Here is a 144,179-nt window from a genome sequence, read left to right as displayed (position 1 = left end):
AGGATTGAAATAACCAGTGGATGGAGGATGCTCTAAGTGGTCCTAACATATAGGCTCAAATCAAACACTTTCTTTGTCAGGAAACTTACTACGCGCTCATATTTTCTGGTTGTCTTTAGAGCCTTTAGTATATTTTTATTTTAATTTTGCGAACTATTCCTTTACGTATATTACTGCATTTTCATTTTATTCATTCATTATTACTGTTTTCATTAATAATTTCTTTCCTACATTTGAATTGTGAAACTTTTTTTGAAAATGATTTATTTATTTAATTATTTTGAATACGAAGTTTTTAATCAGCTCAAAAAACACCTTCAAAGAATTATATTCTTTTTTTTTTTTTTTTTAATAACGGCAGGCACTTGAACTTTCGTTCTTCACCTTGGAAGATCCCGGAAGTGTTGCTCATTTAACGTTACTTGGTGGGCACCTGTGAACCTAGGTCACAGAGGCGAGCAACATGACCCACGCCACACTGCCACAAACCCGTTCATAGGGCGGGCCACATTCACGCATCACACACAACAGAGGACAACACAGAGAGAAACATCCATGCCCAGAGCGGGATTCGAACCCGCAACCATTGGCTTCGCAGTCAGGCACGCTAACCGCTCGGCCACCTGGCCGGCCATATTCATTTGGAGGTAAGTTTATATTTAATTCGGTTACATATAATGTATGTAAAGGATAAACCTGGATGAAACAAATTAAATAAAGTTGTTTTCGATCTATAAAGTGATACATATGTAATAATTAAATAAAGTTGCAGGCTGACAACTGAAATTGTGCTCTAATTAAATACTTTAATATAAAATTAAAATATTTGAGTTAATTAAAAATGAAGTTATTAAATTATAAAATGAAATAAGTTATTTTAAAGTCGGTATTATTTCATTCTATTTGGGATGTGAAGAAATTTTCTTCGAAACCCAATTTCAAAATAAAGTTTAAAAGTAATGAGTATTTAGTAATTTAAATGTACCCCTACATTCGAATTTTAGCCCCTTCTAAATTTGAGCTTAAACAACAGCAAACGCTTAATATGAAGGGGAAAAAATTATTTTTCGGTAGAAAAAGTCTAATTTTACTGGACTTTAAAGAGATATGGTATAAGAAATTCGTATTCTTAGTTTCTTGTTCTAAATTTAATAGATTTCCTAATACAGATAGAAAATAAAATTTACCTTTAAATTTACTAATACATTACTCAGTCCATTTAAAAATCTAAAAAGCATAAGTTTAGACACCAGTTTTGACTTTAACCTCTCTTCAATTTTATTTATTTATTACTCTTTTTATAACCGTTGTTGAACAGCCGACCCAATTTTGGGTTTACGAATACTCATTTTCAATACTCATTTCGAATACTCATTTCCCAGCCTTCTCATTTTGAACCTAATCTAGAAGACAAGAAAACTCCTGGATCATTACCCCAAGAGGTACGATTTGTTTTGGAAACATTGAGGACTTTGTAACTCGATGGATTTAACGTGCATCAGTCACCATCCTCACTTCATTTTTTTTACAACCGTCAATGAACAACCGACCCAATTTTGAGTTTACGACTACTAATGTTCAACTTCGTGACCTTGTCATTTTGAACCAATCCAGAAGACAAGGAAACTCCTGGATCAGTACCCCCAGAGGTATTGATTTGTTGTGGGAACATGGAGGACTTTGAGACTCGACAGATTTAACGCGCATCAGTCACCATTTACTACACGGGGCGTTTTCGGCCTGCGGGAATCGAGCCCATGACCTCTTGGACGTGGGCTAAGTGCCCTACCTACTAGGCTATCCCGACCCTTCAATCCACTATAAGTCAAGAACAATGTAAGAAATTGTCGGCAACATGGGATTATTTTAAATTTCGTTGAGCACAATTGCAGATGTGTGACACATCTAGCCGGTTGTCCAAACGCATGTTAACGTATCTGAATTAAATCCTTTGATAATGGCAGCCCCGTTAGATGAACAGGAAGACCTTTACAAATCTAACTCTACAGAAAGAAACCTCGAGGTCTGGATAAGTGGCTGTTCGTCCAATCTATCGGCAGGGACTAATATAGGCTATCGGTGAGCCTATCCCAGATTGCATAATATGGTTTATTTTCCCTCAACAAAAAACTTTTAATGTAAACCTAAAAAGGCTTGTAATACGGTTTACGTGTAAACCTTCTAACCTTAAAACGAGATCTGTGACCATCTGTTCTGTTCTACGCACATTTACCCTCATCCAAAACCTTGGAAAACAACATTTTATATAAAAACCTTACATCGAGGTTGACTTAGGGTTTTCAAGCGTGAAAAAATCCTTTCATAAAGCTAGTCTCGAGGGGAAAATAATCTTAAATCTAGGTCATTATAAGGTTTGTTTTTGCAACGTCTTGTATGCTCAGCTAAAATCCACCTTGTCATGAAATTTTAAGGGGCATTGCAATTTGATCCTATCACTAGTGTGAGGTCAGCTAAAACTTAAAATAAAAACCTAAGTGACAATACTTTTTGAAAAAAGCTTTAAAAAAATAATTTTTAATCCTTTTGGGATGAAAGGTTTGAACTGCAATATTTTTACTTTATTGAAAAAAGGTTTTTAGTACAAACATTTTCGTGTCAATAAAAAGAAAATTCCGACACAAGGTTGACGTAAGGTTACATGCTTTCTGGATATCTATCTAATATAGGCTGACTATGGTATCGGTGAGGAAGATATTCATCAAGGTAGGCCGCACCATCCAACTGGAGATTTAAGTTGTAGTTCAAACATCAACCAACCACTTAACAAACCAACAAAGCGTGACATAAAAAAAATGGTAGGGAAGGCTTAGGAAACTGCACAGAACAACACATTTAACTTAAGACAATCTGTGGGATTTTCTGTTCCAACATTCACTTGAATATTGCATATATCAGAATCATCGCAGGATATGGATTACCGGCTCGATTTGTGTCGCACATCTAAAGGTCTGGTTTCTTAAGACAAGCGCCTTATCTGGGCGTCAGTGGGACGTTGACGTACCGCTTTCGCCAACAAAATACTGGTTTGTTAGCTCAAGGCCTGGTTTCTTAGGACTAGCGCCTTATCTGGGAGTCAGCGGAAAGTTGACGTAGAGCTGACGCCAAAAAAAAAAACTTTTTTGTTAGCTCAGCGTGAGCAGTCGGTCCAACGCAGACATTATCTCTCATTACGCATGCTTTAATAACGTATACAAATATTTATCTTGAATTTGTATTGATTTTGTTATTGTCGACCAGTGTTTTAGAGAACAAATAATGACTTTGTCCAAGAAAAAACACATTATAGCTATAATTATATAAAGAGTGCTATGTTTAATGAAGAAGCTATGTTTAATGTCAAAATCAAAATCTTGGCTGATTTCAATGTGCTGTTGGATGTTGTCCGCCATTGCTTCTGTGGTTAACGTCACGTTGTAATCCAACTGCAGTTGAGTTGGACGGCAATTGTAGTTCAAGATGAGCGTTCGATGACGTATACTATCAAACTCACAAATGGACCAATCAGAGGTTAGCGCTGATTTCCAGCTGACGGCGTCCTGTCCTAAGAAACCAGGCCTTTTAACGCATACAATTCTGTTGCAAGTAACATTGCTCTTAATTTGTACTTCTCGTATTTTACTTGAGATTTATACTTGCATTGTATACTTCTTCCTGCATTCACATAATGAGCTTACAAATATTTCTTAAGGGGAGATTTTTTTTAACAGAATCATATTAATAGAATCAGTGAACTCTCGCTACTACGATATCCGATAGAACAACAACTCCCTCTATTACAATACTGTTTCGTGGTCCTGACGAACCTGTATATCAATTAATGTTATCCTCATCTCCATATTACGATATTCTCTGAAGCAATAAATCCCTGTAAAATGATTTTCTTCCCCAAGTTCAACCTTATTTTCTCGATTTATTATTGGTTTTCAAATAGTGTAAAAAATCTTATTTTATCATCTTTTGCCATTTTTTTCTGACAAGAGAAGACTCACTGCTGACCACCAAAAGAGCATTCTTTCTTAGAATTGTCTCTTTTATTTCTTAAGAATAAGTCACAGGTGTAACATTCCTATCTGATTTCATTTCCTTCATGTTAAAAGCTGATCATGAGTCACACACACGCATCGCATTAACACCTGAAAGAGAATTTTTTCCGTAGAGAGTAGGTGGATCACCATTCACAAACGAAAATCATTTTCGTACTTTGAACTCAATGCATACTTTGTAGGTGATTTAACCATTTGTTGGGGAGGGGGTACCATTTACAAACGAACATTATTTTCCTGCTTTGGATTCAATGCATTCTTTGTTGGTTGACTTAACAGTAAAAAAAATGAATAAACAAACAAAAATATCGGATAATTTTCAATAAAAACGGTTTCCAGGTATGTTTATGATCTTATTTTCCGAATTTATTTCAATTGCTTTTAGTATTTAACCATAATTAACACTCTGCAAACTATTTTTTTTTAGATAAAATATAAATAGTTAATACATATATGACATTATATCTTATTCTACCCCCTCTATATAGCAATATATCCCTCAACAATAATATATTTATTTGGTGACCAAAATATTGTTGTACCGAGGTTTTGCTAGAAATTTATAGAAAAAAAATAATAAAAAGTGGCATTCCAATGATGGAAGCATCATTTGCAAATGCTAAGTTGCTTTAAAAAAAGTGTTGTATTGAAAGTTCATTATTATAGTAGAGGGATAATATTTCAAGGCTGAACGAATAAAAAGAAAAAAAGCTTATAAAACTGAATGAAGAGAAAAATCAAGTTTAGATTCTTTAATAATTTCTAATCAGATTATAAAAAATAAGTTTTCAAAATTCAGATCTGAACGGTCAATTGTAAGTTAGCCATTATATAATTACAAATAGCCATTATATAATGGATACCATTGCTTCCCGCAGCACCGTCATTAGAATTGATGTCATTCCTGTACAAATATTGAACATCGTAAATTTAGACTTTTCCTTAATAGATGGAATTGTTCAACATTTCCGATGTTTATATAGACATTATTGGATCCAATAAAAACCGTTGAATCAGAAGCCCTTCGTTTAGTGTTAATTGAAGCTCTAAGATTGTGTTGACTCAACTGTCCAGATGGAAAATTTAATCCTTTTTATTAAATTTTCAAAACCAAACTGAAAGGTAGACTTTAGCTGGAAGAATCTTTCGATACATGTAAAACCATCGCTCAATCAGAATTTGCTCAACAATCAGCAGTTTTTGAAAGGTAGTTAAACAGTCGTCTGATTTTAACTTTTTTAATAAGTATCTTAGCCTTTGTGCATAATTTTATCTTGGTTTTTGTTTCATAATTTTACGTTCATCCAAATCAGTTTACTTCATTATAAACTGTAAATACGAATAAAAACTGTTCTAATAAAATTATATATAAACTGTTCTAATGAAAGTAATATTTAAAAAAATCTAAAAGCTAACAAATCGCGCATTTAAATTTTTTTTTTAAATTTTGACGAAGACACTTACGAAAGCATCGACCCCCATTCGACCCCCTGGCTCAGATCGACCCCCGATTATGTTAAATAGACCCCTGGGGGTCTATATAGACCACTTTGGCGACCTATGCCTTAGCCATTGAGCCACCGCGCTGAGGGTGACAAACCAAATGTTTTTAGGCTGGGATAGCCTGGTTGGTAGGACACTAGGTCCATGTCCAAGAGGTAGTGGGCTCGATCCCCGCCGGCTGAAGACTCCCAGTGTAGTAAATGGTGACTGATGCATGTTAAATCTGTCGCGTCACAATGTCCTCCATGTTCCCATAGCAAATCAATATCTCTGGGGGTACTGATCCAGGAGTTTCCTTGTCCACTGGGTTGGTTCAAAATTACAAGGCTACGGAGTTGAACATTAGTAGTCGTAAACACAAAATTTGGGTCGGCTGTTCAACAACGGATATATTAAGAAAAATGCCTTTGTTCATTTTTATTAACCAAATATTATTTTCTTTTACACCTAACTCAATTTAGTTACCATTTCTACCGGCATTTAGAAAAAAATGTTTACTAGTTCAGTTGTTCTCGAACTTTTTCGAGTCATGATACCATTTCTTTTTATAAAAGATTTTCCTCGCCTTAAATAAGAGTACGACGTTCGAACAAATCCACGACCAACAAAATCGCTCATTCTACAAAAATGCTAAGCTACCCCCCTTCCAATAAAACATTTCATTACAGTTTATGATTAACCCCTTCAGGACCGGCAGACCGTGGAGGTCCTGGAGGGATTAAAGTAGAAAACATCTTTTTCAAAATAGAGGATACATTTTCTGGGGTGAGACACAGAAAATACCAGTTCTAAAAATTTATTTCTACACACAAATTCTTAAATAACGAATAAAAATCTCTTTAAAAAGAAAATCAGAACAGGAGGAAAAAAAACATATATCGTGCATAACTCGATCACGATATCCAATCATCGAGATCGCGAGAATTTTTTCTCTGTTTTGTTTGTTCATTACGTTACACTTGGTATCCTCTGTATATTTTTAACAAATAAGTTTCACGCTCCAATATGGGTATGCTGAAGTTTAAGTAATATCAGTGATTTTGTACCTAAAAGTACGGAAAAGAAAAAATAAACGAAACTCCTCCCCTTTTTGTCATTCACATTTATTTTATTTTATTTAAGCGTTATATTGAACAGCCGACCCATTAATATTCAACTCTGTAGCAATTTCATAACCGTCGTTGAACAGCCGACCCAATTTTTGGGATTACGACTGCTAATGTTCAACTCCGTAGCCTTGTAATTTTGAACCCAAGACAGAAGACAAGGAAACTCCTGCATCAGTATCCCCAGAGCTTGTGATTTGTAATGGGAACATGGAGGACTTAGCGACTCGACAGATTTAAAGTGTATCAGTCACCATTTACTACACGGGGAGTCTTCGGCCGGCTGGGATCGAACCCACGTCGTCTTTGACATGAACCCAGTTCCCTACTATCCCTCATCGGGTCAAACTATCCTTCGTGAAGGACTTTTCGAGAAACTGTGGTTTCCGTATGGACTAGCCATCGCTGTAATTCGAAACAGGATCGCCTCATTGGGAGACGCTATCAACCCCTCTTAGGCCTTCACACGGTTCACTTAAGCAGTCTGAAACCTCCTGTCTTCTAACTAACATTCATTAACGCTTCAAACTGGACAAGAATTGATGAAATTTTAATTTTGACCATTAAATTGTTTTACGTTTCTAAATCACATCAGCACACGTATATGATTTTTTTCTTTTCTAGAATTTATGCTCTCTTCTTTTAAAAAATGATTGCTAATAAACGATTAAAAAAAATTGTGAAGTAGGCTGAATAAACGGTGACAAGGACCTCTTATTCAATTAATACCTTTACAGTCGAAATCTTTCTATTGAATCAGGAGACACACGAAACTGCCAATCGTTTCCTTTTATTGCTACTCTTCTTAAATATCTAAAACGATAAAAACCTTTTTAATTTAGTGGACTGTTTGACCAATTCTGGATTTTATGAAAGAAATGAATGAGGGTTACAAAGTTAGTAATTAATCTTGTAGAACTGAAATAAAACTGCTTCAGATTTGGTCAACCAAATTTGCTTTTCAATACCCAGAAAGGACGTAACCTTACGGCAACCTTGTGGTCGGAATTTTATTTTTATTGTCACGAAAATGTTTGTGCTAAAAACCTTTCTTTCAATAAAGCAATAATGTTGCAATTTCAAACCTTTCATCGTAAAAGGATTAAAAATTATTTTTTAAAGCTTTTTTTAAAAAAGTATTGTCACTTAGGTCCATAATGACGTTTTAGGTGACGTCACACTAGCGTTAGGATCAAATTGTATTGTCCATTAAAATTTCAAGACAAGGTGGATTTTAGCTGAGCATACAAGACTTTGCGGAAAGATACCTTATAATGACCTAGATTTAAGATTATTTTCACCTTCAGACTAGCTGTATTAAAGGATTTTTTCACGCTTGAAAACCATAAGTCAATCTCCATTTTAGGTTTTTATATAGAGGGTTGTTTTCCTAGGATTTGGATCAGGGTAATGTGCGTACAATATAGCAGATTGTCACAGATCTTGTTTCAAGGTTAGAAGGTTTACAAACGTAAACCGCATAACAAACCTTTTTAGATTTACAATAAAACGTTTTTGCTGAGTTAAAATAAACCTTATTTTGTGATGTGGGAATAAGGATTATTCCAATTAATTATGTAGAGATTTAAAACCTTAGAGCAGTGATTTTAACCTTTTTTTTGTCGCGGCACACTTTTAACGATTTCGAAATTTGACGGCACACAAAGTAAAAAAAATGGATTTAAAAAAATGTTTGTTACCTATCAGGACTCGAAAAATCGCCCGTCCTCGGTGGTCAAAAATTCCCCGCGGACAACGAATTTCTCGAATCCGACGTCCGCGCGGACGGCCATTTTCCCGTTAATGTTCTAGATACATTTTCAATTTTTGTTATCTTATAAGAGTCTACAACCTCACTTCTAAAATGACCCTCTAATCTAAAAATACAACAACATACTGCGCATGGGGGAATTGATGTTTTCTCTGTCTGGGAGTACTGCAGAGGTTGAAAGGGCTTTTCAGCAATGAACTTACAAAAAAACACATTACGTACTGGTCTGAAACAAGAAGCGTTAAACGCAATTATGAGCATCTACCGAAATGGAAAACCTCTTTCAGATTTCTGTGCAGAAACCTCTATCAATCATAGACTTGATTGTGGAACTGGCAAACGTCCTATTTGATTCATTTAAAAAACGCAGTACCCTCGGATAAATTGACATTCCAGATAACTTGGACCTTTGTTATTTAAATTATTTCATAAAAGACATACTAGGTCACTATTAGTAACCTAGTATTTCGTTTATTACTGTACAATGTATTCCTGGTAACTACTAATTCATTGTGCAATTTATATAAATGTTTGTAATAAATAAGAGAAAATTATATTTTTATTTATTTAGAAGCTACGGGTTAGTTTCAAAGGAGGACGGGTACAATGTTGAACAAGCCGTCCTCGGGGACGGGTAAAATTTCTGAGTTTTTTCGAGCTCTGTTACCATTGTGCTAAATAGTTCATGATAACAATTTTGAATGTGAAATAAAATCTGTACTGCAGAAACAACAGTACGTTTATTAAGGGATTAATTGCAAGTTAATAATAAGAATAATTGTTTCCTTTTGTAAGTTAATACTTAGCTTACTTTCCACTGTTAATTAATAATTTAAATGGTCATTAAATTTCCTACTTATTTAAACAATTTTAGATTGTCAGGACTATCGCCACAAATGTTCACGCCGTTAAGGGGTCACAGTACCTTTGCAACAATTTTTTAAAATAAAGGTATAATCATTCATTTTGAGGATGCTTTACATGCTCATTTAAGTTATAATCAATAATTTATCTTTAAAAAATGATTAAACTGTTTAATTTTTTTTAAATTTTAAAAAAAGTGGAAAAAATTCTAAATTTTTATATCCCTAAGGCTTTTTTATTTTAACATATTTTCAAAAAAAGTTTTTTTCATAGTGCTTGCAATATTTATCTTAACAATTTTGTGCATTCATTTGTTGATATATCAATTAGAATATTTTTTATAGATTATTTTGTAAAAAAGTAGAAAAAAAAGGGTAAAAATTCCTGTTAGGTATATATAACATGCCGTAAAAATTGTAATACCTCATAAAATGCTTATTCCATGCACAGTTTAAATAAGTGTATTATACTCAAGATAAAAAAGTTTACTTCAAAGCTTTATCTTAAATAGAAAAAATTCCTTAGGGATTTAATTAAGATTAAGACACAAAATTATCATCTATGCGAAAAAGCACTTTAAAGTCAGACTGCTGAGCAAGTTTCTGTATTAGAACAATTTAAAATCATTCATAACTTTTTTAAAAATGTAGATAGAGAGATGAATTTTTTTCTGTACATTTGAAATACTTTGAAGTTTTATTATAAGCAATAAAAAAAATTTTGGTATTTTTGTCATTTTTTGGGTACTGTGACCCCTTAAAGTGTATAAATATTATAAAAATATATATGTATTAAATTTTAAAGCTTTCAAAGGTTTGAGGGAACGGGAATAAAATAAGATAGAAAAATTTTTCTTGAACACCCTACGTCAAAAAATGTAATAAGCTTTTAATTTGGTTATTATATTGGATTAGGTTATTATTTGCAGTAACGACATAAAATTTCGTAAGAATAGCTTATGGAATATTCAATAAATTGTCACGAAATTTTCAGGGTGAGTGTTAATAACAAAAATATAAATTCATAATTTGAGATAAATTCGTTAAAAATTGCGCAAGATATGAGTATTTAAAGTAATTCTTTCCTGCTGCGCATGCGCGGGATATAATTTAAAAAAAACACTTCGTAATTTTACTCCAAATCATATTTGGTAAATTACATTTAAAAAAAAATGATTTGAGTTTCCTGAAAATTCAAAAAGTTTCTTGCAAATTTTCTAAGCAGCTTTTGTTCTTATCTTAATAAAGCTCTAAATTAAATAATGTGGGGTTTTCAACAAATTTAATTTTGTACCTTACCATTTTGTAACAAAATTTAACAACAAATAATAATATACTACAGTGATTATCTGGAACATAAAATGTGATGGTATAAGGAAAGCAAACATATGAAAAAAACATGCATGGTTTTGGCAAACATCACACCTCGTAAAATTCAATCGTATTTTATTTTTTTTTAACGAGAGGCATTGAATTCTCGTTCTTTGCCTCCGAAGATGCCGTAAGTGCTGCTCATTTGATAGTACCCGGTGAGTACCCGTGAACCCACGGAGCAGAGCAGTATTACCCAGGCCACACCGCCATAGATATAGTTTGTCTACGGTAAGAACTCCCCCAGCCATAAATTCTGAGGCCGTCTGCTGCTATGGAAACAAGAATATGGGGGGTATTTCCTCTTCACTCTATTAGGGCTAACATAATAGACAGTAGAAAAGGATTCCCTTTCTGTCTCCAAACCGAACCAAAACCTGTCCTAAACAATGACCGCACACCCTTACTTGAATTAGTTATGCCTCGTTACCATAGTCACCGCCACGGGTTCAGAAGAATGGATATGGGAGTTCTTACTTTAGACAAACTATACCCGTTCATAAGGCCGCATTCACATATCACACAGCAGAGGGAAACATCGAGCAGTATTCGAACCATTGACTTCACAGTTAGGCACGCTGACCCACCTGGTCGGCAAGGAAATGTTTATGCGAACAGACGTCACTTATACAAAGAATTTAAATACGCTGCGTAATTGTCGGTTCACTGTGAAGTTGTAATTGTCGAAGGTACAGACAAATTGTTGGAGCGTGAGTAGTGGTTTTTTTATTTTTTTTATAATCGTCGTTGAACAGCTGACCCAATTTTTGGGTTTACGACAGCTGATGTTCAATTCCGTAGCTTTGTAATTTAGAACCCAATCCAGTTGAACATCAGTAGTCGAAAACCCAAAATTTGGGCCGGTTGTTCAACGACGGCTTTAAAATGAATAAAGGTAGCAGGGGTGTTTCAAGAGGTAGTGTTACTAAAAAAGAGTTTGTTGATTGAAGAAATTACTATTTGTTAAAGATTATGTATTAACCATTCGTTGAAGATGATGCTAATTGGCGTATTTTCAGTTGTCCATATATTTGGGGGGAGAGTAGATATCGACCATGTCAACCTTCATTTATGAGAAGGTACCCCAACATAGAATCGAGTTAACATGTCTTATATACTAGGGAATAGTCGTACTAGGGAATTAGAATTGTGTTTTTGTAGTGGAGATATACACTGCATATTCTTCCAGTTTGATGAACTCTTTGAATGAAGAATTAAATTCGATAAATAATAAAAATGTTTTTTTTTCTTTCAGAAATATGAAATGATACAAAATCATATGGAGCTTCTAAGTAAGAAAATGATTCCTTTTTATGTGCATTGATTCAATTGGTTGTAGTTCATTAAATTAATGAATTTAGAAAATGCCCCGGAGGGTGCAGCTGCAGGGCTAAGTCCGGCAGGACACCTCCGTCAACCAAGAAATCATACATTCCTAGGTTAGCATAGTTTTCGCCAGAGAAAGTTAAGAAATCCATATATTGGCTGTTAATTGATTTAATTTATAGCCAAAGTTTTTATTTCTTAGCTTTACGCATTTAAAAGTGTTGGCGGAAAAGAAAGTGTGAGAAATAATAACAAATTCAAAACATTAGCAACCATAAAACGGTTTTCAAATTCTATGCTAATGTGTGTATCTCTGAAAATAGATCTTATCCTGCACTCAATTCAAGGTTGTCGTGGTTTAAAATGATTGTATGAATCATTTTTATTTATATTAAAAAGGGATTAAATAATATGATAATTTGTTTTTTAAATGTTAATAAACATGTTATGCAAATTTTAGCATGACAGTATCGAAGATTTCTTCCGCATTATTTGAAATGCGGAATCACAGAGTAGACGAAAGTGTGAGTTCAGTTATCATGACAGACGATCGTTAAGATTGTTGTTGTTGTAGTTCATTTACGTCGCGCTAGAGCTATTGGTGACGGTCTGGAAAACATCCCCGAGGATGATCCGAAGACATGCCATCACAATTTTGATCCTCTGCAGAGGGGATGGATCCCCTGCCTCGGTAGCCCGACGACCTGCACTCGAAATCGAGCACTTTACGGTAGAACAGTTTTACGAGAACCATCCTCGGACCCTACGCAGACTGATCCACGTCTACCTACCTACCAAAGTCACTACAGAAATTAATGCCAAAAATCGTGCAAGCACTAAAGCAATCAAAACAGAACTGGATATTTCTGGCTCTACTTCAAAACTCTTTAAATAAAAATGGTAATAACAGGGAAAAGTGGTGTTTGAGTCCTGGAGCATGTTTTCAGATCAGTCTTCTAGCCGAGCATGGAGAACCAAGCGTATGATACAGACTACCCCGGAGTGAAACATGGATCTCTGATGGTTTGGGCAGCAATAACGTGGTTTTCAAAAGGCTCCATGATAATTTCGCAAGGGTTTCTGATCGTGATGGGTTGTTCCAAGATAACCCGTTTACACAGCTCATATTGTCCAGGAATGGTTTTCTGAGCACGAGGATGAGCTATCACATCTTCCCTGGCAAACACAGTCACCAGATCTCAATATTATTGTGGTCCATATTGGAGAGAAAAGTGCGTGGTCATTATCCACAGCCATCGTCGTTATCCAAACAAAAAACGTTATGCAAACAAAAATTGTATTTACCTTTTCTGCGAAGAACTGCAAACTGTAGTCAAAGCCCAGCCAACGGTTTCCCATATTAGTCAAGGACACGTTTTATATTTTTTAGGTCATATTTTTGTCTAAACCCTGCATGTTTCAATTCGCATGTCTTCCTTCTTATACCTGTTCCGTGCTTCTAATAAATCTACCCGATTTATCAAAGCTATAAGAATAACTTAAAATTCTAAAATAAATATCTGCGTTTTATCAAAACAACCATTTTATTATAAAACTTTAGAACAACAATCTTTTTACGTTGCCACTCAAAATTATTAATATACACTTGATAATATTGCGTTAATGATAATATTACATTTTTATATACACTTTTAACTAATAACGTCATAAATAATCGTTTGCATAAAGTTTGGTTCATAATAATCATTGCATAAATAATCGTTTGATCTTTTTACGGCTTTACATAACAATACCATCACATTATGTAGTCCTGAGAATCATTGTAGAATATTATCATTTGCTGTTAAATTTTGTTACAAGATACAAAATGAAAATTGTGAAAAACCCCTTAACATTTAAAGTTTTTTTAAGATAAGTACAAAAGCTACTTAGAAAATTTACTAGAAACTTTTTTAATTATCAAGATATTCAAATCAGATTTTTTTTTTTTTTTGTGTGAGTTACCTTATACGATTCAGAATAAAATTATGAAGGAAAAAATTTAAATAATTCCCGTGCATATGCAGTATGAAACAATTACTTTAAATGCTCATATCTTGTGCAATTTTCAATGAATTTATCTAAAATTATAAATTTATAATTTTGTTATTAACTAGAATTTACTCTGAAAATTTCGTGCGTACGCACAGACGCAAATAATAATAATAAAAAAATACTGATGATAATAATAATAAAGAAAATAAGGGAAAAAATATTTTTTTAAAGGGGAAAAAAGAGATTATTTGAATGAAATTGTTAAAAATATTGAAAATTTAAAAAAAAATATTTAAAAAAAAATTAAATGAGCCGCAAAACGAACAATAGTGTCAGGGAAAGAAAAAAAAAAAAACTCGAAATGAAAATAAAATATATTTTTATTATTTTATTTAATAACAAAAACAATTTTGAATTGTAAGATATGCAGTTTTTTATCCATTTTAAATGTAACACTTTTTTGAAACTTGATTTCTCAGGAACTATTCAATCGATATTGCTCAAATTTTGTATTTTGTCCTATAAAATTACGTATTTCTTAATGATAATTTATTTTCAATTATTATGAAATAAAATAGTAAATATTTACTAAAATTTATTTTTCGTATGATATTATCTTTGGACAGACGAATTTTACAGTTGTGTGCAAAAAATTTTAATCCGCTTCTCGAGATCTTTGGACCCCTCTTCTCACCAGACTATGGGGACCATATTTCCCAGATTGCGACTACCCCCTATATTTTGGAGGTCAGAAATCCGAATCCGTTGAAAAAAAATTCATGTTTATTCAAAGAAAGTACGATTTTGTGTCTGATTTCGTAACTTAAAATATCGTCTGCACTAATTAATTAGCATACTTGAGGTCACCCCCAAGAAACCATTGAGTCCTAGAACGTGAAGATCCGATCATTATATCAAAAGTTGTTCAAGGCGATCTTTTAATTGTTATTATTTTGGTGCACAGTACATACATTTAAAGCGAGCGGCGAGTTCAAACATCCTTTTATTTACTGACTTCTTACAAAAATGATTTCGTCACTAATTTGCCAGATTACAAAATATGAAAATAAAACGGAAATAGAGGATAGTGGGATGTAGTTTATGGCGCATTCTTACTGAAGTATAGAATCGCAATTAATTTGCTGTTACCTTGGATTACCCCGAAACTGGATAGCGCATGGCTATTACATTATACTGGATAATTCAAAATATTAAAAGGTTAAATTTTTATTATAACATTTTAATTTTGATGATTTTTAAAAGAAATTATTAAAATTTATTGAAAAACTCTTCATTAAGTATTAGATGAATTTTAGCCATGGATTTGCACATGGCAAACTGCCGATAGATCCGAAATCCGTTCTGCTCAGGCGAAATTCCAACTAAGCAAATTGCCGATAATCCTCTGTTTATACTTTGGTTTAGTTGCATATCAGCATTGTCGGTATCATTGTCAACAACTCATCTAAATAGTTATTAAGTTTAATACCGTAGCGGTGCGCTGCATGTCTTAAGGCATAAAGCGTTGTTTTTTTAATTCTCCTCTTATTCTCATGTTTTGACGAGAAAGTGGAAAATGACAAATCTCATGAATGACCAGCGATGGCTCGGGGGATAGATAGAGCGTTCGCCTTCCAATGACGTGAACCGGGTACGAATCACAGCGATGATCGATACGAAATCCGCATCCGGCTCGCACCGACTACAGTGCTGACGTGAAACATTCTCAGTGGTAGATGGATCTGGAGGTTAGAGTCCTTTTGCCATGAGGCTACAGTGGGAAGTTCTCGCGGTCTTCCTCTCCATGCAACGCAAATGCGAGTTAACTTAATCAAAAAGTCCTCCACGAAGGCAAATTTCTCCCAATACTTGATCCAGGAGTTCCCTTGTCTTCTGGATTGGGTTCAAAATGACAAGGCTACAGAGTTGAACATTAGTCGTAAACCCAAAAATTGGGTCGGCTGTTCAACGGTGGAAATTTGTGTTNTTGCTTTTTTAATTCTCCTCTTATTCTCATGCGTTGACATGAAAGTGGAAACTCAATTTCTCTTGGAAAATGACAAGTCTCATGAATGAGCCGCGATGGCTCGGGGGATAGAGCGTTCGCGTTCCAATGAGATGAACCGGGTTCGAATCACAACGATGGTCGATACGAAATCCGCATCCGGCTCGCACTGATCACAGTGCTGACGTCAAATATCCTCAGTAGTAGATGGATCTGGGGGTTACAGTCCCTTTGCGATCAGGCTACAGTGGGATGTTCTCGCGGTCTTCCTCTCCATGCAACGCAAATGCGAGTTAGCTTAATCAAAAAGTCCTCCACGAAGGCAAATTTCTCCCAATACTTAACCCAGGAGTTCCCTTGTCTTCTGGATTGGGTTCAAAATGACAACGCTACGGAGTTGAACATTAGTCGTAAACCCAAAAATTGGGTCGGCTGTTCAACGACGGAAATTTGTGTTCCTTTTCGTAATTAAACTCATGGTAAATTGTCGTTAAAAAAGTGGCTATTTTGTTTTTAAAAATGTCACATAGAGAATGTTTTTCTATTGTTAAAAATATTATCTTAGGGGGCATCTTACACATAGATATTAAATAAAAAGTCGCTTAAAAAGTAAATTCTTCCCAAGAAAATTTTTTTTTATTAGCAGTGTGCGTTTAATTAGGCTTTTTAATGAATTATTTTTTAATTATGCTTTTAAAATTACATCGAAAATCCTTTACTATTGGTATAAATTACAATCAATTACATCATTCTTTTTTCATTCGATCGACATTTCGCACTCGTAGAATATTTTCAGCAACGACAGAAGCGTCATTTTATTCCACGCGAAGGGAATTTTTCTACGTCACGTTTCGCGGCATTTTTGTAGAGTAAACAACATAGAATTATCAGTCAAACTATCTGCCTGATGATCTTTATTCGAACATGGCGAGAGGAGGTTGTCGTCCAACCAGATGTTCGAAGTGATCGTACGCCCTTAGATTTCACGATTTGACTCATTGTTTACAAACGATGGCAAATTTTTGTAATTATTTATTTATTTAAATCGGGGAATCCTTGACCAGCAGAGTTTGAAACCGATATTTTGTTTCTAGGTTTCATTATCATTCACTATTATCACTGTGCACTGATTATTATTCATTGTGAGCTCAATGAGTTTTTTTTTAAATCGTTTTATTTTAATCAGTTTTCTTAGACACGTTATTAAAGAATTACATTATTTGTAAAGAAATTGTCGGGTTATTCCGGTTCGTCTTTAAACGAAATGGCTTAAGAATACGCGTTTTAAAAAACAAACACAGCAAGAAACACGAGTATAAGAAAATGGACACATTCCGAAATGCGTTTTTTAGAAAATGGACACAGCTAATAATACGTTTTTTCGAAAAATGGAGAGATCGAGAAATGAGACTCAACGAAGAATTTCACACTTACTTGTACGCAAAACAGAGTCATTTACTGGGCAAAGTTTGGGGTATATTTACACTTTTAAGGTTTAAAACAGTTTAACCGGTTTTCTAAATTCAAATAATGTCAGTTTAATAATTAATTTATAAACTTAAAACAATCTTTTTTTTTTTTTTTTTTTTNATACAATCTTTTTTTTTTTTTTTTGAAAAAGACTTGTTAAAAATAAATAAAGTGATTAGGGTAAAAAGAAAACAAATTAATTTAGATTCAATAGGTTTTTGAAAAAAAGGGGGAATAAGAAAAAACAATTTTTATGAGTTTTTTTTGTGAAATACGCAATTCTAGCTGTTTTCAGAATAAAAAGTTAAAATGTATTCGTATTAGATTAAGTTCTTAAAATCATTTGTTTTGTTTAGACTTTCAATTTAAGAACCTTAAAAGCCCTAATTCAATTTAGGAACCGTAGAAGCCCTAAGCACTGAATACATTTTGATGCTCCTTAAATGTAATTAAGAATTTTGAAACAAATAAAAAAATTAATATTTTTCTTTACTAAAATTAAAGTAAGTTAACAAAAATAAATTTATAAACTAACAAATTTAAACGCTGATGGTAACCATCAACCAATAAGCGCTTTCAAAATTCTTAGATAGATTCTTTATTGGTAAAAGAGAAATTTCAAAGCAAGAAGAAATTTGGACAATTAAGGCTTTTAATTAGGACAGATCAAACACCTGCATCAAGTAAAAGCAGCAATGCAATTTAGAAAAGAAAAAAAAAAAAAAAAAAGAGAGAGAGATTGATAAGAAAAAGATTTTCGTTCATTTCAAAGTTGGTTGTAATTTTGCTTACGTGCATCTGCTGACATTCTTTTTTTTTCTGTGTTGGAGAATTTTATGTTCCAAAGAATGCATGCATCGTAACGTATTTTTCTTGTTAACTCTACGAATTTTTTGCATATTTGATGAGTTAAGACGTTCAATTCGATGGAGGAAAAACTCATCTAACTGAACGTGTTAATTGACATTTAAGTGAAAAATGAAAATCACTTGCTGTTCTGGATTAACAAAATTGATTTTGGCGCACAAATTTGGAGCCTAATTGCACCAAAGTTGTGCTTTTTGCTCAATGATAATGTGAGAGCCTTGGAGCAATTTCAGAAAAAAAAAAAAACGGCATTTTGGACCCTGCTGATTTAACTCAAGCTGTAAATAATTCTTTTTATGTTCATATTATTGACTAAAAGAAAATTCACGATTTAAAAAAAAAAAAATTTAAATATTAATTGCATCACATTTATGCTTCAAAAACATATTTTAATTTTAAAATCTAGTCATTGAGGCTATTTTTTTCTTCTTTTTAATTGGCTGAGTAGTTAGGTGTCTGAAAAATTTCATAAATCATCTGAAACATTCGAGTTAAGCAATAAAATAAGTGAAAAAAATACAAAGCAAATATTTTTTTTTTCTGCAGAATTATATTCTAAAGATACTTTTCTTGTTCATCAGAAAGGAAAGAAATACTCCTGATTTTTCTGTTCTCATTTCGAAATAAAAAAAATTCGTCAATGACTAGTTTGCTTCAGTTAGAATTTTAAATTAAATAAAATAAAAAAAATCTGAAATCACATAAGTTTAAAAGATTTTTCGCTCTAGATGATTTTTATTTCATTTTTTTAAAGAACACGATAAAAAAAATTTTATATTTTAATAAAATATGACTGTGGGGATTTTGTTACAAATTCAGATTTTCGGAACACCACAAAATTTGGGAAGGGGGAATTCCATTTTAAAAATTATATTTTTCGACGACCATTGACTTTTTTTATCCATGACTTTTTTAAAACATTTCATGACAAATTTTGTTCAATACTGAAATTCATGACTTTCCATGAGGGCAGATACCATGTTAATAACTAATATTGAGAATTAATAAAAAAAATTATAAGTTTTAATCTGATAATAATTAGCGAATGCTTTAATTTTACTCAATCTAAAAATCTGCCTAAATTGTAACATAAAAGAATTAAAAGCAATATTTAGATTGATAATAATTAACTAAAATTAGCTATTACCAGTAATCTAAACAGAGTAGTTATAATAATGGTCTTAAAGTACCATTCGAAAAACTAATAGTTTCAATAATTTTGCCAATATTTTTTATTTGTCATAGATGAAATAAATCATAGTTATTATAGTATACAATGGAAGTATTGTGCACGATTTAATATCTAATAAAATGTCTTTAATGTTACAAAAATAAACTTGTTGCAGGTTTTTGACAGTTTGAGTTTTCAAGATGGTTTAGCACATTTATTACTCTTCTTTCCAGACACACAGATACCGACATTGTGATAAACTTAACAAACTTTAATTGATGATTATCCAAATTCTAAAAACAGATAAAAGAATTGTATGGGTATACTTTTGCCAGAAATAACTGAAAGAGACAGTTTATATCTCAAATTCTGATAAAGCGATGGTCTTGTATCGTAGATCCAACAAAAGCTAGCCAGGTGACCGAGTGGTTCAAGGTTCAAATACCGGTCATGGCAAGGATGTTTTTGTTGTGTGGGTAATGTTGCTCTCCTCTGTGACTTTTAGGACGCAAGGTGATCAACAGGCAACGCAAAATGAGCAACAGTTCCAACATCTTCCATAGCGAAGAACTATAAGTTCAGAGTAGGCTCCTTTTTTTTTAATAACAGTCGACTCAATTTCTTTTTGTTTAAGACTACTAATGTTCAACTCTGTAGCCTTGTAATTTTGAACCCAATCCAGAAGACAAGGAAACTCCTCGATCAGTATCCATAGAGATATGGGAACATGGAGGACTTTGAGACTCGACAGATTTAACGTGCATCAGTCACCATTTACTACTCGGGGAGTCTTCAGCCGGCGAGGATATTGAACCCATGACCTCATGGACGTGGGCCCAGCGTCCTACCAATCAGGCTATCCCGAGCCTTCAATCCACTATAAGTCAAGAACAATGTAAGGATGAATTTTTAAAGACCTAATAAATACTTATGCCTCATTTAATTAAAAAATATTGACTAGAATCTTAAAATGTACAAACTTTCATTCATGTCAAAATATATAAAACACCTGTGGCAGAATTTTCTAGGGCTTCTGCGACAAAGCTCTTTCGAACAAATATCTTCCTTCAAGATATTTTTAATAATAACAAACACATATGTTACTCATTTAAAATAACAAAAGCGCTGTGTTTACAAATATAAATAATTGTTTGTAATTTAAAAATAATTTTTTTATTCTAATATTATAGGTGATATCTCGCATTTTGTTGAGGGGGGGGGGAGGACGTACACATTATTTCCCTCTTCGCATTTTGTAAATAATTATCCCAATAAAAAATTAGACGATGAAATCACGCGAATCGGTTTCCTCAAATGTGTGTTTCGTTTCGAGACTAGGTTGTCGTAATAAATAATATCGTATGAAAATATCTGATTTTAAAGCTATGGAGAAATCAAAGCAATCACTGCAAAAAATTCGATCGAATTATTGAGACAAAAAGTAAATAAATGCGCGTTTCTAATTTTCCATACTGTTTGAAATGTATCTGCATATTTAAAACCCACGTGAAAATCAATAAGTGCCGAAAATTCTATCGAAACAGTGAATTGATTTACGATACTATCGGAATAAATGGAGGGTTTCAAAAAGTCATTATCTAAATGCATGATTAAAATATTACGCGTAAATTTCTGAAGAAAAGTATTTATTTTCACTTTTCGAAAGAAAAATTTTCTGAAAGAACTCACATTCCGCGACAATGTCGCCGTGTTGCTGCAATTCTGCCACGGGGTGTAAAGCAATGCGTCACATGTTCTACATTCATTAAAGTTTCGATTAAATGTTATTACGAATGGTTGACACTCATATCTGTAAAACCACGAGTTTTCCCTGAACATATGACGAGGTAACATGCATTCCTGGTGTGCGATACTAGGATAACGACGCTAGTTTTTATAGCTGGAAAAATTTAGGAACAGCTTAACATAAAAGAAATCATGCTGTAATAAATTTAATATAGCTGAACTATCATCTTTATATATATCCCACGATTATGCTTTGAGAGATTTACATTTTTTTAAAAGACAAAAATTCCCTGTGGAGTGGCAACTCCTTATATGCTAAAAGGGAAAGTATAGACTCCTGAATATAATAAAAATCAAAAAAAGAATATCCCAAAATTTAAACTTCAATATGTAAAACGGACACCAAAAGTTATACAGTCAAAACCCGCTATAGTGAACGAAATGTTCGGTCCCGTGCCTTGCTCTACACGGATGTTATTTTTTGTGGATATAGTGAACCAAATAAGTGAGGAAGTTGGATATAATTAACTTTTTTCTGTCTTCGACTGATTTTTTGAAACAATTTTTTGTAATAATTTGGAAATTTCTACTTCAAATTAAATACATAGACCGATTTTCAAAACCATCTATAGAGGGGAATGTAGCGATAAGCATTTTTTCTTGTTTGCTTCTTTTATCTCACTTTCCCATCCTTAAGCAAACCAAGCAGATGTTTCCAACCCAGGCAGACGATGCACCTGTAAGGTGTCAGTGTGATCAATATGCATTTTCTGTCAGAGGGAATGAGTAATTATTCATTATTGGTTAAAGGGTTGGACACTAATATGAGTTGATAAGGCCCTCATTTCAACTCCTTTTTGCTCTCAGTTCAGTTCAAAAAAAACCTGCAAACAAGTGTCTCAAATTTAACTATGGCGAGCAGTAAACGTAAAACGTTCTCCATTGATGATAAAATGGGCATAATCAGAAAAATTTAAAATGGATGCAATCAAGCTGATATTTGCCGGGAATATAAACTATCCAAATCTGAAGTTCGTAACATATGAAAAAATAGGCAATTAATAATTTCTGCTCACGATAAAAATTTAGACGGCGGGAAAAAGCAGATCAGAAGAATGTTGAAGAAGAATTACTGAAGTGGTTCACCAATCGAAGAAGCCACAATCTTCCAGGATCTGGACAAATGTCGATGAATTTGAAAAGCGATTTTATGAGACTACTTTTATGTGCTCGAATGGCAGGTTAGAAAGGTTTAAAAAGCGGAATAACAGAAATTTAGGAAAAATTATATGAGAGTCGGGATGTGTTTCCATATCTGAAGTTGAGGATTGCTCATCAGCTAAAGATTACAAATTTTTTTTTGCACGCAAGACGAAGAGTAATAAAAAACAACATATTTTTTAGTCATATTGCCTGCGTAACGGATATACTGAACTCCCGGTTATAGTGAACCGAAATTTTGGTCCCTTGAAGGTTCACTATAGCGGGGTTTGACTGTATTCTAAAAAAAATTCTAAAAGAGAAAAAATGTTCAGAAATTCAAAATCTTTACCTAGAGTAAAAATTAGTTTTTTTGTTGATATTATCTAAATCTTTTAATGATGTTTGTTGTTGATGGTCAGTATTAAGATTCCAATCGTCATATTGACAGGGTGCATAGCCAAATCTTTCAAAAATAAGCACTTTTTAAGCATTCAAAAAATATTTTTAAGACCGAAATACATTAACAAATAGAAATAATTTTCAAAGAATTTACATGAGCATGACAAAATAACTAGCTTTGGACAAAGAACTCTTTTTCTTGATTCTATTAGCCAGCCTAAAAAGAACGTGAGATTTTTGGTTTGATATCAGAGGGTGGAAAATGAAGCTTGAAACTGAGAATCTTGCAAAACGCAGCCGAGTTGCACATGAAAGTGCAATAATCTCACCAAAACTAGCTCGGTAATCGCACATGCGGACCTAAACTTATTTCATCAAACCTGAAAAAGGATTGGCGCTTTCATATGCTACAGTCCGAATGAATTGTGAAACCGCGAATAAAACCAGTCTAATGAATTGCAAAACCACACTTTTGTGTAATACATGGCGAAAATCGCCATGGCAAAGAAAAAATTCTCTTTAAAAAGGGGATAATAAGATTTTATGTTGCACTATGGTTTAAGAGACTCTTACAAGCTAATTTTGACACATGTAGAAAATACATTTGTGCTCCCAATTCTTGCTTTTATTCTCAAACTCAGCAGCACGACAGTCTATTTAGGGCCAAGGCCTACAGTGGCCATCTCAGTTTTCTTGACCTTTGGGCTCTGGTGTGCCAGAGCAGATGGTAGTCAGCCCAACTCGAAACCTCCAGTGTTTAGCTCCCAAATATGCTTGGTACTCATTTTATCAACCCACTGAACTCATTATTACTAACAGTAATTTTTTGTAGAGAGAATTTTATCTTTAGACAGTTGCATTCTTTTTAAAACAATGTCAACATACACAAGGGATTTGTTTAAAAACAAGTCCTTTGAGAAATAATGTTAGGAATTTCCTCCATTAGATTTTTCAAAAGGTAGGAGGGAAGGAAAAAAATAAAAGGCAGCACAAGCAAGGTGTAGTGAAAAAGATTTCAATATTTATTATTATCTCCAGTGATGGTTTCCTCCCAAGAAAAAGATGAAATTGGAAATATTGTAGATGAGAGGTTATAAATAAGTCTTGACAATTATATATAAAAAAAGAACGAAGTAGCTTTATTTTAAAAAAAAGAAAAAAAAGAGCACTTTTCGGTCCCTCAACTTTAGAAAAAACAGAGAACAGGATGATGCCTACATTATTTGTTCAATCAATATATTACAACATGAGACATGAGATACTATGGCATAATGAAGTCCTATAGCTCTTCTTTCTTCTTCTTTCCAGATCTGTCGTACGATTTTAATTCACTGGTCGCGTGCTTGGAAATGTAATTGATGAAATCGTTCAAGTCCCTGCCTCCCTGTAACAAAAATAAACATAACACAATTATGACTTTTGCTTGCAGCAAGTTCATTATTAATTTTTTTCTGTCAAAAATGCATGGAAAAAATTTAACAGTATGCAAAATCTTAAAAAAATAAATTATACAGGGTGCATAGCCAAATCTTTCAACAAAAAATAAGCACTCAAAAAATATTTTTAAGCACTATATACATTAACAAATGTAAAATAATTTTGAAAGACTTTACATGATCATGATAAAATAACCACAAAAACTCTTTCTGACAAAAAACTCTTTTCTTGATTATATTATCCATTATAAAATGTTCAAAAGATTTTTAGGTTCCATATTAGAGGGTGGAAAATGAAGTCTGAAATTGAGAATATCTTGCAAAATGCAGCAGAGTTGCACACGAGAGTGCAATAATGTTACCGCACCCAGATCAGTAGACACACATAAAGACTCACAAGTATTTCAACAAACAGGTAAAATGATTGTCGCTTTCACATTAAGGGAAAATTTGGGTAATTTTCTAAAATGTACAAGAACCAGAATTTTTATTACACCAATTAGAAACCGGTAAAATAGAGTAGTCTACTGGTAAATCGAGCAGAGTTGGTAACTTTGTGTTAGTATTGAAAAAAAAAAAAAAAAAAAAAATTCACAAACATTCCATTCATAAACAAATACAAATGAAATACCGAGGCATGTAACAAGCAGGGACTAATCTTATTTTTGCACTATATTTGAATAAAAATTAACAAGATAATTTGGAATAATCCCTTCAACGTAGAGGCAAATGCGAGAAATGGTCAAAATAATTATGCTTTTTTAGAACACAATAAAATGATATGGAAGCATATAAATACTGCAGAAATATTTTTTAAGGATATTTTGAAATAAATTTATAATATATAAATCATTTTTATCATAGCACTCACTAATTCGAATCATTTTGATGCTCGACTTTACAGAATATGGTTTTATTATTTCTGACACTGTAGGGTTCACGGTTTTTACAATTCCCATGTTTTCATGAGAATCTCAATTTCTGACATTTTTAATTCATTACATTTTAATTCATAGGTTTAACAGCTTTTACAAGAGCATATTCAGTTATTTTACTATAAGTTATCTCCTTGTTTCAAAATGTCATTACTTCTTGAATTCTAGAATTTGAATAATTTCTTATCAAGAGATTACTTGATTGTTTAATATTCTAGTTAAAACTTCAATTTGTTCCAATATTTTTGCAATGGAATGCAAAATTTTTAATTGGCTATTCGCAAATTTTAAATGCAACTAAACATTTTAAATGATTTAACGATTTTAAAAATTAAGTGCTTATCAAATTGTTTTTGGTGAAAAATAATTTTACAAAGATTTTATTAAATCTACTGTACAAAGCGATAGTTTGAAATCTTCATTTGTATTATATTTTAGGAAAAATTAGAAGTCTCATTTAAGATGTAAATAGAAAGGAAAAAAAAAAGATTAAAAAGAGAAAACTCAAAATTGACAATGAAAAATAGAAAACAAAGATAAAAAGCAAAACGAGAAAAACAGAGGTGCCAAAGGCAAAACAGAGCAGGCTGCATTTTTAACTAGTTTGATTTATTGTAAACTGACAAAAGCTAGATATTTACCAATTTTAACGGAGACAGATAACATACGGATAAAGTTAACAAAATCTAAATTACTTAAATTAAAAAATGAATTGTAAAAAACCTTACCTCATATTTCTTGGGAGTAGTTTTGTGGGTTTTTGGTACCCAATATAAGGTAGGGAACCTGAAAAAGAAACAAAATTTTAAAAAAATTGCAGCAAACAGTCCAAGTAGTAGAAGATCTCATACAAAAGTAAAGTATTAATGTGTGATATTGAAATTATATTGAAGATTCTCACAAATATTTTAAGTTAATAAAAAAAAAAAAAAAAAAAAAAAAAAAACAATCTTTGCAATATTAATATAATTCAAATTTTTCAATACCAGAAATTTAGATTCCCTAGTAAATTGCTTTGATGGTTATAATTTTTTTTAAAAAAACCTTTCACTTATATTTTTTGGTAACCCTTGAAATATCAATTTCACAAAATTTTTTTAATTACTAATTTTTCCCCCCACATTCATTAAACATTACCTGAACACTTGAACATAATATATTACAAAATGCCTCTGTTGAAAATAATTTCTCTAATTATATCAAAATTGAAAAATCATTTATATTAAAAAAAAAGGAAAAAAAAGAAGACTATATTGACATGATTAAATATAGGTTTCTATCAATGACATAATACTAACCCATGCACTTCAAATGAAGGTGGTACATCGTTCGCAGTAGCGTCCATTTTAACAATAAGAACATCTTCATTGGCAAGCTGCAGAAGAAAAATATTAGAAAATAAAGTTTTTATTTAATAAGTACTCTCATATTATAAGTACGCTCATATTCAATAACGATGTAAGAAATCAAATTGATCTAAAAAAGAAAACAATTGATTTATATAAATTAGATAGAACAAACTAAACATACACTCCTAGAACTATGAGGAACAAGATATGTTTTCCAAATTATGGATTTTACTTTTAAAATTTATTAAATAGTAAAAAATACATATAATCATACTGCTTCAAATATTTTTAAAAAGTGTTGATCCAATGAAATATACTTTCAAAACAAATATAAACCTTGAAAACACAGACACACAAATTAACTTTATGTAAATAATTTCATATATTTTGTGAAATAGGTTCATATAATGTATTGCAAGCAAATAAGAAAAAAAATTAGCATCCTGGCAACACAAAACCATGTTTCTGTGTTTTGAAGGATGTTAATTGGGTATATCAGAGTTTTTCTAATGTTTCATCCTGGTTCTAATTCCTACACCATGAAAATTTCCGATAATGTTAAAGGTCCCAAATTTTATATTCTAACACATAAAAAAAATTTTTCTCTACAAAGATAACTCTTTTTCCGTTAAAAAAAAAAGACTTGTTTATTAAATTGGAACATTGTATAGACTGAACTGCATTACAACATTAAAATGAAATTAATCTTAAAATATGAGAAAGTAACTCACTATCATACAATATTAAAAAATATAAAAGGAAAAAAAACATTTTATTGTAATTCATATACTAGTACTAGAAGTGCACAACCTTTTTCAAAACAAATGTTGAGTCCTTTAATATCTAAACATGCTGACGACAATCATAATTTCTGGGTTCCCACTCAGTCTCAGAAAACAAATTCTGACTTTTCTAGGTGAATTTCAATGAAAATTGAGACCATATTTTCATCAGAAAAATTTGATTCTATTATTTGTAATAAGAAACATTAGATTTTCTGTGTAAAAAGATATTAAGTGAGGAAGGGAACAATTTCAGTTTAAATAAAATGTGAAATTTTTAAGGCTACACAGTACCCTAAAATTCGCAAAAATATGCAAAAAAATATTTTTGCATTTTTGGGTGGCTAATGTGGTTGGGAAGCAAGTTGAAAAATTTTGCATCTGAGATCTAATTAGTTTTAGAGATATTAGGATTTTTCCGAGTTGTGTCAGACTCACAATTTGACAAGCGAGGGGGCGTGGTTAGTTTCGTTTTCTTTTAAATCTAATTTTAAAACTTTTTTTTTCAAAAAAAGACTTATTTTATTTCGATGATTATTAATTTTCACTTTCTCCAAAAGTTATCAAATTTCACTTTCACTTCTAGAAGCATTGTTGTTTATTTATGTTCGGTGTTTGATGGATGCGTTCTAAAGTTGTGTTTTTACTAAATTTTTATTTATAAAAAGTCTTTTTTAAGACTAATATTTTTTAATTTATAAATACATTCGTAACAGAATATTTGTTATACTTGATTGACTGAATATTTATATAATTATGCTAGCTATTTCTTTAATCCTATTGCTTTGTTTGTCTAAACCAATGTTACGTGTATTTTAGCCGATACAGGTTACATATAAATTTTAAATGTGAAAAAATATAATACTATTAATATTCAAGTAAATTAGTGTTTTTGGACCAGCAATAAGTTTGTTTATAATATATTAAGAAAGTAGGACTGTACAAGCATTTTTAGTTTTGGTTTTATGGTTCTCTTTACTTTAAATGTCATTTTCTCAGACTTTCTTTTTTGTTGATGCCACTGTTTTCGATTCCCTAAGGCTTTTTTCCCTTTAAAGATAAAGCCTTGAAATTTTTTGTAGAAACTTTTATGTATATACAGACCAAAAGTTAGTATGGATTTCAGTGTGAGATGTATACATTTTTTTTAATAAAAATTTGAAGTTGGAGTTTTTAGAATTTTCGGGTTTTCCACGTGTTTAGTAACGATAAAAATAATTAAGATTCAACTAAGTATCAGAGCATCAAATCCATACTAACTTTTGTTCCTAATAATCTAAGATATTTATATTATTTAAAATAACTGAAAAATTTTGAAAATTAAAAAAGTTATAAAAATTTAAAAAAATCTTGAATTTTTTAAAAAAATTTAAATTTTTTAAATTGTGGTTTGTCGATTTCCCTTTTCTTTTTGAAAATCTGTTTAATAATATAATACAAATGAAAATCTATTATTACTTTTAATATAACAGGCCTTAAAAAATTTTTTTAAAAAAGGGTACCGTGTAGCCTTAAACAAATTGTAATTGATGTTAGAATTATTTAACTAATCTCAGTAACTGATTACTGTTACTGAGAATTTAATTTAATAATTGGTTAATTTTCAAGTATGATGAAGGAATATTCTAGTTTTTCTTTTTTTAAATTGCAAATTTTCCTGACTATTCCCTGATTTTTGAAGGTAAAATAAAATTCCCTGTCCTGCGGGATCTCTGTCATTTTCACATATGTTTCAGACAATTTTTTTTATCAGTAAACTTAGTAATATATTTGCACTAGTAACAAACAAATTAATCAATTTTAGTCTGTTTAGCCTTTGAAATTTTAACTTCTTAGCAAATAATTAAACAAAAGTAAAAAGTTAATAGCTTTCATTTCGTTACAGAAATTTCTTAACTGCAAATTTCATTGCTTACACCCACAAAGCTAGTGCGGTTTATGAAGAATTGCCATTTATAGAATTGTGTAACATAGGCAGAAAATTGTGTACATCTATCATATAGTGTATTATTCCTGGGCCAGGCACCCTCAAACCTCTCTACACCCCCACCCCACACAGCAATGATGTTGCATATACCACAGTTGGGAGTCTAAACTGATTGTGGTCGAACTAATGAAAATGTTGAACAGAATATGGTGAAAACTACGCTTTGAGAAATAGTGACAGCATTTGACATAACTAAGAAAAAATTAGTTTGTGAAAAAGAAAATGAAGCTATTTTTATAAATAACCAATAAAAAAGCACCTTTAGGGGTTTTTAAAAGACAAAAATCAAAAACATGCACCTTTAAGCACTTTTTAAAAACATAGAATTAAAGAATTTTACATTTATAATTTGTAAAAATTACAGTTTTATTCTATGCACAAAGGCTTTCTTTTTTGTAAACACAAAATGCTTCTGCTACCTTAAATAAACATATTTGTTACTATTAAAAATGTCTTTCAGAAAGGTATTAGTTTTAGAAAGAATTGTTGCAGAGAGCACGTAAAAATTCTGTTACAGGGACCAGTGGCATAAATTATATTACTAATCTTTACGTTAAGCGTTATACATAAAAATTAGTATAAAAATCAAATTACCCTATAAAATACTTTCCTGAAGTACATTAGTCTTTAGGTTTATTTTGAATAACTTAATAGCACAAATTCTTTTTATTAGTTAGTGCTGTTTTATGAAAAAAACTTTGGAAATTAATGTTTAGAACACATTAAATGTTAATTTAAAGTGAGTCATTGCAAATTTCTTGCACAGTTTTAAACAATTAAAATGCTGGGACTATTTCTGAACTACAGTAATTTACATTAAACAGTTAAATTCTTTTTCCATAAGCCAATTTTGGAACAAAAGCTTTCGATTAACTTACTTCTTTTCCTAACTCTTCATAAGTTGGAGCCAATTTCTTACAATGTCCACACCAAGGAGCATAAAATTCAATTAAAACATCTTTGTCGCTATCAATCACTAATTCTTGGAAATTTCTGGCAACAGCAACCTATATAAAAATCAAACATTGTAATTGACTATGATCTGTACGATTTTTAAATTTTACTATTTTCTCTAAAAAAAAACACACACAATTTAAAAAAGTATTACAATAACATTAATTGAAATTATAAGTATAACCAAAACTGTTATACTCTGCATCTTCATATTTATAGATTTTAAACAGGGTTGGCAGGTTTTTGACATGTGACAGTTTTTGACAGTTTAAACCGTGGTTTAAACCGTCACGTCAAAAACCTCACTGTCGAAAATGTCAAAAACCTATATTCATATGTGAAATTTAATTAATACATAAAATTTATATATTTTTTAAAGGATAGTGTTTCTAAATATGTTCTAGAAAAAATAAATTTAAAATTTTGAAGAAACATTTATATTTTGAATAGTAACCAAAATCTTGTACTTTTGAAAGCTCACATCTTTTGTAATATTATGTATTCATTTTCATGTGTTATTGAAAATCTGCAGTGATATTATTAAGAAATTTATTTATAACCAAATTTAGTGTATAGTATAGATTATACTAAAAATTAGACATTTTTAAAGATAAACATTAGCAGTTTTGTACATTAGACATCTTTTAAAGAAAAATCTTTTTAATATTCTTTTAAATCTTCTTAATAATCTTTTTAACATAAGACAATACAAATTTAAGTGCTTTCTGTTAAATACACAGAGTAGTTAGTGTCGATTTACAGTATATTCAGCCTATTCATTTACTATGCTGAAAATTTAGTTTATCCAAATACTTGTGAATTTCATTTTGCTGAATACTATATAGTTTTGTTGAATATCTAAATATTCAGCTGTTGAATAATTACTTCTTGCTTTCAAGATATGCATTATTTGTATTCTTAATACAAGTGGGGGAAAAAAATTAAGAGGTAAAAATTGTTTTAAAATGATAAGTGTAATAATTATAAATAAATATAATAAACAATATGAATTATATTTATCATTATTCACAAATATAACTACTTTTAAATTCAAATTAACATACTGGATAATAAAGATATTCGGTATAACATTAAAAAAAAATTTTTATACACTTGTATCTTATATCAAGTTTGTATTTATACAACATAACTTGTAAGTTCCTTATAAATATTAGTTATATGTTCCTTATATGTCAAAAATGCATAGTAATAAACTTTTAATTTTCTTAAGTATCAAAAAAAAAAATTTTTTTTTTCAAAATATAAATATTTAAAAAAATTTTGTGCAAAATTTTTCTGCACATGCATTTGAATATAAATTTCTGAGATTTTAAATCTGTTATTTTACCTTAATTTTAATTAAAAAATATTTTAAAACCTGCTGATTACCTATAGTATAATTAAATTTCAATATAATGCATGGCAACTGTTGGTAGTTTTGAAGTTTATATATTTTCTTGGCAAACTTCAGTTTTTGACATTTTTGACGGGTTTTTCACGGTTTAAACCAGTATTATACCCTTGTCATGTCAAAAACCACTTTTTGACGTCAAAAACCCAACCCTGATTTTAAATTTAAAAAACAGTAATGAAAGAGTTAAAACAATAAAATAGCTGGAAAAAAAATACAAAAGCAAAAAATTTTTTCTTTCTGCAGAATTATATTCTAAAGATACTTTTCCTGTTCCTGGGAAAGGAAAGAAATACTCCTGATTTTTCTGTTCTCATTTCGGAATTAAAAAAATTCGCCAATGACTAGTTTGCTTCAGTTAGAATTTTAAATTGGTAAAATAAAAAAAATCTGAAGTCACAGAAGTTTAAAAGATAATTCACTCAAGAAATGTTTTTTCTTTCATTTTTTGAAAGAACACCATAACTTTTAAAGAACATGATAAAAACATTTTATATTTTAATAAAATATGACTGGATTTTATTACAAATTCAGATATTCGGAACACCATAAAATTGGGCGAGGGAAGTAAATTCCATTCTAATTCCATTTTTTGGTGACCTAAATCTGATTTTTTTTTAATTAAAAAATAGTTAAAATCATGAGATTTCATAAAAATTTTGTTCAATACCGAAATTCATGACGTTCCAGGTGCACAGATACCCTGCATATTTTTCATGAGAGGACACACATTATTATGCTCAACATTGAAAGATTTGAATACATTCTTAGAACATTCAGCAATCTTTTATTTTCAGTTCCAATTTTTTTTTTTGTCATTTTAAATGTGTCTCCTCTTGATTGAAAACTATGACCTGCAAGATTCATAATTCCCTTTTATAAGATATTATACAGACAAATTCTTTTGAAAATGCATACCTGCCAACATTGGAAAAATAATATAACAAATTTTTATCGAGACATTCTTTCGGCTGCGAATCTTAATATACCATGATTAATTGTATAAGTCAAAAAGAGAAATTCAAAATTGAAAATATAAGCACTCTACATTTAGCAAAACAAAAAATATGTAAAAAATCTAAACCGAAAAGAATTTTTAAACCATTATTTATAAATACTTAAGCTATAAACACTAACTAGGATAAGCACCAAAAAGTTAGATTCAAATCTCACAAAAGAGAATTTTTCATGATACAGGGTTCCTAAACTATTTTGAGAAAACAATATCCTGACTTTTGCAGGTTTTTTCCTGACCTTTTACAATAAAATTCCATACCGGCCGTTTCCGACTCCAACAAAACTTTTAACATTGCAGTTTCAATTAGTCATAATATGCTACTTAGTCATAAGTATTATATATTGAATAGGATAAACACTTGTATATTAAAGTGGAATTGCGTAATAGCACTTTATATCCCAAATTATATTTTGAGAAAACTTTTGAAGCATATTTTTAATTATCATTATTAGATTAAACTTTCAGTGTGTTTTTGTAGTTAGATACGAAAACTGTTTAAATAAAAACATCAAGAAAATCAGTTGGATTATGGAAATATTATTTTATTTAATGTTAAGTGGAACCAAATGCATGAGTGTCGTCAGAATATAAAGGGTTAATCAAATTTGAGATATATGTATCAGTATCCTCAAATAATATTTACTCTTAAAACATACTAGAACACTTGTTACATTAAGTTATTAATATTTAAAAATCACCAATTCACTTCAAACTGACTTTTCTTTCAAAAGATAATATTGAAATATAAAGGGGAAAAAAGTCAAGAAAAGTTAATTAGATACAAATAAAAATTCAGATAGAAAAATTTTGCAACTTGTAAGAAAAATAAAATCAAAAATATTTTTTTTTCAGTATTTTTAAATTTATTTCTGTATTGCTGTAAGCTTCCGGAGAAACTCAGGGGCTCCTATGATGTATAATATTTCCCAACATATTTTGTTTGACAATTTCTGAATCAAGAACATCAAGTTCTGTTGCAGCAGTTTTCCTCAATTTAGATTTTCTTAATTTCAAATCATCTATCTTTTCTTTTATTCGTTTTCTAGAAATTTCAGCTTTTTATTCTCTTCGTTTTTCTTTTTTTTTGTTGCTTCTAATGCATGTCTCCATCTTGTTCTAGATCCTTTTACAGCATCTAGCATTTTTTCATTAATGTCTATGTTTTTTATTTCATTTATAAATGAAACATAATCATACACACGCCTTTGTGAAATAATAAAGTCTTCATTGAGGTTTTCAACCAATAAGCTTTTATTGATTGAAAATCCCCCCTTCGACTGTTGTGTTACCATGAGAGAGGATAAGAACAATTTTTATAACCTCCCACAAATTTTTTAAACTTTTTTTCTCCGTGCAAATATTTCGAAATTTTTTTTATCTAATCTCTGTTGCTGAAGATTAAACGCTAAGAAACTCTTTTGCTCTTCTTTTTTTTGGCAGCATCACAAAACAGTAAAAATTCCTTTTTTGCTTTTTCTGCTGTTGTTGTTCTGAATGTCTTAATACACTAAAAATATTTTTGATCTAATTGTAGGCAAAAGAGAGGGAAACAAATATATGACATTAATTAAACAATTCTTGTTTAAAATCAGAGTTAGCAATAAAATTGCCACTCATTAAAATATAAGTTTAAAACATGAGAAAAACAACCATTTTTTGTAGCGAAAAAATGGTATGTTTACAGTTTTGTAATTACGTTCAGATCAGTTTCATACGTCTATATTTATTTCATTATTTCATTAATTTTTTCTAGGCAAAGTCAATATGGAGTTTCTGTTTGCAAATAAACTGAAAAATCATGTGACTGTGCATGTCTTAATATAGTCATGTTAAAAACCATGAGAATACATTTAATGAACTGCAATAAAAAGTTTTAAAAATGTCGAAACACATATTTAGAATGTTACCGAGCACATTGAAAAGTGATTATTGAAATGAAAGATTTGAAACTTCCATTCATAGTATATTAAAAATTGATTCTAATCTAATGATTGATCTAATTGTAAAAAATAAAAAACAGGGACATATACACCACAATGAATAAATAATTCTGTTACAAATCTGAGTTTGCGACAAAACGGCAACTCACAAAAATATAATCAGTAAGAAAAAAACTATTTCTCACTAACAATCTTTTAAATGTTTTTCATTTCAGAATAACTTTTAAGATTTCAATTTCATATTTTTGTGTTAGCCTCAGTAGTTCATTAATTCTATTAAATTTTTTTTATTAAGGTTGCCACTCAAATCTGGAGGAAAAAATTACCTGCGTTTTTCCTGTAAACAATATAGTAAGAAGAAACACACAATTACAGTGTTCTTATGTGAGCTATATTGGGCTAACTATATTAGTTTTAATTACTGGAAAAACTTTGAAGAAAAAAAAGGAACAGCTGAACATACTTAAATAATGCTATAGTACAGTAATTTCCGGTAAATAGGCCGCACCGCCGTACTGGCCGCACCCGCAAAAAACATCGTTAAAAATTTCAATTTTCATCTTATAGGCCGCACCGTCGTAAAGGCCGCACTTTCGTTTTTTCGATCGATCATCGATTTTTATCAAATATCACATGTGTGAAAATACTCATAAAAAATAATAATCTTTAAAACATAAACTCTATACTTAGAAAAAAGTTATTGATAAATATTTTTTTTTATGTATACTCATTACATTATCATCATCATTTTTATGTATACTTATCTTAAAAAAAAAAAGAATTGAGAATGATCCTAAGTTAAGGATGTGTATGCGATAAAAAATAAACTAATCACAAAATAAATCAGCATTTATTTATTTATACTTTTCAAATATTTTTGAGCATATATCTATTCAAAACCATCGAAATCTGATTCTTCACTGCCAGATATTCAGCACTTAATCTGATCCCTTTTTCTTTTTTTTTTCTTAGAAGAAATTTTTATTAACAGGAGAAAAAAAAAATCAGTATAATTCTCTTTTTATTTGAATTTTATTCTGATGAAGTAACTTTATTTTATTCTTAAAAAAAAAACATGAAAACAAATCTGAGTCAAAGGAAACATCTGTTTCTAAAAGCAGTTTAAAATAAAGGGAAAAGTAAAAACATCTGCATTTCCAATGAACAAAATAAAGAAATGCAAGTTGGAAGAAACTGATAAATCAATCTTGACAGCTGTGGAAATGCTCTACTCATTTGTCCCCATTTTTTCCCCCTCCAGTTTGACCATAAATTAGCCACACCCTTTTGAAATTGAAACTACCAAGTGGGATACAAAATGAATTCTATCCCTTTTGAGGCTTCTTTTTATTCGATGTAAATCAATCTCTTTTGTTTTTTATTAGATATTAATTGCTATTTTTTTTTATTATTTGAAAGCTAGTTTTTATTTTTAAATTGTATTTAGTTGTTAGCTTGTTTTTTAATCATTAGTTGTTAGCTTATTAAAAATATATATTGTTATTTCTATAATATAGATAATTATTTTAATTAATGAAATTTCTTAAGATGGGACATTTTTAAATTCACCCCATCATAATCTACGATCAAAACTGAACTAAATTTATTGTAATTAATTAATTTTCGGAAATTAACAGTATAATTGAATTATCGTAATATATGGGCGCCATATTGGAATTTCCGAAAGCGATCCGAAATTCGGCAAATTCATTTAAAAAAATAAGAAAGAAAAACGTTACCAGAGTAAACATTACGAATTAGGTTCGTTATTTTGGAAAATTTTTGCTAAACATCTGATTTTGAATAAATCCACCATGATCAAAAAATTCTCACTTGTGGGATGGGATAAAAAAATTCTACATATAGGCCGCATCGGCGTACAGGCCGCGCATCGTGACAGCCCAACTTTTAAACACGTATAGGCCGCGGCCTATTTACCGGAAATTACTGTAAATGAAAATAGTTTAGTATAATATAGCATAGCAGCAATATCCTAAAATAACCCATAGCTCAAATATCCTTCAATATCCCCTGCGCTTTGAGAAGTCGCCATTTTCTAAAAGACTAAAATAACAAAATTCCCTGTATTTTTCTAGTTCATAAAGAAAAAAATAATAATTCCCTGTACTTTCCTTGTCAGTTTAGATGATTTTTAAATTCCCTGTATTTTCCAGGTTTTTCCTGTGGAGTGGCAAACCTGATTATGGAATTTTTTTCCTTTTAAGTTTATTTCTTTAGGTGGAGCATTTTTCTATAACAAAACTTAAAAAAGAAAAGTAGTTTTTACATATGAATAAGAACATAAAAAGGAGACCGATGAGAAGGACAAATAAATGCCTCGCTAATATGTTCAATGCCACACTTATTTTTAATGGCTTGTCCATCTGGTCAAAATGATTCTCAATATGTATTGCATTAATTTCTTCAAACCATTTCAGTAATGATAATATAAAAAATTAAAAATTTTATGTGTTTGTAATAATCTTGACTTTGCTGGTCACTGGTGACCACCGTGGAGCTACGAACAAACTCAGTGTCGGTCAGCGGTGGCATTTAACGTGTTAAGATTTTGATTAAGTAACAAAATTTAAAATTTAGATTACTGAAACTCCTAGAAAATTTTTTCAGAATATTAACTATTTATTTGTGGAAGTTAACAAATCAATGGTCAATAGATTCTCGGAATTCTGCGAATTATCGAAAGAATCACACGCAGTATTTATTTTTACAATTAAGTCAGATAGAATCGTTGCCTTAAAAAGTAAATACTCAAATGCACGATTCAAATCTTCCATATTGTTTTAAATATATAGAGAATTTAAAAAACCACATGAAAATCAATATCAGTAACTGCTAAAAATACAATAGAAACATGACATTCATTTACAATACTATCGGCGCAAATTAAATACTTCAAAAAGTGATTATCTAAATGCATGATTCAAATATTATGCATAAATTTCTGTAGAAAACAAAACTAAAATTTTTTACTTTTCAAAATAAAAATCTTTCTGCAAGAACTCTAACGTTCTGCAACACTGTCTCCATGTCGCTGCAATTCTGCCACGGGGCATATGCATTTTAAGATTTATGACTAATTCCACAACAAAATATTCAAATCATTTTACAATTTTAAAAAAATCACGACATCTTACTTTAACAGGCCCATCATTGTCGTCTGGTAGGTCTTCAGATTTCAGATGAGGTTCTAAAGAGCCAGCCAAGAAGTCTTTGACAAATGATTCAAAATTCTCAACACTAAAAAATCAATTAAGGTATTATATTTTATTTTATAACAGTCATTGATCAGATGACCCAATTTTTGGGTTTAGGTCTACTGATGTTCAACTCTGACATACAATACTACAAACTGAGCTTACAGTTACAAACAAATCTATTTTCATAGAGTATAAATACTCCAAACAACTCTTAGATAGTGTACAAGGCATTGCTAAAGAGCCAATTTTAGTACATATTTCAATTTCATTACATTAAATAATCATCAAAGTATATACAGTCAATAACTAGAGAATTCTTATTTTTAATGACTGAACAATTTGGAAAATTAGATAGGTTATATGGATTGAGACTAGTAAATATTAAAATAGTTTTGTCCCTTCAAAAAGTTAATAAGAAAATTTCCTGTATTATATTACATTTTATTATTTATAATATTTATTGTTAAGCAATTTAAGTGGACATTTTGTAAACTTCTAGTTCGTTGGAAAGAATTGGTTTCGTCCTAGCAAAATCCTGATATTTAAAATTTAATAAAATCTGTTTCAGAATGAGACACTCCTTTACACAAAAAATTAATTTTTAAAAAATTTAAGAAAAAGAGAAAATATCAAAGATAAAAAAAAAGTACTGCTATCTAGAGCAATAACGCAAGTGAATTTTAAAATTAAATATCATAACTATTTGAAAAAGATATTTATTAATACAGAGTTGGCAAGGTTTAGGACAGAATGGATTAATACAAGGTTTGTACCGTCTTGTCCAAAAACCCTTTATCTGACTCTTTTGCAAAACCCTTTTTATTCAAATTATGTCACAATTTTAAAAAAATTTTGTAAAAAATAAAAGGTTGATCTTTGAACAAGAAGCAGACAAGTTTTTGTTTTATTAAAAAAGGTTATTTTAAAACTGCATTTATTTATACTTATGCAAAAACATAATTTATCAGTATTAAAAAGGATATTTATTCATATTTAAGGGATAAGGTATTCACTTTTGTTGTTCAATAAATTATGGAGCTTCAAAAGTCAATATTTTATTATATTATATTATATTATATTATTTTATTATATTAAAATATTTTATTATATTATTTACCTTTAATAAGTTAAAGCAAATTTTATAAAAAGTATTAAATATTTATTTATATATATAATTATATGTGCAATGGTTACACATATAGAATTTTTACCATTTATAAATGTTCAAGGTTTTGGACACTTTAAGACAGTATTAGTCAGTTTCATGTCCAAAACCAATCGTCCAAAACTCCAACCCTGATCAAATACTTTAAGCTTATTGCTGTAAATCTGCAAACTACTTTGAATAAACAAGGTATCTGTAGTTACAACAAAAATGAAAATGCATATATTATCTTTAAGGTTCCAACTAAAGAATAACAAGAAATAGAACTGAATACTATTCTAAATACTGTTAATTTTTCCAGCCTAAATTTTTAACTTTAAAAAATTAAAATTTTACAAGATATCCTATCTTTTGAAAAAATTTCTTACTTCATGAAACAACTTAAATTTGGAAATGGCATAAAGTAATTATAAACCAAATTACCTAAATTCTTTCTTCATGTTGAATTTTTGATTGGCTTCATTTCTAGCAGCAATAACAGGTTTATCACCTTTAGCTGATAAACCATAATCTTCCACTTCAGCAGAAAACTTATCTTTGTTACTAACAGCAAAGTTGACTTGTCCTTTGTAGTTCTGAGCTACTTTCATGATGCGATTACGCCAATAATTGGTACCTGTAAAGATTTGTTCTCTTATTCAACTGTTTCTTTTTTTCTTCATATTTATGAAATGAGCTTATCTATACCCTCAAATTACTAAATACTTTAAACAGGGGTGACTGTGACACGAATGGAAAAACTTAAAATTTTATGTGCAAAAAAATCATTAATTTATATACCATACAAGTTTCAAATTTAACATTTTTTTAACTAACATTTATAAATAAATTACCTACTAATGAAAAATATCACACCTTTAAAGTAACTAGTTCAAGAAAAACTTACAAGAATAGAGCTGTTGGATTTCAAAATTGTGTGAATATAAATTGAGACATTGAATTCGGGGGTAGCAGCAAAGTTTTTTAAAATTTTAGGGTCATTTTAGGAACTTTTTTCAACAAATTTTAGGGGTAATATATGATTTTGCTAGGATAAAAACAGATCACACGGTANCTTTAAACAGGGGTGACTGACACGAATGGAAAAACTTCAAATTTTATGTGCAAAAAAATCAATATTAATTTATATACCATACAAGTTTCACATTTAAATTTTTTTTAACTAACATTTATAATTAAATTACCTACTAATGAAAAATATCACACCTTTAAAGTAACTAGTTCAAGAAAAAACTTACAAGAATAGAGCTGTTGAATTTCAAAATTGTGTGAATATAAATTGAGACATTGAATTTCAAAATCGTTGAATTTGAAATGTGATACTGGATTTTAAAAACTTGAGAAATGCTATATTTAATTTTTTATATCGTGTAAATACGAATCACAATGCAAAACTTTTAGAGCGTGTTCATACGAATTCTCAGGAGTAGTTTTCAAATCACATATAAACATGAAAATTAATCTTTGTTATACCACAAGAATTTGAATTGCGATGTTGGATTTTAAAAACTCACGAATACGCTACATTGGATTTTTAACTCGTACGTAAGCAAATCGCAAAATTAGTTTTTTTAATCATGTGAATAAGGTATCTTTGTGATAGTCCTGTCTGAGACAATCTTAAGATGTTAAAGTATGTAGGAAATTTAATGACTTAAATTTATTAATTAACAAAAGAAAGCAAGCTAAATATTAATGTACAAAAAGGAAATAAAAGCTAACAATTAAAATAAGCTATGAAATTAATAGATTAACAAAGAATAGCTATAAAAAAAAGCTAACAATTAATTAGCAAAATAAAAAAACAAGTTAACTACGAATCTAAAAAAAATAACAATTGATGTAAAAAAACTAACAATTATAACTATAAAAAAACAAGCTAACAATAACTAGCAAAAAAACTCAGACCGAATATAAATTAAATTATCAAAAATCATAAAGCTCAAATTTCATAAAAAGTATTATTAACTTCTAATTTTAAAATCATTAAAAGTGTGCAGCAGCAACAAAAAAGGTTGAGAATCACTTTCCAAAAGATGGGGGTATTGATTAAAAAATTATGCCTGTTTCATTTCAGACATGGCATAAGTAGAAATTCTGATTATATAACTCACTTTTATACAAGATAAATTAAAGTTACCTTTGACATTCTTTACATAATCTACATCATAATATGCCACAATTAAAGGAGCTTTGAAGTCACCATGGTTATCATGTGTTCGGTAACCAACAAGTCCATGGCTGGAAAGAAATACTCTATTAAAAACTATGTAATGAAAGATAATGAATTGTTATAGTTCGCAAAAAATTCTCCTTTGTATATGAAGATTTTTCTTATTTAAATAAGATTTCAATTTTTTTTTAAATCAGGGTTGCCACTTAAATATATTTTAATTTATAACAGGCATAGAACAGCTGACCCAATTTTGGGTTTACGACTACTAATGTTCAACTCTGTAGCCTAGTAATTTTGAACAATTCCAGAAGGCAACGAAGGTAATCCCAGAAGTATGATTTGTTATGGGAACATGGAGGACTTGGTGACCCGACAGATTTAACGTGCATTAGTCACCATTTACTACAAGGGGAGTCTTTGGCCGGCGGGGATCGAGCCATCGGACATGGGCCCAGTGCCCTACCAAAAAGGATATGCCGGCCCTGCAACTCAAATATAGAAAAGAAAAAATTCCCTGTAGATATTACACACAATATATTAAGAGGAAACACATCAACACTGTACTCTTACATGTGAGATGCATTTGGCTAACTATATTAGTTCTATTTAATTGCTGGAGAAATAAGAAACAGCTCAATATACTTTAAACAAATAATACTATACTAAATGAAATAGTTTATCATAGCTGAAATATCATTTTTATAAATCCCATAGCTTTGAGTGGTCACCATTTTTTAAAAGGGGAAAATAAGAAATAAAATTCCCTGTATTTCCCCAGTTTGTAAGGAAAAACTCAAATTTCCCAGTTATTTTAGGTGATTTTTATATTCCGTGTACTTTCTAGGTTTTCCCCATTCTTCCTGGAGTGGCAACCCTGCTTATATTCACCATCTAAATTATCTGATAATAGTACTTATTTAATTATCAATTAATCACTAAATAAATAAATTAAGGGTTACTCTTGTTTAAGCTAAGTATTCTAAAACTTTCCAGAGATTCAGCAATTAGATATAATACAATAAAGAGCAATTAGATATCTTCCCTGGATGCCCCCTGAAGGGGGCGGAGTTAAGCTTTGATACTATCAAAAGTAAATTAGTTTTAGATTGAAATACATTAAAAAAGTTACTGGTCCGTTTCTCTGGGCAAAAGTCTTTCAATAAAGGTAAACACTAACTACATATTTATTATGTTTTAAAATAATTAAAGATTTCACGAAATATAAATTTCATGATAATTGTTGCATAATATTTAGAACATAATGTACTAAATGTTTTACACAAAGGGAATTTCAGGAATTTTTAAAGTCATCAAAATAGAAAAACTACAATATTTTCCAGTTATGATTGACATTAAATATACTTGAAATGTTATGCATAATGTTAACTCATAATTTCCAATATAAAGAGGCATTTTGTAACCATATCATATTTTGTGATGTGTAAAAATACAGACTTTTGATTGGCTTAATTTGTCCAGCGTAATTACAAAAATTTAGCTGAATTCTGCCCTAGAAAGCCACGGATTCACGAAATTTGGATTTTTGTGTTCATACTATAGATGAATGAAAAAGCTAACATAAAACTGACAGATTTTTCACTGTACTGATATTTTATTCAAAAAAAAGTTCATTAAAGAGGGAAACTTAAAATAAACTATTAGATTTGGAGGCTCGCTCTGTTGTGGATTTGATTTAAACATGCCTACTTTGATGGATGGTACAAATTGAACAGTTGGCCAGCTATTTGTGACTGCAACATTGTTCTCCTCACACTGTTGCTGCTCAGTATCGATCACACACCACTGGAGCTTGTACACACTCTACTGGTAATGGCAAGACAGGAGTGACCGTGTACACAACTGTGAACTCAATATAACTCTCACGACCAGCACTCAAAATCCGGTGAACTTAATACATCCCTCCCGGTCTTTTGCATAAAGGCTAGTGATATCAATTCATCCAATTCCATCCCAGATAAAATTCTGGTGGGGGAGTAACTACCACTACAATAATTTAATCACTAGTAAAGGAGAAGTGTTAACTCTATAGACGTGTTGATAACTCCTTTCCCCACAGCGAGCAATGAGAGATAGTGGCTGACCCTCCGAGTGAATAAAAAAAATTATCAAAAACAATCTACTTACTAGCTAGATTTGACAAAGTCAACTATTTCTGTTTTGTCTGCAGATCCTGAGTACTTAACATCTTGTTCTTCAAATTTGCTGAAGTATTTCTTTGCACGATGTAAGACAATGTGACTGAAATAAAACGAGATTAGCTATGTTAATAACCAAGGAAAGGATTGTAACAAATCAGAAGTAACAAGTTAACAAGGAAATTAATTTAAGCAATGCACACAAAAAAACACAGAATTAAGAACTAAAATGAAAATCTCAAAGACAAATCTTTTCAAAATAAATGCAGCAGTACAATAAGGGATTTTCTAATTTACTGACTTTCCTTGTAAGTCCGAGATTTCCCCGTAAGTCAGAGTCATTGAGCCCAAATTAATTTAATTTTTGTTCAAATATAACCAGATATTTAAAGAAAAAAAATTTATACAGCAATTTATTTTAAATTAGCAGAAAGGAATGCAATTTTATAGAAACTTTCTCATTGCATACAATGGAAATTTAGTTTTATGTAGTCCATTACCTCGCTTCCTATGTCATTTATTACTGGTCGTGAAAATTGCCTATACTGATAATGTTAAACTATTCCGAATTTTTAGTTTACTTAAGTAAGAAAATTCCTCTTTATACATTTTTCTAACAGAGCAATCCTTTTTTTTCTTCTTACAAAGCCCACACAATCTTTGAGTTTTCTTTTTCTTCTAAATAAAACTGTAAGAGGGGATTTTTGCTGGAAAAACTGAGAAATAAAGAATAGTTCAACATACATAAAAAAAAAATACAGAAATATTATAGTATAGCTGAACTACCTTTGAATATCCATACCTGCCAACTTTGGAAAAATAGTAAGATTTTACCAACATTTTTTGGGCTACAATTAGTTTTGATACACAATGCGTAACCATTTAATTCAAAATCGAAAATAATATAAGCACTTACATTTAGCGAAGTAAAAAATATGTATATAAATCTTAATCTAAAGATTTTTTAAACCATTATTTATAATTACTTAAACTATAAACACTCAACATACTGNATACAATGGGATTATAGTTTTATGTAGTCCATTACCTCGCTTCCTATGTCATTTACTACTGGTCGTGAAAATTGCCTATACTGATAATGTTAAACTATCCCGAATTTTAAGTTTCCCTTTGTAAGAAAATTCCTCTTAATACATTTTTATAACAGACCAATATCCTTTTTTTTCTTCTTACAAAGCCCACACAATCTCTGAGTTTTCTTTTTCTTCTAAATAAAACTAAGAGGGGATTTTTGCTGGAAAAACTGAGAAATAAAGAATAGTTCAACCAGTGTTCTCACTACAGCGTGAGAATCTCGCATATTTTTTTCTTTTCTCGCATTAAAAAATGATTAACGCGAGAAGTTCTCGCACTCTATTAATGAATTTCAAAATTAGCGAATCTCGCGAATTTTGCAAAAAATTTTGTCTTCCGCTATTTTAAATGAAATCAGTTTCTTTTTTCTTCCTTGATCTTTCTTTATTTTCAACATCGGTCCTTGTTATCAAGCTTTCCTATTTACCAGTATTGTTGAGAACCAGTGTGAACAGCAGAACACAATGCCCCCCCCCCCGAAACCCTTTCAGAACACATTTCTCTGCAACCACGTGTTAACCGTAGGTAAGGTTTCTTCATGTAAGACGTTTAAATTTTTTGTGCTTGAATGTAAGATGGACAAATACCTTGTTAAGGCAATATTTTCTAGTCCGTAACGGACAAATCAAAATGAAATAAATGTCGGTAGGAACGGTCAAAAGAAGCAAATAGGAACATTCGGTAGGAACGGTAGTAACGGACAAATCAAAATGAAATAAATGTCGGTAGGAACGGTCAAAAGAAGCAAATAGGGACATTCAACGGATACAGATCAAATACTAGCATGAACATGAAAATAACTTCACTATTCCGTAACAGAAATAATTGAAAAGCCTATGCTGGCAGGTGAAGAGGATAGGAATGTGTGCACAATGCTACAAATTTTCTTAGTGGTTCCGAATAGTTCAGCATCTGTTGCACCCAAAACCGAATTAAGACAAAATATACTAATAGATTGACTGATAAGCATTTGAGCAACCTAATGAGAATAGCTGATGAAAAAGTAGATATAGAACATTTTCCATTTGATAATGCAGCAAAAATATTCAATGCTTTAAAAATTAGAAGATGTTAAAAATGAAATATTTTTTCTCCAAGTCTATTCGTGTTTTGTTCATTTTTAGAAATCTCACCAAACTTTTTGAAATCTCACCCAGTTTTTGAGAAAGGGTGAGAAATTCTCACCCACTTTTTTTCTGTAATGAAAACACTGGTTCAACATACATAAAAAATACAGAAATATTATAGTATAGCTGAACTACCTTTGAATATCCATACCTGACAACTTTGTTAAAATACTAAGATTTTACCAACATTTTTTGGGCTACAAGTAGTTTTGATACACAATGCGTAATCATTTAATTCAAAATCGAAAATAATATAAGCACTTACATTTAGTGAAGTAAAAAATATGTATATAAATCTTAATCTAAAGATTTTTTAAACCATTATTTATAATTACTTAAACTATAAACACTCAACATACTGCAGTACTGGCAATAGCACTGTCTGTTGAGGAATAGGAAAAGTATTTTTGCCATTAGCAGATNTAACAAAATTTTAATCAAACCAATTATTTCATTTTTATTACATTTTAAAAAAAGCAAAGTTAAATACTTTATTCTTAACAATTAATGCAACGACTAACTTTTTATCTAATCATCTATTTATAGCTTTTTATTCTTACCACAAAAATTTTTCAGTTACTAAATCTCAGTCTTTTTGGTGATTAGCTTTAGCCAAATTATTTTTCAAATTTAATATTGATTAAGGATTTTTGCTTTGTTTTTGGGTATTTTATCTTTTGAAAAATCACCAACCATGGACCTCTTCCCATCCTCCAAACTGTCTGTTGGGAACAATTCAATCACTTATTAATTTGGCTTTTGAAAAATTAAGTACTTTAAAATTAATATGATTGTTTATTATCGAATAGACATATACCAATAGTGACAGTGCAAAATTATCTTTCTTAAAAAAGAAAATCAATAAGTAAAAAAGGAATTTTATTGTAATGTAACTACTGATATAATTGTATTAATTAACAGTATTAATTAACAGCTAAAGGATCAGGCAATTTTTTCAATCCCTGGTCTTTTTATATACATATTTTCAGATTGTTAAGAACATCTATGAAACTAATCTGCATTCCATTTTTAATGATTTCATTGAAATTGAATTGTAAAATTAAGTGCAGAAATTAAGATTTGCAATTTTTTCATATATTTAAAAAAAAAAGAGAAAATTTAATATGAATGATTATTCAATATGAAAGTATAAAAAATGTATTACCGACAACAACTGTCTCTTCAGCTGTGAACTTTTCTAATTCTGCCAGTGTCTTCAGTTCTTTGGAACTTGGCCCAACCTGAGCCTTCATGTATTTAACAATACCATCTAAAACAAAAAATTCCTTTCTCATTGAAATAGCTCATAAACAATAAACACAGAAATTACATTAGTCTATTTCTAGACTAAAACAATCCTGACAAAACAAATTACCTGGGACACCCCTTCAAATTTTTTTTTTTTTTTTTTTGCTGTCATAGACTACAGGGTTGCCACAGAAAAAAATGAACAAAATAGTTCCTTTCAGTAGCCGAAAACTACGAAAATAGTTGCCTAAATAAGTACAAAAATTAATCAAAAATTTGACTAAATTTTTATTAAATGACATAATTGTCATAGACCATGATTTATTTAGGCAAGTTGGTCCAATATGATAATTTTTTATATCAACGTTAAGTGTTCTATTACTTAATTTTTATATCAAAAAAATTAGTAATTTGCAGAAAATTAAATAGTTTTTACATACTACACCAGCAATTATATTAACAAAAGAAATAAAATTTTATTTTGCTACTGTGGGAAAAAATTTATTTAGTTTGGCGCTCGCGATTTGCAAGAATTTGAGAGATTTACCAAGAACCACCAAATCCAGGTCAGTATATACACTTGCGGACCCACAACATAGAGATCAGCAAACGTGTAAAATGATTGGCACTTTACACTACAGACCTACGGTAAGCCGAAATGGGTCGTAGTTGAATGAATTGTGAAAATGTTTAATGAGTCAATGTGAAAAGCACGCTGTTTAAGCAATTCATGGCCATGTTAAAAATAAAAAACCTCATTTTGGAGAAGTGAAAATTATGCATTTTTAAAAAACATCCTTAAGGGCTTTAGAAAAATGAAAATAAGCACCCTAAACCACTTTTTACAAACTACACGGTATGAAGTAAAACTAATTTTTTCAAAATTCAATGAAGTTGATTTTTTCTTTTTTGAAAAAGGTAGAATTTTTTTTATTATATTGGGGGAAAAAACTTGCCAAAAGGAGAGAAAAAAACTCATCTGTTTCAATGACTCTTTTGGCAAAACCAGAATATAAAGATTTAAAATTTAATACAAACCAGCATCTCTTGGACCATTATATTCAGATGAAAATTCACCATTTCTGAAAATTTTCAGAGTTGGATAACCACTGACACCATATTTTGAACAAGTATCTTTTCCATTGTCAGATGTGCAATCCACCTAAAGAAATTGAAAAAGTTAAATATTTTATTATCAAACTGGAAAATAAAGAGAATGGTCAGATTCTCCATGGCAGAATTGTAGAGTCAAAGTACTTTTTAAGCACTCAAAAAATATTTTAAGCACTATATACATTAACAAAATTCAAAATTTTTTTCAAAGACTTAACATGAGCATGACAAAATAACTAGTTTTTGACAAAGAACTTTTTTTCTTGATTATATTAGCCACCATAAACAGATCTGAGAGATTTTGGGTTTGTTATCAGAGGGTAGAAAATGAAGGCTGAAATAGAGAATATCTTGCAAAATGCAGCAGAGTAGCAGATGAGAGTGCAGACCCACCAGAAATTACCTAAGTATACACACATGTGGACCTGTAAGTATTTCATCAAACATTTATGATTGGCACTTTCATACACCACAGATCGACAGTAAGTCAAAATGCATTGTGTTCAAAAGAATTGTGAAAACGTTGAATAGAACATGAAAGCCCCGCTTTTGCAGAATATGTGGCTAAATCTCATTTTCGAAAAAAGAAAATTGCACTTTTTAAAAACACCCAATAAAAAAGCACCTTTCAGGGCTCTTAAGAAACGAAAATAAGCCCTTTTTTAAAAACGCCATCAGAGGTCTGTCTAGGTTTTTCTGAAAGGTACCCATTTTGTGAAAATTTAGACATAATGTGTGAAAATAAAAAATTATATTAAAAAATCAACACAAAAATATGGATTTATCGTTTCTTACGGGATAAAAAAATAAAATTAAGAAAAATTATTTTTTGAAATTTTTCCTAAAGGAGAACTTGTGAAGGTACCGCTAAACGGTAGTAAATTTGGCCTGGACAGACCACTGGCTATGAACTATGACTCTCATATCTGGACATCCACTCTGGACACATTTCCACAATCAGAAAAAAAAATTCAGAATTTTTTTTTACATTTGAGACTTGTTAAAAAACTTTTTTTTAAAAAAGAACCTTAGATATTGATCATACTTTAGCAAGAGGAATAGGTGGATCAGCTTTCTTTAGTACTGTTGAAGCTTTTTCATATTCAGGAGCTAGTCTTTTACAATGGCCACACCTAAAAAAGTTTATATATAAGTTATGTTTTTTCAATATTATTTAATAATCAACATTTAAATTTCAAAATTGAAAATACATAGCTGAGTAATTAAATACCTTACAGTAATACGAACATTTGAAAAAAATTACAATGGAGAGAAACTTAAAACTAAAATTATATTATACATTAGTAAAAACTTTCTAAATTTTTATTAGTCTTGAGAAAGATGGGATTCTCTCCAAGATATCAGAAGGGACGATTTCCGTGACCTGCAGCTTAATAATCACCAAATCTTGGCAACTTCCGTGCCACGGCCTGCTAGAAACTAAAATAAAAACAATGCAAAAAGGAACCACCTTGCAACCTCCCAGCAAAATTTAAGTTTAAAATCCATTTGGCACCTTGGCAGGCACAACAGATCCCTATACAGAAATATTCTCGTAAGTATGAAATAAGTAGTTCAATTTTCAGATCTGCCAACATTGGAGAAATAAAATAAGGGAGATTTTACTAACACCACTTTTTAGGCTAGGAGTCAAGTTTAGATACATCATACTACATAATCATGTAAATCAAAAAGAGAAATTCAAAGTATAAGCACTTACATTTAGTGAGTAAAAAAATATGTACAAAAATCTTAATCTTAAGATTTTTTAAAACCATTATTTATAATTACTTTAACTATTTTATTTTATAACTCTCGTTAAACAGCAGACCCAATTTAGGGTCCACAACTACTAATGTTCAACTCCGCAGTCTTGTAATTTCGAACCCAATCCAGAAGACAAGGGAACTTCTAAGTATTAGGAGAACTTAGCCTTCATAGAGAACTTTTTGATGAAACTAACCAGCATTTGCGATACATTGAGAGGAAAACCACCTACGGTTAGCCGGACGGTAAGGGGATTAACCAAATATCTGTCTACCACTGAGAATATTTTACTTAAACACCATGGTTTGAGCGGCTGGAGGCCGAATTTGTATAGACCAGCCATCGCTGGGATTCGAACCAGATTCACTTCATTGGAAGGCAAATGCTCTATCCCCTGAGACACCACTCAATATATTGCAGTACTGACAACAGCACCATCTGTTAAGGAATAAGAGAAGTACTTTTGCCATCTGCGGATATTTTATCGAAAAATTTTCTCAGCAAATAGAGAAATTTGAGAATATATGGATAAACAGGAGATAGTCTTAAAATACAGGAGTCTGTTAGAAAAAATTTGAGACTTAGCAGGTATGAAATTTAAAACAGATAAAATTTAATATTAATTTTAGCATTAAAGGATTTTAAGTCTATGCAATTTAATTCCATATAAATGACTTGGCGTTATCCAGGGCTGTTTGTATCGCAGATTGGAATGGGGGAGATAAAAATGGCAATAAAATTAACTCCTTTCTTGCCTGTTTTTGCAAAAAACAAATGTTCATGAATGGCTTTTTGAGAATTATTTCCCTTCACAGGAAACAGTTTGGAAATATATTATAATTTTTTAATCAGACTTGGTACTTTAATTGTTCTCCCAAAGACAAGCCAGCCATATATGAAACTACCAGTGCTCATATAAAGGCTCAATTATAGAATGTCTTCATCTTCTTAAAGAACAAATTTTAAATTTAAAAGCACACTTACATTAAAAGGCAACAAATTCTTTAAAAAGAAAAGAAAAAGCAAATGAAAAATCTGTGGTTTTACATGTAGAAAATTTTGCAATTAAAATCCAAGCTACTCATTGGCCTCATCAGCAAGTGACAATTTCAGAGGTAATGTTTAGTAAGGACAAAAAGCCTGAATATACGTTTAAAAGTTACGAAATGGATCGCAGAAGCGTGGCTGTTTTTTCCTTCTTGTTATTGTTCTTCACTGCAGGGGTGATTGCGAGTTCAACTCAAAAATCCTGAAAATTTCTCGAGTAAAATAATTAATGACTCATTTAAAAAAATTAATGTCCTCATAATTTAAAATCTATATTTTCACAACAGAAAATTCTAAACAAATTATATGCAGCATACTCTAAATTAATAATTATGTCTGAGTTTACTTTTATCTCTAATCACATTTATTACTCTACCAAATAAAAAATACAGTCAAACCTCGCTATAGTGAACATTGTTTATAGTGAACTCCCGGATATAGTGAACGAAATGTTCGGTCCCGTGCCTTGCTATACACGTATAATGTTATTTATTGTGGATATAGTGAACTAAAAAAGTGAGGAAGTTGGATATAATGAACTTTTTTCTGTCTTCGACTGAATTTTTTCTTCATTTTTTAAAAATATATCTGAAATGTCTACTTCAAAATAAATGCTTATACTAATTTTTAAGACCATCCATAAGAGTGGAATGTAGCTATAAGCATTTTTTCTTGTTCGCTTCTTTTATCTCACTTTTCCATCCCTAAACAAAAACCAACTCAGGCAGATGTATGGATAAATTTTTCCCTGCATCAGCTAAAGATCACTAACTTTTTTTTGTATGCAAAACGAAGAGTAATAAAAATAAAAGCAAGTTAACACATTTTTTGTTACTACGTATTCTTTTTCAGTCATTTTTGCATTTCATTTTGTCGGTCATTTATTTAAATAATGTATAATAAAAAGGAGTTCGGAACCATTAGTTAAAATTGTTTACAGAACTGATATAGTGAACTCCCGGTTATAGTGAACAGAAATTTCGGTCCCTTGAAGGTTCACTATATTGGTATACTGAAGGTTGACTGTATTTACAAATGAAAGAGATGTAAAGCAAGTATAAATTCTAGTTCTAATATTTTTAAATAAAATATACAAGAAGTTTTACATATAAATGTGATCGATGATTTCGTTAAACTTCTGGACCTTGGATTTCCGGATTGCAGTTAGCGAAAAATCCGAAAATCCAGATATTTTCCAGAGCACAGTCCTCTCTGACTGTGCCAAGTTGATTCCATTTCCTCAATCAGAAAACACAATTTTTAGTGACAGAACTGTAAGTAAATTTAAACGAGAAATCTGTTTACCAATTTAACATTCATGTTGCAAAATATGGTGTAAGGATATAAAACATTTTAATTAAACGCGTACAACTGTGTAAACATTATAACAAGTAATTATAAAACATAATACAGTAGGGAACCGACTATTCGGAACGATCGGGTTCATCGCTATTCCGGATAACTGATTTTTCCGGTTTCCTGAATCGCTACAAAAAGCAGTTTTTTTATTTGTTAAACCCAAGTAAAAAAAACGATGAAGTAATACACTAATGATTATTTCCAAAATGATGGNTTATTTATAATTACTTTAACTATTTTATTTTATAACTCTCGTTAAACAGCAGACCCAATTTAGGGTCCACAACTACTGATGTTCAACTCCTTAGTCTTGTAATTTCGAACCCAATCCAGAAGACAAAGGAACTTCTAGGAGAACTTAGCCTTCATAGAGGACTTTTTGATGAAACTAACCAGCATTTGCAATACATGGAGAGGAAAACCACCTACGGTTAGCCGGACGATAATGGGACTAACCAATTATCTGTCTACCACTGAGAATATTTTACTTAAGCAACGTGGTCTGTGCGGCCAGAGGCAGAATTTGTATAGACCAGCCATCACTGGGATTCGAACCAGATTCGCTTCATTGGAAAGCAAATGCTCTATCCCCTGAGACACCACTCAATATACTGCAGTACTGACAATAGCACCATCTGTTAAGGAATAAGAGAAGTATTTTTGCCATCTGCGGATATTTTATCGAAAAATTTTCTTAACAAAGAGAAATTTGAGAATATATGGATAAACAGGAGATAGATTTAAAATACAGGTGTCTGTTAGAAAAAATTGGAGACTTAGCAGGTATGACATTTAAAACAGATAAAATTTAATATTAATTTTAGCATTAAAGAATTTTAAGTCCATGCAATTTAATTCCATATAAATGACTTCGCGTTATCCAGGGCTGTTTGTATCGCAGATTGGAATAGGGGGAGATAAAACTGGCAGTAAAATTAGTTCCTTTCTTGCCTGTTTTTGCAAAAAAAAAAATGCTCCTGAATGGCTTTTTGAGAATTATTATCCTTCATAGGAAACAGTTTTGCAAATACATTATAATTTTTTAATCAGACTTGGTACTTTAATTGTTCTCCCAAAGACAAGCCAGTCATATATGAAACTACCAGTGCTCAGATAAAGGCTCAATTATAGAATGTTTTCATCTTCTTAAAGAACAAATTTTAAATTTAAAAGCACACTTACATTGAAAGGCAACAAATTCTTTAAAAAGAAAAAGCAAATGAAAAATCTGTGGTTGTACAAGTAGAAAATTCTGCAATTAAAATCCAAGCTATTCATTGGCCTCATCAGCAAGTGACAATTTCAGAGGTAATGTTTATTAAGGACAAAAAGAAAAAAAAGCCTGAATATACGTTTAAAAGTTACGAAATGGATCACAGAAACGCGGCTGTTTTTTCCTTCCTGTTATTGTTCTTCACTGCAGGGGTAATTGTGAGTCCAACTCAAAACTCCTGAAAAATTTTCGAGTAAAATAATTCGCATTTAAAAAAATTTATGTCCTCATAATTTAAAATCGACATTTTCGCAACACAAAATTCTAAATAAATTATATGCAGCATAATTTAAATTAATAATTATGTGTGAGTTTACTTTTATCCCTAATCACATTTATTGCTCTACCAAATAAAAAATATCTACAAATGAAAGAGATGCAAAGCAAGTATAAATTCTAGTTTTAATATTTTTAAATAAAATATACAAGTTACATATAAATGCGATGGATGATTTCTCGAAACTTCTGTATCTTGGATTTCCGGATTGCAGTTAGCAAAAAACCGAAAATCTGGATTTTCCAGAGCACAGTCCTCTCTGACTGTGACAAGTTAGTTCTATTTCCTCAATCAGAAAATACAGTAGGGAACCGATTATCCGGAACGATCGGGATCATCGCTATTCCGGATAACTGATTTTTCCGGTTTTCTGAATCGCTACAAAAAGACGTTTTTTTAATTGTTAAACTAAACTGAAAAAAAATATTTGGTAATAATCTTAAAAAGAGAAAACATTGAAGTAATATGCTAATGATTATTTCCAAAATGATTGTAAGGTAAACATCTTTCAAAAAAGAAAAATCCTAAAATTTTATGAGGAAAATAAAAAATTTTTTTTTTTTAAATGGCGGGAAGATGTATTGAATTTCATTCCGGTTTTTTGGTTTTCCAGTTTTCTGAATTCTGGATAACGGGTTCCATACTGTACATTTTTTAGTGATAGAACTGCAAGAAAATTTAAACAAAAAAATCTGTTTACCAATTTAACATTCATGTTGCAAAATATGGTGTAAGGATATAAAACATTTTAATTATAAATGCATACAACTGTGTAAACATTATAACAAGTAATTATAAAACATATGTTGTAGGAAATCTTTTTTGCTGGAAGGTTGGTTACAACTACAGAAGAATTTGCAAAAGTTGCAGCAGAAAATACCCAAAATATTCAAGAGATAAATTCCAAGATCTTACAGAATAATATCCATTTTCTTCCTGACACTCAATAATTGAAACTTTTAAGAAATGTTATTGAATATAGCGTATTTTTTCCTTCTGAGTAGAAGAGATTCCACTTTAAAGAGAACAGGTAAATTATGAATGATGTTACAGGTGTAGAAGAGTCGAATCCACTAATGCCAAAGGATGTGCTATCAATTTCTGTTAGTAGAATGGAAAAGAAACAGATAAAAGAATGATATTGGACAAATACATCAAACAGAAGATGAATAAATAGAAATATCCTGTATGAGAAAGCATGATTATGAAGAAAGGATATTTATGTTCCTAGAGAAAGATAAATGATGGATTAACTCAAATTATGCAGAAATTAGAGAATTATGAAATTGCAACAGATGGCTCTGGTACAAAACTGCCCAGTAGCAGAATCATGGCAACATTGTCTCAGAAAGAATTTAACTTTAGAAAGTAAACAATTTTGGTTTTCTTTTCTGCAAAAATCTTTGCATTTTTTTCCTTTCTCTAAAATTATATTTAAAAGATGCCTTTTTCAAGCATCAGAGGGAGAAGAAATGTTCTTAATTTTTAGATTCTTATTTGAGATGAAAAATAAAGAATGTTGAAGCAAAAAATTTCTCTTCTGCAGAAATGTTTGAAAGATTTTGAGAAGAAATGCTCCTGATATTTTTTATTCCCGTTTGGGAAAAATAAAAAATTTGGTTCTCTTTTCTTTCCCCGATTTTACGATTTTTAATTAATTTTTATGTGATGATGATTTACGAAATGTTAAAAAAGAAATTGGTGTGTTTTCCTCTTACAAAAAGTAAGAATATAGCCCATGATATTAGAATAAAAAATATTAGGTACATATTTATTTTTTAAATACATACAATTTTATTATATCCAAATAGGCTTTTCTTTGTAAATGCAATGTTTCTGTTACTTTAAATTTAATTAATAACATGTATATTAGTTACTATTTAAGGTATCTTGCAGAAAGATATTAGTGCTAGAAAGGTTTTCCGCAGAAAAGCCCAAAAAAAATTTGCCACAGGGCAAGACTGTAGATTAAAATTTTATAACGCCTTAGTAGCTGAATGAATTATTGTAAATTGTAGGTTTAAATTTCAGAATACCTTTCACGCTAAATAAATTAAAGTTTATCATTTTAAACTTCGTTTTTCGGTTACCATTATTTACCTAATTTATATGGTTCATATAAATTATTTTTTAGAAATGCAAGTCAAATTATAATAATTAAACCAGTCTTTATGTATTTACTGTTTGCTTGGCTGAATTTTCATAAGAAATATGATAATCATGCCTAAAAAATGTCCTATTACCATATTTGAAATTTTTTTAAAAAAAAGTTATAAATTGAAAACTTCTAGGTTTAACATTTTTAGCAATTAGCTATAAAGAATATATAAGTCTAAACATTAATCATTGGAAAAATGTGCATCACTTTTGATTACAATAAAAAAATACATTGATTTTGTTATATTGTCTTACCGTTACTAATAGAATTCACCATCTACAATTTTTTTGTGTATTTATACTTAACAGTAATTAGTTGTGAAAATTAATTACTATTTGTAACAGTAAATACTTAACTAAATTTATAGTGTAACTAATACCATACATAATTTCATAGGCATATATTAAGTCATTCATATAGTTGAAAACTAAAGCACTAGATACTATATTTCTGTGTGGAAAACACACTGAAATAGATATTAATTTATTCAGAAATTAAATAAACTTCTTTTCAATTTGTTTCTATTTTCTTCAGTTAAAAATAATTAATTAAAAAGGTACCAAATTAATGCTATTTAAACTAAATTGTAATTATAAGGCAAGATTAGGAAATTGTGCAACCAGTTTGTTGCAAAACCTGATAACTATAAAATTAGTTGTGAAATAAACATCCAAATTGGGTAATTCCTACACTTGCTACCGTCTACATTGAGGCAAGCTGTTTAGGTTTTGAAACACTTTATCTAAATGCTTCTTAAACCAAATTATCTCTACTCCTATTGCATTTTGGCAAAACATAGCAGCCATTTCTAAAAAACTTATGAGGATGGCATGTTCAGGAACTAAACTACATTTATGTACAAACTGAAATTTTGAATCAAGAGTCTAAAAATCCAATTCTATGATATCTGAAAGAAAAAAAGTTTTTGATAAAAGGGTCAGTAAACTCTCCTACAATCTTGATATCACGTATACATAACATAAAAAAATTTTGAACATATTCACCTACTAACTTTCAATATTAAAAATTAAGTAAAAATTTCCAGTGGTCTGCCTGGATTTTTTTTTTTGAGAGTTACCTATTGTGAAAATTTAGACACAATTTGTGAAAATTAAAATTACATTAAAATATCAACACCAAAATGTTAAAATAAGAAATTATATTCAATAGTTGTCACTACAAGAAAAAATCATTTATAACTGGAAAATTTCTATATATTTTCACCCATATATTAAATAAATTTGCTATTATAAAATATTGAGATTAAAATTGTATCCAAATTTAAAAATCTACTATAGTTAAATTTAAACTTACTGCATATAACAGTACTAGAACAAACAGTTATCATCATTGAGAAAATTTTTGACTACATCACAAAAAATTTCATAGGAAAAAAAAAATGTATAAAAAAAATAAAGGCCTGTTAGAATAAATTTATAATAATGTTCGAATGATGTTACAATTTTGGCTTCCTGTGACATTTGGCTGTTCATTTTAAAAAACTCTGGAATTTACAGTTTTTATGGGGATACGAAAACAAAATTTTAAGAGGCTGCTTTATTTAAAGAATTTTGTGAAACTACCGTTATTTCTAAAGCTGAATTTGTCAAGGTACCGTTAAACGGTAGTAAATTTGCCCAGGACAGACCCCTAACTTCCATTAACAAAAGTTGTTCAATATTTTTTATATCTACATATACAATTTGATAAATTTTTTAACTGAAAATAAAACTTTTCATTAAAAAAATAAACATTAATTTACACTTTAAGGGGGTAAAATTTATCTTACATCCATTACATTTTTTACATTACATTCGAGAAGGAGAAATTTTTTGATATCCAAGTTTTCCTTAATCAGTTAGTCCACGAAGCATAAGCAAATGTTTAAATTTTTCCCTTCCTGAACATAACCCTTCTAAACGTTTAAATAAAGCAAGAATCTATAGATTACGAAATACGATAAATATAAAAAATATTCTTTCAGCCCAGTTCCATAGTTGACTTTATAAAATTTTAGTAAGGAAAAATATTTAAGAAGACTTTCCAATTGTGAAATTACTAAGATAAGAGTATTTCAGATATGTAAAATTACCATGGCGCAAAAAATTCCACTAAAATAGCATCGTGTTCTGACACCCGGTCTTCAAAATCAGCACCTGAAAGGTCGAGTACTTCACCTAGTACAATACTAAAACAGCTGAAAAGGGCTAACAAGATGAATTTCATGATGATATAACTATAAAAATACAGACATTAACTACGAATAACAATTCCAAAAACTTCCTACAGATTTGGACCGGCTTTTTAAAAAGACCGATAGGAGAAAAAAACGTCACCCAGAAGCAACCTGCCAAGCCACATGTGTTGTCAGTTTGCGATTGGCTGAAAAAAAGACGAAAGACCTAAGATTTTCATTGTAGTAGCTTAAGATTAACGGAAATGAAGCTCAGTTTTATTTGATGGCAACAAGAGTTACTCTCAAAGACCACTCGCCTCTGGACGTCTAAACTCGCAGCCTTCGAGCGCGGAAAGTAACGTCTTCACAAGAGTCTATTGGATATCTCCGTCCGATCGTGAAACAGAATCCAAAACTCGCAACCCCCGAAAAGATCGGTGAAGGGAATCCCAGCCCTCAAACCAAGGTTGAGACCCTCCTCCTAGGAAGTGACGTCGTGCATCGATAGTCATGAGAAAGTGACCAATGACTTTTGTTTATCCTTTGATCGTTCTCTCTTTGCTAGAGGATTGTGACCTCTTTCTCAGAATTCACAGAGGGGTGCATTGTTTTTGAGAGGGGATGAATTCTCCTTTCATTTTGACAATTACTTTGTCGAAAATAAAATATATATTCATTTTAATCTTTCCTCAAGATTTCAATATGTAATATTTGTATTATTGTATTTATTATAAGTGAATGTTGTTGACTTTAGGCAGAGGGGGTGCGATTGCTCTTGTTTTCTAGTGGCGCCATCTATGGCCAAGAATTCGACTTCTGCCACACCGTACGTCACACCCGTTTATAGGGCGGACCCATTCATACATCCATTCATTCATCCACAGATCGTAATTTTGACCTGAATCAGAGAACGGTCGATCTCCAATCCAGTATCCCCAGAGGTATTGATTTGATATGGGAACATGGAGGACTTTTGCGACTCGACAGATTTAACGCGCATCAGTCACTTCAGTACACGGGGAGTCTTCGGCCGGCGGGGTTCGGACATCGGCCTAGTGCCCTACCGACCAGTCTGGATTTACTTATAACTATATTTACTAACAGTTTGCGGAACAAAAGAAATTTTCGTAAAATGAAAAATAACAACAGATTACAAATGAAATACATCTTTATTTATAAAATTTNGGCGGGGTTCGAACTCTAGGACATCGGCCCAGTGCCCTACCGACCAGGCTAGATTTACTTATAACTATATTTACTAACAGTTTGCGGAACAAAAGAAATTTTCGTAAAATGAAAAATAACAACAGATTACAAATGAAATACATCTTTATTTATAAAATTTTCTAAAAATCATTCTTCGAATGCTTTTTTTTTTTTTTAAATAAGTGTAATTGATTGATTTAGAAATTACATCATAAGATTATAAAACTTTTATAATATTTTTTTATAATAACATTTAAAGTAAATTACAATACGCAAATAATGCACTGTATTTTTTTTTTTTTCAAATTTAACAATTTATCTCTTTTTAGAAAATGGTATTTTCAATCGTTGTGTTTTATTGAACTAGATTTGGAAAAAAATTCTCTTTAATTAACTTTTTGCCTTTTACTACCCTCTTACATTAAACTCCACTCAGAAGACAAGGGTGCCAGGTAGTCGCACTTTATTTAAGAATTTCAAGTTAGAGTTTTTAGTTACACAATTTCAATGTTGTCGTTCTAGCCATATGGGTTGTTCAAGATTTTTTTTTTTTTTCATCTTACAAATTCGTGCTTTAAGTTTAATTAGATATAAATATTTTTAATACTTCCATTTAAACAAATTTTCAGTTTCAAAATATCCTTAATTATTATATATGTAGTTGCTAATTATTATATTTATCATTATATTCTATTATATTGTTTTTAGATTTGTAGCTGGGTATTTTTTTTCCTAATCATTTACCATTGTGCAAGTAAATAAATTATGAAAAAGTCTTTCGGAAAANTATATGGAACTGAAAACTGCATTAAACATACTTCTAAAGAAAAGTACCATGGAAATTTTAAAAAAATATTTTTATTAAATAAAAAAGAAAAATATTAAGAAAGGGGAAAATATCGTAGTACATTCCTATACAACTGAAAAGAGGAGGAGAGGGAAGGGAGAAGGGCTAAAGGCATGAAACCGGTCTCTCCCCAGATGGCGTATTCGAGTGTTGCGATTGCGAATAACATTTAAAGTAAATTACAGTACGCAAATAATGCACTGTATTTTTTTTTTTTTTTTTTTTTTTTATTTTNTTTTTTTAAATTTAACAATTTACCTCTTTTTAGAAAGTGGTATTTTCAATCGTTGTGTTTTATTGAACTAGATTTGGAAAAAAATTCTCTTTAATTAATTTTTTGCCCTTTATTACCCTCTTACATTAAACCCCACTCAGAAGACAAGTGTGCCAGGTAGTCGCACTTAATTTAAGAATTTCAAATTAGAGTTTTTAGTTACACAATTTCAATGTTGTCGTTCTAGCCATATGGGTTTTTCAAGATTTTTTTTTTTTTTTTTTCATATTACAAATTCGTGCTTTAAGTTTAATTAGATATAAATATTTTTAATACTTCCATTTAAACAAATTTTCAGTTTCAAAATATCCTTAATTATTATATATGTAGTTGTTAATTATTATATTTATCATTATATTCTATTATATTGTTTTTAGATTTGTAGCTGGATATTTTTTTTCCTAATCATTTACCATTGTGTAAGTAAATAAATTATGAAAAAGTCATTCGGAAAAATATTTTTTTAGTGCCACATAAATTTGTAAAAGACTTTTTGAATTAGAATTAATTGCATTAATCAGGATAACCTAAAATATTATTTGAATGAAACCTAATAACACTAGTATAATAATAAACAATGAATAAAACAAAATATATTAGAAATATTTAGCTAATATTTAAAAACAAATCTCAAAACAGAGAAAAAAATTATGCTTTTTTTTTTCCCCTCACTAAAATTTGTAATTTACCATTTTACTTACACTAAGTATTTTCAAAAATTCAAGTGTCAAGCAAAAGTTTATGACCTAACTAAAACGTTTTCTTTAGTCAAGTATTTTTTTAATACAATTTCTAACAAAATTTTTAAAACAACGTGATTTTAGAAATTTTTTAATGTTAATTTTAACAAATTTTATTCTTTAAATAGTACATAATTCTAGAAAAACAAATTTTCGAGTATATTTCGATATTATATCTAAAAGACTAAAAATATTTATTTTTTCCTTGGAATATTTAAAACTGAAAAATAAAGGGAGAAGGAAAATGAAGAAAATAAATATAAAAAAAGGTTTCCTAATTATGCAGCTAAATTTATCAGCAACTTAATAATAATACAAAAACGATTTCATTGAAAAAGTTTTCTTTCCTTATATTCCTAAAGAAGTACACTGAAGTGTTCCTATATCGCCCAGTCCTATCCAGGAGTTCTTGGGGTAAACGTCTCCATTCCTCCTTTAACGTATCTTTCAGCTGATGAGTGTTACCAGGAGGATACTGTCGTGTCGCAAGACGTCTCCCTAATGCATCCCACACATGCTCTATGGGATTTAGATCTGGAGAGTAAGCTGGCCAATCATTCGCGTGATATCTTCACTTTCCAGTAGCTCTTGAACATTAGCAGTACGGTGTGGCCGGGCATTGTCATCCATAAAAATGAAGTCTGGTCCAATGGCCCCTCGGAACAGACGCACATGGGGTAGGATTACCTCATTGCAGTAGCGGTCTCCAGTTACAGAACCTCGGTCGAAGATCTGAAGCTCAGTCCGCCCGTTCAACATAATGCCACCCCAGACGACAACTCCAGGACCACCGTAACGATCTCTTTCCGCGATGTTATTGGGATGAAATCGAGCTCCAACCTCTCTCCAGATCAACTGACGTTGAGAATCGCTTGTAGCACTAAAACGACTCTCATCTGTGAAGAGGACGCGACTCCATTGATGAGGTGTCCAGGTTTCGTGTTCTCTGCACCACTCTAAACGGTGCCGCCGATGTCTAACTTTTAAAAGTATGCAGCGTTCAGGACGCCTAGCAAGTAAGCAACCATTGTGGAGACGTCTGGCCACTGTAAATCTTGATATTTGATGTCCTGTGGCTGTGCACAGTTGCTGAGATATGGCACTCGCTGACTGAAAACGGTTTCTTTTCACCTGGAGGACAATATAACGGTCATCTCTTGGTGTTGTTTTCCTTGGACGACCGCCACCAACCTTCCGAACAGCTGTATCAGTAGTTTTAAAGGCATTCCAAGCACGAGAAACAACACTTTTGTTGATCCCGAACTCTTCGGCGACACTGGTCACACTACGCCCCTCCTCAAGCTTCCCAATCATTCTTCCTCGAGTAAAGTCGTCTTAATGATTTCTTGAAGACATGTTTCACAAAACAAATCACTTGCACTTGCAGCGAATGTCTTTAACTACGGTGCTCTTCATCCTTTTATCGCAGCATTGACCTGCGTGCGCCGACCCACAAGGTTTACGTACACTTACATCACCTACGACGTTTAATTTCTAAAATTTGCATACAAATAATCTTTCTACTGAATTACGTGTATATTATAATGCAATTTCATGGCCATCTTATACTTTGTTGGGGAGCTGTGGCCGAAAAACCACTTGTTGCTTAAGTTTTGCACACCAGTGTAATTACTTAATCTATTTATTATATAAAACAATAAATTTGTGTGAGAAAAAGTTTTGTCTGAAATATCTGGGTAAAAATTATCTTTGAAATCGAAAATCTAATTTAATCCCAGCCTTAAACACATCCTATTCGAACGTTCAAATCGCTTTCATCAGCAAATTGTTAGGTGAAAGACATCCGATAGTTGGGAGGAAAAATGAAGATCGCATCCCGTTATCAAAATCCGTTCGAAAGCGCAAGGTTACAGGTTTTCCCTAGGTGTAGAAAAGTGAAGCCAAAATGACGTCATTTTCTGTCTAGCTTGTTCGATGGTTTCGAGTTTAGAGCTCCTCTTCAATGGACTACACACGTTTTTTGCACGTTGTGACGTCACAAAGTCAACTATTCAAATAACTGTTAGCTTACTGTGGGAAATATTTATCAGAAATATTGCTCAGTTGTTTACATTGTTTGTCTACGGTAAGAATTCCCTCTGTCACAAAGCCTGAGGTCGCCTGCTGCAATGGAAACAAGAATAGCTCATTTTCTTCACTTCACTCCAGGGCTAACACTAAAGACAGAAGAAAAAGACTCGCCGACCAAAGTCCAAACCTGTCCTAAACAGTGACCCCACACCCCTACTTGATGTACTAGTTATACCTCGTTACAATATAGTCTTCCATCCTGGATCCAGACGAATGGCTGGGGGAGTTCCTAATTTAGACAAACTATATGTTAAATCCAAAGAGTATGAAGGGGAAAAGAGAAGTGACTTAGCCTTGAAAATTCCCAGAGAGTATCCCTCTCATATTGAATTCATTTCGTCAACCATTATTCCCGACAGATGGCGCGAGAGAGAAAATCGGGAACAGTTTCTCGATGGTTGAATCAGTGTTGTTATTTACGTTGAAGTCGGATATTTAAAAGAAAAATATTATTCAGTGTTTTCTCGTGCTGAAATACAGAAAAAGTGCACTAACTGAAAATATTGAATGCATTTCAATCATTCTGGTGAGAAACATCACTGAGAAAGGAAATTGAAAATGTAATCATAAATTATGCTCCTTCGAAGATTTTATTATACAGTTTATTATCCTGCGCAGTTGTATTCACCCTGGATCAATATCAACATCAATAATATAATCAAATGCCGAATAAGAAAGAAGATGATCTATGCTTTAAATTACGATAATTACTTTTATAATGCTGATTTTCTGTTATCTCCTGACATTTGCGAAAACTGAAAGTTAAGTTTATCAGTAGAGCCTTATTGATATGATGGTTGATATGTTGTATGTTTCAATAAGAAATTTGGCCTTTCTTTCGGAAATTTAATCACACATTGTGTTATTAATAATACATCTGACATTGTTTGAGGGACTTCTATATTCATCTGTATTTACCAATGATATCACTGTTAAGCTATTCTATTTCTGCTAAATTAAGTCGGAAAGCTAATATTATGCTGAAAATTCTATAGGTTAATGCGAGGCCTGTAGGGCTTTTGTTACTTGTGTAATTATTAGAAGCTACAGTGAAACAAAGTCTCTTATTTCTTAATAGCTATTTTCAATGGAAAAATAACTGGTTTTAATAACAACTATTTTTAATAATAATACTAAAATAATAAAACTGATTTGAAATTATAAAACATGCAAAGTTTATGACTTGGCGATCGAAACGGGTTACTGGTGGCGTAGAGCAGAACTCTCTACCTATGGCAGTACTCGCATGTTTACACCATTAGCGTGAGGAGAGTCATAGACGAAGGAAGTACGTTAGTTTCTATCTTGATTTTTAAATAAATGGAAACTTTTAAATTAGGAAACTGAAGACTGCATTAAACATAGTTCTAAAAGAAAGCGTCATAGAAATCAAAAAAAATATTTTTGACAATTAAATACGAAAAATATTAAGAAAAGGAAAAATATCGTAGTACATTCCTGCATAACTGAAAAAGGAGGTTTTAGTTCCATGTAGATGGAGGTTGATGTAGTTTTCAGTACCATGTAGTTTCCTAACTTAAAAGACTCTAATCTATTTGAAAATCAAAACAGAAACTAGCTTACTTCCTTCTTCTATGACTCTCCACACGCTAATGGTGAAAGCATGCGAAGTGTTACCATAGGTAGAGAGTTCTCTCTACGCCAGCTGCAAGCCCTTTCGATCGCCAATACTCAACCTACCTTCAGATCTAATGATCGGTTTTTTACATATTAGGACTCAATGGTTCACGGGGTTGACCTTAAATATGCCAATTGGTCGATGTAGATTATATTTTAAGTTACGAAATCGGATATAAAGTTATACTTTCGTTGAAATTTTTTTTCAACTAATTTAAATTTCTTATCCTCAAAATAAAGGGGGATAGCCGCAATCTGGGAAGTATGTTTCTAATAGTCTGGTAAGGAGAGCGGTCCAAACAATGGATCCCTTTATGTTTATTTTTTTACTNTGGAAAAATATCATAGTACATTCCTGCATAACTGAAAAAGGAGGTTTTAGTTCCATGTAGATGGAGGTTGATGTAGTTTTCAGTACCATATAGTTTCCTAACTTAAAAGACTTTAATCTATTTGAAAATCAAAACAGAAACTAGCTTACTTCTTTCTTCTATGACTCTCTACACGCTAATGGTGAAAGCATGCGAAGTGTTACCATAGGTAAAGAGTTCTCTCTACGCCAGCTGCAAGCCCTTTCGATCGCCAATACTCAGCCTACAGATCTAATGATCGGTTTTTTACATATTAGGACTCAATGGTTCACGGGGTTGACCTTAAATATGCCAATTAGTTGATGTAGATTATATTTTAAGTTACGAAATCGGATATAAAGTTATACTTTCAAGGAAATTTTTTTTCCATCTAATTTAAATTTCGTATCCTCAAAATAAAGGGGATAGCAGCAATCTGGGAAGTATGCTTCTAATAGTCTGGTAAGGAGAGCGGTCCAAACGTTGGATCCCTTAATGTTTACTTTTTTACTTTATGCGTATATACATATATTGCACATGTTTCAAGAATTTAAGTGAATTGAAAATTTTTTGCACATAATTAGAAAATTCGTTTATTAAAAAATAATTTCACGCAAAATTTTTTTTTATTGTTACTTAATAGCAATCTAAAAATTTTTGAATTACAAGATATACGAGTTTCCTTACATAACTTTAAAATATGCAATTTTAAATTGCAAAATTTCAGCGAAATCGGTCGAAGAGTTCTTGAGAAATCGAATTTCAAAAAGTCGTATATTTAAAATTAGATTTTTTAGGAATTATTCGACGATTTCACTCAAATTTTGCTTTTCAATTTTCAAAACAAAATGGGATGATAATCGGTTTTGAAAAAAAATTTGAAAAAGGAAATTTTAAAAGGAAATTCATTTTTTTTTTTAGCTAAATCTATATAATTGATAGGAAATTTTGATATTCACTTTAGACATTTTGAAAGAATTAACATATTTATTATAAGAAATGGTATTCATTAACCCAATGCCAGAATAACAGATCTTTTCTCCTGCTGTCTGATCCCTGGAGCAAGTGCGAGAAACTTTCAAGCTAAAGGTGATATTGAAAAAAATTTGGCGGCTCTTAATATACAATGTATATTAACATAAATAGGTAGAGCTATATTATAATCACTTATAAGAAAGAAATATACTTAATGTCCATATCTAATAAATTTTAGGTGAGCCGTCCCCTCAGCAGAGGATCAAAATTGCGATGGCATGTCTTCAGATCATCCTCAGGGATGTTTCCCAGACCGTCACCAATAGCCCATTGAGCAGCTCTAGTGCGACGTAAATAAAGTACCTACTTGCTAGTCACGTTTTTATCTTAATGGACCGTGCAAAGCTAAGCACAGGTGGCGCTAGGGGTTAAAACTCGACATAAGACTTCCAAGTTACTACTTCCGATTGATTTTTACGCCTAAGCTCGAAGAAGTACACCATCCAAAATTAATAAGCTTGTAGTGTTTACAATGTTGTAGTTGCTGTAGTTCATTTACGTCGCACTAGAGCTGCACAATGGGCTATTGGCGACGTTCTGGGAAACATCCCTGAGGATGATCCGAAGTTATGCCATCACAATTTTGATCCTCTGCAGAGGGGATGGCATCCTCCCTTCGGTAGCCCAAAGACCTACTCGCGAAGTCGAGCACTTTACGGCAGAACAGTTTACCGAGGATCAATACCGCACACCTTCGGTCCCTACGCAGACTGATCCAAGTGGTCACCCACCTACACATCGGTATATTGTGTTAGCCCTAGAGTGAAGAGAAGCTACCTTCCCCGAAATGCGCTATTCTTGTTTCCATAGCTGCAGACCACCTCCGACTTTGTGGTTAGGGGGGTTCTTACCGTAGACAAGCTATAAGAAGAGTGTTATTCTTTACATTCAGTCAACCTTCCACATAAAAACTATTATTTTTGACTGATTGTATATCTTCTCTTATCGCTTAATACCTGTGTAATATTTTGCACAGATCAAATCTCTTTACGAAAACTTTAAAATTTATTCTTTTAAAATTGAAAGTAACAAGGATGAAAAAAAAAGAGAAGATACTATTCGTAATTGTGGGCGAAATATATATTTGTGGGCGATGGTTAGTGTTGCTCAAGTAACACTTCAAATTAAAGATTTATGAGAAAAATCAGTTATGGTGTTGTGACATTTTCTTGCATCCCTGAAATCAAGAACTTGATTTTTTTTTCTCTATTTCACAGAGAATTTGAAATCAAAAATCTCCAAGCATACTTAATTATTGCTGGGGGATATTTCCGTATCGTGATCTGTCGCGCCAACTATAATCGCCAAATAGATTTTAAACTTGCAAATTTAAAAAAAAAAAAAAGTGTAGATGTTTGTACGGGGTGGCTACCAGTTAGTCATACCTTTTGAGTTGGTTCCTTTTTGCGATGCTTTTTTTTAGTTTCTCGCGAGGGCCACTTCCCGGATGTTCTCAAGACTTCGATTATTCTGCCACAGATAAGGAAATCTCCCCCTTTAATGAGCTAGCTTTAAAAAAAAATTTTAATCATTGTTACTTTAATAAACATAAAACAATTTGCAAAACAAAATACTTTTTGCTTAATTTTTTGTCTGGACAATAATTTAAAAAAAATTGTATGAAACTTCATACATATAAAATAACTTCTAAAAATATTGCAATAAATGTCATTACAGATATGTTCATGGTTTAAAGACATACAATTTCAATAATATAAAAAGGTGCAGTAAGAAGGTTCTTGTTTTCGATGTTCTGCATCGTTTTTAACCCTATCTGAATCAAAATTTTCACCAAAAGTTGAAGAAATGTTAAAAAGGTTCGAATAAGCTCCTTCCTTGATATTTAAAATTTCGGCGTATTATTTGAGTAGCGAATTCTGTATAGGTATACATTATTAATAATATTATGCATGGATCTATTATTAATTAAAGGTACTAAATGAAGAACACTGAAATTTCATACTTCATTATAAAATTAAACTTATTGCTTGGAATCTATATTTTCGGTTAAGGGGCCGTTCAAAAAGTATGTTCACAAAAATTGAGAAATTTTAACCCCCCCCCCTTAGAGTACGTACATTTTATTAGTCTACCCCCCTTTTTCATAAAAATTAAAATAATTATGCATTAAATAAAATTAAATATTTATTTAATATAATTTATTAATTTTAATTATTTAAACAATAACACCCAACTTTGCACGTACTTTTTATAATACCTCCCCCCCTCCCCATCATACAAAACCGTACAAAATAGCAAATCCCCTCCCCCCCTTCGGGATGTACGTACTTTTTCAACGGCCCCTAAATAACAACTAGCCCTTGATGCCATTTTAGCATTCTGCATTTGTGCCGATAAAAGTTTTTTTTCCCCCACAGCATTTTAGATTTGAGTCAAACAGCAAAATTTCTTAACTCTTGTTAGTTATATTATAAAAAAATTATTTTTTAAGCTGATCATTATTAGATTCATAAATTTTATTACTCAATCGGAAGACCATAAACTTGACTATGAAATCGTAATAATTACGTAATAGTATACGTAGTTACGTAATAATTACGTGATCACCCCCCTCTATCAGTACAAATTTATTTAATTATAGGCGTACATATTTTTTCAAAAAAAAAAATTACAATAGACTTTATATAGATTTAAAAATTCGGTATAAAACTGAATTATGTTATGTGAAAACATTTATTTTTTTTTTAAAAAAAGACTGTGAATATGTAAATAATAGAAACTTTAAAGCACTACACTACATTTTATTTGTTTAAATTTAAGCTTTTTCACAGTAATTACTAGAAATTATTTAAATAATTATAATTTTTAGTTTCCTATATTTTATTCAGTTCCTTCATCAGGNTAGCCCTTGATGCCATTTTAACATTCTGCATTTGTGCCGATAAAATTTTTTTTTCCCCCACAGCATTTCAGATTTGAGTTTACTTTTAAAAGGAGAATAACTTGATAAGATTTCTTGGCCTTTTTTTAATTTCTTGTTTCGATAGTTTTTGTTTTTTGATATAATAATTTTAGGAAAAAAATTTATAGTAGATTAGTTGCAAACAGCATAATTTCTTTACTCTTGTTAGTTATATTATAAAAAAAATTATTTTTTAAGCTGATTATTATTAGATTCATAAATTTTATTACTCAATCGTAAGATCATAGACTTGACTTTGAAATTGTAATAATTACGTAATAGTTGGCACCGCTCTATCAGTACAAATTTATTTAATTATAGGTGTACATATTTCTTCAAAAGAAAAATATTACAATTGAGATTATATAGATTTAAAAATTCTGTATAAAACTGAATTATGTTATGCGAAAACATTTATTTTTTTAAAAAAAAGACGGTGAATATGTAAATAATAGAAACTTTAAAGCACTACACTACATTTTATTTGTTTAAATTTAAGCTTTTTCACAGTAATTACTAGAAATTATTTAAATAATTATAATTTTTAGTTTCCTATATTTTATTCAGTTCCTTCACCAGGAGTTGGCTCTTGACTCCGCCTTCATCATGTGGTATGCGACGATGATATTTCGCTCTTTTTGAGGATGTGAACAATCTTGAACAAGGTTGCTATTTGGCGATTGTATGACAAAAATGCTTATTTCGCAATCTTTATGTGTATTTCTTTAACATTAAATATTTCATAAATTTGATATTTCTCTCTTTTGGGTGAATAGTTTGTCCTTTTTGAGATATTTTGCTGCAATATATTTAATTAGCTAGAATAACGAAAGGTATAATACCAGATGAATTAGCGAGGTAAGTGACTGAAAAATAATTAACTGTTTGCGTTTGACGCACATTAAGAATTGTCTCAATTTCACGTGCGGAGACGTTATTCCTCTTACTCCTTGCACTGAAATGAACTCTTCGTCAGAGGAGGTGGAGCCAAGTGCCAACTCTTGGTGAAGGAACTATAGTTGGCATATTCTACGAGCGTTCTGGAGGAAATCCCAACCCTTGAAGATATCTAAAATGCACATCGTTTATAGCTAAATAAACCAATTTAAAAAAAAAAAGAGTCATTCTAAAACTGAGATAAATAGATAAGCTTTATTAAAAAACAAATTAATATATAATATGTATGCATAGATGTACGTTTATATATATATGTATTTATGTGTATATATATATATGTATATATATATATATATACATATATATAAATATAAGATTTTTGGAGTGTTATAACCTGAAATAGAAGAGTCAGTGGTTGTTTAACTCTATAGAATGTTGATTGTCCAAAAAAGTCCAAATTTCGCTTGATATGAAAGAGTGAGTAAAAACAAATCTAAATTGACTAGACGAGAATTCTTTTTGTTACAAAATGTTGCAGTAGTAAAAATTCAACCAATGCTGCTTTCATCTAAAGATTTGCACTTTTTTAGCAAGCTTTGCATGGACAGTTTCATATGGCGATTGAGGTCAATATAATCTTCTAAAGCGTCATTTACTATTTCTAAAAACATGGACGGCCAGAGCCGCTGAAAGACTAAACGCTTCTTCCGAATCTCCTCCACGCACTTCATGTTCTTCTCAAAAACTTTTGTGGCGGTCATTTTACATCCAGGTAAAGAATACTAGAACACAGAAAGAAAAAACAATCATTAGGTACTCTGCATCATGTTTTATACCACTGATTCTCCACCAGATTCTTAAAGCATGCCGCCATATTTTAGAACTGATGTAGTAAAAATTATAATGTTTTTTTCTTTACTACGAGTAAAGTTTACATTAAAGAGAAGTATATATATATATAAGGGAGAGGGGGCACATATGAACATGGTATGTTTTACTAATATAATTTGAAATAAAAAATCTTGAAAAATTTTCAATTGACGGCAATACTAGTCCTACCTCTCTGCAAAACTTTCAGAACAATGCTCTATTTTGTTGTACTATTTTGACAATTTCTTTGTATCAGCTGGTGTTGTATATACTTTTATCACTCGCTTCTTCAAGTGAAAACACAGTGTAAATCAACTAATAAGCTAAAATTAACTATTGCAGACCATTATATAACATTCAGGTAAATTTATGACAGTTATTATTTCTTTTACTGAATTAAAAATTCTTTATTTTTCAAGTAAGGTTTAAGAAAGATGATGGGGCACTTGTGAACAAAACATGTGGGGCAGATGTGAACAGTTCTCATGTGCCCCTACATAGTATTAAGATTATTATCCTCATGATATTATATGTTTAAAAAATATGTATGTGTTTAAAATTATTATTATTTACTTTTCCATAATTGATTAATTAATTGCTAATTTTTTCTTTTAAAAATTTATGATCACTAATGGCCATTAGTAAATTAAAAGTTTACTAATAGTCAAGCAGAAAATGCTGACAATGATCTTAACAGTAGCTCCATCAGTACTTGTCCTATACCCCAGAATCAATCCGACCATTTCCAAGAGAAGTAAGTGAAGTAACTTAAAGAAACGAAAACGCGAAAAGGAAAAATCACGCATATTAACTGATACACCTGAGATAGATAGAATTGCTAAAGCTAAAAATTAAAAGATAGAAAAAATGAAAAAAAAAAAAGCATTAAAGAGTATCAGAGAAAAAAGAAAAAGGCCCATTACAACTCCTGAGGAACATGAAGTTGCGAAAAATCCAATTGACGAAATTAACCCAATAAATTCATATAAACAAATAAACCCAATAAATTCACATAAACAAATAAACCCAATAAATTCACATAAAGAAATAAACCCAATAAATTCACATAGTAAACTACAACCCCATCAATATAATGTGTATCTAAATCTGTTATATTTAAGATTTTTTTCTCTTAAATATGATGATTGCTTTGTGTTTTTAATATTGTTCATATGTGCCCCAGGCAAGTTCACATGTGCCCCTCATAGGGGCACATGTGAACAATTGAAGTCATTTTTCTAAAATATCATAAAGTAAAGAAATATTTTATTGAAAAATCTCAAAAAATTTCATAAGACAAAGAAAAGACTATTTAAACATATAGACTTCTTTACTGTGAGAAATTGATTATATTTTTGGAAAAATGAAGAAATAAAAAAAATTGTCACATGTGCCCCCCTCTCCCCTATACAGTAAAACCTCGCTACAACAATATTTTGGGGAATAAATAAATATATTGTTGCAGAGGGATACATTGTTATATCAAGGGCCTACACACTTTGGGGACACAATGCAATATTTTTTTAAAAATTTAATGTTAAATATGTATTAACTTGGATAGTGATGATTGGGTATAATATAGCCTACGTCACAGGTTGTGTTGTTCCTACTAAATTTAACCCATGAACGGCATTTTCTGTGAGTCTAACTTCAAGCCGCAAATAAACAAACGAAGTGTTCGATCGTTTAAATAGCTGCTCGCCAGATTTTATTGCATTATAAAGAAAAGTTATTGAAACTAAATACAACTAAATAAACAACAACAACTAAAACAAATAACAACAACTACTAATAACAATAACTAAATAAACAACAACTAAATTCCATTCGTTTAGCATTGCGTCATATGTTGTTCCTACTAAATCGAAGTAGTTGTGTTTTTTTCATATTATACCCAATTATGGTTAAATATTAAAAACAATTGAAATAAATTTAGAAAATAAGTTCATAACATACCTGAAAACCGTTTTTAGTGAAAATAATCTGATATTTTTGCTTGTTTATTCATTTTTTTTTACTGTCAAGTCAGCCAACAAAGAATGCATTGAATCCAAAGCAGGAAAATGATGTTCGTTTGTAAATGAATTCCCCCCCACCACCAAACGGTTAAAACACCTACAAAGTAATCATTGAGTTCAAAGCACGGAAATGATTTTCGCTTGTGAATGGCGCTTCACCCACTCTCTACAGGAAAAATTCTCTTTCAGGTGTTAATGTGATGCTTGTGGTCATTTGTGACTCATGATTAGCTTTTAACACGAAGGAAATGAATCAGACAGGAATGTAACACTTGTGACTTCTTTAGAGATGAGGGAGGAGATTCTAAAAATGGAAGCTCTTGGGGTAGTGGTCAACAGTGAGTCTTGTCTTGTCAAAAAAAAAAAAAAAAAAAAAAAAAAAAAAAAAAAAAGGAAAAATGGCAAAAGATGATAAAATTAGATTTGTTAGATTATTTGAAAACTAATAATAAATGGCGACAATAAGGTTGAAATTTGTAAAAAAAAAAATAGTTTTACAGGGATTAGTTGCTTTAGAGAATATCGTAATATCGAGAAGTGTATGACTTAAATTCATATGCAAGTTCGTCGGGACCACGAAACACTATTGTAATAAAGGGAGTTATTGCTGTATTGGATATCGTAGTAGTAAAAATTCACTGTATATATAATACTATATATATATATACTTTTTATAATTTTTCCATGATTTAATGGAGTGAACATCTTTGTCGGCAATAGTCCTGGCTCTGACAATGTCCGAATGTTAAAATAAGTAGGAAATTTAATGACTATTAAAATTATTAATTATGAAAAGAAAGCAAGCTAAACATTAACTTACAAAATGAAATAAAAGCTAGCAATTCAAATAAGCTATGTAACGAATAGGTATAAAAACAAATTAACTAAGTATAACTAACAAACAAAAACAAGCTAACAATTAATAATTAGCAAAATTAAAAAAAACAAGTTAATAAGGAAACACAAAAAATAAAATTATTGTAAAAAACTAACAATTAATAACTATAAACAAACAAGCTAATAACTAATTATAAGCACAAAAAAAAAGAAATATTAAGCAATAAGAGGAAAAGAAGGCTACTACACAATTTGTAAGAGCTAATTAATCCCTTAATACACGTGTTTTTGTAGTACATATTTTACTTTACATTAAAAATTATTATTATAAACTAAGAGATGCCAACTTGCTCCGGACAGCAAATATATATTTTAAAGTGGTAGTTTATCAATGTATTATTTTATCTTTATCGCCANAATTTAGTAGATTTTTATTCCCCACTATTTCTAAATAATTCTTAGGCTTATATAATTCACCACTTTATAGTTCTTATGTCATGCTGTATCTCTTAAAAAAACAGGCAAAAATTGTCAAATATTTACATAATTTACTTTGTAGTTATTTACCGTTTTTTAAAAATTATTTTGGCTTGTCCGGAGCAGTTGGCATCTCTATAAACTATTTTACACTGTGTATTATAGGTTAAGTAAACAACTTTTAAACTTATTATTGTCTTTGTGCGCCGTCAAATTTCAAAATCGTTAAAAGTGGGCCGCGACAAAAAAAGGTTGAGAATCACTGTTTTATATATACACAGGGGTTGGACAAAATAATGGAAACACTTAGATACTAACACATTTTTTGATATTTTTCAAAAATTACTTAGAGAATCATTTTTGTATATTTAGAAGTGTTTAGATTCTGCGATTTCTCACACAAATCATTGAAGTTTAAAGCTTTTTGAGGTTTGAAGGGTCATCAATAAATAACAAACAGAAAAAAAAAAATTTAACACCCTATGATGACACGTTCAACAAACGTTTTGAATGACATTTTTCAAAAATGATTTATAATGTTTTCGTAACAAGTTTGAACCCCAGCGATGGCTGTTTGATACGAACTCCCCAGCAGACTCTCACCGACCACAGTGCTGATGCAAAATATTTTCAGTGGTAAACAGATCATGGGCTAGGGCCCCTTGCTGTCAAACTAATGATGGGTTTTCCTCTCCATCTAATGCAAATGCAGGTTAGTTTCATTAAAAAATCCTTCAAGAAGGCAACATTTCTACCAATACTTCATCATGGAGTTCCCTTGTCTTTTGGGTTGGGTTCAAAATTACAAGGCTTCGAAATTGAACATTGGTAGTTGTAAAATCAAAATTGGATCTGCTGTTCAACGATGGTTATAAAATAAAATAAAAAAATGGAAATCGAAGCGCGAATAGAGGAAGGGAATCAAACTGATGGCCCATTCTTACTGAAATACAGAAGCGCATTTGATTTGTTAGTTACTTTGGATTGGAACAATTTTTTTTAAATACATTTTTTACTTCTTCTTTAGAAACTCTTGTTCCTTATTTTCTCTATATTTTTCACTAGTATATATATACTTACTTTATTACTGGTTTGCACAATGCATTGGCAAGGTATGTAGTAAATACCCCAGTGATTATCCATATTTATAGGACCTTTAAACTATTTAAAATTTAATGTTTCATTTGCTTTAAAGCTAAGAAAAAGGCAAAAAAGTGCAAGCGCTTCATTAGTGTTACGTTGAAGGGTATACATCATAAAGGTGGTTTTTTGTAGAAATTTCACTGCAAAAATTCAAGTCATGTTTCGCTAATTTTAACTTAAACTCAACACACTTTCAATTGGACTAAAAGTAAAATACTTGAGTAGAACTATAAACACTGAAAAAATAATAGGCTTACTTCGAAATCAGGATTGTAAGTGAAGGCTGCTTTCATTACTTCTGCTGCAACTTGAGAATCAGGTTGTCGCTGCAAACTGTTTGGAGAATAACCCTTCTCTTTCAAGAACATTTGCTTCACTCTAAATAAAACAAAAATATATCATTGCTTCTTGGTCAAATGGAATCTAAATGGTTTGAGACAAAGAAAGCTTAGTTTCGAAATTCAACAATTATTTAATTTCTTCAAAATCATATTGAGTTACGTTATTTTTCCCCTGCAACTCCTAAAAATAAAAAACGTAAAAAAAACTTCTGTAATCCAAACCTTAAGTCTGTAACTAACATTTCAACGTGATTATTTGATGGAAAAGAAATGAAAATACATGAGTTAATTAATGTTTAACGAACGTTTTAGTTAAACATTTAAAATTTTAACTAAAATAAAAATTCTAGTTTTATTATTATAAAAAAGTTTTTCTCAAAGCAAATACAGTCAGACTACTATTTAACGAACTTCCATTTTGCGATTTTTTTCTGAGGAACCAAGAACATTTTGGAAATTTTTTTCGAAAAATAACTTCCAAATAGCGAAGTGAATTTTCTATTTAAAGAACTTTTCTTTGAGAACCACTTTTTCCCTATTTCCCAAAATATTTTAAAACATTTCAAACTTGTTAACGGATTTCAGGGGGGAAATGACCTTGAATTGATTTTCGCAGCCATGTAACTTTTAGAGAAAGTAGTAAAATCTCTTTTCTTTTCTGTTTGCATGTCATACAGGAAATTTAATTTTTATTAGTTAAAAATGTATGTAGCATGATAGTGAAACACTGGATAATGTTTTGCTTTTTTTCTTAATTTCCATGCAGACTTCTTTTATGGTTAAGATTTCAGGGGTCTGTCTAGGTTTTTCTGAGAGGTACCTATTTTGTGAAAATTTAGACATAATTTGTGAAAGATTAAAAATTATATTAAAAAATCAACACAAAAATATGGATTTATTGTTTCTTCAGGGAAACAAAAATAAAATTTTAAGAAAAAGTATTTTGTGAAACTACCGTTTTTCCTTAAATTGAATTTGTGAAACTACCGTTTTTCCTAAAGTTGAATTTGTGAAGGTACCGCTAAACGGCAGTAAATTCGGCCTGGGCAGACCCCTGGATTTATAAAATAAATAGCAGATAATAATTTACAATTGCTATTTAACATATGTCTAGTGTTCATGAATTTAAAACTTGTATTTTTTTTAAGTATTTCAAATATTTATTTTCTATTTAACGAACGTTTTATCGGGTTTCAGTGACTTTGTTAAATAGAGATCTGACTGTAGTAAATTTATTTTTATTCACACAACTGTCTGTTTACCTAAATCTTAAAATCTAAAAGTATTTGAAAGAATGTAGACGCATAAACATTTAAAGACGTACTATTATGAAAGAGTATTTGCAATATTTTAGCACACAAGTTCACACAAGCATAACAATTTTCCCCAAGTCAAGAAAATAACTCTCAAACAATTTTGTCACTGAAAATAATTTCATAAGCTTATTTGTTGCAGTGTTCTTACTACAATATGAGAATATTTTTTAATTTATTTTCTTGCATTAAAAGAATCATTAGAGTGTTAAGCTTGCTATTAAATTATATTAATTTAATTTCTCACATCATAATTATAGCGAGTAAAAAAATGTATACCAAATTCAAAGACCTTTTAGTTTTATGCATGACAACATATGTCCCAGGCAAAGTTGAAGGAAATAATGTCTAATTAAGTGAATAAAAAAAGAATGCTTACCGAGGACTATTTAACAAAGAAGATAACCTATACTTTGGCAGCAACAATGAAGCAGCAAATCCAAGGCCTCCAAATATCTCTTCAGCTTTTATTCTTTCTAATTCTGTTACCTAAATTAAAAAAGTTGTTATAAATAACTGTATATATTATCTGATGACAGATTGAGTCCATGATGTGCTTAACTTAAAAGTTTAAAATAAATCTCATTATATGTAGCTTCACTACAAATAGTAAATTACAAAGCAGAGGGGGATGAAAACCATAAAAAGAGGAACAGTTTTGAGTTAGAGAAGAGATGATTGTTTGAAAAAGATAATCTCCCAGTATTCATAATTCGGCACCAGAGCTTGTCGTTAGGATGAGACATTAGCCTAGGACAGGGGTGGCAAAGCTTCATGCACCAATGTTTTTCAAAAAATTGTTTAATGAGTTCATAGACGTGCCGTCAAATAATTTTGACTTCTTGATTATTGGGAAAATATTAATACTAAATTCTATCAACTCAAAACTCTTTATTTACTATGAAAAAAAAAAAAAACATTTTGCAATGTCTCAGTTATGCCTGTAATTCAACCTAAAGTAACATTAGTGTGACTTCTGTTGTTGCAGATTAGAAGACAAATGACTTATATTAGGTTGTAAGATGCTAGTTTAAGCAGAACTGTTAATGTTTCTTTGCTAGTTATTTATGGTTAGCTTGTTTTTTTCAGTTATTGTTTTTTTTTGGCATTAAATTGTTAATTTTTTTTGTTAATTGTTTATTTTTTTGTTTGTTTTTGTGAATTTTAATTTAATTGTTAATATGCTTCATAGTGAACTTTGTGATCGGTGGCATGCCCAGAATATTGTGTCATTAGCCCAGAATATTGTGTGTGCACACATCCTAATTATATCATCATTCTGGTTGTATGAATTGTGAAAACAGTGAAAAGGAAATAATGTGAAGACAATGCTTTCGGCGTAATTCATGATAAAAACCGTGATAAAATAATACCTAGGGAACATTAAGGACTTTTTAAAAACACCTGTGACACAATGCAAAAAGCACTTTTAAAAAACGAAAATAAGCACCTTTAAATACTTTTTAAAAATGCTACGCTTCCTGTGTATTTTAAAAGACAAAAAAGGTACTAATTACCATAGATCCATTTATCTGTTCTATAGCTGGACTTAGTCGATAAACAGCATACGTCCTCCAAAGTGAAAGCTGCAAAACTGGATTTCCTTCATTTTCAATAACTAGATTTTTAAGGCCAGGAATTTGTCCCAATGCATTCAACTGGGACAGAGTCTCTAAACAAGCACATTCAAATGAAGCAGCCTACAAAATAATCACACGTATATCACAATCTTAGTTTTTAAATTCATGAGTATTCTTTCAATCTGAAAATTATTAAATGATTCTAATCCACATTCTTTATGCAACCACATAAGTTATAAACTTATTTTTGATAATTCAGTAGAATAGGGGTGGACAACCAGTGACCCACTGACTGTTGATGTGCAGCCTGAGGGAAGTTCTGAATGCTAGAAATTTTTTTTTTATAATTTAGTTTTTTTTAATGAACATTATAAATTTTGTTTAATTTAAATATTTAATTCAACTTTATATTTCTCTGTAAATACTTTTTGTACTTTAATTCTGTAAGAATTTATATCTCCCAATATTTATATGTATATGTGTGTGTATATATATACATATTAAATAAAATTATTGAGAAAAATGGAAGAATTTTTTTTAAAAAAAAAAGTATCCAATTTTTTAGTTTTAAATAAATTCCAATAATTAAAATTATTTAATTGTCTGCAAATATGTAATTAAGTAAACTGACAAAAATATTTAATGCTTAGAACATTAGCGTTTACATGAAAATTATCATATTTGCCACGAACATGACTAAATCCTGCGTGCGGCCCTTCGTTAATCTACCTGCTGTGCACTCAAAAAGGTTGTGCACCCCTACAGTAGAAGATTTATATAAAGCATTTCCATAAACCACATCACCTTCGGGGTGTAAGCAATAAAAAAAAATACTTAAGTGTATATTTTATGTTTTTAAATATTTGCATCCAAAAATAAAGTATTTTAAGATGTTTCAGACTAATATTGCTATATTTAGTAGGTAAGTTTAAAGATGAGTGAAATAATCTATTCCACTTAGTTCAAAGCATCATGGTTTGCGCTACAAAAATCTTCTAATTTTGTTTCATTTTTTACTAAGAACTTCATTTTAGTTTCTCTTTAAATTCAACATTCATTTTTAAAAGACTGTAAGGATTCTTTTTTTGTCTTAAAAAATTAAAAGAAATTCAGTTAGCTAGCTAAAGTTTAAAGGTTAAGAACATTTTGAGAAGTTACTCAGTGCAGAACTGATCACATTTTTCTAACACATCTTTTCCGGTTGACTTTTTAAGTTTTCCTGGTGATAAACAATTCAAATTATTAGTGTTTGCATGCTAATCAATCACTGCTTGTAGAAAAAAACATACAAAATGCACACTTTTTACAGAGAATATATTTTTATTTGAAAAAATAGATAATGCAATATTGTTTATTCCTTGTTTTTTTTAAATACAATTTATAAAAAGTAAGATAATCAAGGACCCATATGGGGCCCGGCGGTGCCCATGCATAAAGATGGTACTGGTGACAACCATAACTAATCGTTTAAATAAGAAAATTAGTTTCTATAAAAAATAATTTGGTTTTCACTAAATTTTATGCGTATATTTGGGTTAATCCAATATGCACCTACAGGGGTCTGTTTAGAAGAAATTTGGGCTCGTTAACAGACCCTTCACAAAACATCTTTTCATAAAAGCGGACCCCTCACAAAATAATTTATCTTTTAATCGGACCCTTCACAAATTTGTTTATCTTCATTATTGTTTTGTTAATCGATTAAACTCTTCAGGGGGGGGGGAGAGACGGTTTGAAATGTTAATAGAATATTATGTAAAAAATTTAGGCCCGTTAACAGACCCTTCACAAAACATCTTTTCATAAAAGCGGACCTCTCACAAAATAATTTATCTTTTAATCGGACCCTTCACAAATTTGTTTATCTTCATTATTGTTTTGTTAATCGATTAAACTCTTCTGGGGGGGGGGAGATGGTTTGAAATGTTAATAGAATATTATGTAAATAAAAATTTATTTCTGGCAATTTTTTAAATAAAATATTTTAAATTTAAGAATTGTTTAAATTTATTTAATGCATAACACATTAAAAATAATACATAACTAAGTTGAGTTATTTAAAATATGTCGATTGAAATTATTAAAAATGTGAGTGACTGTTTCCATTATTCGTCCGAAATGAATATTCTGTGTTGAGCAGTATAGGCTAAATACCACATATTTGTATGTTGCATCTCTAATTTAGTAGCAGTAATTGTTGAGTAGAATCTTGTATCTATTTCCAATTTAAAAACTTTTAGAAAGGGTTTTTAGCAATTTTTGCAGCAATAACAGGACACAATTTGCACAAAAGCAGGGCCCTGGTTGAAAGAATGTGACTTAACGCTTATTTTATAGTCACAAATAATGAGTAGTTTTTTCCCAATTTTACAAAAACAGGACCTTTCACAAAATGTCTGGACTGACCCCTGATATATGTCAATTAATAGAAAAATATCTTACTTCAATGTTAGGAAATTGAGTTTTCATTTTGCCAAGCAGATAAGCAATATCGTCAAAAATGATGAAATGGAAGCACACGGCGTGAATCAAGGAGACAGTCTGAGGAGCCCAGGTATTGCTCACAGTTGCAGCCACAGCACCAGGACCATAAAGTTTCAGATTGCTAAACTCTACTTCAGCCAGATAAGTTAGCTTTGAATCAGCTACCTCCAAGTCAAGGGATAAAGAAGGCTTCAATTTTTTACTACAAAAAAGAAGTTCAATCATTTCAAGAGTTTATTATAAGATAAAATTCCCTACAAAGGCATGGAATTTCAAGCTCTCTACATTGATAATGTAAAATTTCAATGCAAAATTAAATTGATAGTTTCATAAAAATACTAAGCAGTTACAGTTACTAACACAATTAGAGCTTGACAAAGTTGTGATACGACACAATAACTGACCCCAGATAGCAATGCAAACAGTGTCAATAAGTAGATGTAAAGAAGAAGTCCTTTTTATATATAAAAACGAGTGCAATTTTTGACTCGAGTATAGTGGCATTCGATTCAAGCAGAAAAAATATACATAAAATAATGCCTAACTTGTTTAGATGACTATTTCAGCAGGGTTGTCAGGATTCAGATACGAAAAATAGTCTACAAAAAAGTTACTAGAGGCATAAAATAATTTCCCTCCACTAACATATCCCTACACTATTTTAACGATATAAAATAATGCATTTTTTTCAGACTATTACAGTTTATGAACACAATAATAAATTTATAAAGCATTATAATAACATTAATTGAAATGATAGGCATAACCAAAACTGTTATAGTCTGTATCCTTATATTTATTGATTTTAAACTTAAAAAACAGAGTAAAGAAAGTTAAAGCAATAAAATAGCTGAAAAAAATACAAAAGCTACTAACTAAATACTGTCAGATATATGTAGTTATTTAAAGCTGTTTAATTTCTTCTTTAAAGTAAGTGTAATATAAAAAGCCTAAACTAGAATTTTAAGTTGATAAAATAAAAAAATAAATGAAACAAAATTCTGAAATCACAGAAGTTTAAAAGATAATTCGCTCTAGAAATGATGTTCTTTCTTTCATTTTTTGAAAGAACACTATAATTTTTAAAGAATAAGATAAAAACATTTTATATTTTAATAGAATATGACTATGAGTGAGGATTTTGTTACAAATTTAGATATTTGAAACATCAGAAAACTGTGAAATTGGGGAAAACTGTGAAATTGAATTAAATTTTAAAAATTAGATTTTTCAGCAGAAGCCCATGACTTTAAAAAAAATAGTTAAAATCGTAATATTGCATGACAAATTTTGTTCAATACTAAAATCCATGACTTTCCAGGTGCGCAGATACCCTGAACATAAAGCTTTTTCTTAAAAAATTCTTAGGCATTAATTTTCCCCAATTCTTTGCTATAATTAGAGGACTCGGAGAGTTAATATTTTTCGATTTAATAGAGAGTAAAAAAAAAATCATGTAAACAAATCTTCATCAAAGCAATGAGTAACTCACAACAAATATTTACCTTTTCGAGTCCCTTTTCTGAGATTTTAGTTTGGGTTTCTTAGACTTTTGTACTATACCATTGGATACAACTTTTGATTTTGCACTGTCACATTCACTGCAATCCACGCCCTGTCCACCACTGTGGAAAAACAACATACATATATATACAATTTCTTGTTAATTTTACAGGGTATGTAGCAAAATCTTTCAACAAAAAATAAGCACCTTTTTAGCACTCAAAAATAATTTTTAAGCACTATATACATTAACAAAATGCAAATTAATTTTCAAACACTTTACATGATCATGATAAAATAACTAGTTTCTGACAAAGAACTCTTTTCTTGATTATATTGGCCACCATAAGAAGATAAGAAGAATCTTCTAGAAAGATTTCTGAGGGTGGAAAATGAAGTCTGAAATGGATAATGTCTTGCAAAATGCAGCAGAGTTGTACATGAGAGTGCTAGAATCTCACCGAACTCAGCTCAGTAGAAGCACACGCAGACTCTCAAGTATTTAATCAAACATGCAAAATGATTGGCGCTTTCAATACGCTTCGAACCAACAGTGGGCTGAAATGGATTGTGAAAACGTTGAATAGAACAATTTGAAAAGCACACTTTTGCATAATACGTGGCGCAAATTGACACGGCAAAGAAAATAAAATCTCATTTTTGAAAAGGGAAAATTAACCAGTTTTTAAAAACACCTTACGAAAAAAGCCGATTTAAGGGAGTTTTAAAAAACGAAAATCGAAAATCAGCACCTTTAAGCACTTTTTAAAAAATGCTATGCATCATGTTTTAAAATAAGATGAAGTTAACTCACCAACAAGAGCAGAACATATCTTCTTCCTCTTCACTGAAAGATCGGCTGTACCTGGACGCTAATAAATGCAATGGAACTGCAGACGCTATTGATGAGGACACTGCAGAAGAAGGCAATTCCCTGGGAGTTGGTTCTTTGCAAGACGTCTCCCACAGTTGGCGTGCAGTTGTTATAGCTTTCTCCTTAGCTTCCTGCAACATATCACAATCCATGTAGACAAAATGCATTATTCAGAACAAAATTTAGGTTAAAGCATAAAAAGGTTCCCTGCTTTCCATTTTTAGAATTCAAAAAGCAGTTAATTAACTTCTGAGGCACCCTATCAAGCATACTTTTGAAGCCTTTTCTCACCCAAGATACGTAGCAAGAATCAACATTTATTTTATTTTTTATAACCGTCGTTGCACAGCCGACCAAATTTGGCTTTAGTTTGCAGTTTAACTCTCTGAACAAGAAATGTTTAGAAACATTTAAAAACTTCTACTTTTCTAGAAAAGTTGTTAATTATTATAGATAAAATTTTTTTAACTTTCTCCCACTGAAGGTGCAGGAGAAAGATCACACAAATCAATTTTATATAACACTTTGTTAGTCGGCGATAATTTCTTTTAATTCATGCTGGAGTAGATTTAGTAACTTTATGTGTTATGCAAGTTTCTGATTTTCCCTTTAAATTCCTCTAACAAAGTTATTACTCATATGTTTAACTAATGATTCAAGTGAGCAAGCCCGTGATGACATAGTTTCACGTCTAATGCTGCATTAAATTCATTCTTAAAAATTTCAGTTTTACGGTTGTTAGGTAAACTTTGTACGACATAGAGTTTATTTATTCTGGGAACACTATACTAAAGAAATATTTCTATTGGTTGGTTCGTGGTTGGTTGGTGTCGTATCCTCTATTGAATCTTATTTCATGGTGTGCTTGAATAGCTTTTGTTATTTCATGGCATTAAAAGAATACAAATCCTCTTTTGTGGGGTAGTTTAAGAGGTGAAGGCCTGCAGCGACTGCAGGGCAGTTAAAAACATGATATGGTGTCAGTTCCACATTAAGACAGTTGCCACAGTTTTGATATTTTCTAGTCCCATCTGTAGAAATTTTCATGTTTTTATGATGTTTTGTTCTTAGTCTGATGAGAGTAGTGGCTGTCTTTCTATCAATGTCAAGATTAGTTATTTAATCGAGGGCTTTGATTTTTAAAGGGGTGAATAGTCTTGACTTTGCAAAAGCATTTGCATCTGCCAACGTGGTTGGAATTAAATTTGAATTTAGATCTCTGGCGTTTTTAGCCAAGGAATCAGCTATTTCATTGAACTCTAGGTTCACATAGGCTGGAATCCACTGCAAGAAGCAATTTTTCCGGAGACGCTGAAGTTGTCCAAGTTGTTCTATGATATTCAGGATAAGGCTTGAGGTACCTTAGCTGAGGACCTGTAAGGCAGACCTGCAGTTGCTGAAGATGGTGATACCACTAAGCTGCTCCGAAGGTTCAAGATTGATGTATGCTTCGATTGCCGTAGAAATGGCTATCAATTCTGCCGTAAAATTAGATGCGATTTTTCCAGCACCAGTTGCGAACTCTCGTTTTTGATCACCAGGTAGGAGCAGTACCACTCCCGCACCTCCGTTGGTGAAAGTGGAGTCAGAAGATCCATCAGTAAAAGCCCTGGCATGATTGAGGCCAGATAGAGAGTCGATAGTTTTCATCCCAATTTCCTTCAGTTTATTCGCATGATCTTTTTTCGAGCAGGGCTCGATGAGTTCTAGACAGATTGTCGTATTCTCTGGAACAACTCCAATAGCGGGAGTTTCGTTTCTGAAAAGAAAGTCCTCGGGTTTAAGGTGAATTTTTTCTCTGATCACCCTGTCAAACAGAAGGGGAGATGACCTTTAGAGTCTAGATTTTTTATTCCAGTTTATAATAGTACGATGCGAAATGTACCCCTCGTCAAGACTATGGGCGTTATTTGTAAATTTAACAGTTAACATTTGTCTCCTTTCTTCCAGAGGGACCAAACCGCATTCCTCTTGAATTCTTAAGTTGTTTGTTGATGAGACAGCACCAGACATTATTTTTGCAGCTTTCGCTTGTACTTTATCGAGTCTCTCTCTTGAAGTAGAGGAGGAGTGTGACCATACAGGTGTGGCATATTCCATTATTGGTCTTATAAGAGTTGTGTAAGTAGTTTTCAGTGTTTTTGGTGCAGCACCCCATTTTGTGCCACAAAGCCTCCTAAGGATGTTCAGCTTTTTTAGCGCTCTATTAGAACATTCTAGAATGTGGTGGTGAAAACGAAGCTCTTCGTCAAGTATTATACCGGGGTACTTTGGGTTAGAAATCTTTTCTATGGGGGTGTCAAACAATGTGATATTAGGACAAAATGTGTGCCGGTGTTTTCTATCAGTGCTGAACACACTGAGTTTAGTCTTGTTAGGATTAATGACTAGTTTAAGGTCTCTTGACCATTTTTCCAATCCTCTCATTGATTTTTTAAGCTCAGCTTCAGATAATTCCTTCATGCTCATAATGAGAAATATTCATGATTGTTGTAACAATTGGCAGCCCTCGGTTGAACCTACTGGAGGTGAAACTTGTGGTTAGAAATTGTTGCCAGAGTCTATGAACCACAGAAAGACACACATTTAGTCATCTGGTCACTTCTGACATTCCTGCTTTATATCTCCTCGTTGGTTCTTCGGATAAACGATGTCTGAAGGTCAATGTTACAAATTGGCAATCCCAGATTTCTAACTTCACAACAAAATTCACAGGCTTGGTCTCAATTATGTAACTTTACGTTTCCTGCAGAGAACATATTTTTCGATTGCAGTGGCACTAATTTACATATTGTAGTTTTACTTTGGACGAGTTATTGCTATTTCTGTGATTTTTCCTTAGGTTTTGTTAAACAGCGTAATTAGAGAAATGGAGGCGAGTCTGAAACATAGGTTTTGCTGTGATAAGAACTCACTCATTAGGTAAGCAATGATTCCCCTTCTGAAAATGCCACTCTTTATTAATTTTCTGGTTCAATAATCAAGAGAAATATTAAACTCCGAAGAACATTAAAATCAAAATGTCTCAGTAAGCTTTATCTAGGGGTGCTGAAGAACTATAAACTGTCAAGGTAGTAAAGGAAATCAAAAAGTCCTAAGTCAACCTAGTTAAAAACGTCCACACGAGTATTCCCCATACTTTAGGACCACAAAGCGGAAGCGTAGCGACACGGGGAAATTGTCGCAAAACGTTGCAGAGTCCTTGCAGAATAATTTTTCTTTTCTACAGAAATTTACACGTAATATTTGAATCATGCATTTAGATAATCACCAGGGTGGCCACTCAAATCAGGTTTCAAATTTCCCTGATTTTTCCAGGTTTTCCAGACAAAAATCTTAAAATTTCCAGGTTTTTGTTTCTTTTTTCTTATAAAGTCTAGGATGTGTACAAGAAAAGTGTCTATATTATAAAATATTTTATTCACAATGTTATTATTTTTTTTAACATATCATTTTGAAAGAAATAATTTTTGACAATTTGGCAAGATTTTTTAATGTTTTGGTACAAAAGTTTGAATCAAAAATCATATATTGACCAACAAAAGAGTAAAATTAAGTATTAATATATAATTGGTTCTTAAAATAACCTTTTTTTCTTAAATTAAAATATGTTATAAAAGGTTAAAATGAAATTTAAAAAAAATTAGCATTACTGCAACAACTGTAACGATTTGTCGACAAACATTGCTGTTAGTGATTGTAAAAAAATGTGCAATGGGTTGGTTTGCTGAGAAAAAATAATTCACAGATTTCTTTGAATGGGAGTAGAAAAGCTTTCAGAAAAAGAGTGCAATATAAAATCTTTTATTATTAAATTATAGCCAAATAACTTTTGGAGAATTTATAAAGTTGAAAATACAAAAAACATTTTATCAAAATTACCATTAAAGCATCAGAACAAACTTGAGAAATAAATGGAGCCATAATTGGACTAAAAACTGGAAAAACTGGATAAAATAATTGGAATTTAAAAACAGAAGCTAATATCCTAATCCCTTTTTCTACCTCCACCAGAATCTTTCCTAAATTGCAGTCCCATAGCGGTCAAAGGTTTCTATATTCGTTTAGCAACAGTGAGAGAATTTTATGTGGCATTCTAATTTAACAGAGCTGTAATGGAGCAAATTTTGATGCAAGCAAAGTATAGCTAAGTTGATGATATTTCAACTGTTTGGCGATACATTTCCGTTTAAAAAAAGTGGGTATAATGGATGAAATAATTTAAATTAAGAAAATTAGTAAATAATTTAAATTAGTGAAATCAAAAAAATTATCAAAGAAAAAATTTCCAGGTCTTCTTTAAAATTCCCTGATTTTTCCAGGTTTTTATTCAAATTTCCCTGATATTTCCAGGTTTTTTCCAGTATAAAAAAATTCCCTGATAATTCCAGGTTTTCAAGGTTTTCCAGGTGGGTGGCCACCCTGATCACTTTTTGAAGCTCTTAATTTACGTCGAAAGTATTGTAAATCGATGCGATGTTTAGATTGTATATTCGGCAGTTATTTATATTGATTTTCGCGTGGATTTTAAATATCCCCATATATTTCAAACAATATGGAAAATTCAAATTATGCATTTGAGTATTGATTTTTTAGGCAATAATTCTATCGAAGTTTTCTCAATTATTGCTATTGATTTCTCCACAGTTTTTAAATCCAATATTTTTCATACAATATTCTTTATTACAACAAACTAATCTCAAAATGAAACACGCATTTGAGGAGTCCGATTCGAGTGATTTCTTTGATCTTTTTTTCGGCAATTATTACCACGCTTTTCATGATTTTTAATTATTTTTTTTATAGTGACGATTATTTACAAATTTTTAAGGAAATTATTTGTGTGTCCCTCCTAACAAAATGTGAGAATATCACCCATATTAGAATAAAATATTATTACATGTTCAATTAAAAAAAGTGCATAGTTTTTTCTTCTTTTTTTGTAAACACAGCGCTTTTGTCATTTTAAATTAGTAAGATATATGTTTGTTATTATTAAAAGTATCTTGCAGAAAGACATTAGTGCTAGAGAGTTTTGTCGCAGATAGCTTGAAATATTATGCCACAGGGCTTGAGAAGTTGGAAAGAATAGTTTTGTACAAAAATTATTCCACACACTTACTTTAACTTTGGCTTGCCTGATCCCTTCCTGTCTTCTTTGCTCTTCCTTTCGCATTAAGGCATGTGCTGTGCGTCTTTCTTCATCCTTTTTACACAAAATAACACACACATTATTATAAATAGAAATTTATCTCTCAATAAATAACACACCAGTTTAAAAAACTTAGAAAATGACATTCTGAATAATGCCAAAGTAACATTAGAAATAATTAAACAAGCTGATTTGATTACAGTTTACTTTAAATATTTATAAAAAAACATATTAGTCTTTTCCTTCAGAGAGACTTTTTTTACATAGAAAGTTTTGTTATGTCCCTATAAATGATAACTGAATACTCCTCTGCACACTTTCTAGGGATAATAGGGATAATTTGAGGGTAAGAACTGAATCTCGTTGAGACAGGCAAGTGAGGTATGTATTCTGATGTATTTTATTGGGCTGAGTAAAAAGGAACCAATCTTAAAACCAGTCCAATAGTTAGTAAGTTACAACGGTTTTATGTACAAAAAATATAATTTTGTATTTGTACTTATTTATGCATCTGAAATTGATATCTAAGTAAGTAAGCAACTGTTTCATATATATTTTTTAATGTTGAGACCAATCTTAAAACAATAGGACAAAGAGACTGAACACAAATCAGTAAAACAAATAGTTCAATGGTTTTTATATATAAAAAGTACTTAATTTAACATGTACTTATGTATACTTTTTATATTGCTATCTGAACTTATAAAGTATATTTCATGAAGAATTGAATGAGACAAACAAGAATCGATAAAATAAGGAGTTAGGAGTTATTAAGAGTTTCATACACACATATAGCACAATTTTGTACTAGCACATATTTAGGCATCTTACATTGTCATAAACTTGTTAAAAACAAAAACAGGAACACAAAACAAAATTAGCCAATTAGGGCGCCACAAAGTGAAAAATCCTGGAAATGTCATGTGCTTACATAATTTCTGATAGATAAGTGATAATAAATCCATTGTTCTTTTTAATTTAACTGCTTTTCTGAGCTCTTAAATATTAATTTAATTTTTTCGGCATATAGAGTGCAAATAGATCAAAACTGTAATTAAATGCAATATTTAATATTTTCTATGCAAAAAATTCCAATGCAACAAAATAATTGTGGTTAACGTTGACATTCGTAATATCGGTATAACAAATTGTTGTTATTGCGTAGCGATTGCTTTGGTCCCTAGGAATTCGTTAAAATGGGATTCGACTGTAATAAGATTTTTTCTTTATAAAAATAGACAGGAATTGTTCATTTTCAGAAAAAGACTATATTTCTGCAAAAAATCTTAATCTTACAGCTTACTTCTCCCTGCACTAAATTATGTGAAAATCAACCTTAAAAAATAATGTCAACCTTGATAACAATTTCACTATATATGGCTTCTAAGGATGCCAGTTGTGCAGGACAAACAGGCACAGGATTTTAAAAAGAGCAAATTAATTTTATTCTTAATCAGAAAATGAATATCCAAGTCACAAAATCGAAGTGCTCCTCAATTAAAGTTAAGGAAAACCTTAATAATTACAATTGGTCTATTAAATAGGTCGAGGGTAAAAGTCTTTCTCATGATTTCATTAAAGGGAGAAATCAAAAATATTAATTGATGCATAACTTAAAGCCAAAAATAGATTAAAAGACAGGATGTGAATATTAAAGTGTGTGGAAGAGTGTTTAGTTCAGAATATTAAATAAGAGGATTTAGAAATAGATATAACATAAAAAGTTTATTTAAAGCTTTTTATGTTACACACACACACATATATATGAACAGGGGTTGGGCAACGTAACAAAAATACTTACATAACGCATTTTTTTAAACTTTCACAAAAAATACTTAATGACTAATTTCATAAATTTTGAAGTTTATAGGTTAAGCGATTTCTCATACAAATCAATGAATTTTAAAGCTTTGAGACACCGACAGTAAATCACAAATAGAAAAAAGTGTTTTTGAACACACTATGCCAAAAAATATAGCTATAAGTTAATTTGTGAGTTATTTTGGTTATTATAAACAATATTTACACAAAATTTCATAAGCCTAGCTTAAATCTTTATGGAATATTTTTTTTAAAAACTAATTTTTTTGGTCTTACATTTTTTTGCCATAACTTTAAAAATATTCAATAAAATTAAATAAAATTTTTGCAGGAAATTACAAAATTATTGCTTTAAAATTTGAGAAAAATTTGTTTAAAACTGTGCAAGATATGAGTGATTAAAGTAGTTATTTTATACTCTGCACGCTTGGAAACATTTAAATTTTTTTCCTCTTAATTTTGTAGTGAATTGTTTTCTGCAACTAATAAAAAAGTTTGATTTGAATATCTTAAAAATTTAAAAAGTTTCCAACAATTTTCTAAGTTGTTTTTATGCTTTTTAAAATAAAGCTTAAAATGATAAGGGGTTTCGCATGTACTTTATTTTGCACTATTAAATAAAATTTATAAAAAGTGACACTGGCAATGTTTGGGATCATCCCCCATAAAAGTATCTTTTCCTTTGCCTGTTTTCTTTCCTTATTAAATCACATTTTGTAGTATGAATGTTTATTGTAAGGTATTATCATTTGTTAGTAAATTCCGTCTTATGATACAAAATAATATTTGTAGAAAACTCTCTTTTAAAAAGTGCAAAACCTACTTAGAGAATTGTTTACAAAATTTTATATTTTTGAGATATTCAAATAGTACTTTTTTTTCCTTAATTGTCAAATACATTATAAAAATATGAATTTTTTTTTTTCTCAGCGCAGGTGCAGTATAAAAGAACTACTTTAAATACTTATATATTGAACAGTTTTAAACAAAAGTTTTTAAAATTTATAGTAATAATTTTGTAATTAATTGCAAAATGCTCAAAATTTTTTGTTTCATTTTATTAAATATTTTAAAGTTAAAGCAAAAAAAGAGTGACAAAAAAATTTTTTTCTTATAAATATATCCATATTGCTATAAATATTTAAGCTAGGATTATAAAATTTTGTGTATTATTGCATATAATAACCAAATAACTGTTACAAAGTATAAATCTAATGCTACTTTTTTGGCATAGGGTGTCAAACACATTATTTTCCATTTGTAACTTGTTGTTGGTCCCTCAAGCCTCTAAAAGCTGTAAACTTCATTGATAAGTATGATAAATTGCTTGATCTAAACAATTCGTACGTTATAAAAAGATTTTCTTATTATTTCTTCAGAAATTTTTTTCACAGTCCCATTCTAGTTGTTTAATTTTCTAAGCACCATCCCTGTTTCAAAGGAAAAGAGAATAAAAGTTAAAAAGAAAATAAGTGTTTATACCAAAGCTCGTCTTGTGTCCAGCACCTTCAGCTGAGGAATGTTATGTAAAATGAGGTGGCGATAATTTGGTATAGCAGTTAAAGGGCAACCTTCTAAAGTTAAATCACAAAGCAAAGGAACATTGCTCACACAGTACATATCTTCAAACCTAGAATCAAACATGAGATTCACTTAACAACACCAGATCCATGCAGCAGATGAGCATTCTAAAAATGGTAATTCAGTTGAACTTGTCTTGATTTAAACAGATTCAGCAAAAAAAGTTTTTGCATGTTCTTGACCGAATGTTCAAAAGCAAAATGATGGAAATTATTATTCCTGTTATATCATACTTCAAAACAGAGTTTAAGACTTATTCAGTTCAAGTGCAGTGCAGAATGTAGTGAGTTTCCACAAGAAACAATTAAGTGGATTAATCAATTACATTTTTAGAAATCAATAGTAATGGATTCATATAAATAATTAGTTGAAAAACTGTGCCTCGAATTATAAAACTTAAGTTAAGGGTTGTTTACCTTAAATATCTTCAGTTGTTCAGGGTTGTTTACCTTAAATATCTTGTTTACCTTAAATATCTTTCAGTTAGTAACATTGATTAATTTTCGTGCTACTAAAAATATTAGTCTAGTAAAAAAAGCTTGATTAAGACATCCAAACATTACAACTATAATAATAGTGGATGGCATGCTTTTTCAAGCTTAAATGTAAAAATCAGCTGGAAATAGTAAACCAGAAATCTTACGACGAATTTTAACCCCTAGTGCCACCTGTGCTTAGCTTCATATTGTCAACCATTAATTTATTATTACTATTTTATTTAAATAAAAGAGTTTTAAATGAAAAAAAGAACAATGTGAATCCTTAAATATTTTAAGAGAAACGTGGCTACGGACTATGCATAAAAAATATACTTTACCTTTCAAGTGCGTTTTGTGAGAGAAAAAGCCTTTGTAATCTTGGTAAGACATCCACTTCACACTGAAAATAGTTTTACAAATTATTTTTCAAGCAATATATCATTATTTCATGAAAGAAGCCTGTATGCACTCTTTTACATAAGAATTTCATTGAATTCTTGAGAATAAATTTAAGATTTGGTCACTCACAACCTAACACAATGACGCTCAACCTTTTTTTTGTTGTTGCGGCACATTTTTAATGTTTTTGAACAAAGATAAAAATAAGTTTAAAAGTTGTTTACTTACCAATAATACACTGTGCAAAATAGTTTATAATAATTTTAAATGCGATATAAAATAATATGTAGTACAAAAACAACAGTACCTTTATTAAGGAATTAATTACAACTTAATAATTGTTATTTATTTATTTACTTTCTGCGATTTATTAATTATAAACTAGTTTTTTTACAGTTATTAATTGTTAGATTTTTCACATTAATTGATACTTTTTTGTGATTCCTTGTTAACTTGTCTTTTGTTGCTAATTATTAAAATTGTTAGCTTGTTTTTATAACTATTAATTGCATAGCTTATTTTCATTGTTACCTTTTGTAAGTTAATATTTAGCTTTCTTTCTTTTGTAAATTAATAATTTTAACAGTCATTAAATTTCCTATTCATTTAAACATTTTAAGATTGTCAAAGACAAGACTATCTTTGACAAAGATGTTCATGCCATTAAAGCGTGGAAAAATTATAAAAAGTATCATCATCATAGTTGGCCAGACAGCCCAATGCCTTCCTCTGAAGATTTCTCCATGATTACTTCCGATTTATCTTTGATCTTATAAAAAGTATATAGATATAATATTATACACATATAAATACTTTTCGTAATTGAAATTAAACTTGTAATAAAAAAAGCATTATAATAATTTTTACAACATCATTTCTAAAATTTGGTGGTACACAAAAGAGTGGCAGCACTGTGGTAGATAATCATTGACCTAACCAGGGCCAGACTTAGCCTAATTGGGGCCCGGCCCTCCCGCCCCCTCTGCTTCAGTAATGAAGAACCGAACTTTATGGAGGTATTTAAATTTTTCACCTCATTATATATAACAAGAAAATTAACTAGAACCTAAAATAGCTATAAAGTCCCCAACCACATCCAATGGTCAGACGAAATATCGTTCTGTCCATTTTATTAATTTTCTGATTGTTAACTTTGTTATCTAGCTGCGAAAAATTCATATCCTTGCTGACATTAGGGCGGAATTCAGCTAAATATTTGCAATTACGATGGTGCTCAATTAAGCCAGTCAGAAGCCTGTATTTTTGTAAACACATCACATTTTGCGATATGTAAAAGTACAGGCTTTTGATTGGCCAAATTTGTCATTGAGATTCGTCATTGCAAAAATTTACCTGAAATCCGCCCTAGAAAGCCATGGATTTACGAAATATAGATTAGATTAATGAAGAAGCTAACATAAAACTGACAGATTTTACACTGTACTGATATTTTGTTTAAAAAAAAGTTCATTAAAGAAGGAAACGTAAAATAAACTTTCTATATGATTTGGGGGGCCACTTTGATGTGGGGGCTCGGATCAATTGCCTCCTATGCCCCTGCCTAAGTCAGGCTCTGAACCTAACACAATAAACAACTATAATTAATAAGCATCCTGTAAAATTATTGTAATTAACATAATCAAATATAAATTAGCCAATATTTGTTAGGAAATTTAGGAGAATTATACCTGTGTATTGTTTATTAACAGGACTTTCAACAGCTTCCCAAATGGAAAAAAAGGGATAGTGAAAAATAGGACCAAATATTTTTTTTAAATTTCAGAATTACTTTGCTTAGAAGTGAAAGTTTTAATTTTATTAACAAAACTGCTGATAATAGAAAACTTTTGTGGCATTGTTGCTTTCTTAAAAATAGTATCAATAAGTTAAATTGAAAACTTTGTAATAGAATTCAAAACTTCCCTAATCATATAAGTTTAAAATAAGGTTTCAACTAATCTTGAAATGAATACAAAATAATTTTGTCGTATAAAGTAATATATTGGTTGATGCTCAATTCACCATTTAAGAATTTTTTGATGTAATTACTGTATTGTTGAATAAAGTCAAATATTATTTTAAATTGGATAAAAGAGGCCAATTAATAATCATAAAACACAACCCAACAAGATTCATTTTCTGAAGATAATAAATAAGGTCCGAATTCATCACCATAAAAATTTGATAATGTAAAATTGTTGCTTCCCTTTCATAAATGAGTGAATTCTCCGAAAGTTTGAATTAATGAATTTTGCGGGTAAGACTATATGCCTTTTATATAATTAATAGATGGTCTTCAAGTTTGAACTATTGAGATTTGCAATTCATAGTTATAATAAATTGGATTTAGAATTAGATTGGATTTGATTTTTCTTCTTGATCAATCCACATTTAAATTTAAAAGAAATGGGATGTTCTCAGAATCCAACAGAAAATAACACATCCTTTGAAAAATTCCGCAGAGAAGTGTTTTCACAAAACCAAAAATGTTTCCCCCAAAAAACTGCTTGAAAAACTTTCTGCAACAACAAAAAATTACGTTATGCAAAAGTTAGTTAATATCACAGTTGCCAACACGGATAGGAAAATATCCAGTAGATATTACGAAATAATATGAATTTAATGATAATTGTTGTATAATGCACTAAATATTTTACACATAGGGAATTTTAGGGATTTTTTATAGTCATCAAAATAGTAAAACTGCAATATTTTCCAGTTATGATTTCACATTAAATGATCTTGAAATGTTTATTCATAATTTTGAATAGTAATAGGAATTTAATTCAGCTAAGAAACTAAAATTTATAAATCAGGCTTGCTTCCTTATGTATAAGAGACAATCATTTAAATGTTCAAGAAAGCAATAATCTGCACAAAAATTCGATTTCAATAGGGACCTTTTTAGAAAACTTACTCAATTTTAGGGAATTTTCTAAAATGTACAAAAACCAGGAGAATTTTTATTAAACCAGTAGACCAGGAGAAACAGTCAAAATCCAGTAGAGACTAGTATGTTTTGCAACTAATCACTTCTCAATACAACTCAGGAACTATTTCATTAAAATAAAAATGAAGGAAAATGAAACTTACAACTTCAGTAATTAAGTTCTTGGACAAATTCAACTCAATCAACGATTTGAGTCCTCTCAAACCACTCATAATAGAAATTTGATTTGAAGAAAGATTTAGCACTCTCAGTTCTTGAAGGTGACTGATATTTGCTATTTCTCTAATCTAACAAAAGGAGAAAAGATTTAAGATTTATAAGAGTACTTCAAACATGCAACTTAATATCTGTATTTGTAACAATTAGCACATTACAAATTTCTACATAACCAACTGGGATATCAATTTTAAAAATTATGAAAAAATATTCGGAAGCCTAACAATTATTTCTCATAGTATACTGTTTTAGTGTTTATATTTAGTGAAACTGATGTAATTTACATTTGGCATTTTTATTTATTTGACCCATTCTACACTGAATCATTGTTGCAGCTGCATCCATTTTGCTGAGTATTCATGAAGTTCATATGAATTGTTGAAAGGGATTTTCTCTTACAGTTAAAAGGATATGCTTTTCTTTCATTTTAGTTTAACGAAAATGACAGCCCCAGATCAACCTTCGATTTTTAATGCTTTTTTTCACCTATTTATTTTAAGCGGGTACTTCATGTGTATCGATTAATGCAGAAAAGTTACGTTATTGCCAATTAATCACCAAATTCTTTTAATGTAAAGCATTGCTTTCTTAAAATTGGCTTAGATACGAGTACAGTATTATTTGCGCTTACGGCATAACGACTTTATGTTATAATGTACATTTCTGCTCGGCCCACGAGGGTCGTTACATTCAGCATTAACAATGTATAGTTCTAAGGGTATTGTTATAGATATTTAATAATATTTCAATTATAATTTATATTTATAAAACTAATTACAGATTAAGGTTTTTAAAACATCTTTAAAAAACTGTTCTTCCAACCTTTCTGTTATACTATATGACAGTAACCAATGTATAGTTCTAAGGGTATTGTTATTGATATTTAATAATATTTCAATTATAATTTATATTTATAAAACTAATTACAGATTAAGGTTTTTAAAACATCTTTAAAAAACTGTTCTTCCAACCTTTCTGTTATACTATATGACATTAACCACGGAATTATTTCAAGAGAGGGGGAGCTCCCTCCCTCCATGTGTGTGTGTATGTATATATATGTGTATGTTAGTATTAACTGTGTCTGAATTATCCCCAAACCTCACAAAATGGTATTCAAGAATTCACACTTGCAATTTTAACTTCATGATTCTTTTAAAATTAAAAAAAGAAAGTGTTTACCTGTAAATTATTTATTGCTCATTAAACTGTATTTTTTAAAATTTGTTTTGCTGTTTTTTTTTTATCTCGCTGTTACATTTGAAACCAAGAATTTTTCCCATCGGTCAGCAATAGGGACATATATTCCATTTGCGAATGAATTTTTTAATGAATTGTTATCTAAAATAATCTAATATATAAAATAATTTTGTTATGTTACATAAAATTTCATTATCCAAAATAATGAATTATTTAGTGATTTGGTAGTAATTTTCACGAAGGAAATGTTAAAGCTTGCTTGAAATAGAGACACAATTTTTTAGAATTCAGACACAAGAAAAACTATCTACTTTTTTATTCGTAAATTCAATTACACAAATATTGAGTAAAAAATTTTAAACTTTAAAATGGACTGAGTCCCTTCATTCATAAAATGTGAGGAGGCTAAAGCCCCCTCTCAGTTACACAGTCCCTGCTATATAAAGACAAAATAGTATTGAAAACAGTTTAAAATTATTTATAATGAATGAAAGATAAAGGTAACAATATTGATACCTCATTTCCACTTAGATCAAGAACATCAAGATGGTGTAATGCCTGTAGACCATCAATATAATTGATTCTATTAGAAAAAAAAAAGATTTTCAAATTACAGTAATAAATATTTTCATGTCTGTGAGTTCAAATCAAGTTTAAAAATTTGAAACCTCATTTCCTTACGTATTATTATATCCTCATCTTCCACGCTAGTCAATTCAAAGGATGAAAATATACACATTTTTGTTATAGCTCAGTTTAATTTCTTTTAATTATAATCANCAAGTTACAGTAATCAATATTTTCATGTCTGTGAGTTCAAATCAAGTTTAAAAATTTGAAACCTCATTTCCTTACATATTATTATATCCTCATCTTCCACGCTAGTCAATTCAAAGGATGAAAATATGCAAATTTTTGTTATAGCTCAGTTTAATTTCTTTTAATTATAATCACCTCTTTTTTTCTAGAAACCACACATATATTGCTATTCTATGCACACATACAATAAAACAAAAACATTTTTATCAAATTGTATGAAAGGCATTAAAATGACCCAATTTTTAACATACTAAACACAGTCTTTTCAAAACAATATATACATATATACTACTTTTTACAGCAGGCACTGAACTTTTGTTCTTCCCTCGGAAGACGAAGGAAGTGTTGCTCATTTATTGTTACCCAGTAGGCACCTGTGAACCTAAGTCACGGAGGAGAGCAACATTACTCACGTCACAGGTACCCGTTTATAGGGTGGGCCACATTCACACAACCGAGGACAACACACAGATTCCAAATTCTTGTTGCAGTTCAGTTTAATTTCTTTTAATTATAATTACCTTTCTTCTTCAAGAAACCACACATACAGTCCAACCTCAGTTTAACGAATCCCTATTTACCAAATTTCGCGATTTAACGAAATTTATGAAGTAGATTTATGGAAAATAATGAAAAGAGATTCCGACACAGAAGTCGATGATAATAAATCTCCAGTGAAAACTGTTACTTTTTCCGATGCTGTGAAAACAGGGAAAACGTTAAACACAGATTTTTCCAAAGAATCTAACTGAGTCTAAAATATATTTTTAATTTAAAAACAAGAGGTTTGGAATTTGTCAAGAGCAATAATTTTTAATTAGTCTCAGAACAATTCAGGCAGCATATACATTGCACTTTTTAGAAAACTTTGGAACAATACTCAGGCATGAAAGCAACACAATGAAATAAAATAAAAAGAGAATAAACTTGTAAAACATATGGGTTAGAGCAATATAGTCTATATATATCCTCAATAATAAAAAATCTCTATAAGTCCCCCATAACAACAAGTCAGACAAGTAAAGAAGACAAGTAAAGAAATTTTTCATAAATCATCATTAATTTAAATTCATCAACGTTAAAAACCAGAAATAAATAAAATCATTAATCTACTTGCAGACATTTAGCAAATGTTAAAACCTTTTCTTATTAGGGTTGCCACTCAAATCTGAAAAAAAAAATTTCCAGAGTTTCGCCCGTACATAATATACACAATATAATATGTTGCTGTTGTAATTCATTTACGTTGCACTTGAGCTGCACAATGGGTTAGTGGCGACAGTTTGGGAAACATCCTTGAGGATGATCCGAAAACTTGCCATCAAAATTTTGATCTTCTGACCCCCGCTTCGGTAGCCCGACGACCTGCACGCGAAGTTGAGCACTTTATGGTAGAACAGTTTAACGAGGACCAATACCACACACCATGGGTCCCTACGCAAACTAATTCAAGTGGTTACCCACCCGCAGTCAGTGATACTTGATTCCGGTGATCAGCTGGGAACTGTGCCATAACGATCAGTCCACTGAGCGAAACACACTTCAGGGTTCCCACTCAATTTGTGAAGGAAAAAAATTCCCTGAATTTTACAGGTAGACTTTAATGAAAATTGAGACCATATTTTCATCAGAAAACTTGGATTCTTTTATTTGTTAAGTGAAATATTAGATTTTTCTGCACAAAAAAATATTATTAAATGAGGATGGGAACATTTTAGTTTGACTAAAATGTGAAATTTTTAGAACAAATAATTGCAATAGATGTAGGAATTATTTAATTAGAATCTCAATAACTGATTACTGTTACTGACAATTTTAATACTTACTATTTTCCAGGTGTATGATATAGAAACAAAACATTTCAGGTTTTTGTAAAAAAAATTGCAACTTTCCCTGATTTTTGGAGCTGAAATAAAATTCCCCGGCGATTCCAGGTTTTCCATGATCCGTGGGAACCCTGTCACTATATATTACGAGGAAACAACAATCAGTGTACTCTTGTGTGAGCTATATTGGGCTAACTATATTCATTAGTTTTAATTGCTTGAAAAACTTAGAGGAAAAAAAAAAGAAACAGCTGAATGTACTTAAATAATGCTATAGTAAATGAAATAGTTTAGTATAGTCGAAATATCACGCTTAAATACCCCATAGCTTACACTTTAAGTGGTTACCATTTTTTAAAAACAAAATTCCCTGTTCTTGTGGAGTGGCAACCCTGAATAAAGTAAAAAGAGGGAAGAGAAAATTTCCCTTTTTTAAAATTAGAATACTAAAACGGCTATTTATTTTATTCAATATTAAAAGCATGAATATAGTTAAGCTATATTGAATCATTTTTTAGCAATCATTGTGAACAATTGGTTTTATCATAGCTGCCAACACGGATAGGAAACAGTCCAGTAGATTTTACGAAATATAAATTTCACAATAATTGTTGCAAAATATACTGAACATTTTACACATAGGGAATTTTAGGGATTTTTATGTTCATCAAAATAGAAAATTTGCAATATTTTCTCAACAAAAATCTGAATACCTATTTTTAGCCAACATCAGCATCCTGAGAGAAAGTAGAGAGTCTAAGCCACTAATGTGCTCCAACATATTTTCAGATAAATCAAGGAACTTCAGGTTTGAAAACGCTTCTAGGTTTTCAATCACAGGAATATGGTTGAGTTGCAAATTAAGTAGATGAAGTTGCTCCTCACCTTCGATAATGGGGAACCGAGATAAACTACACCTGCAAAATCAAGAAATGTTGGAAATCAGTTCCAGGGTATCAGCTACATTTTAGATTTTCAAATTCATGACTTTCCATGACTAATTCCAAGAATTTTTGATAAATTACTATTTTCTTCGCAACAATAAATTTAAAAAAGCATTATATTAACATTAATTGAAATGATAGGTATAAATACTCTGCATCTTCATATTTATAGATTTTAAATTAAAGAAACAGAGTGAAGCAATAAAAAAGCTGAAAAAATTCCAAAAGCAAATATATATTTTTTCTTTTCTTATGCAGTTTTATATTCTAATGATGCTTTTCTTGTTCATCAGAAAGGAAAGAAATACTCATGATTTTTCTGTTCTCATTTCGGAATAAAAAAAATTTGTCAATGACTGGCTTGTTTCAGCTAGAATTTTAAACTGATAAAATAAAAAAAAGTAAATAACAAAAATTTGGAAATCACAGAAGTTTAAAAGATAATTTTCTCTAGAAATGATGTTTTTTCTTTTATTTAACACCATAATCCAAGAACACCATAATTTTTGAAGAACATGATAAAAACATTTTATATTTTAATAAAATATGTTTGTTACAAATTCAGATATTTGGAACACCATGAAATGGGGGGGGGGGATTCCATTTTAAAAATTAGATCTTTCAGTGACCCAAATCCATGACTTTCATGATTTTTTGACATGATTTTTTTTAAAAAAATTGTTAAAATCATGATATTTCATGACAAATTTTGTTCAATACCAAAATTCATGACTTTCCATGAACATCCAGGTGCACAGATACCCTTTAGTTCCCAACCTGTGATACTCTAACAAAAAAAAAAAATTTCTGCTAGATAACCCTATAATCTGCCCAATTTCATCTTGATTCAATTAAACGATTGAAAAAATTTCGAATTTTATTTCTCAAGATATTTAAAGGTAATTAAACTTTCTTCACTACCTTTTTCAATTTTGTATTCTCTACAGTTAGTTAACAAATTACACCTGTCTAAATTGATTTTTAAAAAAATTGTTTGGCATAGTACTGTATGTACTAGAGCATGATTTTCCCCAGACATTTATAAAATATGTAGCTTAATATTTAACTTCATAAAATTTAATTAATTGATTCATTATTTTAGATTGAAAAGTAGTACATTGCAATTCATATCAAGCCATACCTGTCAATCAAAAGACGATCAGGGTCCAGAGTTTTGTCCTCCAATGACCTCCTAACGTAAATTTTCCCGTCATCGCTAACTCGGATGGCTACCTTGGATTTACCTATAAATAAGTTTTAGATATTTAAAATTTTGAACAACAAACAAGAATGTTTTAAGAAAAATAAAATAAAAGAAAGAATGACATCGAAACAGAAATGTTGAAAAGTAAAATAGTTAACTTATGGACAGCCTCTTATAATTTATTTAAAATTACCGTTTTAAAGTCTGAGTATATTATCTGCTAAAATGTTAAATCTTATTTTTAACTCAAAGGGATTTGTTTTAATTTTAATCATTTTTAATCCTACAAATGTTTTTTAAATTAAAATATTTAACTTGTATTTTATTATTAACTAGGTAGAATATTTTTTTTAAAAATTTAATTCAATGAACATCAAAATTTATGTTTAAATGAAATTGTGTATTACGTAGTAATATTAAAAAAAAAAAAAAAAAAAAAAAAAAGGAANAAAAAAAAAAAAACCTCCACAAATTTTCCCATTGTTTTTATTTATTTCAATTAATCTGAATTTTTTTTTTCTGATAAATTGTTTCTGATTCTGTTTTATTTCCTAAGTAAGAAGTTTTAATAGTTTTTAATTTTAAACATTTAAAAGTAGTTAATTTTATGCAAACATATTACAAGGTTAACTAATAAAAAGAATTTAGTGGCAAGAACAATGATTTTTATGTGATAATTCAACCTACAATAGTTGTCAACATGTCTGTCGAAATACTTAGGCATGTGGCCCTTCATTAGTTAATCTGCTGTGCATGTAGCCCTTCACTCAAAAAGGTTGTGCACCCCTATCTTAGACTCTCAAAGTTACAAACTTCAAACATATTATCTGTCAGGGAAGCAGGCGGATCCGAATAGTTTGAAACAGGAGCCCTAATGATTGCATCAATACAAGACATTTTAGTATCCTGCCTATGACGAATTTCAAAATCAAATTCTTGAAAAGGATACTCCAACATACAATTTAAGGGTTATATGATTTCCTAGCATTGATACAAATTGAAGTTTGGCAGTAGGTTGCTACTGTAAAACTGATGCCCAACAAAAATTGTCAAAGTCGTTCTAGTGTCATACAATTGTCATAGTCGTTCTAGTGTCAAACAATTGTCATAGTCATTCTAGTGTCATACAATTGTCATTAACTACAGCTTTACACGAATGATATTTATTCTCTGTCTCTGTAGTCTTCTTACTCACAAAGTAAACTAAATGTAATTTATCGTTTCCAAGCAGAAGCAACATACCATCCGCACATACATAGCTGTGAACTTCAGTTTTTGCTTCAGGATTATAAAGAGCCAAAATTGTTTGTTAACTCGCATTTTAAGCACCTCTTCATTGTCCTTTTCCCATTTGAAAATTTCATTCTTTTTCATCTGCTGCGCTAAATATCGAACTTTAATTGCACAGTTTGGAATAAATCTTCTGAAAAAAACAAACAAAAAAAACAAGAGATCTTCAAACATCGTGTATATTTTTAGGTTAGGGAAGTTTAGTTAGAGCTTCCACTTTTCTTTATCTCCAGACTTAATACCGTTTTTATTTAAAATAAATCCCAGATATTCCACTTCTTTCTTTCCAAATTCACATTTAGGCAATTTCGAGGTTAAATTCAAGGAGACTAGTGCTTTAAATATAGTTAACTTCCATATTATTTATTCTGACATTTCTGCTGTAACAAGTATGTGATTCAAATAACATAACACACTTTTGAAATACAGTGCACAAAAAAAAATAATAATAAATAAATAAACAGACCACCTTAAATAACTTTTGACCCATTGATCAGATTTTCATATTCTAAGACTCAATTTTAATGGCCCAAGGGGATGTTCTCAAATAAAACAACATGAATATGTCAAATTACATCTATTAGTCACAGAAATCTAACGTGAAGTGTAATGATGTAAGACTTAACAGAAGGTAGAAAAGGACTCATGTCTAAAATAAGTGGGTGTGTTAGTAACACCACAGCTGCAAGAATTAGGGATGAGAGTAGTCAGAAAATAAAAAAGAGGAAATCCAAGAATATATATATATATATATATACAGTACAGAACCCGTTATCCGGAAATCAGAAAACCGGAAAACCAAAAAACCGGAACGAAATTCGATAAATTTTCCCACCATTTTTTAAAAAAAAAATTTTTTTTCCTCATAAGATTATAGGATTTTTCTTTCTTTTTTGAAAGATGTTTACCATACCATCATTTTAGAAATAATCATTACTGTATTACTTCATCGTTTTTTCTTCTTTTTAAGATTATTTCCTAATATTTTTTTTTAGTTGGGTTTAACAATAAAAAAACGGCTTTTTGTACCGATTCAGAAAACCGGAAAAATCAGTTATCCGGAATAGCGATGGTCCCGATCATTCCGGATAATCGGTTCCCTACTGTATATATGTAGAAGCTATGATATTCAACAATTTGACAAATCCTTTTTTTTAATTTTTATTTCCAATGGCAGATTATAGACAGTAACAGCATACATAAACATTTGAATAAAAATAAGAACAGAAACAAAAGATGCTGCAACAAAGTCTATTAATCACAACATGTCTCTAGCTTCTCAATAGCGTTCAATGATAGAATTCTTGCAATTCTAACACACTTTTAAACCGTGTGCTTATAAATCTGGTCACAGTACCCAAAAAATGACCAAAACATCGAAAAATTTTTTTTTGGTTATAATAAGACTTAAAATTATTTCAAATGCACTGAAAAAAAAATGACATCTCTATCTACAGTTTTAAAAAAGTTATGAATGCTTTTACATTTCCCTAATACAGAAACTTGCACAGCAGACAGACTTTAAAGTGCTTTTTCACATAGATGATAATTTTAGGTTTTAATCTTAATTAAATACCAAAGGAATTTTTTCTATTCAAGATAAAAGTTTTGAAGTAAACTTTTTTATCTTAAGTATAATACATTTATTTAAACTGTGCATGGAATAAGCATTTTATGAGATATTACAATTTTTACTGCATGTTATATATACCTAACAGGAATTTTTAACCTTGTTTTACAAAATAATCAATAAAAAATATTCTAATTGTTATTTCAACAAACAAATGCACAACGTTGTTAAGATGAATATTGTAAGCACTAAGAAAAAAACATTTTTTGAAAATATGTTAAATTAAAAAAGCCTTAGGGATTTAAAAATATTGAACTTTTTCAATTATTTTTAAAATTTAAAAAAAACTAAATAGTTTAATTATTTTTTGAAGATAAATTATTGATTATAAGTTAAATGTGCATGTAAAGCACCTACAAAATGAATGATTATACCTTTATTTAAAAAAATTATTGCAAGGGTACTGCGATCCCTTTAACATTGTATGAATATGAATCACATAAATATGAATCGCATGCATGATCTTAAAATCGAGTGAATAAGTATTGCAATACTTGATTTTAAACTGAGAGAATATGAATTCAGTTATGTGGCTTTTAAATCATGTTAATATGAAACTCGATATTGAATTTAGAAAATGTGAAAATACAATTCATTATGTGTAAACAGGAAGCAATGACGTCTGAATAACAAAAATACGAGCTATTTGGCGGGCGGGTAAAAATATTGTAAATCTTATTTTCTGCAAGTAAAAGAGGAGAAAATAGCTAAAATAAGTAAAAATGAGGAAGGGTTAGCAGCTACGACGTAGTTTGAATTTTCTGTTTACAGGGGTCTGTCCAGACATTTTGTGAAAGGTCCGTTTTTCGTGAAAAAATTGCTCACATTCTTTCAATCAGAGTCCACTTTTATGAATTGGTGCAAATAGGGTCTGCTATTGCGAAAAAAAAGTTTTTCAAGGAGTTTTTAAATTGTAAAGACATACAAGATTATGCTCAACACTGTAAAATTATAATTAAAAAAATAAAATTTTAAAAAATAAACAACAATTGCTGCTTCTAAATTAGAGATGCAACATACAAATATTTGGTATTTAGCCTATACTGAATGCAGAATATTAATTTCGGCGAATAATGGAAGAATTGTCTTCCGAAGACAAAACTTAATTCGTTTACATCCATCTTTCTTGTTTTCTGCCCTGGAAAGGGTTTATTCGATTAACAAAATAATAATGAAGATAAACAAATATGTGAAGGGTCCGATTGAAAAAAAAATCATTTTGTGAAGGGTCCGTTTTTAAGTTAAAATATTTTGTGAAGGGTCAGTTTTCATGAAAAGATATTTTGTGAAGGATCCGTTAACGGACCCAAATTTCTTCTAAACAGACCCCTGGTTTATCTTTGAAAAATCGGAAATAAACATAATTATTTTATTTCATCGACTGAGTCTTTAGAAAAAGCGGAAAATTTATATAAAAAAAAAGTAAAACTTTTGGAAATTTGGAGGTTTTGAAAAAAAAAAGAAAGCTGAAATTCGAAAAAAAAAAACTGAAATTCGAGAGACAAAAAGCGGAAAAATCTCATCCCTAAAGAATAGAAATGTAAATATATTTTTTATTTGATAAATATCTTCTGTTGATATTTCAAAATAAATTTTAATTTTGAATAATTCAAATGTGTCTATTTTAAGTTAAGCTTTTGGATTGTATTAAGCTATTAAAGAGGGGGAAAAACTGATCCCAACAGGAAGAAATCAAGAGAAAATTCTAAAATCAATAAGACTAAAGCAGACCATGAAATTTTTTGAAATTAGGCAAACAATTTTAAAAATATTAATAAAATGAAGGCTGACCTTGTATTTCACTAAATCTAGACCTTCCAGATAATTTCCTAGAAAGGACCCACTGTGACCTGTAAGAGGAGGCATTGACAGGGGAGGATGAAATCGATGTAGATGTCGCCGTGTCCTCCACCTTTGACAGAGAAGTGCAGGCATCGTAAGATGTCGAGGACACAGGGCTGGATGATGCTCGGCTGGATCCTCTGGATGGAGATGGGGACTGGTTTCTGTGCAGAGATCCTCCTCCCTGGACATTTTTTATATCATCTGTAAGATAAAAATATAAAAGTATCTGTGCAAACAATCCAAAGGTATCTGCAAGTTCATAATTGAATAATTTTATTAAATATACAAAAACATTTAAATATTTAATATTTTTATTTATTACTGGCAAAATATATATATACATGCACATGAACATTAAGAACTTTAGAGAAAGATTAATATTAATAGTTATACAGGGTGCATAGCCAAATTATTTCAGAAAAAATAAGCCCATCTTAAGCACTTTGACGGTTTTATCTTGTTTTAACCATCATGCGAAAAAAAAAAATTGGCATTGTTTTTGACGATTGTCAAAAATCATGAAATTTTGAATCGTGTAAAACGAATACCGTTTTCATACGCCACGGACTGACAATACGCCGAAATATATTAGGGTTGAATTAATTATGAACACGTTGAATAGAACAATGTGAACTGCGTCTTTTTGCATAATTCAAAGCGAAAATCAACATAGTAAAGAAAAATCTCATTTTGAAAAGGAGAAAATTAAGCACTTTTTAAAAACATCCAATTAAAAAAGCACCTTTAAGAGCTTTTAAAAAATAAAAATCGAAAATAAGCACCTTTAAGCACTTTTTAAAAACGCTACGCATCCTGTTATACATAGAACATGCATTAAGAATATATAAACTCAATTCTGTCGTCACCGAATGGACTTAGACATCCAAAAGTGATTATTTTATTTTTTTCTGTGTTTGTTTATTACTTTTACTTATTGTATTAAATTCATAAATTTATTATCATTATTATAGCAAAAGGGTAGGGGAAAAAAACTGTGTTCTGGGGAAACATTTCTCTGACATTTTTTTGCACTTCTGTTACATGGTGGGCCAAATTAATCAGGCATGTTATTGAAAAGAATAAAAAAAGGAGAAAAGAATATAAATGATTCCTGTAATATGTTGGATTAATTATTTCAATTGTTTACACTGTTTAGTAACACTTTTTAGTCCTGCACTTTACATTTTGTTCAGTAGTCACATAATTACAAAAACCTTTTCGTTAAATAACAAAATCATACACTGCGAATTTTAAGTGAGTGTTTTATAAAATGCAAAACTGCTAACTATTGTAAGAAAAGGACTTTACTTAATATTATTATCGAATTAGATGACTGCGTAGAACAATTCTAAAGGTATTAGTTAAAAAAAAATTCTTGCTACCCACTATTTTCATGAAAAACAGCATTAACAGTTGTAGAATAAATTATTTGCAGATTAAAACAATAAAAGTATGTAGAAACTGAAAAATTAAACATGGTGCATAGCCAAATCTTTCAACAAAAAATAAGCACCTTTTGAGCATGCAAAAAATATTTTTAAACACTATATTTATTAACAAAATGCAAAATAATTTTCAAAGACCTTAAATGATCATGATAAAATAACTAGTTTCTGAGAAAGAGCTCTTTTCGTGATAATATTAGTCTGCATAAAAAGATCGAGAGATTTTTCGGTTCTATTTCAGAGGGTGGAAAATGGTGGTTGAAAAGAAGAATATCTTGCACGTTCCAGCAGAGTTGCACAAGAGAGTGTTAGAATCTCACCGAACCCAGCAGAGTAGACGCACAGGCGGAACTGCATTAATCAAACATGTAAAATGATTGGTGCTGCCATAAGCTACGGACCGACGGTACCCCTAAATGGATTGTGGTGGAATGAACTGTGAAAACCACGCTTTCGCATAATACGTGGCCAAAATCGATGTGGTAACGAAAAAAATCTCATTTTTGATAAGGAAAAATTAAGCACTTTTTAAAAACACCCAGTGAAAAAAGCACCATTAAGTGCTTTTAAATAACGAAAATAAGCATCTTTAAGCACATTTTTAAAAACGATATGCAGCATGTAATAGAATAGTTAATAGAAATGTGTAGAGTATAAGCAGGTTTTTCTTAAAAAGCAGTCATAATATGAAATGAACAAAACAAACCTGCTCTTGTTTGAAACTTTCTTCGAGGAGATGCTTTTGATTGGGTTTTAGATGCAACTTTTGAAGTGGTCTGAAAATAAAAGAATTTATTTAGTCTTAAGAAAATCATATTTTATTTTTCTAATATTTACATTATAGCACAAAATATTTAAGGTGTACTAAAAGAGGTTTTTCTGGCTTTGTCACGCTGTCTTAGGACCATTCTCATGACTACGCTTTAGAGCATACTTAGGTTCCTTCTGCTACATTAGTGCATTGAAGCTCTAAGGTGCATAAGACTTTTTATGTACCTCTCTGGCAGGCTTTTTTCGAGCTATCTGCGCCAAAACTCTCTAGCACTAATATCTTTTTGCAAGATACTTTCAATAATAACAAACATATATGTTACTAATTTAAAATAACAAATGCGCTCTTCGCATTTTGTAAATAATCATCACAGTAAAAAAAATAATAAATAAAATAAAAATCCTGAAATAAAGAGTAGTAATTGCCGAACAAAAGAACGACGACGATGTGCTAATCAGACTTCTCCGATGCGTGTTTCGTTTCGAGATTAGATTGCTGTAACAAATAATATTGTACAAAAAATAACGGATTTAAAACTATGCAGAAATCAATAGCAATAACTGCATAAAATTCGATAGAATCATTGCCTTAAAAGTATTTACTCAAATACATGATTTGAATTTTTCGTATTGTTTGAAATATATCGGGAAATTCACATGAGAATCAATATCAATAACTGCCGAAAATACAATCGAAACAGTACATCGATTCACTCTACTATCGCGAAAAATTGAGCGCGTCAAAAAGTGATTACCTAAAGGCATGATTAAAATATTACGTGTAAACGTTTGAAGAAAAGTAATTATTTTCACTCTTCGAAAGAAAAATTGTTACGCAAGAACTCTGTAACATTCTGTGATAATGTCGCCGTGCCGCTGCGATTCTGCCTCGGGGTTATGTACCTTGGATCATGGAAAGAATACTCACAGAGCCTATTTGTAAAACTATTCATACAATTTACTTAATAAAACCAACATACCTGCTTATTTTTATCAGTTGAATTCACTTTTCCCTGGCCTATCACGACGCTAAGCCCAGAGACTTGAATGTCTGCCTATAAAGATTAGAGTAGTGTTTAGGGGGTGTTCATTACTATATGAAACAATTTGGTGGACATAAGAAAATATAATTTTTTTTTTTCATGCTGTAGTTAAATTTGGTACACTTTTCCTTTTTACAAAAATGTGGTTTTGCTTGATATTGATATGTTACACCCTGGGTTGGGTTTTGGACATCCTAAACTGGTTTTGGAAATGACACACGGGTTTTACTGTCTTAAAGTGCCCAAAACCTTGAACATTTAAAAAAATTTTATATGTATAACCATTGTACATATATTAATAAATATTTGATACTTTATTTTGGTTTACTTTTACTTTAAATTATTAAAGGAAAATAATATAATGTAATATAATAGGAAGATATTAATAACTTTTGAAGATGCACAATTCACCTAATAACAAAAGTGAATACCTTATCCCTTAAGTATGTTTTTAATATTCCGGGGTGCGGAGTAGACCTACCTCCTCGCTCAGATATTTTGCGAAGGGTTCGTTAAATTTCTTCTAAACAGACCTCTGATTTAGTAAAATAAAATATTAAAATACAAAATTATTGAAAAAGAAACTGTCAAAACTTGAGTATCTAATATATTTACACCATTCAATNTAACAAAAGTGAATACCTTATCCTTTAACTATGTTTTTAATATTCTGGGGTGCGGAGTAGACCTACCTCCTCGCGGTGCACCCTGGAAACGTATCCTTATACGGCTAAGTGGTCTACAACTTTCGGCATGTTAACTATTTATTTACAAAACAAAAAACAAAAAAACAATCATCATTTAATATCAATAAGAATGAAGACAAGATGTTTGTAAATATAGAAATATTTAGAATACTACATTTGGAATTTAAACTAAAGGAAACTTGGAAAACTTAGTTCGTTTTGAACCGTCTTTATTTTCTCCTCTCCCCGAGAAAGGTTTATTCAATAGACAAAACAATAATGAAGATAAACGAATTTGAGAAGGGTCCGATTAAAAGATGAACTATTTTGTGAAGAGTCCGTTTTTATGGAAAGATATTTTGTGAAGGGTCCGTTAAATTTCCTCTAAACAGACCTCTGATTTAGTAAAATAAAATATTAAAATACAAAATTATTGAAAAAGAAACTGTCAAAACTTGAGTATCTAATATATTTACACCATTCAATGCACTAAATTTAAATTTAGAAAAAAAATAAATTAGAAAAAAAAAATACATAGCATTATTTTAATCTTAAGTTCAGTCATTACCATCCTCAGCCTGTAATCACTATTAAAACTTTTCAGATGGCTGGTAATAAAATTTTACTCTATAATTTGTCTATGGTAAGAACTCCCCCCGCCACAAAGTCTGAGGCCGTCTGCTGCTATGGGAATGAGAACAGCATATTTCAGGGAGGGTAGCTTCTCTTCACTCTAGGGCTAACACACATAGAATGAAGAAAAAGATCCCCTTTTTTTCGGCAATGAGCCAAACCTCCCCTAAACAGTGACCCCACACTTAACAATAAAGATGAAAATAAGAAATAGAATTCCCTGTACTTTCCTAGTTTGTAAAGAAAAAAAAAATCAAAATTCCCTGTGCTTTCCTAGTTTGTAAAGAAAAAAAAAATCAAAATTCCCTGTACTTTCCTAGTTTGTAAAGAAAAAAAAAATCAAAATTCCCTGTACTTTCCTAGTTTGTAAAGAAAAAAAAAATCAAAATTCCCTGTACTTTCCTAGTTTGTAAAGAAAAAAAAAATCAAAATTCCCTGTACTTTCCTAGTTTGTAAAGAAAAAAAAAATCAAAATTCCCTGTACTTTCCTAGTTTGTAAAGAAAAAAAAAATCAAAATTCCCTGTACTTTCCTAGTTTGTAAAGAAAAAAAAAATCAAAATTCCCTGTACTTTCCTAGTTTGTAAAGAAAAAAAAAATCAAAATTCCCTGTACTTTCCTAGTTTGTAAAGAAAAAAAAAATCAAAATTCCCTGTACTTTCCTAGTTTGTAAAGAANAACCTTGTTAGATGAAGAAGGTCTTTCTACAGCATTAGTTGGTGTTGAAGCCGCATTAAATAGTCGACCGTTAGTTTATGAACAAGGAAATGATGATCCTGAAGAATCATTAACACCATCCCATTTTCTTACCGGTAAAAGACTTACAACCATACCTTCACAGCCTGCAGCATCAAGTAGAAATCTGACAAAATTGTACAGGCAACAACAGGATTTATTAGACGCATTTTGGAAGAAATGGTCTAAGGACTATCTATTGCAATTAAGATCTTTCCACCAAGTTCGTAACGTTCAAAAATCTTCTCATGTTCGTGTTGGAGACATAGTACTACTTCACGAAGATGTAAGACCACGACATACGTGGAAAAGAGGATTGGTAACCGGACTAATTAAAGGACGTGATGGAAAAGTCCGGACTTGTACTTTACGATCTGAGGGCAAGGAAATCTCCCGACCTGTTCAACTGATCATTCCTCTTGAGGTTGATCAGGGTGGGGAGGATGTTCCAGACGCAACTGCGTGAACGCAGATGCAGTGATTATTTATTATATTATTTATTTTATATATTTCTTACATTATTCTTTTGTTGGCAACATGTATATATTTTTTTGTGTACATTTGTGATAGTAAAAGAGTTTGTTCTATAAGATACTTGTTTAGTGTTGATTGTAATTAGAAAACATTTACGTTTACAACCAACACAACCATCCTCTGTCTGTAATCACTATTAAAACTTTTCAGATGGCTGGTAATAAAATTTTACTCTATAATTTGTCTATGGTAAGAACTCCCCCCGCCACAAAGTCTGAGGCCGTCTGCTGCTATGGAAATGAGAACTGCACATTTCAGGGAGGGTAGCTCCTCTTCACTCTAGGGCTAACACACATAGACCGAAGAAAAAGATCCCCTTTCTTTCGGCAATGAGCCAAACCTCCCCTAAACAGTGACCCCACACTTAACAATAAAGATGAAAATAAGAAATAGAATTCCCTGTACTTTCCTAGTTTGTAAAGAAAAAAAAATCAAAATTCCCTGTACTTTCCTAGTTTGTAAAGAAAAAAAAAATCAAAATTCCCTGTACTTTTCTAGTTTGCAAAGAAAAAAAAAATCAAAATTCCCTGTACTTTCCTAGTTTGAAAATAAAAAAAAATCAAAATTCCCTGTACTTTCCCAGTTTGTAAAGAAAAAAAAATCAAAATTCCCTGTACTTTCCTAGTTTGTGAAGAGAAAAAAAAATCAAAATTCCCTGTACTTTCCTAGTTTGTAAAGAAAAAAAAATCAAAATTCTCTGTACTTTCCTAGTTTGTAAAGAAAAAAAAAATCAAAATTCCCTGTACTTTCCTAGTTTGTAAAGAGAAAAAAAAAAAAATTCCCTGTACTTTCCTAGTTTGTAAAGAAAAAAAAAATCAAAATTCCCTGTACTTTCCTAGTTTGTAAAGAAAAAAAAATAATCGAAATTCCCAGTACTTTCCTAGTTTGTAAAGAAAAAAAAAATCAAAATTCCCTGTTATTTTAGGTGATTTTAAAATTCCCTGTATTTTCCAGGTTTCCCTTGCTCTCCCTGTGGAGTCAGAATTAAACAGTTTATGAAGATTTGCTATGCTAATAATATTTATGAAAACTAATAATTATTAGGCTATAAAGACAGAACAAAATTAAAATGTCTATGGGGTAAACACTAAAGAAAAGTGTTACCTCTTTAGGAACTTTTGTGGATTTATCATGGTTTTTTCGTGATTGCATCGATGGCCACTTCTCTTTTCATTACAGAAACTTCAATAAAAGAAAATGTCCTTTTCTTTTTTTTCTAAAACAAATCATATCTTCAACTTCCATTAAACCAATACTTAACAATTGATAATTTTCAAGTTTAATAATCTTAAGAGGTCTATAGGTTCGTACACCAGGAGTTGGCACTTTGCTCAGCCTTCATCACATGCTATCCGACGATACTATTTCGTTATTTTTGGAGTAGGATGTGAACATTCCTGCACAAGATAAATATGTGGCTATCGTATGACAAAAATATTTAGCAATCTTTGTGTGTATTTTTTTAACATTAAATATTTCATTAATGTGATGACATTTCTCTCTCTTGAGTGAATAGTTTGCCCTTTTTAGAAATTTTGCTGCATTATATTTAATTGGTTAGAGTAACAAAACGTGTAATAGCAGATGATAAAGCGAAGTAAGTGATTGAAAAATAATTCACTGTCTTTGTTTGGCGCACATTAAGGGTTGTCTCCATTTCAAGAGCGGAGACTTTCTCCTCCTACTCCTGCGCTGAAACGAACTATTTGTCCGAAGAGGTGGAGCCGTCAGGGGTCTGTCCAGGACAAATTTACTGCAGTTTAGTGGTACTTTCAAAAATTCTATTTCAGGAAAACGGTAGTTTCACAAAATACTTTTAACATATTTTTGAAAAATATTTTCTAATTTAGCCATATTTTTGTGTAGATTTTTTAATATAATTTTTAAATTTCACAAATTATGACTAAATTTTCACAAAATAGGTAGGTACCTCTAAAAAAAAACTTGACAGACCCCTGTAAGTGCCAACTCCTGGTGAGTGAACTATAGGGGGTTTTGATCTCATCAGCATACAACTTTTTTTAAAACTAAATCTAATAATTAACTTATAAATCTGAATTTTTTTTTACAGAAATTAAACATAACACAAACAATACATAAAATACACTTTCGTTTAATATCACAAAAATTTTTTGAATTTGATTTTTTTTTAAAGAAAAATATCTCTTAAAATTATTTTTCTTTTTTTACTCTCTAAATTAAAAGCAACATGCTATATTCAAACTAAATACTAAGTTTTAATTAAAAAAAATATTTTAGAATTTGAGTAATCCTGCATGCTAGAATTTAATGAAGAAAAAATTTAAATTGAGAAAAATGGATTAAAGACAAAACTTTAATAACTTTGAACAATAGACATGAGTTAGATATTTTACTTCTACAATTGCAGGCTAACTTTGTCCAGAAACACCAAATCTAAACAGAATTTGTCAACTATGATAGCTTAAAATCACAAAATGAAATAATTTAATTCTTAAAAACTTCAATTTTTAATCTCTCTCTATATATATATATTTATGCATGTATAAATCTTTAGCATATATATATCTAAAGTATCTATATATAGTAAGGCAAAAAATATATAGATTAATGATAGCAAATTGCCTACTTTATTTATTACAAAAAAGTTAAAATTTAAATAATATTTAAGTGCTAATTTATCAAATGAAGAAAATTTTTATCAACACTCATGAAGGTTTAAAATAATTGATATACGATTTTCAATGTGCATAGGCAACGTGCGTCTCAATAATACACTTACAATAAATATTGTCATTCAATTTATTGTAATGAGTTGAAGAATGCAAAAGCAAATGAATATTTTTCTTTTAATGTTACATCAGTTTCGACCAACGAGTAAGGTTTCGACTAATGTTTGATGAAAAGCAAGATTGACACTTGAAAACATAACACCGCACATAAGCCCCACCCTTGAGTAATGGATGGTGTTTTCTACACAAGGTAGCGCTGCAGGATCTTTACTGCCGATTGAGAATGTGTCCGTGCTTGGCATACAAAGACTAGTATTTTTGGTGGCCAAGATCTTAACCGATAAGTTCCAAGGAGTAGTCAGGGAATTTGAACCAATGAGAAGGAAGAGATGTAAACGTAATAATGAGGGGAAAACTGGTTCCCTACGCCAGAAACGCTAAAATTTCTTTCCATGGTGCAAACCAAACGGAACTCGTCGCCAACTTGCCGTCACTGTTTTGGAGTGGTCGGCGGAAATCTCTTTCTCGGTCTATTGTGTTAGTCCTAGAAGGGAGCTACCCTTTCTGAAACGTGACATTCTTGTTTCCATAGCACAAGATTCTGGCCTCAGACTTTGTGCAGGGAAGAGTTCTTATCTTAGAGAAACTTACTTCATCAAAAGCTGAAAATTTCGCAGCCAGTTATGAGTTCATAGGTTTGCAACATTTGGCAGTTTGTTGTTATTTACAATTTGCAGAGGCGTCAAAAAATTTTAGCGTTGCGCAAGCGCATTTGATCAGTTGGTTCTACGTAAAGACACTAGTTACCGCTAAAAAAGCTGCTGTGGCCAAATCTTGTAAACATGAGCAACGATTAAGCGATAACGATGATAAAATGAGCTAGAAAAATTTATCAATTTAATTATTAGTCGTGGCTGCTAAGCAACATCCAAATAAATATGTGAATTTGGGAGCGAGATTAATGTATTAAGAGCTGTCAAATAAAAATTAAATAGGAACGGCGAACTTTGCAGGTTAATAAAATGTCGGGTCCTCCAAAAGAAAAAACTAGAGATGAAATAGATATGAAGCTTTTAAGAGAATTGGCTGCATTGCCGTCAAATAAATTTTGCTTTGATTGTGGGCAAAGAGGACCTACTTATGTTAATGTTACGATTGGTTCTTTCGTATGTTCTTCCTGTGGTGGACTTTTGTAAGTTTTCTTGTTATTTTCATTCTCATAATATTTTTTTTTCAAAATGTTTCCGAAAGTCACTTCTAGAATAATTTGTTAGCCATTGTGCTAATTTTGTCTTATTGTTTGCAGACGTGGTTTAAATCCTCCTCATCGCGTTAAATCATTAACAGTATGTTCATTCACGGAGGTAGAAATGGACCGCATTAAAAGCAGAGGAAATGAGGTAAGTGTTACTTAATTTTTTCTGACTGAATCATTGCAAATGTTTGACATCTGTTCCCCGAATAAATCTGCTACTTATGTCCTTGTATACATTTTTTGTTAACATTTCAATTATATAGATTACTAATTCTCTCTTGAAGGTTTTGTGGGGAGAGTTGCTATCAACAATGTCAACTTTCATCTATGAAAAGTTACCCCCGCTATAGAATCGAGTTAACATGTCTTATATACTAGTGCATTGAAATTTTGTAGTGACAGTACTCTCCCGCCAGAATTATATCTGTGATAGAATTCAATACAGGGATACCACTAGTTGATTCAATGCTGTTTTGTGAGAAGCTGGGAGAGCTGTATTAAGTTCACTCTCATGGTCACTGCTGTGTTGCCTTTAGCAGTCGGATGTATGCGTTGTGTGTGATCTAGACTAATTAGCAACAGCGCGAGGAGGTGGATAACGACACCGTCACATGTAGCAAGTCAACTGTTCAATATGGACCATCTATCGAAGTAGGCGTGTACAGATGGAAGTGGGAATTTCTGTCAAGATAGGTGTGTTCATATCGAAGTGGGAGTTTCTCTGTTTCTTTCAAGATGGAAGTGTTCAAATCACAATCGAAGGTCAACAATGTGGGGATAGTAGTTATCGACAATGTAAACCTTCTTTAATGAAAAGGTACCCCAACATGGAGTCGAGTTAACATGTCTCATATACTAGAGAAATGAAATTGTAATTTTGTAGGGGTAGACGCACTACAAACATTTTATTTTTTTAAGTATTGAAAGCTAAAGAACCCTTTAGCACCTTGTTAAAGGTAGTAGACGCAAACGCATACCAATACGGGAATAGTCTTCAGTAAAAATATCCGCATTTATCGTAGCAAAATCATGTGTCCTAGTTAAGACCATAATATGAAAACGGGAATATTTTAAATTCTAAAATGTATGCACCTTATCATTTTGATTCACATTCTTCCTATTTTTTCTAACTCTTCTGGAGTTCTAAGTCATCTTTGTTTTTTTCTTGAAATTATATTCAACATTTTTCATTCAACAAACTTAAATTTTTTAGGACTAAAAAATTGAACTAATTAATAAAACTAATTAAACTTAGAAAAGGTTCAACTTAACGTTTTATATTTCAAATCACTTTTATTTCTCCTCATTCACACCTGCTTAGTTTTGAACATGGGTGCCTATTTCTGAGCACTTATAATATGTCTACTTTAATTTACGTCTGTATATTTTTGAAGCAAATGAAGTTTTTTAATAAAGTAATATTTTATAGCTTCAGTTTCTTGGGTTTATTTATTTAATTAATGTGATAAATTTTATTTGGAGGACTAATATATTGACTAATATAAGTATAATGTAAATTAAATTTTAAAAATATATTAGTACAATACACATCTTAGCTTCTCATTTATCAATACGAACTAATGCTATTGCCAGAGAAAACTCTGAAATGCACACAGTCCTTATGACCAACTATTTTGTGTGCACAAATTAAAAATAAAAAAATAACTGTATAGTTCACTTCATATCTTACTTTTTCACAGGTTATTATATAATTTGATTTAGTTGCTTTTGTAATGTGAGGAAATAAATCTATTTAAAATATCATTAATTTATTGAACTATTTTGAACATATTTTAATGTTAAGTATCTCATTATGCCTATGTGGTTACTAACAGGGCAACTAAAATATGACTATTTGCAACTATTTTCGGCCTGAGGCGACTGTCAACTTTTTTTGCCAGAAAAGGCTGAAAAAGCAACTGTTTTTAAGTAAAGGAAACTTTTCTGTACTCCTAGGGATGTTTTTTAGTACCATGGAATGGGTTAACTGCCTGTGGCTTCCCGGGATTTTCTGAACACAATTAAAGAAAATAAAAAATTTTGTATTGCATATTTGAGCTATCACTTTACAATACACATATCAATTTCAATTAACACATATTTTGTTGTAGGTCTATTTTGTTTCTCAATCGCCTTTTCAAAGGTTATTGTTACAAAATTCTGCATGATATTTTTAAAAAACAAATTTTAATAAGATATTACGATGCATGTATTTCGTATTTGAGTAATCACTTTTTATAATATATCTGTATACTATTTATTTGATAAATCAATTATTGATAAAAATGAAAATTTTTTAGAGAAAGTATGTTCTTTTTTTTTTAATGAAAAAGGTTTTTTTTTAATGAACTCTAGTAATTAAAAGTATTTAATTTTCTGCAAACATGCTTATTATTTTTTTTATGTAAAACTTTAGAGCTAAATCACTAATGTTTGCATAAAAATTATTATCATATTTGCTACCAACTTGTCTAAATAGATCATGGTATTTGTCATTCAGTCATCTGTATTATATAAAACACTAATATGTATGTATCAATAAAACCGATGATATTTCTTTTCTCGCATTGGCAACAGTTTTCATTTTTAATTAATGGACTTTGGCCCGCAAGAGCATGTAGTGAGCATCATATGGCTAATCTATATTATATAAAACTCTAATACGTTTTAATTGATAGGCTTCGGCGCGCAAGAGCACGTAGTGAGAATCATATGTCTAATCGGGTGAATTCTCATCGAATTATCAAAAAATTTCTCACAAAATTATCTTCATCAAAGCCGATGCTTTACATCCGATGTTCAGTACTATTTCATAGTGTTTTTACAACACATGGTTTTAGCCCTCTGGTGGGTAAGACTTTAAAAAAAAACTTTCAACAGTCACTTTTCTCAACAACTGAAATTTAGAATAGTGTGATTAAGAAAAGTATGTGAATTGTTTGCAATTTCAAATTAATATTGAAATGCACAGGTTTAGAATCTTCTACAGTGAAAAGTTTTCGGAACTTCAGTGTTCAAAAAAGTATACAAAAGCTAGACGTTAAGAATGTATCCAATGAGCGAGTAAAGCGAGCATTGGATTGCAAAGCAATCCGAAATGAACTGCGAAAGCAGTTCTGAGGGTTGGTGAGCGCCAGCGAGCAGGGGGTGAAGCCTCCTAGTATTATTTATTATTATAATAGTAAGTCATTTAGTCATATTATTGAAAAAATTTATTAGGAAATTTTTTAACCAACTATTTTCATGCTTTAGGTTACTGAAAACAACTATTTTGTTCATTTTTTTTGTGGCAACCCTGTACTAATTGTTGAGAACACTGAAATTTAATATTGAAATTATAGCCAGACAATATTATACTAATTGAAAATGCAGCTAATAAATCAGACAGTTCAGTAAAAATAAATCTAAACCAAATTTTCTTTGCACTAAATGTCTTTTATACCTACTTAACTGGATATGGTAACTCTGCTCTAATATTATATCTGTATAATATTACTTTCTCTTAATTTTTAATATATATAAGCAGAGAACTAATTTTTATTTCATAGTTTACCTAATTATTATTATTTTTAAATGTAAATAACTGCACCAATCTATTAAAACTTTTCTTTGATAAATCATGAACTGTTTTATATTAACCTTTACATTACTAAATTACAAGATATTTCAATTTATATAAATATTTCATTAAAACTTGATGTTGTAAATTTAATTAAAAATAATAAGCTTATCAATGTATAAATTAGAATAGAAAACTGGATATTAATAAATTTAACTGAGCTATAGGTAATAATTTTAAATTAATAACTTACAGTTTAATCATTTAAGGGTCTAAAAGCTTAATATGGTAGATAAACTTATAAAAAAAATGATCAAACTTTACAATTACATAATTTGTGTAATGGTGCACATCCCCATGACAGAATCGCAGCAACACGGCAGCATTGTCGCAGAATGATACATAATTCTTGCAGAAAGATTTTTCCTTTGGGGAGTAAAAAATTTGGTTTTCTTTTCTGCAGGAATTTTTCAAAGATTTTCTCTTTTCTTCAGAACTATATTCAAAAGATGTCTTTCTTGCTCAATGGAGTGGGAAAAAAAATTTCATTGTTCTCATATGAGAGTAATGAAAAATAAAGAATAATGATGTAAAAAATTTGGTTTTCTTTTGTACAGAAATTTTTGTTCTATTTTTTTATTCAGTAATTAATCTTGATTTCCACTTAGTTTTTCAAATCCTATATTTTTAATACAATATTATTTATTACAACTGAATCTCAAAAAGAAAACACATTTAGTAACCCCTTTTTGAAGAGTCAGATTGGTGTGATTTCGCTCTCTATCCTACCTTTTTTTCTTTTTTTTTTTATGGTTGTTACTTCTATGGATTTCATTATTTTCTATTCTTTTAATGTGATGATATACAAAATTAAAACAGGAAAATAATTATATTTTATTGCCTATACCTATTAATACCTTTATTTTATTATTAATTTGATACTCTTTTTCATTACAGTACTGCACACATATATGGCTTGGAAAATACGAGGCTAAAAATGAGAACATTGATCTCTCTAGTCCAGACAAACGAAAGGATTTTATGACATTGAAGTACGAGGAAAAAAAATTTTATGTTGATCCAAGAGAAGCAATTAAAAAAATGAAACCACGTGCACCAGCTGCTCCAAGTAATTCTTCTGTTCCAAGAAGTCAAACAGTGATGCCAAACATGCAGATTCAGGTTTGAATTTTATTTATAAAAAAGTGTAATGATGGGAATAGCAGAATTCTGTGTATCATAAGATTACTGGTTCAAGTATCAAAATCTTATAATTCGATGAAATGTTCTGTTAAATCCACTTAACGAAATTTATACATACGTATGATTCTTCCTGCCAATTTGATTATTTTGTTTTGGCGCTATTTTGAATATTTGGAACTTGCTAATATCGCGATTCATATTCATGCGATTATAATATCAAACACCGGTTTTTGTATTTACCTGATTTAAAACTTATGCCTTGTGATGCTTATTTTCACGGTTTCTTTTTCATGTAAGTTTAAAATCCAATGTCGTAACTCGTGTTTATCATATCAAAGATCGTTTTTCATATTTATACGTGATTTAAAAACTACGCATCGTGATTCGTAATTACGCAATATAAATATTCTCTATTGAATTTGTATTTTCACATTTTTAAAATTCAATACTGTGATTCCAGTAAAAAGGCTTGTTCTTAAACTAGTTAAAAGGTGTGATATTTTTCATAAGTAGATAATTTAATTATAAACGTTAGTTAAATAAAATTATGTTAAATATAAAATATGTATGGTATATGAATTGATATCAATTATTTGCACATAAAATTTTCAGGGTTTTTCCATTCGTGTCACAATCAGCCCTGGTTACATTTTAGCATACTTATAAAACTAAGCTTGAAAAGAATATTTTTATTTTGTTGATTTCGTGTGTAAAATTGTTTGTGCTTGATGTTTGTGTGCATATGTATATATAATTTTCTTCATATTAACTGATGCCAGAACCATTTTTTGTTTGTTTCTCAAAAGAATATGATATTGTTGTTTCCTTTTGTTTCGGAGAATCTAAGGCATTTTTATTCTAAAAATTAAGCTTAACCCACCTGAGATAAGAGATTGTGCGCAAATAATGTTGTTTTGCTTTATTAATTCACTTGATTTGATTTTTAGAGACCAGGAGTCTCTCAAGCATTCTCTGCTGGAGATATTAGCAATGCCGTCCCAAATGCAGTCAAGGCTTTTACCAAAGATCCATTTCAAGAAATTAGGAAAGGTACACACATTTCAGCAATTACTTCTTGACACACTCTATTTGCACTAAATCCGTGCAATGTTTCTTGGCATTTATTGTTTTTTTTAAATCCTGATATTACTGGATCAAGGGTCTGACCAGGCCAAATTTACTACCGTCTAGCGGTACCTTCTCAAATTTAACTTTAGGAAAAACAGTAGTTTCACAAAATACTTTATCTAAAAATGTTATTTTTGTATCCCGTATGAAACGATAAATCCATATTTTTGTGTTGATTTTTTAATATAATTTTTAATTTTCACAAAATGGGTACCTCTCAGAAAAACCTAGAGACACCCCTGTAGATATGGGAATTGTGCACCTGCGTAACTACGATTTGTTGCAGTTATCACTACTGATTTTTGCTTAGTTGTAAAATCTCTACATCTTTAATGCTATGTTATTTGCGCATATTTTTCAAAAATCTCAATATTTTTTTATATTATTTATTATAACATGAATCTCACAACACATAGATTTATTTCAATGTGATTTCGTTGTTCATGTGGTTTTGTTCTAAATAGACTCATTTTTTTTAATCATCAATCATTTTTCGGCTGTATCCTAAAATTTTACAATTTTTAAAATCTTTTGTTTTTTTATGCAATGACTACTTGCAAAGTGAGAAATTTATTATTTTTTTTCACTAAATATGTTCTTTTTGTGTTGAGTTGAAAAAAATTATTAGATAGGAAAAAAAAATTTGCTCTTAAAAATTTTAATTATTACTTATGTGCATAAATATGAGTATTTTATCTTCTATGTGAAAAAAAGAAGAAAAACTAAGTATTTAAAAAAATATGAGAAAAAAATATCAGATATTTTCTTTCAGCAGTCATTTGTCTAATTTATGTAAAATTAATTGCAAAAGTAATCTTTGACAATGCAAATGTATAATTTACACAATATTTGATAACTTAAGGAAGATAAAGTAAAAAATGAAAGAAGAAACATATAAAAGAAATAAAGTAAGGTAGAATTCAAAATTTATGTAATTGTGTTTTTTGTGCTTATAAATTTCAACAAAATTTTAATTTTTATCTCAGGGTATGTAAGAGTTTTTATTTGTTTATTTGTGAGTGAGTGATAAGTTGCTTAGATAAATATCTGGAGAACGTATTTTCCCTCATAAGTAGTTTCCTTCTACAATTGATAGAAACGTATGATATACTTAGGAAAGATAGGTGTAAGAAAATATTGTTTTCTCTTCAAAAATTTAAGTCTTGTATCGAAATTTCTGTAAGTTTCAAAAGGCACTTTTTATAAATACTTTAAAAAAGACTTATCCTCGTTTACAAAAGGACGCATTTCATAAATTCCTGGAGTTTTAGATTGGTACCACAGATCACTTTTAAATCAATAATAGGTCAAATTTCACTACCTACTTAAAACAAGAATTTTTTTTAATTAAAATTTTATTTCCCTTTCAGTTACTATTTTCTATGTACCAATTATAAATGTTCAACAGATTTTTGCGTCCCACTTATAAATATTCAGCAATAGCAATTTTCTACGTTACTAACAAACTTCGATTTTATTATTTAGTATGTTGGAATTCGTATTCACGTGATTTAAAAATCCATTATAACAATCTAAAGATCATGTCTTTCGATTCATATTTAGGCGTTTCAAAAAACCGAATTTGCAATTTGTATTTTCTCGTTCTTAAATCCAATATCGCGATTCATATTCGCACAATTTAAAACACATAATCGCAATTCATATCCACACGATTTTAAAATACAATATCTCGATTCATATTCCCAAGATTTTAGGACACAATATCGCAATTTTATTTTCGCGGTCTTAAAATACAATATCGCAATTCTTGCAAGAGCTTAGTTTTTTCGTAAATAAGTTACTCTAAAAGTATCATATACTTTATTAGTTGGTAGTTTAATTTTAAATCTTAGGTCAAAAAATTATGTAAAATATGAATATAATATAAATTGATATCTTGTTGCAGAGTTTTTGCAAATAAAATTTTTAGGAGTTTTCACTTTGTGTCCTAATCACCCTTGAACATTGCAAAAGTTGTTATTAGCAAATTTCTTATTATGGCGATGAGACTCAAAAATTACTTTGCAAAATATTGTCGTAAGAGATCTCCTAATGGCTTTCTTTTAAAGAAATAATTGTAAGCCTTATGATAGGAACAAATATATTTAGGGTCAATGAGTTTCTATGGGCGGAATAGTTATTTAAAATTTACTAAAGTTTTATAATAGGAAAACTAGTTTTAAATTCAAAAATAAGAATTTATCTAGTTACCTTTTTGTTTAATTATGCTAGAAATGCTTCAGACACATACATTTCATTTTAAACATTTAGTAAAAAATTATCTCGCTTGGAAATTTCATGAAATCTGTTTGTTGCATTTTTAAATTATCTGTAATAGCTTTTTCTATCATTGTTTATGAATAAAAGTGATGATATATTTTCAGAAAATGGTGATGGTGCTTCATTTGCTGATTTCAGTAGTGCCTTTGGTAATACAGGTAGAGTTTATTTATTCAGTTAACTTAAAATGATTATTTTGGGGTAAATGATTATATGTATATGTTTGGATAAATTAGAGCTTAGAATAGAGAGTTTTAAATATTCATTTGGGACAAAAGTTGCTCAAATCTATTCATAATTACAATTAATGCAAGTTGAGTATGTGAACCATATTAAACTAAACTCAGCTTTATCTGGATGCTTCCTTTCTTTATTATTATATTTTTAACTTTTTATTTCAGTACTATCTCAAAGGCTGTGCATTGGAAATAAATTTATTTAAATGAATCGTAATTTATTTATAATTACAAAGGTCTTATTATCTTGCTTTTCAAAATATGCATTGTTGTTTTAGTTTCCAATTAAGTGTCATAATTTGTATAGTTTTGAAACTTTCCCTTTTTGTAATACAGATAAACTGTGAAGCAATTCAATCCAATGAAAGATTACTTAATATTAATTGATATGTCTAAACTGATGTCCCAATTTAATTTAACTTATGTATAATATAATTTAACTTAACTTACAATTTAATTTAACTATCTTCTGAAAATCCATCAATCACATGGTGTGTAGCGTTTTTAAAAAATGCTTATTTTTGATTTAACGATGATTTTTATTTATATTTTTCCATAGCATATGAAAGCGCCTTTCATTTTACATGGTTGATGAGATACTTGCGAGTCCGCATGTGCATCTAGTGAGCTGGGTTAAATGAGATTATTGCACTCTCATGTGCAACTCTGCTGCATTTTGCAAGATATTCTTAATTTCAGGCTTCATTTTCTACCCCCTGGTATCAAACTGAAAAATCTCTTGTTCATTTTATAATGACTAATATAATCAATAAAAGAGTTGTCAGAAACTAGTTATTTTATCTTGATCATGTAAAGTCTTTAAAAAAATATTTTGAATTTTGTTCATGAATATAGTACTTAAAAATATGTTTCGAGTGCTTATTTTTTGTTGAAAGATTTGGCTACGCTTCCTGAATCAGTTATAGATACAACCAATGCATTTATATTGGGATTGTCCAAAAGGCAACACTTATTTAGTTCCCAATTCAAAATTTTTAATAGCCCAGCATTTTCCACTCATTGCGTTCATGATTTTTGATATGCCAGCAAACCTCCACCATTCCATGTGTGAAAATGCTACTTTAAACAGGGTGTGTAGCGTTTGTAAAAAGTACTTAAAGGTGCTTTTTTGGGGATTTCGTTTTTAAAAGCTTTTAAAGGTGCTTTTTTCAGCTGGCGTTTTTAAAAAGTGCTTTTTTCTGAATAATTTTTTTTCTTCCCTTCAGTGATATCTGGTGGATCACATGCATTTCACGAAAAATGGGGAGTTTGCTACGTAAATGGAGTATTTACGCGGGCTTCATTTCGTACCCACGTTAGGACTTGCGCATGAGCGCACACTTGAAACCGAAACCCGAGTGCTCCAATTCGGATAGAGAATATCAGATCCTTATGAAATGTTTTTCTTTTTAATTTATTTTAATTTTATTCTTGTTTATTTTATTTTACTTCTAACACTTTTTTTGACGTANGTTGCTATTTTTCTGTTAGCCTATTATAAATGAGTCCAAATTCCTGCATTGGGGTGATGGTTACTTATCAAAAACTTATAAGGGTTCATGATGGATTATTAGTTTTTGCAGAGGGATTTTTCTTTTTAAAAGTAAACAAATGTTTTTTTCTAAAAAATTTACATGTAAAATTTGAATCACGCATTTAGATAATCACTTTTTGGCGCGCTCAATTTATGCAGCTAGTATCGTAATTCGATATGATATTTCGATTGTATTTTCTCTTTTGTTAAAGGTTAGGATTTTATGGGCTGTTTTATGATGGTAATAGTTTTCTTTTAAATAGTGAGATGTACCATGTTTGTGTATTATAATACATTTACTTTTAAGAAGCATGTTGGATTTATTTGTAGGTTCTGCAGAATTATCTTCACAGTTGCCTGTGACAAATGCCTCCTCTTCTAATAGCCACAAGAAACCTGCCCCTCCACCTCCTGATCGGTATGCAGCTCTGGCTGATTTGGACAATCAGCTTCATCAACAGGCTGATCCACCAAACACTTCTGCGTCCACTCCCTTTTGGGCAACACCTACAGTGCCTCCTGCTGTATTTGCAACTGGTAATTTTCGGTTAATTTAATTATAGTAAGGGTTTGATGAAGCAACGCAAATTATTATTATTATTAGAAGTAGTAGTAATTGTATTTATTTATTTTGTAAATGTTTTAAAATGTTCATACATGATAATGTAAATAATTTGTTTAAAATTTATTTTAAAACATAATATTTTTTTAAAATAATTTTTAACTTACATTTAAACACCAATGTATTAGTTGAGAAAAATAAATATAGAAGCAAAAGTTATTAGCAAAATCACAAGAAAGTAACCCGGGTAATTCTCAAGTAAATTTTCAGAATAATTTCATGATAATAAGGGTTTGTTGTTGCAACACAAATTATTATTATTAGTAGTAGTAGTAAAAGTATTTTTTTTTTTTTGTAAATTTTTNAAATTTTTTTATATGTTTATAAATAATAATGTAAATAATTTGTTCAAAATTTATTTTAAAATATAATATTATTTTTAAATTATTTTTAACTTACATTTAAACAGCAATTAGTACTTCAAAACTGATAATGTGTTAGTTGAGTGAAAAAAAAATAGAGAAGTAAAAGTTAATCACAAAATCACAAGAAAGTAGTTTAAATGTCAAATAAGGTGGTTTTTGAATGATAAATTAATAAGTATAATAAAATGCAATAAAATTACAAATGAATGAAAATTTTAGTTAACTTCCTTCCTAAACAGGAGATTTACTGAAATGAATATTGCTATGGTCAATGAAATTTCTAAATCGTTCTTTGTGAAAAACATGGGGCAAAAGCTGGCAAACAAATATTTAACAAAAACAAGACTAATTCCATATTACACAATTTGTTTCTCCACACAAATTCTGTTTATTTGAATAAACATATTAATATTGCATAAAATAAAACGAAATAATTTTTCCAGACCTTTTATGCACTTATATTTCCTTATTTGTATTACGTCTTTCAATACCATAGATTGTATATTTTTTGTTTACTTGCATTTCTGTCCTTTCCCTATAACAAGCGCTTATTATTTTTGCAACTTTTGAATAAACTTCCAAAACAAGATGTTTTTCTTAACTATCAAACATGGGAGCAAAATTAGCTGTTATAAGGTGGAGGAAAGAAATTTATTTTTACCCCATTCAGCGATTTGGTTAAAGATTAAAATGATTGTTAACTAAACTATTTCATTTACTATAGCATTTTTTAAGTATGTTTCTTTTTTCTCGAAATTTTTCCAGCAATTAAAACTAGTATAGTTAGCGCAATATAGCTGACACAAGAGCACAATAATTGTGTTTCCTCTTAATATATTGTCTATAATATGTATGAGGAGGAAAACACCAGATTTGAATGACATCCCTGACTTATCCTTTTGTTGGATACCAGACTAAACTTGTCAAATCATGCGAAGTTCGTCGTCAACCCTCTTAGTTTTAATAAACATATTTTCCATATTAAATTTTCTAAAAATAAAAGTATTTTTTTAAAACGGTTAATTTTTTTAAAGGTATTTAAGGACAGATAAAAGATAATTGTTATTAACTCTGGGCATTTGTCCTGGCTTTTTTAAAATTTTACTCTGTAGGTTTTCCTCAATCAGAAAACTTCCTTTCCATGTTATTTTAATGGAAATTTTTGATGCAATTTTCTGCTCAATGCTTTGAGTGTTAAAATTCCAAAAAACTTCTTGTCCATTTTGATTCTGAGATTCATGCCTACCTAATGGATTTGTATCATTTTATTTTTTAATGAAATATCCTAAATTAAGTTATTTTCCACTGGAAATAATACAGGCTTATTAACAGTAAGTATTTTGATGTGTTACAATTTCTTTTTTTAAGATTTTTTACTGATATTTATTGTTATTTCTGTAAGTTTCATTCAAAATTGACTATTTCATAAATTTTCAGAAATGTTACGTAGGAATGTCAGGAGTAAACAGGGTATAAAGATTCATCACTGTTCTTACTGCAACTACTCTACAANTATCGAGGTGCGGCGCTTGTGACGAAGCGGCGCTTTCGCCGAAAAATACGGTATGTTCAGCTGTTCTTTTTATCTCTAAGTTTTTCCAGCTATTAAAATTAGTGTAGTTAGCCTAATGTAGCTTACACAAGAGTGCAGTAATTTTATTTTATAACCGTCGTTGTACAGCTGACCCAATTTTTGGGTTTACGACTACTAATGTTCAACTCCATAGCCTTGTCATTTTGAACCCTATCCAGAAGACAAGGGAACTCCTGGTTCGAGTATTGGGAGAATTGTACATTTGTGGAGGACTTTTTGAGGGAGCTAACCCGCATTTGCCTTACATGGAGAAGAAGACCAGGAGAACCTCCCATTGCTAGTCTGCTGGCAAGGGGACTCTAACCCATGATCCTTCTTCTACTGAGGATATTTCACATCTGCACTGTGGTTGGTGCAAGCCGGATGCAGAATTTGTATCGACTGGGATTTGGACCCAGTTCGTCTCATTGGAAGAAAAACGCTCTATCAAGAGTGCAGTAGTAATTGTGTTTCCTCTTAATATATTGTGTATAATACATGGTCCTTAATAGTCCTTAAAAATATGATCCCTTAAGAGGACTTAATTTTGGTGTAAGGTTTTTAAAAGTCCTTAATTTTTCAGCATCACTATAGTAGTTGATAGGAGTAATTTTTCAGTTCAATTTTTTAAAACAAGAAGTTGCTCTTTTATCTCCTAGAATTAGGCCCTGGATTGATTACCACTAAAACGTAATCTATGGGATATTTAAGAATAATATTTCAGCTATACTATACTATTTCATTTACTATAGCATTATTTGCTTTAAGTATGTTCAGCTGTTCCTTTGGCTCTTTCTCTTAAGTTTTTCTAGCAATTGAAGCGGGTATAGTTAGTCCGATATAGCTCACACAAGAGCACAGTAATTTTGCGTTTTCTCTTAATATATTGTGTACAATATTTACAGGGAAAAAGCAGGGAATTTTTTTCCCGTCCAAATTAGAGTGACGACCCTGTTTGATTCACAACTTTTTTCCCTGCAACCACGACTGGGGCCTCAAATTTCTCACTGCAATTGGACCTATCTCTAATATTAGTAAGCCATGCGCATGCCCATAGAGTCTTCCCTTATTTTGATATATTAGTAGGGTTGAAAATTGATAAGCTTTGCACTTGGTGTTCTCCCATTTCCTACTGTTTTCCCCCTTTTTCCAGAAAGTAAAATGAGTTGGAAAAGATCTATTGTCTGATCAGGTTTCATGTAGTGTGAAGGAAGGTTCTTACGTTGGACTTATTAAAAAAACAAACTTCTCCTGAAAAAGCACTGCTTTTAGGGGAGAGCAGCTTATTTTTACAAATAGGGCAAGAAGGTTGCATTTGTATGGGTCTAAGGGCTGACTGGGTCCACCTTCTAAATATGCTTAAGGAGGCCGGGTTAGCCTGGTTGGTAGGGCACTGGGCCCATGTCCAAGAGTTCGTGGGTTCGATCTCCGTAGGCCGGAGACTCCTCGTGTAGTAAATGGTGACTGATGCACGTGAAATCTGTCTAGTTCATGTTCCATAACAAATCAATGCCTTTGGGGGTACTGATTCAGGAGTATCCTTGTCTTCTGGATTGGTTCAAAATTACAAGGCTACAGAGTTGAACATTAGTAGTTGTAAGCCGAAGATTGGGTCAGCTGTTCAACGGCAGATATAAGATAAAATATACTTAAAGAAAATCTCTGCTTACCTTACAACTAATATTATTAATAATTGGATTAACATTTTTTAAAATTTGACCTATTTCACATTTTTCTTGAAATGACGCCATACTGTGAAAGAAAATTTTCATCTCAAAATCTCTTTCTCCTTCATTATTAATTTAAACGAAAGAAAAAGTAAGTTCAAGCAAACCTAGAATAAGTCATGAAGTTTCAATTGCTGGAGAAAAGAAAAACGAAACAAATTATGTGAAGAGAACTTCACCATTGCAAAATCTTGAGTTATTTTCATTTGTATATTTAAAACTTCCTTTTTAGTATTTGAAACTTCATGACTTACTCTAGGTTTGTCTGAAATCACTTTATTTGCACTCTAAATTTTAAATTAGTAATGAAGGAGAAAGAATTTGTAAGGAAAATTTTCTTCTGCAATGTGGCGTTCTGTTAAACATTGTGAGATGAGAAATATGAAAAATTTTTTTAAACTGCTTTTTCAAATTTCAAAATGCCAAGTTTTTTTTTCGCCTATTAAAAATTTCTTATCCAGGGTTGCCACTCCACAGGGAAAATTTGCTTCTTTTTTTTTCTTTACCAACTGGAAAAATACAGGGAATTTTGTTTGTTAGTTTTTGTCTTTTAAAAAATGGCGACCACTCAAAGCATAATCTATGAGATATTTAACCATGATATTTCAGCTATACAAACCTATTTAATTTACTTTAGCATTATTTAAGTATGTTCAGCTGTTTTTCTAGCAATTAAAACTAATAAATATAGTTAGCCCAATATAGCTCACACAAGAGCACACTAATTATTGTTTCTTAATATATTGTGTATAACGTGTACAGGGAAAGCACAAGGAATTTTTTTTCTCCAGATTTGAGTGGCAACCCTGTTATCAGAAATATCAGTTTTTTGGCCCTCTTTAATCTACAGGTCTGGCCAGGCATTTACGATTTTTAAAAAAATCATACCTGATTAAAATTTTACATGACCCTTACACTCTCATTTCTGTTGCATAGTGTTTGTATTGCTCTTTTATGCAGGTGTTCAGAATCCTTTCCAACCTTGGACGCCACAGAATCCTTTTCAGTTGGTAGCAGGAACAGCAGCAGCAGCACAGCAGCCTTGTAAAACAGCCACAAATGGCTCTGCCAATCCCCCGAGCTTACCCAATGGCAATATTGGAGCTGTTTATTGGCCCCCTTCCTCTTCTTGGGGTGCAGATTCCTTTTCTAGTAAAAATGCAGTCATTGATAATTACAATCCATGGGCTCAGTCATTTGGATCAACAACCAGTGCCAATCCATTCGAGGTATGTATCTTTACCTGATAGCTGTTTAAATGGCCAGTATGGTCTTACCTATTAGAAAATTTATAGGTCAAGATTAAATCTCACGGTGTCACAGATAAAGGTTTCACATAAGTCAAACATGATCAGTTGTTTAAAAATCTTTAATTGTGTGATTTGACTTGTAATTAAATTTAAAACGAGATTGTCGGTATTTGAATGAGGTGATCAGAGACCGAAAATTGTCTAAAGGAAGGATCAAGAACGGGTCAATATTAGGAAAGTTACTCAATTTTAGGGAATTATCTAAAATGTACGAAAACCGAGAGAATTTTGATTAAACCTAGAGTAGAGTTAAATTTTATCAGAGTCAAATTCAGTAGAGTCAAAAGCTATGCTGATATTATGAACTTACTATTTGTGATAGATGAATTTTACTGATATATTTCTTGACCTTGGTTACCAAAATGATCTATTTTCTTTGTTCTAGAATGGAACATCAGTGGGTCAGTCATCTTCTGCACGGAATCCGTTTCTATGATAATGCTCAGGTCGATGATAACTCTTTCTTCTGTGATGCTCAAGTGTTTGTGATCTTTTTATCTTGCTTGCCATTATTATATGCTTTTTTGTAATATTACTTGTTGTTGAGAAGATTCTATTTATGAACAAAGAATGATCTGAAAGTGTGGAATTTTTAAGCTAATATATTTACTATACAATGTGTTCAATGTTCTCGTACCATTCCATCTCCTTTTTTTGTCTCTTTGTCTTTAAAAATAACAACAACAAAAAGTATAATAATAATTTTCAAAATTTTATGTAAATTACTTCAAGCTGGTAGTAGCTGATGGAATTTCACCATAATAAACTACTGGTCTGCGAGTTTTAAATTTAGTATCATTAATATAAAATTATTTTAAAAGAAAGAACAACAAAGGATCTGAAAGTAAGGAATTTTTAAGCTAATATATTTACGATACAATGTGTTCAATGTTGTTTTACCATTCCATCTCTTTTTTCTTCTTTTTTTGTCTTTTTATCTGTAAAAAAAAAAAAAAGAAGATTGTTACGATAATAATAATTCTCAAAATTTTATGTTGATTATAGTGTGGCTTTCAGGAGAACTCCTCCACCCGTCTCGCGTCCTGGCGGGTACTATGGTTACAGAGAAAGATCACTTTGAATAGAGGTGTGGGATAAATAGTTTTGTCTTATAGTGTAGGTCATCCTGAGTAAAACCAATCAACACCTTCTCTCCATCATTTCACCCCCATGAGAAATGTGCTCTTGCTTGCTACTATAGCAGCAGACAGCCCCAGACTTTCAGTCGGGAGGAGTTCTCCTCAAAGCCGCTCTATACTTCAAGCTGGTAGTAGCTGATAGAATTTCACTAAAATAAGCACTACTTATGTGTGAATTTTGAAATTTAGTATCATTAATATAAAATTATTTTAAAAGAAAGATCTGAAAGTGTGGAATTTTTAAGCTAATATATTATATAATGTGCTCAATGTTGTTTTACCATTCCATCTCTATCTTTTTTTTTTTTTATCTTAAAAGAAATAAATTGTAACTATAATAATAGTTTTCAAAACTTTATGTCAATCACTTCAAGCTGGTAGTAGCTAATGGAATTTGACTAAAATAGTCTCTACTGGTCTGCGAATTTTTTAAAATTTAGTGTGATTAATATAAAATTATTTTAAAACATTGTCTTATGTGAGTGTAAGTTCAAAGTGATGAGCTCAGGACTGTATTACCAAAAAAGGAATTTAAAATAATCTTGGTCTGAGAATACAATTTTCCTGCAGTCTTTAATATATTTGCACTCTATAAGTTAATTTGTATTGTTATAAACCAACGAATTTTATTTATGTGAAATATTGAATATATTTGGTGAGAAGCACTTCAAATAATTTTGCTTTTAATCAAAATGAAGTATTTTATTGAATGGCATTAATAATAGTATGAATTTTGATCCTTGACAAAATGAAATTATTTTAAGTATGTTTAGGAAATTTTTACAATTTTATTGTGCATGTTGTTCAGCTTTTGTCATTGTATGAAAAAAAAATCAAAACTTTTGTAATGAACTTTCCTTTTAGATCAATGTGTTTTGATTCATTTATATAATTTGTTTTGTTGTCTTTAAGTTAAAGATGCAACAGACCTCCAAACGCACACATCACATCTACCAATATACTGATAATCCCCAGCTGTCAGATGATATATACTGAAAATTAAGATAAATATATAAAATTTAACACTAAATAAAATGAATAATAATTGTTAACACTAAACATACCAACACTTTATGTATACCTATTTCTACCATAGGCGGTCAAATCACTGAATTTTATGTTTCTTGATTGAATGTACGAAATATAGATGTTAGAAAAGAAATAAGCTAAGCAAAAACTTTATTATAATTAAATAGACTTGTATATTGCCAATTTTTATGTATTACAAACACGAACAAGAGGAACTTTTTTATATCATTGCTCAACGCATTTTTTGCATATACAGGGTGTTACCATTGTGCATTTTTCGCAAGCATATTTCTTCTATTTATTATTATTTCTATAATTCTTATAACTATAAGAATATGTAAAAATTATAATTCTTATAATTAATAGTATTTCTTCTAAGAACGTGTACTGTCTTGATTGTTTTGACATTTTTATGGGTAAAAACTAACAGTTAATTAGAAATGAAGTAAAGTTATCAAAATAAAATATAAGCTACTTACCAAAACATTTAGTTTTTGTCACTTTTCTGCAGCAAAAATGTCAATCTAAAATTTTAGGTACTTTCTTGAAATTTGAATTCACAATTATTCTGATTGAACTTACTATGCAACAGTCTTTGCAGAAATATGCAACTCATCGAATGGAGTGCGTTGAACACGTATTTCATCGTCATTTCTGATCTGATAACCTTATAAGGCAATAAATTGTTCGCCAGGTAAATGAATAGGTATACGGTAGGAATAGGTATACGGCAAGTATTATTCGAAGCAAACAAAATACAAAAAAATATAATAGTAGAACACTAACTGTATATAATTGTTAGAAAAAATCATGATGTCAAATGTGCAAAAACGATATAACTGCATTTTTGATGCAAAAGTTCTTTAACGGTCATTTGACCAGTTATGGTATGTTTAGTGTTAAATTTGTATTTCTCAGATATTTCTATCATCTTAGAATAACAAAATTAAGCAATTTTCCTGATTGGATAGTTATGATGCAAAAAATAACAATTGTTCAGCCTTCTTTGGCGATATTGAGTCACTCTTCGACTCCGAGAACAATTGCTCACTGTTGTCAATATTTTTTTCCTATTAATTAAAAAAGCTATCCATTAGAAGATCAGTTAAAAAGCTCTTTAATTTTTCTTAGTATGCAATTAAAATTAAACTGCAACTGAACTATGCAATTACAATTATTATTCTAAATCTCGTAATAAATATATTTTAACGATGAAACAATTAATTGATGAATAATATCAATTGGAGGTACAGTCAAACCCCATATAATGAACCTTCAAGGGACCGAAAGGTTGGTTCACTATAACCGTATTGCTCCCTTTTAGTTCACATTATTAAAATAAATGACCAATTTAAAAAAATACAAAAATGATAAAACAATATATAGTAACAAAAAATGTGTTAACTTTTATTTTTTTATTTTATTCCTCTTGCATACAAGAAATTTAGGGATGTGAAATTTAGATAAAAGAAGCAAACAAGAAAAATGCTTATGGCTACATTCCACCCAATAGATGGTTTTAAAAGTTGATATATTTATTTTATGTAAAAATCACCAATATCCTCTCTTTTGGTTCACTAAATATCCACAAGAAATAATATTTGTGTATAGCAAGGCACGGGAGCAAACATTTCGTTCACTATATCCGGGAGATCACTATAAACCGTGTTCACTATAGCGGGGTTTGACTGTATATAAAATCACAGAAAGAGAAAAGAATGCATTCACTGTATACATCTCTTTTGATTTTCATTATGAACGAAACATTCATGTGTATTTTTTGAGGTGCTGTTCATTTATTAGAGTTCATATTTTTATAAAACTAATTTTTGATGGTGACATGTTTCTATTGAGCATAAACAAGTGACTTAACACACATTCTTTAAAAAAAAAGAGTGCCAAATTGTTATATCAACGAATTCATTGTGCCTATCTTAAATTAATAGCAATTCTTTTTTATTCAAATGATCGAAACAGGTGTTGTAAAGTCATGGTGCGTAGCGTTTTTAAAAAGTGCTGGAAGGTGTTAATTTTCTTTTTTTAAAAGCCCTTAAAGGTGCTTTTTTTCGTTAGGTGTTTTAAAAAGTGCTTAATTTTCTCTTTTCAAAAATTTTTTGAGATTTTTTTCGTTACCGTGTCAATTTTCGCCACGTATTATGCAAAAGCATGCTTTTCACGTTGTTCTATTCAATGTTTTCACAATTCATTCGACCACAATCTACTTCGGCGTATATGGTCCATAGTGTATGAAAGTGCCAAACATTTTCTGAGTTTGATGAAGTACATGGGAGTTTACATGTGCGTCTACTTAGTTGGGTTCTGTGAGATTATTGCTCTCTTATGTGCAACTTTGCTGCATTTTGCAAGATATTCTCCATTTCAGGCTTCATTTTCCACCTTCTGATATCCAAACGAAAAATCTCTTGTTTATTTTATAATGGCTAATATAATCGGGAAAAGAGTTTTTTGTCAGAAACTAGTTATTTTATCATGACCATGTAAAGTCTTTTAATATTATTTTGCATTTTGTTATTGTATATAGTGTTTAAAAATGTTTTTTGAGTGCTTAAAAGGTGCTTATTTTTTGTGCTAAAGGTGCTTATGATTTGGCTACGCACCCTGACAGTGTATTGCAGGTTTTACTGAAATGAAATGATGACTATGGAATTTTAGTTTAACATGGAACTGTCAAAGTAACTGTACTTTTTGTACCTAAGAATGAAAATATTCCGTTTTCCTAATGGATAAACAACTGTGAAAAATTGGAGAAAAAAAATTCGTAAAAGACATAGAAACAAAAGTTTTTTTCATTTTCCAACAACTTTAAGCATTTATTGTGTAAAACTGGATAAGTTAAAATCTTATGTAGATATATATTTTATTCATTTGCATTTCATATGAACAAACATTTAAATTTAAAACAGAAAGTATTACTATTTTTCCTTAAATATTTACTATACTTAACAATAATTATGTAGTTTAAATTCGCATATAATAATGGAGAAGAGATGAATTAGTGAACAAAGTGCAAAAAAAAAAGAAAATCACGTTAAAAAACTTTTTCGTTTTAATGATACATTTTCCTGTACCAGGACTCAAACTTAATAGTTCTCAAATTAGCTAATTAATTTGTGCAAACGATATTTTAAGTTACAAAATCTGGCATCTACTTTCTTTGAATAAACATACTTTTTTTCAAGGGATGTACCCACAATCGAATTTAAATGAATGACTTTTTCGAAATTTGATTTCTCAGAAACTATTCGAATAATTTTGCTCAAATTTTGTATTCAGCTATTTAAAGTTACATTCTTTAAATTAATGAAAAAATTATTTGCCTTGCAATTAAAATTTTATTTTGGATTATTATTAAATGAATTATCCCCATGGCAGAATCACGGCGACATTGTCACAGAACATTACGGAGTTCTTGCAGAAAAGATTTTTCCTTTGAAAAGTAAAAAAAGAAACAAATTCTACGGAAATTCACATGTAATATTTGAATCATGCATTTAGAGAATTACTTTTTGACACGCTCAATTTACCCCGATAGTATCGTAAATCGATGTAATGTTTCAATAGTACTTTTGGCAGTTATTGATAGTGATTTTCGCGTGGATTATATTTTTTAATATATTTCAAACAATGTGGACATTTTGAATCCTGAATTTCAGTATTTACTTTTTAATGCACTAATTCTATAGAATTTCTTGGCAGTTATTTACTATTAGTTTTTAAATCTGTTATTTTTTATATCATATTATTTATTACAACAACCTAATCTCGAAACGAAACACACGTTTGAGGAGTTGATCTTTTTTTCGGCAATGACTACTATACATTTCATTTTTTTATTTTTTTTTATTGCATGTATTTTATATCGTATTCACACCTTTTATCTGATTTAATTCATGCCTTTTGCCTGATTTTATTCATGCCTTTTACCTGATTTTATTCATACCTTTTATCTGATTCTATTTGCAAACCTATACCATTTTATCAGTTATAATTGTACGACAAATAAAGTGGTGCATGTACTTTGCTTTTTTACCATACTGTGTGGCGGCGCATGTCCTCTTTTGGACTTTGTGCCACTAAACCCTACATTCAATTCAATTCCCTCAACAAAATGCGAGAATATCACCCATAATATTGGAATAAAAAATTATTACATTGTTCAATTAAAAAAAATTTTGTAATTTTTCTTTTGTAAGCATAGCGCTTTTGTTATTTTGAATGAATAGCATATATATTTGTTATTATTGAAAGTATCTTGCAGAAAGATATTAGTGATAGAGGATTTTGTCGCAGATAGTTCAAAAAAATTCTGCTACAGGGATGATTATTACAAATTATTTTCATGGAATGATCTTTGGCTAAATAAATTTCATAATTGTGTGCAAAAATGTTTAAATTCCTTAAGAGTTCTCGAGTTGATGCGAAAAGTGCAAAAAGTTAAATAAACATTAAGCGTTCCAAACTCCGGACTAAATTAGTGGGACCCTATGTTCCAGATTGCAGCTATATTTTAAGGGCGAAAAAGTGTATGTTTATTCATACTTTCGAACCTTTATGATTGAGTCCTAGACTGTGAAGATCCGATCATTTGATAAAAAGTTTTTCTGTGTGTTTTTTTTTTCCGCACTGTACATGCTTATGCTTAACATTACTACTTGAGATTTTATATTTCTACGTTATTAATTAAAATATGTTTGTCTACTTTTAATTAAAAGCAGTCCTATTGTGCCTGCATTGTTTTCTGTAAATAGCTTTAAAATGTATGTTTTATAATGAAAGTTCATTGTAGATCTTCCTCCAGTAAGAAATGCTTGACACTATGACCGTTGTTCAGCCATGCTTATTGCTAATGTTATACAGTCAAACCGTATAGTGAACCTTCAAGGGACCGAAGTTTCGGCTCACTATAACCGGAATTTCACTATATCTGTTCCGCAAGCAATTTTAAATCATGGTTCCAAACTTCCCTATTATTATACGGCATTATTTAAATAAATGACAAATAAAATAAAATACAGAAATGACTGAAAAATAATGCGTTGTAACAAAAATCTGTTAACTTTTCTTTTTTATTTCTCTTCGACTTGCGTAAAAAAAAAAACTTTTTAATCTTTATCTGATGTACTATCCTCAACATCAAATACGGAAACACTCTTCCCAGCTCTCCAAAAAATTTTCCTTAATTTATGTTATTCCGCTTTTTAAACCTGTCTAACCTGCCATTCGATCGCATAAAAGTAGTCGCACCTAATCGCTTAGTAAATTCATCGGCTTTGACTTGAAGCATTTGTCCAGATACTGGACCAATTCAATAATGAAGCAAACAAGAAAAAATGCCTATTGCTACAGTCCATGCTATAGATGGTTTTAAAAAATCGGTGTATGTAGTATTTATTTTGATGTAGAAATTTAAAATTATTACAAAAAAATGATGAAAATAAATCAGTCTGAGACAAAAAATAGTTCATTATATCAAATTTCCTCTCTTATTTTGGTTCACTACACCCACAAAAAATAGCATTACAAGTGTGTAGAAGGCACGGAAGCGAACATTTCGTTCACTACATCCAAAAGTTCAGTATATTTATGACCGTCGTTGAACAGCCGACCCAATTTTGGGTTGACGATTACTAATGTTCAACGCCGAAGCTTCGTATTTTTGAACTAATCCAGCAGACAAGGAAACTCTTGCAATAGTACCCCCAGAGGTATTGATTTGTTATGGGAACATAGGGGACTTTGTGACTCGACAGATTTAACGTGCATCAGTCACCATTTACTACACGGGGAGTCTTCGGCCAGCCTGGGATCAAACTCTTGGGCATGGGCCCAGTGCCCTACCAAACAGACTATCCCGGCCTTAAAGTTCATTACAGCAGGATTTGACTGTACTATACCTATAATATTCTGCATTTCAATTCCATCATTTTAATACATGTATTGCGCACACTGGAATCTTCAGACAGGTCGCATCACCTGCAGTGCGTCAAAAGTGTGTATTGTATAAAGGGATTTTCAATTAGGTCTGCAAATACTAGACTATTTAAAAAAAAGAAATAGACCCTGTGGTTAAATAGTAGTCTATCATATTGTATCTGAGTTCTTTTCGAGTAAACATAACCAATGAATTTTGAGTAAACATAAAGTTATTAGTATATCTTGAGGAATGCTGTCAATCCCTAGAGTGAACGGAAGCAGGTGTTTAAACAGTTTGTATATTTGGTTTATAAATTAAGAATATCTATACAGGGTCAGTCAAGACGGCAAAACTTAACTGGGTGCTACAACATATGTATACAAGTAATGTTAATCAAGGAATGTATGATTGGACGTGGTGTGTAGCGTTTTTAAAAAGTTCTTAAAGGTGCTTATTTTCGATTTTCATGTTTTAAAAGCCCTTAAAGGTGCGTTTTTTATTGGGTGATTTTAAAAAGTGCTTAATTTTCTCCATTTGAAAAGGTAACGTATTATGTAAAAGCGTGGTTTTCGCATTGTTCTATTTAACGTTTTCACAATTCATTCAACCAAAATGCATTTCGGTCTACCGTCGGTCGGTAACATATGAAAACGCCAATCATTTTAAATGTTCGATGGATACTTGAAAGTTCGCATGTCTGACTACTGAGCTGGGTTCTGTGAGATTCTTGCACTCTCGTGTGAAACTCTTCTGCATTTTGCAAGATATTCTCCATTTCGGACTTCATTTTCCACCCTCTGATATCGAACCAAAAATCATTTTACAATAGCTAATAAAATAAAATTTAAAAAAAAAAGAGTTCTTTAACAGAAATTAGTTATTTTGTCATGATCATGCGAAGTCTTTGAAAACTATTTTGCATTTTGTTAATGTATTTAGGGCTTAAAAAGTACTTATTTTTGTTGAAAGATTTGACTACGCATCTAATTGGTATACAAGAATGGGAAAAAGATGCTTTAAAAAACTTTTTATTCTCAGGAATATGATTGATGTACAAAGAAATTGTTCCAAAGAAAAATATGCGATTGATCTACAAAGAAATTGCTCCAAATAAAAATATACGATTGATGTACAAAGAAATTGTTCTAAAGAAAAATATACGATTGATGTACAAAGAAATTGGTCGAATGAAAAATATACGATTGATGTACAAAGAAATTGTTCTAAAGAAAATATACGATTGATGTACAAAGAAATTGTTCTAAAGAAAAATATACGATTGATGTACAGAGAAATTGGTCGAAAGAAAAATATGCGATTGATGTACAAAGAAATTGTTCTAAAGAAAATTATACGATTGATGTACAAAGAAATTGTTCTAAAGAAAAATATATGATTGATGTAGAAAGAAATTGTTCTAAAGAAAAATATACGATTGATGTACAAAGAAATTGTTCTAAAGAAAAATATACGATTGATGTACAAAGAAAAATATGCAATTGATGTACAAAGAAAAGCTGAAGGAAATTGCTGTCTCCCTACGCCGCATGCGTGAAGCTTGCATTGCAGAAGATCTTATGATCAGTTTTTGTTCTTTTATGTAAATGTTTAAAAAGTGACAGGGGAAAGCTACCTTTAAACTTACCACTATTTACCAATCACTCGCTTAGTGGTTACTGTACTGAACTACGGGGCCAGTGATCCCACCATTGGCATGGATGTAACTTTCTATCTCTCTGTTCTATGTCCTTTCTTCTGTGTAAATGTAACCCAAATGGATTTGTGGTTGAATGACGTGGGCGACGCTACTCCGCCGACGTAGCTTACCGGCAAGCGCCCACTGGGTAATGATAAGAGAGTAGCAATTCTGGTATTTATGAGTGCCCACCATTTAAAAAACAAAACAAAAACATCACTATTTGTGTTCCGATCATACATTCTTTAATGAATATTGCTGGTGTAAATTTGTTCCTTCACCCAGTAATGCTTGGGGTCTTGTTCAGACACTCCCCCTGTCTATACACACCTTCCTGAAATATGTTTGTACAGAACATGTTTGATTACTGTTGGAAATAAAAAAGCTATTAAATGATCTGAGTTTTAAAAGCAGAAATCTCATCCATTTTTATCATTGTAAAGAGCATCAAATGAAAGAATTGGTGTTTTAATTGTGAAATATTTTTTAAGAATATTAATTATTAAAATAAATATTTATACTTAGGTCATTAGAAAAAAAAATGTTAAAAACTTATGTACTTAAATAGTTAATGCTAATTTAACTTCTGTCACAGAATCCAAGATTACATCGGAATACTACTAGTTATACACCCCATGGCAGAATTGCGGCGACATTGTCGCAGAACGTTACGTAGTTTTCGTAGAAAGATTTTTAATTTGGGAAGGGAAAATTTTTGATTTTCCTTTCTGCATAAATTTTCGAAAAAAAGTTTTTTTTTTTCTGCAGAATTTTTTTTAAAATATGTTTTTTCTTGAGCATCAGAGAGGACAGAAATAATCATGATTTTTTTTATTCTCGTTTGAGATTTATATATGTAAAAAAAAAAAAAAAGAATCAGTAATGACTGGCTTCAGTTAAAATTTCAAATTAATAATGTAAAATAAGAAATTCATAAATCACGAAAGTTGATAAGATAGTTTGCACTAGAAATTATGTTCTTTCTTTCATTTTGTTTTTCTTTAAAGAACACCATATTTTACATACGCTTAGAGTATCTCTTTTTTTTTTTTAAAAGAGTCCTATTCGCTTGATTTCATCGTCTATCTTTATTTTGAGAGTCGTTGCACGGATTTTACGATTTTTAATTTATTTACGAATTTTAATTTGTTCAATTATGATTAACAAAATTCGAAAGAAGAAATAATTAATGCATTAGAATTTAAAAAAATATTTCTTTAACAATTAAACACGTCGTTTCTGTTAATTTAAATTAGTTATTGTTATAATTAAAAGTATCTGAAAGCGAAATATTAATGCTAGGAAGCATTCTGCCACGGGCGTTATACATACATGTAGCAACAAGGCTACTTTACTCACTTTTTATTCTGACGTCTGAAACTCAAAAGATGCTTAGACCCCATAATGACTGTAGTCTGTACTGTTTAAAAACAGTACCTTCTGTACTATTTTTAGCTCTCCAAAGATGGGGGAGTTGTACGATAATTGATCTAGATCAGTGATTACCAACTGGTTGCCCGTGGGCCGCATCCGGCCATCGAAGCCCTTTTTTGTGGCCCGCGAACTAAAATATAGTAGTTGTCATTGTAAAAAATATATATGGGTTTTAAATACTTTTAAGTTTTATATCTTAACAATTTGATATATGTTGCACATTAATTGTTTAATACATGGGTGCACATTAAAGTTATTGTAGCCAAAAAAATTTTAATATGCAATTAAATATTTTTAAAATCAACTTCTTATTTTTATTTGTAATTCAATACTTTTGTTTTGACTTGATAAAAATCTGACAGTAATATTTAATTATATTTCAAACATNATTCATAAATCACGAAAGTTGATAAGATAGTTTGCACTAGAAATTATGTTCTTTCTTTCATTTTGTTTTTCTTTAAAGAACACCATATTTTACATACGCTTAGAGTATCTCTTTTTTTTTTTAAAGAGTCCTATTCGCTTGATTTCGTCGTCTATCTTTATTTTGAGAGTCGTTGCACGGATTTTACGATTTTTAATTTATTTACGAATTTTAATTTGTTCAATTATGATTTACAAAATTCGAAAGAGGAAATAATTAGTGCATTAGAATTTAAAAAAATATTACTTTAACAATTAAAAATCTTTATACATTTTTATTCCATACTTTCTTCTGTAAACACGACGTTTCTTTTAATTTAAATTAGTTATTGTTGTAATTAAAAGTAT

The 144,179-nt window shown here is 30.4% G+C and overlaps 3 protein-coding genes and 1 long non-coding RNA gene across 5 annotated transcripts; 2 read left to right on the top strand and 2 right to left on the bottom strand.

Annotated features, from left to right (window-relative positions):
- The first annotated feature begins 4,277 nt into the window (after positions 1–4,277).
- Positions 4,278–19,830, top strand: LOC122270633 (uncharacterized). The gene is made up of 3 exons (XR_006225920.2): positions 4,278–4,403; positions 11,934–11,970; positions 19,688–19,830. It is a non-coding gene; the product is annotated as an uncharacterized lncRNA (long non-coding RNA).
- Positions 19,831–23,859: 4,029 nt separating this feature from the next.
- LOC107447751 (disulfide-isomerase A3) lies at positions 23,860–58,246 on the bottom strand. Its single transcript, XM_043048824.2, has 12 exons — positions 57,944–58,246; positions 49,016–49,103; positions 47,896–48,019; positions 46,758–46,879; positions 43,377–43,510; positions 41,196–41,296; positions 39,479–39,671; positions 37,828–37,930; positions 30,228–30,356; positions 26,530–26,606; positions 25,960–26,017; positions 23,860–24,244 (listed from the first exon to the last, which is right to left on the bottom strand). The coding sequence occupies exons 1-12, from the start codon at positions 58,075–58,077 to the stop codon at positions 24,140–24,142; spliced, it is 1,368 nt and encodes a 455-aa protein (XP_042904758.1). The 5' UTR covers positions 58,078–58,246; the 3' UTR covers positions 23,860–24,139.
- A 12,018-nt stretch (positions 58,247–70,264) lies between these two features.
- LOC107440948 (leucine-rich repeat-containing protein 49) lies at positions 70,265–115,611 on the bottom strand. 2 transcript variants are annotated; one of them, XM_043048838.2, is made up of 19 exons: positions 115,431–115,611; positions 113,774–113,885; positions 110,021–110,095; positions 108,976–109,045; positions 106,771–107,025; positions 101,997–102,099; positions 100,625–100,828; positions 97,783–97,849; positions 95,994–96,137; positions 92,840–92,901; positions 91,924–92,071; positions 88,591–88,674; positions 83,409–83,599; positions 82,597–82,716; positions 81,050–81,293; positions 78,545–78,727; positions 77,407–77,516; positions 75,631–75,751; positions 70,265–70,810 (listed from the first exon to the last, which is right to left on the bottom strand). In XM_043048838.2, the coding sequence occupies exons 2-19, from the start codon at positions 113,819–113,821 to the stop codon at positions 70,577–70,579; spliced, it is 2,463 nt and encodes an 820-aa protein (XP_042904772.1). In that variant the 5' UTR covers positions 113,822–113,885; positions 115,431–115,611; the 3' UTR covers positions 70,265–70,576. The 2 variants fall into 2 exon arrangements, with proteins under 2 accessions (XP_042904772.1, XP_042904773.1); XM_043048839.2 differs by lacking the exon at positions 113,774–113,885 and having other exon boundaries at positions 115,431–115,586.
- A 38-nt stretch (positions 115,612–115,649) lies between these two features.
- On the top strand, positions 115,650–134,180 carry LOC107440958 (arf-GAP domain and FG repeat-containing protein 1). The gene is made up of 8 exons (XM_016054061.3): positions 115,650–116,572; positions 116,687–116,780; positions 121,152–121,376; positions 122,345–122,447; positions 124,910–124,963; positions 126,906–127,112; positions 131,823–132,091; positions 132,558–134,180. Exons 1-8 carry the CDS (start codon positions 116,403–116,405, stop codon positions 132,606–132,608), a joined length of 1,173 nt encoding a protein of 390 aa, XP_015909547.1. The 5' UTR covers positions 115,650–116,402; the 3' UTR covers positions 132,609–134,180.
- Positions 134,181–144,179: the final 9,999 nt, after the last annotated feature.

Source organism: Parasteatoda tepidariorum, chromosome 5, assembly GCF_043381705.1.
Source record: "Parasteatoda tepidariorum isolate YZ-2023 chromosome 5, CAS_Ptep_4.0, whole genome shotgun sequence".
NCBI classification, from domain to species: domain Eukaryota; kingdom Metazoa; phylum Arthropoda; class Arachnida; order Araneae; family Theridiidae; genus Parasteatoda; species Parasteatoda tepidariorum.
This window is presented reverse-complemented; position numbering and strand designations above follow the sequence as displayed.

Bases quoted from the DNA above. Each gene is read 5' to 3' on its own strand.
- LOC107447751 (XM_043048824.2), bottom strand. From the start codon at position 58,077: ATGAAATTCATCTTGTTAGCCCTTTTCAGCTGTTTTAGTATTGTACTA. The intron at 41,297-43,376 runs GTAAGTAGATTG...ATTTCTTTCCAG, and splicing joins GACTTTGTCAAATCTAGCTA to CCATGGACTTGTTGGTTACC. The intron at 37,931-39,478 runs GTAATTTGGTTT...TTGATTTTTTAG, and splicing joins AACATGAAGAAAGAATTTAG to TGTTGAGAATTTTGAATCAT.
- LOC107440948 (XM_043048838.2), bottom strand. From the start codon at position 113,821: ATGCAATCACGAAAAAACCATGATAAATCCACAAAAGTTCCTAAAGAG. The intron at 78,728-81,049 runs GTAAGATATTTT...ATTATTTTGTAG, and splicing joins CTCAATTTCCTAACATTGAA to GCTGCTTCATTTGAATGTGC. The intron at 70,811-75,630 runs GTAAGCCTATTA...TCTGTGTTCTAG, and splicing joins CTTACAATCCTGATTTCGAA to TATTCTTTACCTGGATGTAA.
- LOC107440958 (XM_016054061.3), top strand. From the start codon at position 116,403: ATGTCGGGTCCTCCAAAAGAAAAAACTAGAGATGAAATAGATATGAAG. The intron at 121,377-122,344 runs GTTTGAATTTTA...TTTGATTTTTAG, and splicing joins TGCCAAACATGCAGATTCAG to AGACCAGGAGTCTCTCAAGC. The intron at 122,448-124,909 runs GTACACACATTT...ATATATTTTCAG, and splicing joins ATTTCAAGAAATTAGGAAAG to AAAATGGTGATGGTGCTTCA.